Source organism: Lates calcarifer, linkage group LG7_1, assembly GCF_001640805.2.
Source record: "Lates calcarifer isolate ASB-BC8 linkage group LG7_1, TLL_Latcal_v3, whole genome shotgun sequence".
In the NCBI taxonomy this organism is placed as follows: domain Eukaryota; kingdom Metazoa; phylum Chordata; class Actinopteri; family Centropomidae; genus Lates; species Lates calcarifer.
This window is the reverse complement of record NC_066839.1, coordinates 17,669,806-17,813,984: the sequence shown is the minus strand read 5'-3', so window position 1 is coordinate 17,813,984 and position 144,179 is coordinate 17,669,806. Positions and strand designations below refer to the sequence as shown.

The following is a 144,179-nucleotide window of genomic DNA, read 5'->3' as shown; positions in this document are numbered from 1 at the left end:
ACAGGGGCCAGACTATTTTCTGGCTGGGAGCAGTAACTTCACGACGAGACTTCAGGAAAATACAGTTAATTGTTAATTGCTTGTTAATTTGTGAGCTTCAGAGGTGCTGGCTCCACACTAAGCTACCTGGCTGCCAGAGAGGTATTGATCCTCTCATCTAAGTCTCTACAAGAAAACAGTTAATGTTCACATCAAACATCAGAATGGGGGGAAATGTGATCTCCGTGACTTTGACCGTGGCATGATTATTAGTGCCAGACAAGCTGGTTTGAGTATTTCTGAAACTGCTGATCTCCTGGGATTTTCACATGCAACACTCTCTGAAGTTTCCTCAGAATGGTGCAAAACAGTCCCAGTGAGCAGCAGTTCTGAGGATGGAAATGCTTTGTTAATGAGAGAGGTCAGAGGACAATGGCCAGACTGGTTGGAGCTGTGGTAACTCAGATAACCACTCTTAACAACTGTGGTGAGCAGGAGAGCACAATATGTTGAACCTTGAGGTGCATGGGCTACGACAGCGGAAGACCACATTGAATTCCATGCCTGTTGGCCAGGAACAAAAATCTGAGGCTGCAGTAGGCCAAACTGGACAGTTGATGAAAAAATATCTGATGAATCTGGATTTCTGCTAAGATAAGGTGGTAGGGTCAGAATTTTGCTCCAACAGAATGAATACATGGACCCAACCTGCTTTGTGTCAGCAGTCCAGGCCAGCGGTGGTGGTGTAATGGTGTGGGGAATGTTTTCTTGGCACATTTGGGCCCCTTAACACCAATAAATCATGGTTTCAGTGAGTATTATTGGTGACCATGTCCATTCCTTTATGGCCACAATTTACCATTTTCTAATGACTACTTCCATCATGATAATGGACCATGTCACGACATCAAAGTAATCTAAAACTGGTTTCATGAACATGACAATGAGTTCAGAGTATTTCAGTAGCTTCCCCCGCCAGATCTGACTCCAACAGAACACCTCTGGGATGTGGTAGAGAAGAAGATGGACAGCATGAATGTGCAGCTGACAAATCTGCAAAATCTCAAAGGAACGTTTCCAACATCTTGTGGAATCCAAGCCATGAAGAATCAAGGCTGTTTTGAGAGCAAATGGAAACCCTACCTAGTATTAGTATGGTGCTCTTAATAAAGTGCTTGGTGAGTGTATATTACATGCATGAAATAATGATTTCACAGTGGCTTGATCATAAGCTTTTATTTTGTCGTATTGCCATAAGGCATGCCACTGTCAATAAATCATTAAATCACTGTAGCTCAGGGCTTGGTCAAATGACTGTCCAAAAGCCATTACTCCAGATGGTGCATTAGGATGAATACTATTATGATGATATCATCCCCCACAGGTCCTTTCTTTCCTCTGTCATTTTCATCCTATCATATTTTATGGCTAACCACCACACCACCATTTTGCTATGTGGTCTTTAACTCAATGCAGGTATTGTTCTCACATGACAACAAGAGGACAGTGTGTTGTGGAGAGGTGGGTATTTCTTTATCTTTTGCTCTAGATTAAACACTTTGAGCATGTTGTTCTTTTAAAATTCCTTTTCAGCATCTTAAGCAAAGCTCTTTTCAATCCTCAACCAAAAGAAGATGATTCCTCAGGCTGAAACAATTTCCTCCCCTCTCTTTTGACTATATTTCTAAATTTACCCATCCATTAGTGGGAGACACAGAAGAAGACAGAGTTGCTCGAGCTTTTAACAAGGCTACTTCTTCACTTCAGTGTCATGCTCTACTGGGCTTCAAAACACGCAGCCCTCTTTTGTGTCTTTATTATGGCTGGTGCTGAAAGAGAGATGAGTTTGAGGTTGTTGAGCTTTTATGTGTGTGTGTGTGTGTGTGTGTGTGAGTGTGTGTATGTATGCGGTGTGAGGGGGGGCTGACATCAATAAAATTTTAGGGAAGCTGCAGCACCAGCAGTAGGTGGTATTTGGCGTGGGAAGGCAGTGGTAGTAAGTGTGTGTGCGTGTGTGTGTGTGTGTGTGTATAGTTATGTCCCAGTTATCTACCACAGATAATTGCTGCGGACAAGCTCGAGTGAAATCTCTGTGACAGCGATAGGCAGGCCGCACGCTCGCTGTTGATGGATGCCCATGTCAATCTTTCTGACCCACCACCCCACCCCCACCCCATCCCCTTCATTCACACACTCTCTCTCTCTCTCTCACACACACACACACACTCACAAGCTACGAGTCCTTTTCAGCTGGGCACAAAAGGAGCAGTCTCCTGGCACGCCGTCACCAGCTGAGCTGTAACAGAACAGTGCTCAGAGGGCACAGAAGGAGGAGGATGAAGGAGGAGGATGCGGGTGGAGGACAGGGGAATAAGAAAAAGGATAGGGGGAGGAGGTGGAGGATGAAAAATATAGGGAGGGAGGGAAGATTTGAGGTGATATTAATGAGGTAACAGAGGCGGGATATGAGGAGGAGGACAGAGGATTGATGGAGAAATATAAAAGTTGGTGAGATGAGGAGGTGAGGCAGGTGGAGAGAGGAGGTGGTTGGCTCAGAGAGGGATATTAAAGGCGAAGAGGACAAGGAGGAGTATTTTGTTAACTGTGCTGAGTTTCTCTTGTGATGCTAAGAGTTTGGGAAGCTGCTTAGCATTTGCTCTCTCTCACACTCACTCTAACTTTAGAGCTGGCTCAGCAGAGAACACATAGATGTTAAAGTGGCGTGATTAATTTAGGATGCTGTGAGCTTTTTTGGCCAGTACGCGCGCATGCACACACACACTCCCGCGCAAACTCACACATCAGCATCTGAATGGAAGTAGCAGTTGTACAGAAATGGCCTTTCAAACTGGAATATATCCTTATGCTATATCCATCAGCTCTCACAGCTGGATGTCGACATAACATAATGGAAATTTCAGATCAGGCTTATCAAAAGGGCACAGCTCTAACTATAAGATATATAATCCAGATACTATTTATATCCAAATAAAATGAGCAAAAATTTATTTAAAGGTGCTATATGTAAGTTTTTGCTATTGTTACATAGCCAATGTTAGCTTTAGCAACTGTTTATTTACCAGTATTGAAGAAATGTTCAGAGTTTATAAACTTCCAAGAGTTGTTGCCAGTGGTGGAAAGCAAAGGCAAAGTTAACTCTTGTTCTTTCCTTTTACTGAAGTTAGCATGCTAGTTGGCTAGCCCCTCCCCATCTCATAATACCTCTTTACAATAGCGATTCACTGTAGGGTCCAGTCTCCTTTCAGTTCAACATGAGAGGATAAAGAGTTAGTGTTGCCCAGAGGATGTATTCTAACCTCTTGTTTTGGAAATGCAACGTTCTTAATAAGTAAACAGAACATTTTAACCTTATGGTGGCACTAGAGTGAAAGTCATAGTAATTATTGAGATTTACAGGTGCTACAAGTTGGATTTTTTGGTTTCCTTCAGACAGAACCTGTTTCCAGCCTTTATGCTAAGCTGAGCTATTTGACCCCTAACCCTAGCTTCATATTAAACGTGCTATCAATCTGCTCATAAAACTGTGGTCAAGAAAGCTAATTATTTTTCAAAATATCAAACTATTAACTATAAATTAACATCCTGTTACCCTCTGTGATGCATCCAATTTCTCTCTCAGTGTCTCTTAGTTTTTCTTTATTATCTTCTTCCTTATGGTGCTGGTGAAGGCAGATTGGAGCTTAGCTGATTGGCCAAACCCAAAGGGACAGATGAATTAAGCAGCACTCAAGACACATACCTGCTCTCATACATTACTGATTTCCTGTCTGTTGGTGTCCGGCATATTTCCACACTGTGCAGCCTACCTGTCACTGCAGCACCACGCATTATACTGTCAGATCTTTTTCAGAGGAGTTTAACTGACCACTCCACTATGAAAAAAAACAAAAAACAAAAAACACATGCATTAACACCTCAGCCCGGAGGAAGGAGCGCAGGAGGCGAAACAAACGCCCACTGGTATTTCCGGAGAGAAACCCATACCAGTGGAGTGGCGTGTGTGGCCGTGTTGGTGGTGATGGTGGGCACTGCGATGAGAATTGGACAGCTCTCCTGGCGTGGGTAGCATTCATATTTTCGCTGCCATGAGTGCCCGCAGTGCTGTGCGGGGCTGGCTGGCAGGCTTGGGGAAAAGGACCCATCTGTTGTATGAGATTATTTCAAACCAGGAACAGCACAGGATGTCACCTGTTTGGAGAGACTCAGGGGAGGTGGGATTATTGGGAGGAGGGCATATGTGTGTGTGTGTGTGGGAGGGAGGTATGGAGGTGAATTTCTGAAGACAACATGTGTTCTCTTGTCCTATCTAGTCAGTTTTATTGATGCATGTTAAATGTGATTCTAGATGTTTGACTGTACATCTGCCAACATGTAAATGTGTTCACAGTCGGCGTAAAGAGACTCTCTTAGGAGAACAATATGCAGCCTCCCTTCATTCATTGTATCAACTTCCCTATATTTTTATTGCATCTTATCTTCAATAATCTTGATTTGTCCAATTTCTAAACAATATATCCAATTCTTTGCAGCTGCAACAACTCAAATCCCGAGGCAGATCATGAAAGTTTCATTTTATCTAATGTATGCAGGAAATAGACGAAATTCTACAAGATACCATGAGCGACTAACCGCAGCATTTAGCTAGTGTCAGTTTTGATTTCAATTGAAATTTTTTACAGTAGGCTGTGTTTGAATATGGAACTATTTCCTAGACAGACGGGCAGTGTTGCATTACACCCTTAGTCTAATCCACATTATACTCGAAGTAAAGCCCAATTTGAAATAAATAAATAATTGATACTACATTACAGTGCCAAGTGTCAGCTTTCATTTGAGTAGGTTTACATCAATATAGAAAGAACTGTGTGGGAGCCTTCTTAACACATAGTCCAAAGTTTGTGCTCTGCTCAATGATTGCCTGAAGCCTTTGACCTATAGACACCTGCAAGCATTTAGTGTCTTCCCTGGTGATGCTTTCCCAGACCTTCACTGCAGCTCTGTCTTCTTCAGCAGGTGGAATGCAGCTCAGTTGGATTGAGATCAGGTGACTGACTCAGCCAGTCAAAGATATTCCACCTCTTCAACCTGAAAAGCTCTTTGGTTGTTCTGTGCCGTATGTTTCAGATCATTCTTCTGCTGAATGATGAAATGTCTGATGAATTCTGATACATTTGGCTGAATCTGAGTGCAATGCTCCTGTACTGTACTGTACTCCTCTACATTCATTCTGCTGCTTCTGTCAGCAGTGTAATCATGAACAAATGCCAGTGTGTCCCACTACACACCAAAGCCATCACAGAACCATCACCATGTTTGACAGATGAGGATGTATGCTTGATGTCTGCCTAAACTACATGTTTTTGGCCTTTTCCTGTTCGCACATCTTTTTTTTTTTTTTTTTTTTAAATATATCTCTTTAATCCTCATATTGAGGAAGACAACATTGTTTAAATAGTATGTTAAGAGTAAAAGTTTTATATTCAAAACCTTAATAATGGAAAAGTGCACAAGTATCAGCATAAAAACATATTTAAAGTAACAAAACTATTACTACTACTTACTTTCCCCAACAAAAAGTGTAGGACTCCATACACTCTATGCTGTCAAACATATTTGACATATGACAACTATTGATGTAAGTCATGTAACCAAAGTATTGACAGCTGTTCAATATTAAAGGACTCATACTGACATCAGAACTAAACAAATGTGATCAGAACTAGACTTTTCTGTGACTCCCCAACAAGACATGTAGAGTAAATAACAGTCACTTTAAACAGAAGCTCTGGTGTAGTCTTGGGCCCCTGACCCTGTGCTCAGTGTGCCCATGCAGTAATTCACCCATGGGTTTAGATAAGCTGACTAAACTGCTTGTCTCTTTACAAACTGTCTGATCTCATCTGACTGTCAGATTTAACTGTAGCAGTGTCATAATGTTCACAGATCTAATCAATTAGCTTGGTGAGCGTAAATGATAAGACTGGTGACTAAAACTAAATAAACTGGATTTTTCCTTTAAATCTCTCTCTTGTCTAAATAAAAGGGTGAAGTCAGGTGAAAGTGGCAGAAGGAGGTTCACACACTGCCACGTCAGAACCTCAGAGTACCGCTGAAGGAGTCGGACCTTCAGCCAAGGTTAGACTGCCACACCACCTGCATCCTAATGGCTGTAAAGCAGAATCCCTGCCTGCAGGTGATGAATGAGTGTCATGTCAGGAGAGAAGGAGAGCGGGAGGAGGAGGTGAAGAGGAGGAGGAGGAGGAGGAAGATGAAATTTGGCTCTAGAGATGTTGCCCACAGGATGCTTAGGCACAGACCTCAGGAAGCCCTAACCCCTTCACTCCACCATCTGTGGCTCAGAGGGGTGTGTTTATGTGTGTGTAGGAATGTGTATGGTGTACGCATAAAAAGGAGATACTTTTTGTAGTTTTAGTAAGTGTTTGGTAAGTATTCAAATTTGCATGTGTGCGTACATACTGAATTTGTGGCAAGTGTGTGTGCATGCATTCAATCTGTGCAACATATGGGTGTTTAGGTGAAGACCTGTGTGTGTGTGTGTCCGTTTACCTTCATACCTTGCACACTTCTGTATATGTCTGTTTTTTTTACCGCTACCCTTTTACACACACACACACACACACACCACACACAGCACCTCTATCACCTCTTGCACCTCCATTGAGCAGAACAGATGGGAGAACAGGAGAGAGGGTTCCCACGTCCGCTCCTCCACCTCGTCCAAACTCAACCCATCACAGCCCAGTCTGTCTCGACCCTGCCAGAACCACCGTGACTCAGCCAAAACACACACACACACACATGCACACACACCTCTGCTGGAACTCACACACTCCAACAATATCATGCCAAACTCATATACACACAAGCACAGTTAAGTACACATTTACTCTCAAAGCCACAAATTCACATGCAAATACACACATCAAGTACTTTGGCTGTCTGACGGTCCAGAGTGACACCAGTGAGCCAAATAATGATGAGGTAATCAAACTGCAGTTAGTGGTGAACTGTCTCACATCCATCTCCAAGTCATAAGGACTCTGCTAATAAAATGCTGTTGTGATCTAAGTCTGGAGACACTGCAGCTGAGTAAAGAAAAAATAAGGGATGGTGGCATTTGAAGAATAATGGCACTTTTGTTTTTTCTTGCTTAACTAGTCAGATGCTTATACACCAATAGGTTTATACAAGCTGACTAAACTGCTGGCATCTTTACAACCTGTCTGACCATCTGACTGTTAGACTTCACTGTAGCATCCTTTTAATGGGGAAAAAAAACCTAAAAGTTATGTTGTACATGTTACAGCATTTCACCATCGCCATGTCTCTTGTTTGTTGTGCTTCCATCTTCAGTTAGCTTGCTTCTTGATTGGCTATCACTCCGTTCCATGTGACAATCCACAGAGTGAGTGCACAGCTTTCCTCTGTGTTCCCCCCACACAATAGGATTTCTGACTGTAATTATTGAACATGTTAATATTAGCAATTTCAAATCAGGGCGGCCGATCGCAGGGTAAAATCACTCTTAACACACCTTCACACCACAGGAAAATCTGGCAAGATAATCTTAGGAAAAACCTGCCTGATTATCTAGTAGTAGTAGTAGTAGTGTGTACCCTGCTTAAATTAGGTCAGAATCTCATGAAACTGACTCAGTTACAGATCTATCTAGTTTGCTAACATTAGCTACCATTAGCCACTTAAGCTACTAGTCATACAAAGCCCGTGGCCATTGTTTAGCTGCCCATCCCACAACCACTGTTTTCTTGGCTCTCACAGCTCTCACAGCATTGTTTTCAGTGGCTGTTTTCAGTGAAAAATCTCTAAAATCCCACTGTACATTACCTGCTCAGAAACAAATGGCAGACAGACACAGTTTGAAAAAGGCTGGTCATCATTTTGAGGTGTTAACATTAATGATAGCTCTGCTCCATGTTTGCGTTTCTATAAGTCAAACTGACGCAGCTGTATGGAATGCAGCCATCATCAGTGTTATAAATCACATCTATCCTTTTCTTGCTCTGACATAGTCTCTTTTTAACATTCAAATACCACTCTGTAACTCCAAAAACAAACAAACAAACAAAACAAAACAAAACACAACAACAACAAAAAACAACAACAAAAAAAAAAACAAACAAAAAACAAACAGGCAACATAAAAGAGTCAATCACTAAATCCTACCACATTCCACCTGCCTGGCTGTGAATCAACCACCTGTGCTTCACCCTGCTCTCCACAAACACTCACAGTTTTACATAACTGCCAATGCTGCTCTGTAAAGACTAGATAATTCTCTCTCTCTCCTGACAGAGAAAGAGATGGCATCAGCATGTCACAAAATCAATGGCAGTTTCATGAGGAAATCATCGCTCTTGCTTTCTCTTCTCCTCTGCCTAAGCCCCCTCTGGCTGTTTTTCTGCCGCCATGAGGAGAGAGAGTGAGAGTGAGAGGGAGAGGGGCGGCTGGCGGATGGACACAGATAGCGACGGATCGCAGTACAGGGCTAAAGCTGGGTAGTAATCGATACGGAGTTGGCAAAGGGCTGGGACTAGGGATAAACAGTGGAGATTGCTCCAAGGGGCTAGCATTGATGTGTGATTAAAGTCAGAGAATCCCCTGCCGTCCGGAACTTGTGAGTGAGATCTCTGACGCCGGGGTAATTGGTCTTGGGAAAATCAATGGATTTGGCGAGTGAGCTAGTCGCATCTGTCGAGGCTGCTGGACAGCACAGAGTAGGCACTGACATTTTCACCTGAGGCTGAACTTGACATTTATGTTTGAATAGGCTTAGGGGCCTGACTTGACCCTACTTAAATGCAGTTGGCAAGAAGTGGAATTGTTGAAAAGTGCAACCAGGGCCGTAACCACCATAGTGGACACTGAGGTCATGTCCTCATCTCATCTTACTTATTATCTTCTCTGAGAATCATGGAGGTTTTATCAGCTTTACATTGTACAATTAAACACTTACTCTTGGTGGGTTTTTTTATAGACTCAGTTCAGTATTTTTAGACCACTTATTTAAATGTGACCACTTTTAGGCTGATTAAATAATAATAAAAAGGTTTCAGTAATTGACCTGTTTTAGACTTTCATGTTGGCAAATAAAATGCACAGAAAAATAATAAGAACAGTGACTATATATATACATATACACACACACACACACAATAAAGTCATTGATAATTACAAAATTACATGTATATATATGCGTAATTGTGTAATTATTAATTACTTTATTGATTATTTTGGGATGTACTTTGATATGTTAAAAACAAGAACTTGTTGAGGTTGTTATGGGGGCTTGTACTCACTATTTCACATTACTATTTGACTTCTCTAAGCCTTTAACATTTATTCATTGTCATATTCATTTATTGACTTTTTAATGTATATTGTCCTATATTATAATTTACTTACGTTTTAAGTACTTTCATTTATATATCTGTGATATAATTTGCCCTCAGTTCTAAAATCCTAATCTGGCCCTGAGTGTGGCCATTAGAAATTAGCATTATTGCATTTTTAAGAAGAAGAATCACAGGCCCTACTTGAGATTTTACAGTTTGGGGTCACACCAAATAAAAGTCTTCAGTCTATAGTTCAAGGATACAGAGGGTGATGTGACTTCTGTGCTAATTGTGAAAAACCTGAGATCCTTTCATTCACAGCACAAACATCCTGATCAACATGACAAATGTTGAATTAACTGCACCCAGCAACTGCTTCCACATCAACTGCAAATGACCTTGGTGGGACAGATACAACATTCACTACTGGCTGGTTAGGGCAAGATAACACCCACTCCCAAACAGGAATCAGTTAACAGGAACAATGAAAAAATAATAGCAGTTTGGTCTGACAATATTTTTATCTGATTGTTTTCCACTGATAAAAACACAGTGCAAACTGTGAGGAAATCAAATACCACCACCATCTCTGAGCCTTTAATGTGTTTAAGTGTGAACAGATAACGAAATGTACGGTAAAGTGGATGTTTATAATTACTGTACCTGGCTGGAATGGCTGTATTCCTTTGTGGCGTCTTTTAATAAAGGAACCGATTTGTCACTGAAAATAAATTGTGACAAGTGAAATCAGGTTGGCAACTCGATTTCTGTAACCCTACCGTCATCTCTTGCTCTGTTCAACATGACAGCTTTCTGTAGCACGGGTCTTCACTTTCAAAAAGGTCATTGATGATGCAGGGGCACATCAGCATACATCTGATCCAGTGACAGCTGTGCCTGGGAGCCATCGCTCTCACAGCGCAGACCAATTAGAGAGGGTCTTGTATCAATCAGAAATCAAATAACATCTCATCAAAACGTCCGTCTGTTTTTGATTCCCCCTTTTCCCTCAAGAGAACCACCCCTCTCCCCAGATCCCTTCTTCATCACCCCCACACCTCTTCTGGCTTCTGCCTATATGTTTTTTTTCTCAAACACCACCCATATCTTACCAGTACATACACTTAGGTATTCTCATGCATTCACATTCACACACACACAGTTACACACTGTGCCCACGGCAGTGAGGGACAGTGCAGGTAACCAACCCAATTAACACCTTAATGAGGTGGTCCCTAGTCATAGTCTGACTTACTCTACATGCACAGCAGAACACACAGCTCTCATCTTCCTGGATACAGCATGAAGCATATGGATCAGCTGATGGACTACAGCTGGATTCTGTAGCTTAGGTTGTTTCAAAGAAAAGTCACCCAAGGTGAGCGTAATGATTCTTTCAGACAGGTAAGGTTTTATATTTTTAGAAAATATTCTAAGTTGTCAGTTGTGAAATAATGTACTGTAACCCTGCAAGCGGTAGACTTTAACTTTTTGCAGCGGCTGTTCATAGTACACTGAACAGTCAGTACTTTACACAGTGTAATGTTAATGTAAATGAAAAAGTGAGGTGTATTCAAGGTGCATTTAAATGAAAGAATTAATTAAAGCTAGTAAATTGTAAATATTTCATTTTTTGTTTGGTCTAAACAGAAAATTCCAGTTTTCCAGATGTTAGCTGTAGCTAGCTGGCAACATACACACCAACAACGTGAACTGAAAGTTCAGCTGTAAAAAGCAACTTTTCATTTAAGGTGGAATGTTTTCACCTGCCCTGATGTGTGCTAACCTATTCGGACTTGTGACAGTTTGCGTCAAACATTGTGTAGATCCATCCATCTGTTATGCTTATCCAGAAGGGTCATATTGGGGGGGTAGAGTCTATCCTCAGCTGACATTGGACAAGAGGTGAGGTACACCCTGGACCGCTCAGACTACTGTGGGGTAACAGACACAACTTATGACAAACTTAACTTCCTCACCAACAGCTGTATCACTTTACCATAAGACCTCCAAACCTGTGCATGTTTAGCTACCATGTGAAGAAGCCCACTCTCTGACATTACACTTTTATTATAAAAAAATTACTGCATAAAATAAAATACAGATGTAGAGTAAAATACTCAACTTGAATCTGTCATCTGCAGCCACTGCTCTCATTTTTCTTTCCCTCATTTTTCCAATATACTACCAGAATGTATATGATATTGGTGCTCTGTGCTGCTGAAGTGGCATTTGAACTGCGCAAGTCTTTCACAGCTGTGTATTGTTGTGGAAAGCATTAGCTAATCTGTATCCACTTAAACAGTAAAAAGTTTCATTATGATGGAAGAAAAAGAAACCCTCCTTTCTCTTTGTGCATTTATCTTGTAGCAAATGTTGAATCCAGTATTACTTCTTTGCATATCACACAGGAGCCGACAAACAGAATAAACAGCGCTCTGAAGTACATGAATAATTCTCAAGCACATGGCAAATCACAGAAGTGTGTAATGGAGTGAGCTGCAATGAGCCTTGAAAATTTTTCTCAAATATCAAGCAAAGATTAAGTAAAGCATTTTTGAGCAGCGTCACATACTCTGCACGGAGCCTTGATTAAATTTGACTTTAATTTATTTTGTGCCAGTTTAATAAACCTTTCAGAAGCCATGTTGCGATCACATTAGTAAATATAACCACAGCACTGTGATCACAGTGGTATCAGGTGTAGCGGCAGTGGCAGGGGCAGTTGACAGACACAGAATGAAGACGACAGAAGAGTGTTAGACTTAAAGTTTTAGATCTTGAAGAAACTTTGAATCTCTTGCTTGTGATCAAAGAGGCAGAGTGACTCAACCTGAGCTTTAGTTTAGCCACTTGTTCTCTCCGCAGAGTTGGAATTCAAGTTTGCCTGGAATAATAATAGCACCTTGATGAGGCTCTGTGCCGCACACAGCAGCGTTGGGGCAGGCAGTTTGATTCATGGCTCTGACAAAAATCCTCTTGTTTATGATCACACAACATCTGTTGACGGTGAATCACTCCTTGTAATCAGCACTCTGCTGCCATTTGATCATTTTATCAGACACAACTTTGGTTGACTTTGTTTGTAACAACACAATATAGGAACTGCTACCTACAACATATCCCTGCAGTTAATTCTCCTCTGTGTACAGTTGCACTTATAAACAGTACAGGGTTATGTGTCTATGTGTATGTTTGTGTAGATGCTGGGATCATTTCCAGCATAAATTAGATGTCAGACGGATAAAGCTGTAATCAAGGCCCATAATGGTGGTTTTCTCCAGTCAAAGCGGATAAACATCAATGAGCTGTTCAGACATTCTCTGCTGCCATTAATTAGAATGTACAAAATACCAAAGACAACGATGTTGCAGCTTGAACAAATAAAGCTCAAGTCTGACCCTGAAAATCGGAACCTGACTGTTATCCATTTGTTTTTGAAGTGAGAGCTGGTGCTGCTGCCACTCCTAATTCCAAACACTAATTCAAAGAGGATTCGTAGGCATTTTTTCTGGGTCAAACATCACAACTTTGAAAAGCCCCCATCCCCCTCCTTCCCTTGCTGTTATTATTCTTTCTGGCTTCTCTGCTTTAGTAAATTGCACTTCTGTTAAAAAAAAAAAGAGTCAAGAATAAAATAAGAGAAGGAGGCCAAGCTGTAAAGGTTACAAAGTGCAGCTGAACATATGATGCAAGCAGCTCATGGGAGCTGATACTCTTGATCCCCGAAAAATGATTATTACACTGAGAGGCATTGCTTTTCTTATATCTATTTGTTTTTTGTGTTTGCCCAGCTAGATATCTTACTCTGAATCTTCCTCTGCTCCCCATTGAGCCATCATACAAAAACCAGACTGCCAAGTGAGGCTGTGGGATAAAATACAAAGGACCTTGATCCAGAGGGGCTTAGCCATCAGCTGGCTGTAAGGGTGTTGTAGGCCATGTGTTGGAAGTGGTAATCTGTGTTTTTTCTTTATTTTTATTCTGTCAAATGTTGGTGCTAAATGATCATCTCTGTGGTGTTTTTCAGTGCTCTTCCCAGCAATCACTTCAGACCAGTGTCACAGTTACTTTGACATCACTGGACTGACAGCAGCTGCCAAAACCACAAGCCGAGGCTCCTCCACTGAGATGAGTAAAGAGACTATAAATAACAGACTGAGATTGATGTGTAGGGACATTTATGTTTACATTATGCAGATTGATTAAATACATTCTGCATAGCAGTGTAGTAATGATTAATTTGGCTGCAAACAAATGCCTGTGAGCACTGGCTACAGAAATGTCTCGTGTCAAATTGAAATTACAATTCATTTTGGCTAAGAAATCTGTACACAAAATAGACCTAAATATCCTTTCTTTACTTAGTTGTTCCACACTGGAATTGAATTTTTGACCAAGACAGTGATGTACTGATAAAATGGATCAATATCTGTAGAGCAGAGTGTAAAAACAGTTTGTAATATCACTTCACTTCCAATAAGGGCAGCTATCCAGCTGGAGCTTCATGTTTTTAGCCCCTGTCAGTCCATATCTTTGATTTTTTAGCACACCCTACATTATGTAATTATTCAGTTATGTAATTCAAATTGCATTGTAAAGTTCTGAGTGCCCAGGTTTCATCAACCATCACCACAACTGAAGTGATGAAAAAAAAACAAAAAATAACAAGCAGAAACATCCAATAACGTTAGCAAGCTAAGCTAATTAGTTTTCACTTTGGAGTGGAATAAAGGTGTTCAATACGTGTACATACAAATCTTATGTACATACTTCCTAATTAAAAGCTTTCTACCAGAGAAAATAATCAGGATGTGATGACTTTGCCTCAAATATCTGGCTGCTATTAACTACATGTACAGTGTTTGTATAAGATTTTATACTGAGCTTGAACCAGCAACAGACTGAGCTTACTATTTAACTGTGCACAGTCAGAATCACTGCTGTGTCGCAGTAGTATGAGCGCACTTATGCATGCAATAAAAGTGAGTTGGACAATGATGCAATCTCTTAGTTGAGAAAAAAGTTAACTAACTGCATAGTCAGTGACTAATAATAGTCTATGGTTGAGGTTATTTAACTACTACAACTAAACAGGAAAGATTGTTATTAGTGTTCCAGATTTGTGACAGACTCAAACTACGGTCTCCTTCATGGAAGTTTCTGCACCCCCATCCACCAGCCCAACCTCCACATTTCAATTCTGCCTTTCTACATAAAGGACACATTTTAGTTCCTCCTACATTGGCACTGAATGATGCCTCTGGATATAAATTGTGAGGCGCTGAAAAAAAAAATAGACATAAACACACAACAAACCTGCCAAAGTTTAACCCAGCATTTCCTTTCTTTCCTTTTCCAAATGTTAAATATATGGGTCTGACACTATTTTCTGCACAAATAGCACATTGACTATTGACAGCAACTTCTATCCTACAAGTTAGACATAAAATCTATTGTACCAGTGCAAAAGAAACACTTCCCCACTACTCTTCAGTCCAGTCTCATCCTTGAGCCCTTTTCATCCTCAAAAAGCAGCACTGGGATAGGTACTGATTGTCTCTTTGTGTGTTTTAACCTGGGCGCTCTCTGATGCTATGTGCCCAGTTCTGCTATCTATTCTAAACAAACCACTTTGCTGCTTCCAGAGAAACATCAAATTCATTACTGCCTGTGCACCCAAGGGTTTCTCCCTGCAAACACTGAAGGAACGGAAACCCACTTATCAGTGTTTACAACAGCAAATATAAAACACAAAGTGAAAACGACTATTATTTATATTAAAATGTCACATATTATGGCTTCAATCCTTGCTTTTAAGCGTGGCCAGGCTCACAGATCTAAATTTACAGTAACACATAACTGGAACTAAAGCACTACCCTGGGAACTCTGCAGTCGATCAGAATGATCCTCTGAGGTCTATGTTTAGACATGAGAAACCCCTGAGGCTGAGGAGGTTTGTTTTGTTCAACAGGGAACACAGTTAAACTACACCATGATGAAAGTGTGTCACACACACAGCATGGCACCCGCAGTGATAAAAGATCATAACTGACTATTCAGCTTCTGAAGAAAAGCAGCATGCTGACTAAATTGGCAGTATAATACTATTAGAAAACATAGAAATAGGAGTGTTGACATTTCCTTTTAATGCCTTTGCCAGGTGTTACAGTACACGCTGCAGCAAATGTCTGAACTGAGTCTTCGGCAAACAAGTTCTTTGATCGGCCCAAGTTCATTCCTGTGTAACCACCATAAAGTTTGCAATGGTTCAAATGTTCCAGTGAAAAACACTGAGGGTACATTTTGGACATGTCATATAAACAGACAGAAAACAAAACAGACTTCACCACGTAAAAACTACTCATTGTACAAATCTTTGTGTTTCTGCTTTGTGTCACTGTTGTTTACTGGTTTGCTGAAGTCGCTCCAAAATAAGCTGTAACCACTACTTACTGTGAAGTAGGGTATTTAACTGAAAGGAACAGCAAACTTTCACTGCCACAAATGGTGCATTTTCACTTTTAATGTTCATTAAAGGGTTGGTAAACTATCATTTTTACAATGATTTTTTTGCACCAAAAACAAAAATCAAACCTCCATTGTATCAGGATGGAGGCAAAAAAAAGCTAAAGTTGGGTCTGCAAACTCAAGTGGGATGAAAAAGTGAGGAGACCTGAAATTAAGCCCCTGTTTCATCATGCATCTACAAGGAAAAAACACGTTGTTCAGGGATGTTTTGGTAATTAAAGCTGCTGTGTGGTCTACACATGTTAACCAGCAATGACGCACATTAGCACACCATTGGGTGTGTTGGCTTACATAGAAAACAACAGAATGTGGGTGTTTTGTCATACCTTCCCAGGTAAACTAACATAGCTGTCAGTGCTCCTTGTCCCTGCTTCAGTCCCTGTGGTGCTTGTGTCATTACTTTTTATGACTCACTTAAATGTTGACTTGATTTGGTAATGGTAGTGGTACTGTGTCTATTGTCAAAGAGCAACATTTCAAGTGACAGCAACCAAAGGCAAGCATCAGCCAACTTATGTGGAATGGATTATCATTTGATTGTAGAATATAGGCTCTACGTTGTCACTCCCAACATGAGGGCACCAAGCTCAGCACATCTGGGAGTGGGGAGTGACAATAATAACCTACCTTCTTGGGAAACAAGCCCACAGGCTATAGGTGGATACTGGGTTGGAGGTGGAGCTTTTAGAGTGTTTGACAGATTGACAGCAGTGATTTCAGGTGAGCAGTGTGGCAACAGGCATGACAGCACAAGAGTGAGCAGAACACTGGTGGAGTACATCACTATATTGAAAAGGGTGTGTTGGACATACACCAGCGGGCTGAATATCCTTTTGTATAAATCTTGCTATCTTATCAGTGATGGCCTTTTTACGAGTTGGCAGTCAGACAAGGTTTTACAGATGGTATTGCCCCACTTGTTCTTGTTGCCTCCGGAGCCTCACTTGGGTTGCATCTAGCAGTCGAACCCTCAGATTTTGTTGTCAGTATGTGAGGCACTGGCAGCTGCTTTCTATCCACCAGCTATCCTTGTTGGTAATTTTGCCGTCTATGGTGTAGATCCCAAAATACGTCCACACACCTGCCTCCCAGTTGCTTAGATGATTATCTTATCAGCACGACTTTGCTTGCTAGTCCTCCTCTAATTTTATTTTTTAGCTTAGTTGACTGATAGGTCAGTAGGGAAGGCTGTAGGTCAAACTGATAAGAAATTTTAAGAGGGACCACAAGGCAAACTACTTCAAATAGTCTGCTGCACTTACTGAATTAATTCTTTCCCATGTTCAAAAGAAAAGACAATTTTCTAAATAAAAGTGACAGCCCTAGTCGCTGTGTAGGGTTCCTGCATTAAGTATATGTTTATTAACACTTACATGCAAGAGGTGACCCCACAGAGAGCTTAAAAAATGGTCAAATAAGCAGGTATACCTTTATTAGCTGCACTTGTTATGCCCATTCTTCACCATTTTCTGCTTATATTGTTGTCGTATGAACCCGAGCATCGCTTAGCTTGACAGATCGCAACAAACTGAGGGTGGTGGAGTTACAACAGCTGCAAAAAGCAGAAAACAATGAATGAACAGTTTGCTTTTGGTAGACACTGTCTTCAGAATCTGTTGTAAGCTTTACCAATGCTGGGTCTTTCAGCCTGAGGCTAGTTATTGCTTCAAAGCTGACAGCCCGTCAACATGAGTGACAGGTGTTCGGGTGTGAACTTGGCCAATTGAGTGGGAGGAGGAGGGCGGAGCTGACAATACACTTTCTGCCTCAAGGAATAAAGTTACATCTTGTAGCTGAGTGTTACCATGATCACTGAAGAGGTTTTTCCTCTGAGGGCTCAGAAGTTAAGTTTGTACTGCAGCAACCATCTCATCAACAATAGGTAGGATGGTCAAATCACCATAACTCGTCATTTTGTAGTGTTTCTTATTAAGTGAGCCAGAGGACTTCATCCCAAGGGCAGCACAGAACGGAAACAGTTCCAGCTTTGTAATGAGGCAAAAATTACAAAGCTTCTCTGACCCTATTCAGAGTTTTATGGCTTTATGTGCCTATTTATGACCACTTCCTGGGTGCAGCTGAGAGGGAGGGTGGCGAGCGCAGGGTGCCACTGTGGCTCTATCACTCTATTAACAAAGGGAGGACACACAGCAGAACAGCACATTCATCATCTAGCCAGCAGCCTGCCCTGTGGAAAAGACAATGTACATTGCTGTGAGCTCGCATTTGCTTGTGGTATGGCAGATGTGTGTGTGTGTGTGTGTGCAGTTGATGGTGTTAGATCCCTATGTAGTTGAGGTAAGTGATGGCGACATCCCACAGATCCTCTCCAGACAGCTGGGAAAACTCTAATGAGCCTGTGAACCTGCTGAGAAATGTGTGTGTATGTGTCTGTGGATGTGTGTGTGTGTGTATTTACCTGGATGTGTACACAGTCCTGTGTTTTCAAATCTGTAATTCTTATCCCAAGACCCAATAAAAATAGAACACTTTTAGAGTGATACATCTCTTATGGTTTGAAAATGCAGCTCTTCCTATTCCCTAAATATAAATACAAAATGAAATCAACTTTGTCTGAACCACAACATCAGCTGTCTCCCCTGGTAACACAAAATCATGCCTGCTTCCTGCCAAACCATTAAAAAAACAGTTGTGATAAACACCATCCTGTGTAGCAATCTATTGTTAATACAGGTTGAATTTCTCTGTGTGTGTGTGTGTGTGTGTGTGTGTGTGTGTGCCTTTACTTGTGTGTCATTCAGCTGCCCAGCAGGAGGGGAACACACACTCCATCTTGTGACCTTCGCGGGTGCTAACGTCGTTGCCATGGCAGCACGGCTTGATGCTTTCTGACAGGTCTGATTTGCCCTTGACAGAAATACGGCTGCAGGCATCTCCCCTTGTCCTTGTCTTATATACAGTATAGTGTCATATTCACACACACACACACACACACACACACACACACACGCTCAGTTATCCATATGCTCACACACATGCTCTCATGCAGTTAAATTACATTTTAACTGTATGAGCTCATGGCGGGCTTCCCGGCTGTGAGGCCCCCTGCTGGTCTGTTACAGCTCAAGAGTAAAGTGAGACGAAGCCGTTTGAAGAACAGAGACTTTACACAGTCACAGAGTGCGCAACACGCTCTATCTATCCTCCCTCCTTTTCTCTCTTCACTTGACTTCCCCTTGTGACTCTTTATCATGGGCTGGTTCACAGGCTAAAGGTTCAATAAGGGTTGGATGGAATCACAGGATGTGTGTGTGTGTGTGTGTGTGTGTGTGTGTGACTTCACATCCCAGCCGCTGGTGTAGTGAGTCATTAGAAGATATTTCACTATATAATAGATGGTGGTGTAGTGAGATAACCTGATATATCTGATGATGGTGCAAACACACACACACACACCACTTCCACTATTTTCCCTGCTCTTAATCTCTGTCTGGGCTGCATGGGGACCCTGAGTGCACCTCCCTGACGTTGACAAAGCGCTATGGGTGTTTTTGGCAGTCGTCCTCCACTCACCTCCCCCCTCAGCTACCTGCTCACCACTTCATCAAAACCACGGGTACCAAAATGGCGAGGGATCCATCAACTTCCCACGCTGAGAGATGATGTCATCAGCGAGGGATGTCTCTTGGGGGATTGTTGCTGATGGCTGACATGGATCAGAACCACAGAGATGGTAAGTAGCCTGCAGTACTGCAGAGGAAAACAAGAATAATGCTGCATCTACCGCAAGTGTAGATGTAAAAATATTTGTGTTTATTTCTCATATCCCAATACAACACAAACATTGCTCTGAGTGGCTGTGGAAGTTACTATTTATGACTGTTTATCCTTGACTCGATCTTGTTAACTGGTGTTGTAATTGAGTAGCACAAACATGCACACACTTTATACTGTGAAACTGTGGAAGAAAATGAGAGTTTCGAGCTATCACTTGTTTTTATCATGTACAGTGGATGTGTGTGTGTAAGTAAAGTTTCCATGTCCCGAGGAGCAAAATTATAAGAACTTTTAAAATAAACATTTGTCTTTTCATTTCTAAAAAACAAAAAATATGTAAAAATAAATAAAATATTAAAAATATATTCCAAGAGTGTAGCTTACTGTGGCCCCTGAGGACAAAACAAATACAAATGGGAAAGCACAAAAAACACAAAACAAGTTAAAAAAAAAAAGAAAAAAAAACACATTAAAGGAAATATACTTCAAGTTCAGAAATGCTAGATGCACCAAAACATAGAGAAGATTTCATAAGACAAACAGTCAAGATGTGCAGCAACAGATAATGCATAAGGCTGCTGCATACACCCTCAGAAGTGTTAGAAACCTGATACAACTTAGTGACAATTCACTTAAAAAATAAATACCAAAGAGGCCCACAATTTGAAATTTATTTGAAAATTGCAATTAGATTTAAAAAAAACAAAAACAAAAAAACATCCACTGTTACCTGAAAAATTTAATCAATTATTCATCACTAATTACTCAACAACAGAAGTAATTAGCCACATCACTTTCTGTTACTCAGCTCAACTGCGTCAAAGGTGCCTTCAAGCAATTTCAAAGTGGTTTAAAGGCCCTGCACAATCATGGTACACCTACACAGATGATTTCACCTATTTTGGATGATTAGAGCAGCATGTGGGAGTGTGAAGACTGTGTTTGATTGACGTCTTCAGTTAGCTTTATTTCATCTGCCAGGGTAGGACAAATTACAGAAATTACCAGTGACCTCCTGTAATGCTGCATTCAAATGCAACTCATGAACTTGTGAAGTTGTGTACACGATATGCTTGGTGTTCAAGTAGTTAAGTCATGAGAGCACCACTGCTTAGAACAGCAACATGAACAATTACTGTTTTAGCAATTTAGCAAGCTAGCAGGCAGATATTGTAATGCAGGAAATTCAAAGGCATAAAAGATGAGGCCATTGGGAATATCAACATTTTCCTCTGACTTATTATAAAATTACAAATAATATACTGTATTAACCATCCAATGAAAAATGAACTTCCATGGCCTCTGCCATTTCTCAAAAATTCAGAAATCGTATGGACTCCTCTTATGAACACAATAAACACGACCCCATTTGAAGGCATCATAGTTCACAGCAGCATTGCTCTGCCCACTGTCAACCTGACCAGAGGTCTAATCAGCCAAGGTAAGTGAAAACACCTGTGTAAGCGCACAGGGTTGTTAACGAGCAGCCAGCATATGGTTTAAAAGTATTTAATGTCCATCAACAGCTAGCTTTGGTGACTGTGTGCAGCACTACAGGAGTCCTGTCCTCAAAGGTTCAGTTCACCCTCTAACTCAAAACAGAGTTATTCTTGAATGTAGGCTTACTAGTTACTAGCTAACTGGCTAGACAGGAAATGTTATCAACCCTTGCTCAACTCCTGGTAAGACTACAAAACAAGGAAATCTGTTTAAATGTTTAAGGAATTGAGTTTTATTGTGATTAACAACTGAAATTTGTATGTAATTACTGAATTTCAGTCTTACAGTTCTCGTTACTGAAAAAGTTACTAGCACTGAAAAGTAAAAAACTTAATACCAGTTGAAACTTTACATAAGTTTACAGATAGAATGATAGTGTTTGGACTAATTGTTGCTAATTGCTGCACAGGGTGGTGCTAATTTGCTTGGTGATGTTGCTGAGTTTTCTTTAGCAACATTACTGAACCACTGTCTATCCACCATTAGGTACAATGTTAGCATCACCTTTTGTCAGGACAGATACTTTGATTTGTTGTAGCATAAAACACACATGTGCCATTTGCAGCATTAACGATGGCCCAGTTCCATTAAGTGTCAGAGAAAACCATGTCAGTGAATCAGTCAGCACAATTCCAGACCCCTTGTAAATTGTTCACCTAAATGGCATGCACTGTCATCAGTGGTATTAATTACACCTGTGCTTTTCCTACTCTCTGAAAACGTTCTAGCCTAGGGGTTTACATAAATAATGTTACTTGGATTTGTTTACCTCTGGCTTCCTCAGCACATCCTTTTGGTCTTCTGTGAAGTCTCAGGCAATTTTTCCCTCTTTGTTTTCAGGTTGTATTAAGCAATGTTTTCACAGGTCACTTAGAAGTAAGCCCTAAGAGCAGTAGTTCATTGCCTGACACTGATAGAGTCAAGCTATCCTCTGTCCCCAAATGGCAGTTGCCATAGCAACCAAGGTCGTACAGACCCCCATACGCTTGCAAAAGATATGATAAACCAGGCCTCTGGTTGGGAGAGTGAACAGTCATAGTAACAGGTACCCTTCAGGGTCATGGGGTACACAGTCAGCGTGTGTATGTCAGCTCAACATGTCTTTTTTTGGCTTAGGATAATGTAGCTCAATGTTTAGGATTTTGTGTCCAATAGAATCTTCACACATGTATGCATAGGGTGCTGTGATCCCAAGAAGCTTGGACATATATGTTTTGTATGAGTTCTGTATGTGTTAAAATGTTGTAACTTGTATTGCTCATCTCATCTCTCCTCAGCTGACCTTCAATAAATGCTTCTGCTCAAGACATCTGGGTCTTCTGAAACACCTTCCATCATGAGTTAACCACCACAGATTTCCATTACAGTAAGTGTTTATGTGCATTTTTTTGTGTGTTGCATCAGCTTGCCTATGTACTCTAGGGCTTTTCTAGTATGTTTTCTGCTGTACACATATTTTGAGGATTTTATGTTTTAAATGTTTCTATATTTTCAATGTATTTCTCTTAATATTTGGGTGATTCAGACTTTGTGTCTCTCATTGACCAACACTCAACAGCTCCCCAGCTGCTACAGCATGTTAGAGTATTTTACCCTTTTTGTGTCACAGTCATCAAGGCAGACTGCCTGTAAAACAAGTAACAAACAGCGGTCCACCACAGGACTTTGACATGTACATGATTAGTACATGACTGTGTACTCTGTGTTAGTGCGTAATCTCTCTCTATAGCTTCTGTAAATCCTATTTGAGGTAATGTACAACACTTTAAGGCCGCCTAAGTCCTCTTGCATGACACTCATCCTAAATTTACATTATGCTCTCCTCTTCATTCTTTCAGCTGTATGTGGTTTTCTTTTGTTAGCTCTCAGTAATGCAGTCAACAGTGGACCATGTTTAGCCAATTTAAAAAATCTTACCTCATTAGGACACAGTAAGCGAGAACATATCCTCCATTTTAGCATTGTCTGAGGTAATGGGTGTATTGTGGTGTATTTGTATCCCCATGTACCTGTATGGCATACACCCGGGTATGTCATTTTACTTCCCCTCTTTACAAGAATTTAGATTCCCCCCTCCATTCTTCAGCCCCTTAATTGACATAATTACAGGATTACAGTGTAAAGCTGCTCCTCTGTCACTCCTGGGCTGCAACCAGCGAGGTGACAGTGCCGAGGCGGGATCCACACACCGCCTCTCTGTTTGACACCAACATCCAGGAGGACAACAAAGATAAGGGCGGCTAGAGGGAAAGCCCTCGTTCTGACAAGAGCAAATTAACCTGCTGTGCCCGACAGAGAGCTGCCGCTATCTCCTCCCTTTGCCCCAGTCATACTCCTTACTCCCTTGTTTCCTCCTCTCCCTTGCGCCTCCTTTTGAAATCTTGGTGGTTGGTGTTTTCTGTTCTGTTTTGAATCATTATAGCTTAAAAGCATGTTGTCATTGACTGTGGTAGTGCTGGCTCAAAATGACCGTATAGTTTCTACTGTAATTTTCGTTCAATATGAATCGAGTTTATGCAGGTACTGCCTCCGGGAAATAGCCATATGCCTGCACTCTAAGTCTGAGACTGCCAAAAGCCTTTACCTTCTCTCACCTTCCAGTTACCTTTTATAAGTTACCAAACTAACTGTCAGCCACACAAATGAAAGCATTCCATTAGCTTTAAGCTTTAGCTGTAAAGAGTGCTGGTAGTGTGACTGATGTTTTTTTTACATGTTTTCCCATGTAGTCTTGTTTTAGCCATATGCACTCCCTGCCCCATTCAGGGCTACAAACCTTTACACACCTGTGCAGACTCAACTCACTGATGCTCATACAAGCTCTCGCACAGACTCATGCCCTCAACAATTCCCATAACTGCTAAACTTGAGCCTGTATGCCAAAGATTGACAAAGAGACCACTTGTGAGATTGTGGGCTCATCTTGGTTTATTTCATGTACCAGAGTCAACAGTAGACTCAAGGCTCGAAATACTCAATACATTTAGAAGCTCACAACTTGTATACACTGAGAAAAAACAACAAGAACAAAAAAAAATCAAACACTTGAACATCCAGCATGAAACTGTGGGCGTGCATCTTTTGTCCCTGTTCATAATTTTTCTCATTACTATACTTCTCAGTAATCATCTGAAATCTCTTACACTTCTAATTTGTCCCTCCCACTCTTACTTATTTCCATTTACCAAATTATCCCTCTCATTCTTGTCTGCTTTAAAGATGCATTTAATTTCCCCACAAAATGACCACTCACTCTTTCAAAGCCTCTTTCCTTCTCCCTCCATCCATATCTTTTTTCCTCTCTCCATCCTCTCTCATTATTGGCGTAGCAGCACAGTAGCTTCAGGCGTCTCACCTGGTGTGGGTCGTTACTAATCATATCCTGGAGCTAAATTGACTAAAATGGCATCTTTATCAGGCCTTTGTTATCCATAATACCTCTGCAGCACCTCAGGCATGGATTAAATCCTTACATATCTGAAGTCATCTGCTGCTGCCAAAGAGTGTGTGCATGGTGTGTGTATGTGTGTGTTGGGTCCACTTCACCTCAGAGGAGCCCTGCCAAGAGGTTACACAGAGCAGCAGGTTGGCAAAAGGAACCTATGGTTGCTCATACATACATGTATGTGATGTGTATAGGGGTTCCCTGTGTGTGTGTGTGTGTTTGCTGGCCCATGTGCACAGGGAGGACCCACAGTCTCATATCTAATTAAGAACAGCAGCTTGGTAAATAGTAGCTCTTGTTGCTTTGTATGTTAACATGTTACAGACCCCCCCTTAACAAACTGTGTTAGCCACTAAAGACCTTTACTTTGGCCTCTGTGCTGAAGTTATAGGTAGATTCAATCTCTCACCATGACCTCTAATGTCAGTACAGAGTTAGCCTGAGTGACGTGTTGTTCATTTGTCTCTCCCTCCCTCTGCTTCTGCAATGTCCGCCCTCCCTTTGTTGTCACTCTCAATAACTAAAGCTCTCACTCAGCTCCTGCTAATCACAAAGTTACACATCAGTTGCATGTGTGATGGCGTACAGCACACTATGCAGTTTACACAGCTACAGGTAGCATTGTGCATGCACACCTGTATACTCAGCGCACATGTTAATTAGAGATTGATGAAATTCTACATGTGAAGTCTGGAATGTGTAGCTAAACAAGGCCTGTGTGTATTGGTTCCTGTTGGTGCTAGACAAAAACACAGTGGGCCTGTCTTGCACTGCTGCCACCTCTCACAATTGGCCGCTTGTGGGTAGATCAATGGTGCTGTCAGTCCAAACGCAGTTTACCACCTGCTTCCATTGTTTTTGCAGTTTAGTTTCACAAATGATAGAGATCAGTGCAGGAATAATAATAAACTGCACTTTACACTTGTGATCTTCACTCTCTTTGTTGCCATCCATCTCAAACCTCCAATAATCCTATCATGCCCTCGCAAGAGCTTCATTTAGGTCATTCTAAAGTGTAAATCAATGTGATACTACTTACGACCAGACAGCTAATCTGATCTGCAGGATGAAGTTACCGTTGAAGATTGAAATGATAATGCACTCATCTGCATAGTAAAGTGTTTAACTGTAGCACTCAGTTGATAAAACTTTAATACACTCACACTGAATGGAAATGATGAAGATGTGCAGTGATAAATGTCAGTCATATATGAAACTTTCACAGTACTGTGGTGTGACTTTTGACTGTACACACCACAGACAGACAACCGACAACACCTTGGATTATAGGTCTGTCACATACAACTCTGTTTGACATTTCAGCTTAACACTGAGTTAATTCTAGCCTCAATGTTCTTTGGCTGGCTGTACTTTACTGTACGGTTAGCTAAGAGCTATCATTTAAGAAGAGAACTTTGCAAACATAAAATGAACAAGTCATCTTGATCATTACAACACTGACAGTGTTGTAATGATCCAAGATGCATCCAAGATTTTGGTAGCCTGAATGTTGTCCCTTAAAATCATTAAACAATCTGCTATGTCCAATAAAAAACATAACTACTCTCTGAGTATGTTGTAAGAGAAGTAAAGTTTATGTAACATTGCTACTTGCCTACAAAAACACAATGTTTAGGAGCTCATTTTTATTTGGGAGTTATTAATAAAGAAAAAGTATGTTATAAAATCAGGACACAGTGACAGAGAAAGCTCAACTCTTACCGTGGATTGGTCTTTCTGACCAAATTATCAATAAAAAAAACAAAAAATCAGGTTCCCTTGCCATGTTAGACTGAGGAGAAAATGAACAGGGATATAAAGTGCTTTCTTCAAAATATGTCAGAGCCACTGACTGTTTCCCCAAGATTTTTGGATTGAATATGGATTTCTCACTAAAGATCTTTGGATTAATATGGATTTCTGTGTATTTAATATTTACATATTGCAGTGTCTCATCTTCAGTGTGCTGTTGAATATTCCACTGTCTGTCTGCACTGACAAAACAACTGCATCAATCAGGTTTATTTTTTACTTGAACACTGGAACACATATTGTACAATTTCCAGAATTATGGAAATAAATTGATGAGGAGCACATGAAGACATAATTACTCATAAATAAAACCTCCAAAATGCTCTGATTGTTTGAGAGAACTGTTGGCTCCATCATGTAACAAAAAAATGTTGGTTCCAGGCCACTGGTGACTTGGCAAAAACAGGTTGTGCATTTATCCATTTCTGTCTTTTTTCTGTTATTGCATGCACATGCGCACACACGCACACACACACACACACACACACACACACACACACACACACAAGACATATACAGTTAACCATGCTCAACAAGGGGGTCACAGTCATCTTGACACAGCCACGTTGGACTCCTGCAACATTTCCACAGTTTGTCAGCAAGAAATCTGCTTCTCTTAGAAACCTCATTCTGCCTCCTGACTCTCACTTTTAACACTTACTTTATCATTCAGATTGCTCTCTCACTTCCTCCTTTACTTTTTCTTCTTTCTTTGATTCTTCATTTACCCACTTCCTTCATCCCATTTTCTCTCCATCTGTCTGCTCTTTTCCTATTGACTCTGCATAACAGTCCCAGATACCACAGCATTCTATCACTGATCTGAGTCAACCATTGCAGTCAGACTGTATGCTTATTTGACCTACATCTATAATTGACCGACAGCTGTGAACCCAAGCCGGAGTTTCATAGACATGTATGCATGGATGTGTGTGTTTTGTGTTTGTGTGTTTGTCACGTGTTAACATACATTTATCCTTACACTGGCAGCCAGGAATAGCCTACATGACCTCACAACACTCGTGTGGAAGCTGCCATGAGAAGTTAACATGATACTACATCATGTCAGTATACACTACATGGGCACCTTAGCTGAGAGGTGTTACAGATGGTTACTATTTTGGGGTGGAAGCATAACCATCTTTGTCTGTTCTTGTCTTTGCTTTTGTCTCATTTGGTCTTGTTTCAAGCAGACTTTGAACCCCGTGCTAAATACTCATCATTATTCTTCCATCCTCTCTCTGTCTCTGTGTCCTCTGTCTGTGCTAGTCATCCCAACAGAAGGACGACGAAGGTTCAAAGTGACAGGGCGCACTGGAGGTCAGAGCATATTGTGTCAACAGTGACAAATTGTCATGTTTGATGATGAAAATAAAGTCAAACAAAAGCATGAGGGAGGCAGAGAGAGAGAGGACAAAAAAGGCAGAAGGAATGAAAGAATAAAGAGAGACACAAAGAGAGAGTGAGAATTAGAGAGAGAGATAGTGAGTGACAGTCAAAGAAAGTGAAGCCAGAGAGAAACAGTCAGATAGGCATTATCAGGATGCATGCAGGGACTTGTTTTCTGCCTGGACAGAGGCTGGCAGTATTAGTGAGACCATCCTGCTAGGAGAATGAAAGCATCTGTATCAGCCCACAGGCATCTGGTTGACATTGCAAAAAGCTGCATGACCACTCGGGACCTGCCTTTACAGTGTTGGCCTCTTTTCCTTGTTGTTGTCAATGGTACTAACATGTTTTGCGCATTCCCAACAGTATGGGAGAGAACATTTTTTTAGTGTTCAGTATGCCAGGTGCTGAAAGTTGAAAACATTTCAGCATTCCCAAAACCACACCGCTTTAAACCATGTTTACAGTGGTCTAAACCAGCACAGTCATCTGCTGAATGAAACTCGCCAAAAAGGCATACTAGACCAGCAATATGTTAAACCTAGAAGCCCTAGGAGTTTGGACCTGTAATTGAGCTCTAATTTCTTTTCCTCACTGTATTGAATTCATGAGTAGATGACCATATGATTGTTTGATTTATATACTCAAACTACAACCACTTGGAACAGTTTCTTGTTTCCTCATTTTTTTCTTCAATTGGCCAACTCAGCAAAAGAAAAAAAATGATGCATGACAAGTTGATGGATGGTGATAATAACAGGTTTGTATAGGGCACTGCGGCATTCAAATGATCTCCACTAGCCTACATACTGTAGCGTGCCACATAAATATATGTCTCAGCTTTGCTTTGTCTGCATAGTTCCACAGCCATATGGAAACACATAGTGTGATTCTGGTTGCACGTTTGGTGCTGAACAATATTGAGCTTTGACTATAATGTGTGGTATTTACTCAAATAGACAATTCTTTGGTTTTTATTTGTCTAATTGTTGAGATATTTGGCTTTTGGCATGTTTTTGAGTTACATCATTTTACATGTGTCCAGGCTTTGTTTTGATCCCATTCTAAGTCTTGTTATGTAGCTTTCACTGACTTTGTTTAGAGATTAAAGCCGAGCCTCTATGAACAGATCAGACTAAATTTGGACAGTGTCACGAATGAACGCCACAGGACCTGAGAACTGGATCTTACTTAGCATTTCACCTGATGAAAAACAGATTCTGCAGAGTGGTTCCACATGATCACATTGACATTACTCATTCTCTTCTCTTCATCAGTTGCATTTCTTGACATTGACCATGCACATTATTTCTGCTAACATATACAGTATTTCTGGACATATTTCTATAGATAGGCTTTGCAACTCTACATCTAGTAACTGGATACATTTTCTAATTCTGCATGCTATATGTTCCTGCTTTGAACTCTAAATTAACTGCAACATCTGTCGGAAACAAGAATCTGTAGTGTCCATTAGCATGACCAGGATATTTCCTTGATCAGTTGTATTGCTATATATAACAATGACCCAGTTCCCTTTAGCAGTGTTATTGCTTGTTACTGGAAATTGGGTTCATCTCAGCCATTCCCTTGCATTCCTTGAGGTGCTTGTTATCTGATCACTGTGATTTACATGTTTCTTTTTTTAAGACACTGTAATTCATTACAGTTAGCGAGCTATTAGCAATCCAATCACTATATTAATTTCACTTATGAAGCATTTCTTTCCAAGCCTGGATCTTGGCTGTACAAGTAAGGAAATCTGTGCATGCAGGGAGTGCTAAAACCTGAGTGTGGTGATGAAGGCCATTGGAAAAGGGATAAGTGATTCAGCAGGCAGATCAATAGAGAAAGATCCATGCCTCCCAGCCGGCTCAATCAGACCCCCTGGGGGGGTGAGAGAAACATTAGGAGACGGAAAGATGGACAGAGAGAGAGTGTGTGTGTGTGTGAGAGAGAGAGAGAGAGAGAGAGAGAGTATGCTTTCATTTAAGACCTGATTAGGCCAGCAGAGAGAGAAAATGTGGATCTTTTGTCTTGGTGCTTTGGCATTTCACTCTCAACTGCCATGCCAATAAACCACATTGTGCTGAAATGAATTATAATAAATTGAACTGAAGTGAAAAGAACTGAGAAATAGAGACAAAGTACATTGGGATGGGGGCTGTTTTTCATGATTTGATCGTGAATTTCATTTCTATTTTGAGAGGTACAACACAAATAAGATGCTTGACTCATTAGTTTAGTCAGAGAAATGACACCATGCCCTTGACACACTGCTGAACTTAAATGCCAACTTCCACTCAGGTTCATTAAAGCCTGTTCTCAGTACCTAAATAATTCCATTTCTTCCATAAGATGATTCACTTTCCATAGCAGGTCATTCTCTAACCATTTGATGTGTGACTGATTAAAGTAGAAGCTGATGCACCGCTGATTAGGAAGCCTCATCATTACACTGCTGCACTGATGTTAACATCTCTGGCTGCTGGTGTAGATTTCAGCATTGACCTCTGCTGAGATGTGTAAGTCAACCCCACAGCACCCCATTGTCCTTGTATGACCGTCACACTAATGCCCCCAAGACAGTTCAGTAAAGCCCTGACAAGCAAGCACACACCACAGCTCACCTCCCATCCGCCAGCACTCACTCTGAGATGTTTTCCTTACTTGAATAATGTATCAGTTTCTACAGAAATGGCAATGTTTGCATTTCTCTCTCCCTCGCTCTCTTCCTCTCTTTCTGGATGGTTCTCCCTTTCCAGTCTGAAAATAGAGTGCAGAAGAAGGCTGTTGCTATGGTGATACATCCACTGGCGTTGCCCGGGACATTTTTAGCCACGCGATGCGCGGGGGGATTTAGCTCGCCTGTAACTTTCTGTAATTTCCATTCTAATTATATCACTCCTGCCAGCGCTGTGTGCCACCACATGGGGTAAAACAGCAGAGCACGGCTGGGTGAGGATCCTAGTCACTGCTTTCTCCACTGCCCTCACTCCACATTATGCCATGTATTGTATAATATCACCATTCAAAGACAGTGAAAAGACAGGGACAAGGAAAGGGAAAGTGAATTTGTGCATGCATGCTCATTGCACCAGTATGTGAATGAAACACTAAGACAGAGAGAGAACTGCCAGAGCAAAAAAAGTAATGCTGCTGCATTACTGTACATGACATAAATGGTGGTTTTACAACATGATATAAGATTCTGTTACCACTCAGTGAGCAAATCAAATGAGAGACAAGCCGAGATTAGTTGGGAGCTCTGTTGATGCTCACTGGACTTAGCATTGAGGACCAGCAGGGGGTCTCAGCTATCACTAATCGCCAGGCCTATCAACTGTGCACATAATATTATGCCTCTCTAACAGATGATGCTAAACACACCAAAGAGGCTAAATTATAAATGCAGTTTTTCACATTTTCTCCATATTGGTATTCCATATACATTAAACCTGTATTTTTTTAACCTTTTTTAAAAAAGTGGGTATGGGAAAATAGAAAATCAAATTCAGCTTTAATGTCATTATATTTGCATATGAAATATAAGAAAAAGCAAACAAGTTATAGTTTAAAAGGGCAAATAATAAGTAACTAATAGTTTTAATGTAGTAGTAATAATGTAGTAGTACATTGTAAACATACAGTACATACAGACAAACAAGACAACACAACAATAAAGATAAGAACAATAAAACTAAACTGTTTGACAATGCTGATAGACAGCTGTTGTGAAAACCTTTGATAAACACAGCTGTACTTCTGTTTGCAAATGATATCACAGAGAGAAACTTTGACCAATAATTACAATTCCCATGCAGAAATCATCAGTGTGGGTTTCAGGCAAAACAACTTCAAATAGTCTACTCTTGAATAATCTAGAATATATTTATATTCATAGTTGTGACGTGGACTGACATCAGATAAAGATATCTCAGTAATAAAACATCTGCACTGAAACTCAGTACTTTGAATAATCATTGAGTCAGAGGGGACAGAGGTAAGCTTTTAAGTGTCAGTGTGCTTCCAACAAAATGCTTGTCAGATTATTAAACCAGCTTTGGAGACTCCTCCCCCATACTTTTCTGACATCCAAACGGCTGCATCCAATTTTTCAGTTTCTAACTGATTCTTTTCAAGCATGCCTCTGCCCTAACCCTGCTAAGGCCCAGCAGAGCTGTCCACATCCTCTCATATTTGTAACAGGCTCATCCATCCATCTTCATTTCCCACTGCCTTTAAACTAACACACTCATGGGAGACAGCATCTCCAAATTTAGCTTATATAGTTTACTGAATGTTGTATTTGTCTTTTCCTGTTGTTCCTCTGTCCTCAAGATAGAAATGAAGTGAAGTTCTATGTGGCTGACAGACTGCAAGTAAGGGCTTCATGGACCACTACTTTAAAATAATAACAAACAATACTTGTATTTCCAAGCCACTCGCTGTAGATGCTTGGATAGCAGCATCAACCAACTGTGTTAAAAAGAGTTTTGTTCCGAGATGAGATACTTTTCCCACCATTTGGAAATAAAAAGAGACACCTACTCTTATGAAAACGTTTAAGGAACAGAACAGGAGTTTAGACAACACTTTTACTAGTTGAGAAAATGTGCAGGCTCATAGAGAGATGAGTGGGGAAACACAGAAGCACAGCCTCAGGCTTTTTCAGCTGTAGACACCATAGGCTTTATTGACTTGTGTCCCCTGTCACTTTTGTCTCTCATATCTGTCCATGTGTCATCATCCCTCTAACCATCACAATGATAAAGACTCGGTGGAGCAGTGCTGGGAAGTATTTACCAAAAAGGATTATTTTAAAAAGTGTTGCCTTTAAATAATTCATGGACATCAAAGGCCTTCCTCATTGAACCTCATGAATAAACCAAAGCCTCGGTCAAGCTCAGTGTTCCACAGCGCAAGTTCACAACAGAAGAACCTGGGGAAAATATTTAAGGTTATTAAAATAAAAGACAGACGGGAAGGGAGTAAAAGGAGCACAGTAAATAGGACATCTCAGATCTCAGCAGTTCTTACTGAAGAAGACAGATCAAGTTGTTGAAACCCTTTAAGAGTCAAAAAAAGTTAAATGAAGCATGTTTAGATGTTTAAATGTAGAAAATATATTCTGCTGTGTAAATAGAAATGTAATGTTGTTGTCTAATAGAGAAAGCTAAAGATAGGGACCCTCTGCATTATTGAGTCATCTTTCTAAAGTGAAGCATATGAAGGGCCTGACTGATGTAGCCGTTCCCTTGTTGACCACGACATCTTGTATTTCCTAGTGTCATTTTACGCTCCATTAGGGCCGCTGATGTTCATTAAAGATGACTGCCCTTCAGCAGATGTGGCACCGCAAACTAATTACAACTTTTAGCAGCCAACGCCCCCAACCCTCATTCACTGTCATGTTGCTGTAAAAGAAAAAACAAAAAGTGGCCCAGGATATCATCTGGGATTATGACGCATGGGTACACACATTGTTTGGAAGTCTGGAAAGAGTCGAAACACTTGCTCTTGAGTAAAAATTGAGTTCAACAAGTGTCAAATGCAGGAAAACACTTCACTTAAGCAACCATCCTCAGTTGTTCTGCATCTTTTATTCCAGCATATCATCCTGCAGGTAAAAGGTCCTCTTTTTAATTATTCATTATTAATTGCATCAAAGTTATAGGTTTGCAAGGAAGCTTTCCTGCCATAGCTGCTCCATTATCTAATTTCCTACATTACCTCAATACCTCTCATGGACACTGATTTACCCACTTGAGATTTAAAAAAAAAAAAAAAACAAACAAAAAAAACAATTACCGGCAGCTAAACTACTTGTGTTATTCTTCCTGTAAATTGCTAATTGTTTTTATCATTTGGGGGGGAGGGTTATGCTTATATTTGATAGTTTCAAGTGGTAATATGACAGGAAATGAGGGAAATAGAGATGGGGAATGATATGCAACAAAGGTTCCCAGCTGGACATGACCGGAAACATGGTTGGTGCAATTTGGTTTTCATTTGTCATTTTGTGTCCTCAGATTCCTTTTATTCTCAAGGGGAATGCATGTCTAATGCCTGATGCCTTGCCACTTAAGAGATAATGATGATAATGTGATTAATTACCTTTTTTTTTTTTTTTAAGAAGCACAGTGTATTGAATTAGTTCACATACAAATAATAGAGATAGAGTCCACAGCCATGCCAGCAGCCCTGTAAAGGTGTACTAATGTCATATTGATAGCGGTTTCCAGTATAACACTGGTATATCAGGGTTACTGCTAATATAACTTTTCTAACTAATCTAGGTCACTCTACATGGACAGCAACCTACAGTTACAACCTAATACCACATTACAAATTAAATGTTAGCAAAAATTTACATCTACTATATTACTTTAATTACATCCATTACATCCATTTCTGCATATATGACATTAACAACTTGGCAAATCGTGTACTGTCACCAACTTTCCAAATTATTGCTCCAACTTGAGGAGGCATTCACAATAATTCACTAATTCAGTATTAAAGACAGCTGTGCTTTGAGCTAAATGCTAAAATGCTTACAATGATAATGCTAACATGCTAATATTAAGCAGGTATAAAGATGACCATATTTATCATCTTAGTTGAGTTTGTTACTGTGCTAACACTTGCTAGTTATCACTAAATAAAAAGTTCAGCAGAGGCTAATGGGAATGTCACTAGTTTTGTAGTTATCTCAGTCTGGATCAACAGACTGACAAAGAAACAAACAAAACTGATCAATCTCTGGGAAACTGATAGGTCAGCTGAGCTTTATCATTATGTTTTTGTAAACCAAATTCTGGCTGTGTCCAAACATCCTTCTTTGGAAACTTGTTCTATTCAGACGCACACATGCTGTATCACTTCTGGCACTAATGATATGCTGTAACCACAGTCTACATGCCATTTCTTACAAAGAGGGAACAACTTTCCTCTGCGGGTCAGCATTGCATGAATCCTCCTCCCTCTGTCTCTCCGGCTCTCTGTTGTTAGCCTTGTACACATTTGCTGTCGTGCGTCTGACCCACTTTTTCCAGCCAGTACAAAAGATGGTTAACATGTGTCAGCTTGTGCAAACAAGTTCCCTGTACCTTTAAATACGCCTCTATTCATTTCTAAAGTGAATAACCTTTTTGCTTGCTGGTTTTTGCTTTTGGTGAACTCTGATTTTGAATTGGTCTGTGACCAGTATACAATAGTTATTGAATAAGTTAACCTACTTCTACTTAGTTATTAGTTAATGTGGATATTAGTGTGTTATTGCACCACTCTGTGCATCAGCATAAGGCTAATGCAGATTTTATTCTTGGATTTTGCCTATTTGTGGGTTTGGCAAAGGGTCTCGTGCCTTTCTGTGTGAGTTAACATTAACAGTGCTAAACAGGACTAGCCAAGTCTTATTATTAGAGCTGCTAAAATTACTTCTAGTGCAGCAGTTCAGTGATGTGTTTTGCTTGTTTTATCAGAAGAGAAAATGTCTTAAAGTTTGAACCGTTGATCTAAATAGTCACCACCATATATAGCAAGGTGGATATAATTATCAACAGGTTTGACCATAATCTGGTGATGACTGGCGTCACTTGGCTTCTGGCAGTGTTAAACTGGATATTATATATACAAATTTCTTTTGTAAGAGGCTGCACACACTAGCAAATATAGAACACTGCAGTATTTGGATTGAGCACAAGAGTGAAATCAATAGGATTCTGGACCCCCTACCCCCCCTCTCCCAGTTTTTTTGTGTGTGTCTTTCCCTCACACACACACACACACACACACTTCTCTTTCTCTCTCTCCATCTTCCTCAATGCCCCCCCCTCACCCTCCTGATTGGAAGCAAAGCAGGCAGGCTGAGTTCCATGGGAGGGCCTCTCCACAGCAGATAATGGTCCATTCCACTCATTTTGGCTTCCTTTTATTTGTTCACATCAACATCAAAGCCTGTCTGTTTCCTCCGTTGGGGAGCAGGGCTTTAAGTCTTTGACTGATCTGCCTCGTTCACTCGTACCGCTGCCCTGGTGATGTCCATCCCTCATCGCATGTGCAGCAAACACACACATACAAAGGCATTCACACATACATAGATGAACTCAAACACAGGGGACGTGGAGCTACATATATACGCATAGTACATATATACTAGGCCACACATGTAAAACCCTTATATGTGTTATAACATATGAGAATGAATTAGGTTCTTACCAGCACTAATTATGGTTGAGATGTGGATACTGAGCAGTGCTGAATTTACAGCAGCCTTTCCCAAACTTTTTTAAAACCACAGCACTCCTTCAAGGTAATAAGTTGACAGTATTAATTGAAGTAACATAGAAGTGGTCTCAGTCATTTAAGCCAGAGTGTTTTGTCATGTTTCTTTATTCTGACCTCATTTGGCATAATTATTTGGCATCCTTTTTTGTCAATTTTTCTGCAGATGAAACACTTTAGACAGCCAGCTTTTCCTTTCTACTTTCCTTCCTTCTAACTACTGTTAGACAAGCTGTCACAGTATGGTCTGATTTTAGCTCTTTTGTCCTAATGTATTAGCATTTGTTGAGCTCTCTTTAAACAAATCTTTCTATTGTTTGCTCTGATGGTCGCTACATCTGACTGTTTACATGGAAAACTTGCAGACCAGAAAGCGTGTTTCATGACAGTTTTGCTCTGGAAGCAAATGTCCTCTTCATTTTATCCCACACACAATGTTACAAGACTCACAGTTGCTTAAAAATCAAAACAAACCTGTGTGCCACAAGTTTTCTCTTCTGCCAAATGTAGTTTATTTCCAGGGGCAGGTGGTGGTGATGGGTGCTTCATAAGAGTCACAGTCGCGGTTAGAGTACGCCCTCTGAGCGGTACTACTTCGACAGAGCTGACTGGACACTACAGTAACTCGGAAAGCGTTGAGACTGGTTAGCATGCTAAATGCAGTTGAAGTAGAGACTTTTGACCACTGGAGATAACGCTTGGCGAGTAAAGGAATGATGTTTGATGCTTAACTTGCAATGTGTCCTCTAGACTGCCAAGTAAACATCTGTTAATGCTAACGTTGCCTACGTAGTGATAGCAAAAACTTTGTTCCTTTAACTATGACTACAAGAAACATTGTAAAATGTTGCACGCAACAGAATTTTAATTCACCATTTATGTTGTCATGTTTTGTTTGTAACTACGACTACGCAATACGATTAAGCATTTTGACTTTGTTGTCGTTTGTCAGCAATGGCAGCCAAGGCTCACTGGTAACTAATGGAAAAAACATGATTTCTCAGAAACTAAACTGAAATAATTACACTGGTTCCCATATTATAAAGCTTGTAAGGTCTTTACATTGCACTCCGGTCATATGGACTCTCATATCCATCAAGTATACTTGCAGTAGAGCACTGTTGATCTATTAGAGTAATAAATAACAACCTAAGTATTCCAAATCCCCTCTTGTGCTTCAAGTAAATGTTCTGAGTATGGGGATTTTATCATGAAACAAGTGAATTTCCTGGAGACTGTCAGCATAGCAAAATAATTTGACTTAAATTTCAAAGTAAGCTTGATAAGCTTGAATAGCAGATAAAAACATGTGCTCCGCTTATCATCGTTGTCCATGTGGTTGTTAAGTTCCCCTCCAGAAAGTGCTGTCCAAGGGCTTAATGGTATGAGAGGTCCATTCTTACACTGCAGTACAGTGCAACCCCCCTCACACAGACGAGCACACACCCACTCACACACACACACACACACACACACACACACCAGCTCATATGGATACAGAAGACGCAATGGCACACGATCAATTACTGATCAGACGATGGGAGCTCCTTCTCTTGGCTTTCTTTAGAAGTCAGCCTCTCCAGTTCTCTCTTAATTGGCCCCTAATCTCTTCTTTTCTGAATTCTCTTTCTTCCTCTCTCTTACACTGGCTTTATTCTGTCTGTCTGGATATCTGTCCTCTCTCCGTCTTCCTTTCTCTTTCAGCCTGTTTCTTTTTGCCCGTTGTCTGACCACCCCCATTTCCTCCCCTGCGTCTCTTGACACTGCTCCTAATTACAAAACACACAGGGGCCATTAGCACAGACCTCCAGCCGACGCCTGTCCCTTTATCCATTCATCCCCTCCCCTCTGTCACAATCTCTCCATCTCTGCCCTCCTTCTTTCTCTGTTCTTGGTCAAAAGTCGCTTTGTGTGGGACCCGTTAGGCGAACAAAGGCAGTGGGCTGCAGCGGTGCTCAGAAAGGTCACAGTGATGTACGGCCCTCGGCGCTGCCGCCAGGGTCAGGCCTGTCTCAATGGGGACGCACTTAACGCTCACACAGCCAAAAGCATTACGGCTTTTTGAAGGAAATGCATGTTGTCATGGCTCTGCTTTAAATGGAATACCACTCAGTGTAAAATTAAGATGTTTTCCATTTGTCAGGTAAACTTCACTGGTTATGGATAAAATCCTTTTTTTTTTTCCTTTAAATTGTCACTGTAAATGTTTCATAAAGGTAAAAGAATTGGAAATATGGAATATAAACAGAAAAAGCACTCAGGGAGCTGTGAGTGATATTTTTGCAGAACTACATCTATAAAGATGCTACATAAAACACTTGTTACCTGTTTCTCAATCTTGTCTTTAATAACTTGCTTTCATACATAGGAAACATAATTGCTGCCTGGAATATGTTCACCAATAATGTTGTTTTCCAGTTCAGGAAGTGTCATAATGAGGAAACCTCAAGTAAGAGTTTACTCTTTCAATATTTAGTCAGACCGAGATCTTTCCCTAACTAATTGCTTTCAGTTGTCTTAACGAAGAATGTATCATGACTTAGTAATGAGATGCAGATATGGTAGACAAAAAGAAATAATATGTTTGCAGATATATTCGTTGTTCAGTTTGCATTGATAGTGAGCCTGAGACGATGGTTCTGTTTTCTTTTGAAAAAAAAAACAACAGTTTTTTGACTGACATTTATTAATGACAGTGCAGTCATCTGGATGGTATAAAAAAGAGCATGACTGTCACACCTCAGACCAGAGTTTGCATCCACAGTCCCATCTGTGGTTAGGTTTAGGCAACAAACAGAAAGATTGTGGTTTTGACTTAATGTCAGTAATCATGTTGCATCTGATGCCACAACAAGGTTTTTCTGTATTAATCCAGACCACAATATTTTTCTAACCTCAACTAGGTGCTATGAGTGACAGAATATAACCATCAAGAAGTTTAATAATGCTGTAGTCACTACTTGTATAGATATTGTGCTGCAAGATTGGATAATCTGGTGGAAAATTGTTTGCAACTTGCCAGATATGTTAATAAACTATGTATCCTCATTATGTTAATAGAAAATGTAATTTGGTTGCAGTTACATATCCTTCAAAAATATATTCGCTGTTGCAGATTAGTTGTGTATAAGCTGAATGTCTATGAGACAGGATTGCCAAAACGGACACTTACAGTGGCTGGTATATAAGGCTGGATTAATCTGCTGTGGGTGCCAGGGCAAAAAGTGAGCCATGGTCTTCTGCTAAGCCCCTCGTGTTCCCCAACTTAGTTTGGCTATAAGTTGATTAAATGCAGATTTATTTAAGATTATGCACCGTGAAAGCATAATTTCACTAGGATAATATAGGTATTAAAACTATAATTTAACACAGGGCCCCTCTACAAGTCAGGGCTTTAAGCTTGGATAAGAACGCAGGAGTTGCCTCAAGGCCCTTTACATTTTAGTTGATATTAATCAGTTAATCAAATTACTATGGGCTCAAATTAGGGTCAAAAAGATTTTGAGCTTGTTCACAAATAATTCCAAAGTTTAAATCAACCTTTGTAAGCCTGTAAAATAAATTTGTATGAGAAGTGTTTGTGTGTGTATAGAAAGATTTGTATTTGTAAAAAAAAAAAAAAAAGAAAACAAAGAGACAGTGTCAATACAATCTGTGAATAAATGATATCAGTGGTGAGATTAAACAAAGTAAGAAAACTCAGTGCTTAAAGTTCTGTTACCTGAGAGGTGTAGTAGATTGTCAAGATGGATGATGGCGCAGGCTCTTCCACAACCCAGGTTGATTTGATTACATTTGATGATGCTCTAGTAACCATTAACCATTTAATGTGCTGTGTATGTATACTAATTAAAAATGCACTTAGACATGCAAGTTCCAAATTCCTGACTTAGTGTGAACTGTCACAAGCTGTCTCAGTGACACTGCTGGTGTCTTGTGTTTCTATGAAATTGTACAGCGTGTAGGAAGCCGAGCTGTTTAAAGTGCTGCATTCACTGTCCCTTCTCTTGTGAATGGCTCTCTGTGTTGTGTGCTCTGTGAGTGATATTTGTGTTAGACTGTACAGCTTGTGTCAGGGCTCTGGGGGACCAAGAAAATTGAATCCCATTAGTGTTCTATTCAGCCTGTGTCTCTGGATATGTATACAGCGCTATCTGAGCTGCGAGATTCTCTGTGGCATGTCTTGTGCTCTGCAAGCCTGCGCATGAGTAGCATGTTAAACTGGCCAGGTATGGCGAAAAGAGCTCAGCTGCATTACTGTACATTGTTGTCTAGCTGTGTGGCATTGATACTGTAGCCTTGACCCTGCGCGTGCTGGGTGAGCCGTGCATCCATCGGGCTCCAGCTGCCGTCCATTCGTCAGTCAGGATGCTCCGGCTCTTGGTCATTAGAGCAATCACATGTCAGATTTATGCCACTGCCTGATGTTTCATGGCTTTATAAAAGGAGATGAAAGTGGATCTCAATGGCTGGAAAGGGGGGGGGGGGGGGGGGGAGTGGGAGAGATACGAGAAAGAACAAGAAAATAAGAGAAAATAAAAGAGAGGGAGAGGGAATCCAGAGGCATCCCTAGCATGATGCCTTGTCATTAAATGGGAGCTTTTCATCTATCACTAACAAAAATAGACAGTTACTTTCTGCAGCTAAGTAACTGTTGTAAAAAAAAAAAAAAAAAAAAAAAAAAAAGAAGATGGAAAAATGAGCAAATAATTTTTTAAAAATTGGCATGGGTGACATTGGGAGCAGTTAGAGAGGCTAAACCAGGATTGACCCCACCACCACCACCACACACCAAGCCCCCCAATACAAACACATACACAACCCCCACCCCAGCCCAACTCTGGTTTACCCGGCAGATGGAAGGCTTCATTATTGCTGCAGCTCTGAGGATGACATACACACACAAATACACAAACACAAACACACAGATGTTACTAAAAATAAAAAAAAATATAATAAAATAAAACCTCTGGTCATGCTCTGCACTGTGTTCCCACTATTTGTCATTGCACATACCTGTACAGTAGATGGAGATAGAAAAGCTGTGACTCATAAATGTACATCAGCACATACACAATCCTACTCTGCACACACATACACAAGCACACACGTGTAACTCTTGTGAGACAGCCATCATGCCATGTCTCTGCAATACCATAAGCTTGTTGGTTTTGTTTATTGTTTGTCTCCGGGCACTGGGAGGCCTTTTTACACACACACACACACACACACACACACGCGCGCGCGCGCACACACACACACACACACGTATGCAGGCGCTCCAAATTGTTCGATTAAGTGGGTCATCCTCTCCTACAGTCTCTTGAAAGAGAAAAGAGCTTTTTTGTGCGTTTCTAGCCGAGAGGCAATCGCACCCTTCCATGGGTTTGGCTGCACCTTTTAAGAGTATTTATGGAAATGACAGTACAGCACTCTGGAGGGCTGCATACTGCTTGGTTGCTTAATGTGTGTTGTATGTGTATCCATGTGTGTATATGCACAGGAAGAATTCAAAAGCTCACTTGTGTGAATATCAGCTGGTGTCTCCAGTCGTGCACGAGCACAACCAAGGACAAATACTGTATGTCTAACTGTATGGTTTGTCATGACAGGACACTTATTATTTATTTCTTTGTTTAATATTGGGTTATGAGCTGCGTCTGTGTCACTCGCATTGGACTGAGCTCTGACTCTGCTGCACATTTGGCAAGACCGCACAGAGGCCGACCTGTCCCTGCAAAATGAAAGCCAAATATCTTAGAGCCGATCCACTTTGGCTGTCTGAGAGAGAGACACTGACAGGGGAGGAAAGAAAGAAAGAAAGAGAGAGAGCCGGAGCATCTCTCTCTCTCTCCGTCTGTCTCTTTGGACAGCTCTGTGGCAGGCCAGTCGGATCAGACTCCCTATCATTGAGTATTTGGACTGATTTGCCTCCAAAAGCCACAGCTGCAGAGGAAACATCAACGCTGCGTGAAATAAACAGGCTTCAAGTTAAATGAGGGTGCATAAGTCATCAGACAGCATTCAAGGTTCTTGGATGATGATGTGTGTTATATTTCTCATGTTCAGTCAGTGGCTGAGGCACCTGAGGCAGTCTAGGCGTTCAGTATGTAGCCAATAGATCACCATAGCAACACAGAAGGCACTGTTAATGTGGGTTTCAGTATTGTCTCATGAATATAATACATATTAGTCTTGAATGTGTAACAGTAACAAGTTTTATTGACTTTTTTGATCTGTTTAAAGGGTCACTTTATCTATTGTAGTTATGTAATTGTGTTTACTATTATCTGAACTACCAATCTTCATAGTATTCTCACATGCTATATCATGATTAAATACTATACTATTGACTGTACCTCTGTCTTCATGCTCAGCCAGAAATTTATCCAAGCTTCTCTATGACTGTAAGAGACAAGTGGATACATTGAACATTTTTCTACAATCTTTTTTTAAATCTTATTTTTACAATGACAGCTATGCTGTCTGCTAATGGGACGATGTTCTAATCTTGCCCTTTTTGTGCACTTTGTAGTCTTTAAACACGTCACATCTTGTAGCATAACCAATCAGGATTTTATATGCAAATTAGCTGTGTCCAATTGGCTGCTTCAAATGTGTTTTTCTTTAAGTATTTGTTCTCCATTCAAAATGTAATTAACTGATTAGGTTCTCATGTAACATATCTGCATCCACACTGCACACTGTTAACTATACACTTACTGAATATACTCTCCTGTCTTGTACTTTTTACACAAGGTGTGCCCTGAATCACACCATTTCAAATATGATAATGTCCCAAAAGGATTAACTCTATTTTTTGCAAGATATTTGAGATATATGAGATATTTTATGTAGAGCGATTACATTTGTGTTTCTCAATTTTTTCATCTCTTCATTTTCATTAGGAGTTGTATTGTGATAGTGTCCCTTGATACTTACTTAGTGTCACAAAATACTTGATGATATTTACATCTTATTGTCTTATTGGCAAGAACAAATTATTTTGTAATTTTTCTTCTTTGAAGGTACTACATACTCACACACATGCACACAGCTAACCAAGATATCATTCCCATGAAACATTTTGTCATTACATTATCACCTCTTTGTGGACCTCTGTCTTTTTGAAAGTATCAGCTCTAATCCATCACTTGCCACAGTGACAGGACAGATAAATTTCATCTTGGCCAGTTTGTCAAAAGTGGACAACAATACAGGTGGTAAAGTGACAGAGATGTATTGCTCCTCCTAAAAACACTGATGCATATTTTAGGTGTTTATTCCCCCGTCTGCCCTATAGGCACAAAATAATTTCCTGTTATAATCTTTTTGTGTCATACAAAAGAGAAACGGCTTCTAGGGTCTTAATTTCAAATTTTATGCAACAGCAAATAGAAAATGTGTTTAAATTTTTTCTTCCTAATAAAACCAGTTTGTGTAGAATGTGAAAATTGTGGTGTTCTTAGACATTGTAGCTATCAGTTATGCATGCTACTTAAAGCTATCCTGCAGAGTTTTTAACCACTAGTGCTAAGGAGCAGTGTTTCATTTGTTCACCATGCATGCACATATGGATGCACATGTATATAAACAACCATGGCGACAGATTCCTGCCAAGAATTTATGCTGTTCCATTAATCGACAGCTGGCAGCAGAAATGTTCCACGAAACATACCAAAGGTATGGAGGAGGAATACTGCAACATAGCAAACATGGATGTAAATGATGCAGGGTTTGAGATATTTTTTGAAATATCTTTAGTCATGATCACTGAATGTAACTATAACTACTGTATCTATAACTATCAACTATTAACTTATAATTGTTTATGCACAAAAAAACTTAAAAGGGTGCCTTTAAATTCTACATTACGGGCTTTAAAATAAGTGACAAATTACCTTCAAACAAAGTAGATGATGTGAAATGATCTCACAGTATTGAAGATTTTTTTAATGTGAAATGAGTGGGAAAAAGTTGTTAGAAAAGGTATTTGTGCTGTATTGTGTCTGTTTGGTAGGGATAGCAACTGTAAAAACCCTTGTAGGAGACTTCATTGTTTACTAAGAAAAAAAGTAGGTGGTCACAATGTAGGTGGTTTCATCCTATCATATGAGAAATATTTACACAACAGTACCATTTAACGCTATGAAATAGCATGTATTTTTGAACAAAAGACCATTTTCACCAACACAAAATGACTTTGAGGGAGATATACGAGAGATATATGGAGATATCAGTGTAAAGTTGTGTGTATGTTTGTGTGTGTGTGCTATGCATACCTTTGGAGCCTGGACTCCAACAGGAAGACCTTGAGGTTGACATGAAGCTGAGAAGGAGTGTGAAGGGCACAGCACCTCAGGAGGAATGACACAACACATGGACACACAAACGCACACACACAGTACACACAAATACACCTCCTCTCCTTTCTTTTCTTCTCTCTCTTCGATGACTCATCCCACCCAGGGACAGTGAGTGAGGGAGAGGGAGAGTGAGGGAGGAGAAAAGAGAGAGGAGAAGGATGGGAGAGTGTGAGAGGCGACACAACAGTGAAGAGGAAAAAGCCAGTTTATAGATTCTCAGAGCAGACATATGGCATAAAGCGTTTTCTTATTGACCTTTTATTTCAATGCTATGCTAATCCGATTGTGTGTATCATTGGAAAAGTTATTCACAGCTGTTTATTCCCAGCAAACATACATTATGATCCTCTCTATTCCCACATGGAGTCTCACAGATGATTCCCTCACCGTTTTCTTTTCGTTCTAAAACGTTCTTTCTTTTCTAAATCGCGGCGGCTCAGCTACAAACAACGGAAACCCTTCTAACCAGCTCAGCAACATGCTGAGCTTTGCTCCAGTCTGCCCTGCCGCTCTGCTGTGCTCATTTGATGATATCTGTTGAGAGATCCCAAACTTCCTAGGCATTCCAAGTCTGTATCACTGTGCATCACAGACTGTAGACCCAACGCTTAGCTCTCTCCAAATCCCATAGTCTCTAATGTCTTTATCTTATGGTGTGAGGGTATTTGAGGAGGTAGATAGACTCCTGAGGAGCCTGGGATGTTGTCACAGGGGGTGATTATACTGCATTGAAGGAAGTACACTATTGAGCTGGCTGTATTGCTGAGGATAAGGGTGTATTGCTGAGGATATGTCTGTATTGCTGACTGCTGCAAAGCCAGAGATAGTTGAATGGTCAGGTCCCATGTGCCTATAGAGCAACATACAGCATATGCCCCCATTGCACCATTATTCCATCCTACGTGAACTTTTTAAGGGCACTAGGGTTGCTCTGCTGGTGAGATATATCATCTGATAATAGAAATATCTGACTTGGTTGGAATGACTGAGAATAAAATTTGCCTTTTAAAATTGGATATGCCTAGACAGTGTTGTGTTGTGACCAATATCCAAAATGGACCTAAATTTAAAACCTGAACCACTTATTCAGTGTAAAAGCATTAACTATGGATTCATGTTAGCAAAGATCAATTTCCTCATCAGTGTTTACTGCAGCGTGTCATTCCATACTGAGCAATTTTATGTTGAAAATGACAGTTTTTCAACTTTATGCTCATTCCCCAGCTTTTGGTCATTTTTACTGCTCCCACTTTGCCCCTGCAGAAATGGCAGTGGGATTCATGGTGCTGCTAGATTGCCTCAGATAATGCAATGCTCTCAGGCGAAGCACAGGTGCATGTGTGTGTGTGTGTGTGTGTGTGTGTGAGGGGTGTGTGGGCCTGCCTGGCTGCTTCTGAGGGGATCATCTGTGCCCAGAGATCCAAACTGATCCCCAAAAAAGTCCAACAGCAAGCCCAGACAAGCCCTCACAGCATTGTGCCAAATAAACCCTCCAGAGATTCTGGTGTGATTATTGGACCCCTGATACAAATCATTTGCAGCTTCCTGTCTGAAAATTTAAAAGCCTATTAGCAAAGATTTCTTAGATTATATGCAGAAAATTGGTGTTAATTGGTAAAAGTGCCAATGGAGCAACATGGTTAAAAAAAAAAGTTATGATGTTCTCAATAACTTGGCACTGCAGTCACACCAGAGACTGGCACATTGATTGAGGTGTTTTATTCAGTAAAGTGGAATAGAAGAGAGATGGGGATAAGTGAGGACAAGTACCTACAAATTTACACAAACATGTTAGCTTGGATGCTAACAGGACAATAAGTTAACAATCTAATAACCATCTGAAACCATCCTTGGAGTAGTATATACTTGAACAGACTAGGGTTAAATAGAGATGGATTATGCAATACAGCTAAACAACAATAGTGTCCTCCATTTTAAACTCTGGATTCTGACTCTCAGCATTGTTGAGACAATTTATCACAGTGTTGTGAAGTGTGAAGAGTGTGAACTTTTGTTTTTGGCACCACTGGTACTAGAAGTAAAAATCCTATTCATTTTTCAATTCAATTTTAGTTTCAGTCCAAAAGATGACTCCCAAGGTCCATTTCAGCAGTTGACATCCAATCACAGAGCTTCAAGTTCTGTCGGCTGTTCATACTGAACAGAGGCGATACTGAAAACAACAGCAGCTGTGGCTCGTGGGTTTCACAGTAATAGAGCAGTCAGACAAACATGATAAGTGAATTTTTAGAAAACAATGGATATACAAAATTAGGGGAAAATGCATATGAAAAAATGCATACTTCACAACTCACTTGGTCAGCAGTGCAAATTCACATGTCAAAATTCACCAAAGCTGAGCTTTGACAGGGATTCCTAAGTAAATCCACTGATGAATCCACTGAACTGATTTTGCTGGAATTTTGCAGTTTAATTTTATTTTTAAAAATCACACACCGACTGACTGTGTCTGAATTATGAAAAATATAATCCTGTCTTACGTCGGTGAGGGAAAAAAGTTCTTCTGTGATTGTAGAATTATAAATTCCTGGCAGGACAAGACAGCCAGCGGCTTGGAGTCAGCATACAGAGAGCTCCAGCCTAGCCAGCTGCTGAGAGCTGCCATCCCCAGAAACAGAGACCTTGGCAGGGGACGGTGTTGAGACACACTGGGTCCCCTCCTCCAGCCTGGAGCCCTGTGAGTTCTGCTCAGTGAAGGAGAGAAGAGAGCCCAGCCCAACAGGAGGCTTTGCTTGTCAGGCCCTGAGCATGTTGAGTGTGTACGTAGATGTTGGTGTGTGTAAGTTTTGTCTGCATCAGTGCATTCAGGGTTGTGCTTATGTGTGCAAGTGCAGCACTGACTCCAGCTGCAGCGAGATTTATAATGTTGCACGCATGTGTGAGTGTGAATGTGGATTCTGTCACCCACTGGGCCTCACACACATTCCAAAATAAACGGCTCCCACCGAGGATTACTATCGATCCATGTGGAGCACTCAGCTGCATTTGGAAAGGGAGAGTGTACAACTTCCTCTCTTGCTCTCTCTCTCTCTCTCTCTCTCTCTCTCTCTCTTAGCTTGGCCTGTCTTCTGAGGAATGTTATGTGTCTGCCTGTCTGCAGAAAAAGTGTAAGGGATGATTTGGAAACACAGTCCACTAAAGTGTTACAATGACAAACCACTGCTAGCTGTCTTTCAGACATGTGAGACAAGAAGTGTGTGCGTGCGCGCGTGTGTGTGTGTGTGAGAGAGAGAAGGGGCGGAGGGCTGGTAAAAGGAGACAGGGAGACACTTCCCTCTCACTTATTTTGCCTCTCTGAAGTAAGTGAAAATCTTTTGCTTGTCAGACTTGAGGGAGAGACGGGGTGAGAAAAAAGAGACAGTGAAAAGCAGAAAAACACACATGGAGAGACAGAACAGAGAAAGGAAATAAAGAGGCTGTGTGATTGACAGCCAATACGCCTGTCTGTTTCCTGTCACACACATGATTGCTGACCCACCCCTCTGCCCGGCTGACGCCCCTGGGCAGACAGGCCAAGATGGCAGCCCCATTTAAAAAATGAAGGATCGTGAATGGATGGACGCCTCCCAGGCCGCTCACTGTCTTTAAGCTGTGTGTATCTGTGTGCGTGTATTTACAGTTAGTGCATATTCTGTAAGTGCACAAGTGAATGGCTGATTCAGAATTTTAGCCCATTTCACCCTGTTACAGTTTATTTGTTTAAGCATGTAAAGTCCAGCTGGGTCCTTCTGGCGTAACTGAAACACAAGATGTTTGTTATTTTAATCAAGTAATACGTTATTGCCAGAACATCAGCATCAGGACATCAGCACACATGTATTTTCTTCTAACCGTTACTATGAGACTGTTGGTAATAGGCAAATACCAGGTTGTTGCTTCTCACCTGACCTGGGTCAGCTCCTGAAGACATCACTGTAAAACCATAAAATCATGTTCAGTGCGACCTTATAACAAGTTACTCATTCCAGTTGATTACAACTTATTTCACATAGTTTTGGCTTCATTATTTTTTTTATCAATTATGACTACATAATATTGTACACACCAAAATAATTGCTGGGATTTGGGAACACATAGTTACAATGAAGTCTGACAGGACAAGAAACACAAGCGGTCAGATGATGAGACAAGTTGTACACAAGTTGACAGTGGAGCCAGGTTGTCTAAATCTCTTTATTCTGAGGTAGAACTGATGGTGAGGGAAGCAGTATGTAATAATCCCTAATTGTGTAGGAAAACTGTGGGCACAACAACAGAGGGTACAGCAGGTTAAACTCTGAAGCAGGAATTTGGCTTGTGAACTTTATTTTCTGTGCGCAAAAATATCACTGCCAATTAAAAAAACATCCAAAACAAAAATAAGAAAATTATTAAAGAATTATCCTATAAAGCAATGACTTACCAGATACTTGGCCCAACAGTGGCTTTCATTTTGCAGGCCTGACGTCCAGATTCATGCAAAACTTGATGAGTAACATGCCAGAAGTGTCTCAAGTATAACTTCTGATTACATTAGTCAGCCCTTCCCCCAAAGTTAGCCCAAGTGCAGCTAACAAAAGCTGATTTTTAGTCCAAATTGGCCCATGTCCATGCTCCAGAAACCATCCAGATGTTGCAATGTAGTCACTCACGTGGTTACCATAGTTACCTGCTACAAATAAAGTTCAAGCATCTTTGTGATCATTTAGGGTAAAATGTATGACTGATCTGGTTGGAATCATCAGTAATATCTCCAAATGGATTACTATAGTACACCTATGGTAACTGTTGTTGCTATAGGAACCTGTGTTCAGGCTTTCAAGCTAAAGCTCAATAGGAGTTCATTGCAAACTGAATGACTTGACACCATTTTCACACTCTAAATGTAATAGATTACCTAAGGAGTCTCACTTTCTTTAGAAATCTGAGCTTGATTTTCTTGCATAGATTACCAGCTAAACCAACTTCATTTTGTGTCCTCACTTGTTGACCATAAAAATCATCACATATCACTGACCTTAAACATGCTAGGTGAACTCTGTCTTGCTCTTTCACTGCAACTGTGTCTTGTCCTCACTTGTCGTGCTGTATTTTTTCTCTCCTCTCCTCATCTCGGTTGTTTCTGGGGTTCAGAGATAGGATCTCCCTCAATAGCAAACTTTGGAAGACATCTTTAAGATCCCCACTGTCACTTCAGCTTAATGCAGCCCTCTGGGTGCACAGTATAAACACACACACACACACACACACACACACACACATACACCATACACGTACACACATGTACCCCCCCCCCCCAGCAATAACAGGGGCAGAGAGAAGCAGCCTGGATTCGAGGACTTGTAAACACACTTCATTCTCCCAACAATTCTCTTTGATCTTTATCAAACAAAACAGTTTCCTTGGTGTGTTTTGTGCTTCCATCTCTCACTTGAGCCTGCTGCAATGCACTTTCCCCGCTTCAATTTCCCCACCCATAAATAAAATGAGAGCACATTTGGATTTCCTGACTGTGGGCTTTCAGTAGGCCGATCACTGCCACGTCTGTCAGATCCATTAATTCAGAAGTGTGCTAGCAAGTTCTGGTTAACTGTTTCTTGAGGCAACATGTTTACATCTCAAAGCAGCCCATTTTGCATATCCTATCAAATTTGCTTTATTTTTAGCAACATGCTGGGATAGTAGACATGCATTACTTATGTTTTTGAAGGACTTAAATGGATCAGTGCAGCTTGCTTTTACCCCTAACAGCACTAAGCAAAACTTCCTTCTGCAAAGCCACTGCAGCGCTACACTGGCTGTTTAACTAAGAACAAGTTCAAGCTTTCCTGTAAAGGGCTCCCGCTTCCTGTGTTCACAGAAAAAAAAAAAAAAATCATGTCCTTCAGTTTCTGGATCCCATGGTCCATAATGAACTGATCTCTGTCTCCCATAGGCGGGCCGTTGCTATGGCAACCTGATGACGCTCTGAGGAAGGAGGGGAGGGAGAAGAGGGAGGGAGGGGTGGGGAGATGAGGAAGAAGGTAGCTGCACCAAAGATTGATTGTGTTGAGAAGATGACTTACTTGGTCAGAAAAAAAGTGTATACCATCCCACATTTTTCAATCTTTGCCTGTGTCTCACACAGTGATGCAGTTTGGAAATTTGATTTTGGTAGTGTATGTGGAGAGGCAGTATTGGTGTGTATGTGGTGGGGAATAGTCCTGTGATGGATTTTCACACACAACAGAAAGGAATCAGATTTAAAAGCTCCACGGTCAAAGTCTGACTTCACAGCAGAGAACATGAAATTATGATTTATGATCTGAGCAAACAGGTCAGACAGAGCTCAGACCTGATCATGTACAGAGGACACGTCCCCTCTATCCTCCATCTATAATGGCTCCTACACCCTTGCATGGCTCTCGTGCCTCTGCTTCTGCCCTGCTGTTGCCATAGCGACCACTGGGGTACAGACTCAAAACAACTTACTGACAAAAAAAAAGAAAAGAAAAAAAGAAAAAAAAAGAAAACCCTACTACCTTTGGATGTTAACTGCTCTAAATGAGCGTTAGATGGCTTAAACAGCAGGTATCTGAGGTACTGCACAATTATCTCTGTCTGTTTCTAGACATTATAGTAGATTTATTTGCTCTGAAAATTTCTTCCTAGATGGAATTTGCAGTTATGGTTGAGCTATTGGAAATTTGTATGCTTCTAGTTTATAATTTTAGTTTATAAACAGCATTGAAAGCACACTAATTACATAGAAGACTAAAATATTTTTTCATTGATTTTCTACTCTTGCTTAATTGTGTGATGGTGTTGGTAAACTGTGTTTTTGTGTGTACATGGCTTATCCCAAAATAGACTTTGTCAATGACTTTTTAAAATGTATTATTTATTATAATATAGTATTATTTGTAATACATGATCAAGGAAAAATTAAAGATGCAATTAATGCCAGAAGGTTGGCCCTATTTTTTTGCCGAGCTACTGAGTGAATCGTCTTGTTATATTCATAGACGATCTTTGGCTATACCTTCCGTACACAATAGCATTCTTTCAGTGAACCTAAGGAGCGCTAGGACCCAGGGCGGGCGCCAGGGGAAGTCCTCCGCTGCTGGCGGGGCAAGGCAGAGCACAGAAACACACGCATCCCCGCACACACACACACACACACACACACGCACACACAAACTTACATACACAAACACACACACACACTTACCGAGCTCTTCTCTGACTGAGGAGAGAGAGAGAGAGAGAGAAAGAGAGAGCGGGCTCAGAGAGGGATAAACAGGGAGAGAGAGAGAGAGACTATAGGAACGCAGCGGCTTGTGTGCGTGTGCGTGTGTGTGTGTGTGTGTGTAGGTACGCTCGCTCGCTCGCTCGGTGGTAGAAGCGACTGGCGGGGCGGATATGGAGGGGCTCGGGAAAAACGCTGGGAACTGACCGAGCACCGAGGCGAAGAGAGGGAGAGAGTGTGTGTGAGAGAGAAGGACGGGCGGACGGACAGCACGGAAGGAAGGAAGGACGGAAGGAAGGAAGGAAAGGAGGAGAGGAGGAGAGAGAGAAGTCTGACAGAGGAGAGGAAGAGTGTGAAGAAGGGGCTCGCCTGGAACACAGAAGGATCCTAAGGTGACTTTATGGGGCTTTCATGGCTGTATGCAGGTCTGGCAGAGGTGTGTGTGTGTGTGTGTGTGAGAGAGAGAATGTGTATGTGCGGGGTGTTGACATATGCTGCATGGCTCTGCACTTAAAGGGAAGAGTGGAGGTGTGTGTGTGTCTGTGAGGGGGGGGGGCAATGTGTGTGTGACTGTGGAAGTGTGTGTGTAGCCTATATATACATTAGGTGTGTGTGTGAGTGTGAGTTTTAAAGGTTGTTTTCCCACAAGCTAAAAAGGGGGGCAAAGTGTGTGTAAGTGAGCTGAGCTGACCGCTGTAAACTGGAGTGAAGGGATCAAAAGGAGTGGATACTTTTTAGGGAACAGCGTGATCCCATTTCAACACACACACACTCACACACACTTCTCCAGTGGGCTACTTTAAGTTGAGCTACAGCAAAATGGGGGGACAACCCTCTCTTTTAAGAAGGCAGAGTCCCCTTCTACCCCCCTTTCTCTCACTCTGTGTGTGTGTGTGTGTGCATTTGCGTGTGTGTTCAGGAGTTTTTTTAGTGCAGCAGGTAACACACACAGTCTTTGCTTGGAGGTTGCAGAAGCAGCACTGAATGAATTTTCTGTTTTCCCAAAGCTTGGCTGATACTGAATGAGGCTTGAGAAGTAGTAGCAGCTTCTATATGTGTGTGAGAGTGCGTGTGCACGTGTGCATGTGTGTGTGTGTGTGTGTGTGTGCCATAGACGGCAAACAGGTTGAGGGAGGCAGATCTGATCAGACGCACAGCAACAGAGGAGAGAGCGTGGCACAGGCTGAGCAGCAGCACATTGGATTACACACAGACGAATACACACACACACACACACACACACACACACATACACACACAGGCAGGCTCTGTGGCCAGGAGAACAGCTGGGAGAAATGTGTATGTGTCAGTGCCTGTGAGCGTTTCACTTAATGCATGCGTCTGTCTTTGCACGTGCAGGACTGTTTGCTCTTGTATTATCTTTTGCTACTGTGTGTGCATGCGTCTGTGTGTGTGTGAGGCTGTGTAAATATGTATGTGCAGGGAAAAGAATGTTCTGTCGTCTCTTCAGACAGACGGCGTGTGTATGTGTGTGTGTGTGTGTGTGTGTCTACACCCCCGGTCTGGAGACAGGGGGTGGAGGATGGTGGGGGTGTTGGGGTGCGTGTGAAGGGAGGTTAAGCGATCAGATGACCGAGAATAAGGCAGATGAGAAGATTAATCCAGTAGGGAGAGATGAAACGGAGACGGAGAGGAAGGAAAGGGATGATGGAGATTTTAGGACAGGAGGAGGAGGAGGAGGAGAAATGGAAAGAAAACAGAGGAGATGGAGTGAAGGAGACAGAGGCTGGCATGCTCGCTCCAGGAGTGCTCAGAGTGCTGCTCATTCATAATTCACCTCCATGGCAAACGTTCATTCACATATTGACCCCCCATGGCTGCGCTCAATGGAGTTCTCGCCCCTCCACCTCTCCCTGTCTCTCAATGGACACCCCTGTGGCGCGACGTTCAGTTTGCCCGCTTCTTTTTCACTTTGGAGACAGTTGAGGCTCTCGCAGAAAGCCTATACTGTTTTTGTCCGTTACAGCTCTTTTGACACCAGTAGTTTTTCAGTTGGAAGCTCTGATGTTAGATTGAATTGTGTAAATTGAATATTGAATTCAGACTCCACCCCAGACACAGATAATTGGTATGGATGGCTCAGTGGGTTAGTGCTCTCACTACAACTGTTGTTAGTCTGATTCCCTCAGCACAGCTCAAACAGTCCATAATGGATCTATAATTCATGTGTGAATGAATTGAACAGTCTGTGTTTTGAATAAAAGCATCAGACAGTTTTCTTCATGATTTATTCAGCATAAATACTCAAAAATGGCCTTTTTAATATTTCTGATTGTATTAGCCGCGCCTCGAGCTATACACTCTAACCTACTGCTGTGCTCTGGTCAGCTGTGGCCCATGAGCCATATGGCAGCAGGTCTAAAATGCACAGTCAGAAAAAAACGCGTACTGCAGAGGTACCACGGAACATTTAGTTCTAAAAGGTAAACACTACAGAAGTGCGCCTTATCAGCAAAAGTGATAAAAATATCCCAACTTCTTCAGTTTTATAGGCATGATGGACTCAGTGTGTTTACTCAGCGAAACGAGGACAGAGGAGGTAGAGTGTCGACATTGTATCTTGTATCATCCCTGTTAAAATGTCCATGACCTTTGTTATGCGCTCCTATAGTACAGTGAGTTGTCTTTTACAAAGATGCAGTAATGTAAAGAGTCTGCCTCACGGCAAGAGTGAGACACTCAAGTACAGTAAATCATGGTGCTACAACCTCAATTGTCAAGGGTTTGATTCCCACTGGATCCAAGAGGACTAAAAATAGTTAAACTAATTAAAGGCATCGTTCACACCCGCCCAAAAAAGAAAAAAAAAAAGAGAAGATTAAAGCAATCTTGGTCATTAACCATTCATCCCTGGCTCAGTGAAAACTTGACTAAAGATTGCACAAAAAATAACACAGGAAATAACATCACTGCCTTTTTCTAAACTATCACTAACATGCAAACCTTTGTTTAAAAGCACACAAAATCTTTAAGGACTGCAAAGACCGGATGGCATTATTAGGCTACTTTTCATTAGTTTTTCCTTTTCAATAGCCCTGTTAACTTGTTTATTAGTGCTGTAAGAAGGTGATCAGTGAAGATTCATGCAAAACTTTTTACTGTCCCCTGTGTTATAAATCTATTAACAGAAAATTTTCTCTCTGGTTCCTTAGTGTGTACACCTGTTGCCCAGCAAAAACTTCTTCCAACTCTGTTTAGAATGACAGGCTGGAGAAATATCAGATTATTAAGAGGGCACAACTTGTGATGGAAATCTCATGAGCTGGAAGAGGCGTCAGAACACCATGATGTCTTAAGCAGAGGAATTGATTGCTGCTTGATTGAGGAGAATAGAGGTAACACCAACACAGTCTGTCCCTGAGCTGAAGGGCTCCTGTGTTATGACTGGTTCAGAGGCTTGGTCCATGATATCTTTAGGGGTCTGTGCTACGACCTTGGTTGCTATGAGAACTGCTGTTGGGAACTGAACCAGCTGGACTCCATCAGTGTCTTCACAGATATCCAAAAGACAGACAATAAATTGTGGAAACATTGACTAATACTACCCAAAACCTATTCATTTTTCCTATAACCTAAGGAAAATTTTCATCACACAGCTCAGTTAGTGAAAGTACTGACAAAAAGCATAATTTTCTATAATCAGTTCCTAATGAAATGAATCCATTTCAACCTTTAAAAAAAAAAAAAAAACATTGTCAAACCCACAGCCAGTATGATCAGTCAGACAACAGGTTGACACAAAAGTCAGCTCACTACCAGCTACCACAGATATCAGATTTACAAAGCTAGTAGTGAGAAACTTTTAATGATAGTCAAAGAAATATACTGATTTACAAGTCATTACTTCTTAAGTTCACTTACATCAACCTGTGCAGCAGCGTTGGTCTCATCACTGTTTTTCATGGATATAGCAGTATAGCTGGTTAGGTGACTAGGTGACTGAGATTAGCTTGCCGGTGGTAGTACTAGCTTGGCTACTTTGTGTGACCATTGTCTTATAGGGTCATAGCAGTCCCTCATGAGTGTTATGCATCTTATGAGTTGCCTAAAAATGTTTTTAATCATTGAAATTTCTCCAACAGCCTATACAGCATAACCCAAGTGTTTTGTAGCTTAACAGTTCCACTATGTGTTAAAAAGTCTTGCTGGAAGGAAATTGTAGGATTGTTATTATTATATGTTACTGCTTTCCTGTTAATTGCACCAACTGTGATGGAAATGGACATTTGGTTCACTCCACAATAAAGCATCCTCAGTGAGGCAAAATGTGCACCACAGTAAATGAGATATTAATATATTTGTATTAAATATATATTACTTTTGGATCCACAGTGCAGTTGTTTCGCTATTAAACACATGAATTATGTTGCATGGGAGAAACTTCACTGATGTTTTTCCAAATTGTTGTTGCCATGCTCTGTTAGAGTTTAGAAGAAGACAGTGATGTGTTTGGTTTTCATTCATTTTTTTCACTGACATAAGAATGATTAATCAGTGACTTAGTTTGCAGTCAATAATTTAATTTCGTCATTGTTCAGTAGGTGAATGTTGCCTTTCATCTACTGCTTAATGCGTTAAAACAACTGGAGAGTTAAAAGCGGGGTTTGAAATTGCAGTGGAAACACAGCCGGCCTAAGTGGCCAAGATGGCTTAGAAGAATAATGCTCCTCTGTATCCCCCAGGTTATAATTGTCTTCAATAGGCCTCCTGCTGATTTGAAATGGACTCATTGTCCACAGTGCTGGGCACCTCAGCTCAATTAGCCTCTCTCTACTTAGTCGTGCTGAGCTATTGCTGGTCGCATCCTCACACAGTGGCACACAAGTGCATGCACATAAATACACACTGACACATACAGAGCATTCACACACACACACACATGCACGCGGACTATCACGCATGGAAAGACGTCAGTGGGTGTAAAAATAGAGCTTATAAATGGGGGAAAAAGTGTTTTATGTTTACAAGGGGTGATGTCATGTTTGGTTTAGATCCATAGCTGACGAATTGGAGGGCAGCTGTGGCGAGTATCAGCCTGCTCAGCTTTGGCTCGGCTATCTGGTGTTTTTAAAGGAGCAGAGTTCAAGGAGTTTGTAGGTGTGTGTCTCTGTCTTCATGTTTGTGCATATGTGCTGTTTGCAGCGGTGGAGGCATGCACACAGTGACGCTGCTCTGGTTGCCAAGCAACACAGGAACGTGGGTGGAAGGATTTCCTGTCCTTAGGAAGCTTTGTTTATAAGTGGGGGTAGAGTGAGTGTGTATATATATGCATGCGTGCGTGTGTGTGTAGATTTCAGTGTGCGTTTCAGCACTATGCACTTGAGTGCTTGTGTGTGTTTTTAATGTATTCTTTGCCTCAAGTAAAAGTTCTACAGAGAAGTCACTTAAGACAAACACACATACACACATTGTGTATGCACTGTACACACACAGAGGAAAGACAAAAAAGGCACTTTCTAGTCTGTTGAGTTGGATTTGCGTTGCATAACTCCTCTAGCCGGGTCTGTTCGCAGCACTCTGTCTCCTCCTCTTCTACCCAAACACTCTCACCGTGTCACACTCACGCCAGGCCTCCTCCCACTAATGATGTCATAAGCATGCCTCATTTTATGTCTCCTCTCACACATGAGATTGCAATTATGTGTTCTTGCCCTGCATGCGATTGCAAAAAAAAAAAAAAAAAAAAAAAAAATCACACACAGCATGTCTGTCCTGCAGGCGTTGGACACCATGATTACGTAATTGACATTGACTGAATTGGATGACGTCAGCTTGGCTCTCTCTGACTCTTCTGTCTTTCTGGCTAGCTACAGTGATGTCATAAGTGGATGCAGCCATACACAGTGTGTGTGTGTGTTGGCATGCATAATCGCATAGGGAGACAAAAATGACCTCAGGAACCATCTGATTTATATAATGTGTTTCCTCCTCCTGTCTTTTCCCCAATTCCTTTCTCTTAAAGTGGAAAGACTTTACAGTTAATAGATACTTTATTGTTCTGGATATGTTGTTTTTAGCAACATGAGGCACTTAAAGATGCTGCTGCAACACACACACACACACACACACACACACTCACAGTTGCAGCCTGTTGCAGGCCCCTGAGAGTGGCTTCTACTTGAAATGGATACCCCAGTGTCTCGCAACTGGTAACTCCATCTCCTTGTTGCCCTCCGTCTGCAACTGTCTGACCTTTGCTGATTCTCATCCCGCAAAGCTGCAACAATCACAGGCAGGCAGTGAATGAAAGGAGAAAGAGATGATGCTGGGTCGTCTCCACAGATACTGTACGTGCCAGTTCTTATTTTAGCAAAAGAAAACACAGCGTCATGGAGAAAAGAGGAGTGATTTTGGTGGTTGGCCTTCTTCAGCTCTCGACAGAAATATCTGTTTTTAGCTCGCTGTTTGAGCTACGGGGTTTTAAGCACAGAGGAAGAGTGCTCTATTTGTGTCTTGGGTTGAATAGGCCGCCTGTTGTGTTCTCCAAGCGTTGTGGTTGAAGCTCTGAACATCAGCCATCAGCCAGCTTTGGATGGGAGAACTGGGAGCTTTTAACAGACGTGCATGCACACACAAAGACGCACAAACACACTTTGTCTCTCTGCCGTCCTCTCCCACTTTTTCTCTCTGTAACCTCAAACCCCAAACCGAAGGGAAATCACACCACACAGTGACTTAACAGTTTATGAACCCAGTACCAACACACACACACACACACACACACACATAAATGGTTTAAATACACACATGCACAAACACAAAATATGCAGATTTGCCTAATAAACTGATTAGCATTAGCCTGGCCCCGCTAAGACCACAAACAGTCTCCTGTACATTCCACTAACCACACAAGAGCTTAACACTGAACAGGAAGATTTGATACCGCTGCACAAACATACACACACACACACACACCCATAAATACACATGCACATTAAACCCACACACACATTTTATATTATAGCAGCACAGATAAGTCATATCTGCAGTCCAGATGATGTTGGAACTTGATTTCAGCAAGTTTGTGCAGATACACAATTACAGTAACTATATACATATGCACACACACTTGTACACATGCACATGGTCACCCCGCCACCACCCCCACCACCCCAGCAGTCTTAGGGCCTTAGTCAGCGTCTGTGTGTCCATGCGTGGGCCTGTTCCCTGGCAGTGTGAGGGGAAAAAATACCTTCCCATATGATGTAAACACCAAAGTCCCAGTGTGTGTATGTGTGTGTGTGAATGCTTGTAAGCTTGTGTGTGTGTGTGTGTGTGTGTGCATGTGACTGGCATTCTCTGAGATAGGATTCGCTCTCTCTGTGACAGTTTTCCAAATTATTCCACAACACTGTGCAGTTTCTTTTTAAAGATAAGTTTCTCTGCCATCTCTGCTTTGTTCCACTGCACACAGTGGAAAGAGACGGTGGAGACGGAGCAGACAGAGGGTCTGACATGTGACATCACTAACTGAAGCAAAGCAGTAAGGTAAAAAGACAGAGGCCACTGCTCTTAACTCAATTTTTAAAAATGTCTTTTACTGATTTTATGATGGTTTCAGTACATGCAGCTCTTTATTTCCAGTAATGCCAAACAAATGAACTTCATTATTTGGACTTTTTTATAGAAAGTATAATTATTGAGTCTTCAGGAGGCCCCTTATTTTTTTGGTTTAATATGGTACATGAGTCACGTATTAAATGTGTGTGTATGATTGCGTGTGTGCACATATGAGAAAATGTCAAACTGACTGTTCTTTTAATGTCACAGATAACTCATGTAAGGACTCTAGGCTAAAATACAGTGCATCCCTTGCATAAAAAGTATTAAACCTTTTAATATAGACCAGGGAAACTATGTGCTTGAATATAAAATCACATTATTACAGCTACACTGTGTGATTTGAGCATATTGGTGACTGCAAAAGTTAACCTAAAGGGGCCGCGACTTAGTACTGCACTTCCATAAAGTCTGAGAGAGACAGATTAAAAAAAAGAACACAAAAAGGCTACACTTCCCATAATGCAGCTCAGTCCATGTCCATGCCCCCAATTTGTAACTTAGTTGCCTCCACCTGAAAGTCACAGCTTGCTAGCTGCTACACAAGCGCAATTTTTCATTTCAGTGTTAATTTTTGATTCATCACATCCTGTGTCTTGAGTCCCAACGCTGCCGCTCCCTTTTGGCAAATGATACAAATCTGTCGCAGGCTGAATTTACCATTATAGCTGGTAAAACATCAAAAAATTGTCCATAATTCAGCTCCTACTGAAGCCCAAATTTCCTCCCCAGCTCACTGTTTATGTTTTGAAACACCATTGTGCACAAAGGGATAGAGGCAGAGAGGACAGCAGCCTTGTTCCTGTGATAACCTATAAAGAATTCAGTACACAGATGGGCTTAGCTACCTGCAGTCCTGATGAAACACAGTTTTCTAAGTTGTAGTCAATGTCACTTTCCCGTTTTTGTACTGTGAGTTTGGTGATGCAGTCTGCAGGGGCTTAATGTACAGCAGTATGACAAGCCTCAAGGGACAATATTGGCAAATACAGAGTGATAAGGTATAATAAGTTTAGTAAGGACCAAACGTGAGTCTTTAGAAGAGGGACTTTGCAAGTGTATATCATGTGCACTTGATTTAGCTTGTAAGATGTTTACACAGGAACACAGAGGATAAAACTTGTACAGCCCTGAAACATGAGTATATGTGTTTGTCTTTAACCTAACAATAGCTGCAAACTAACAAGCTAGTATGCCGCTAACTGTACCCTTTGGTTTCACTGTGGAGTGCTAACAATGGTGTAAGATTTATTGAGGTCTATAATGAAGCACCAGCACATTCAGCACATTTCTTCACAAACAGGTGCAAAACAATCATCTCCTGTCAACATATTCATCATACATACATTCAGATCTGGTCAGGGGCACACAGGAGATCACCCTGGAAATTATATGTGCCGTGTGTTTGTTGCTAGGCAACTTTGTCACAATACCCCTGTGACCTTCCGACCCTGCCAAGTCTGGTGTTACTGTCCCCGTCTCACACTCGTGTGTGTGTGCGCGTATGCGTGTGTTATCTGAGACGATGGTGCGACTGCCGCATAGCAACTGAGAACAGCTGTGATTTCACTGTGCTTTGGACGAGTGTGCGCGCAGTTTTGTGTGTGTGCGTTTTTGTTTGCGTGAAGCCGCCGTCACTGTTCATCTGTGCACACACCCACAACAACATAATATGGCACACTGTCACTTCCACAGCATGATAGCAGCAGAGACTCAATCAGCCAAAATGCCCCACACCCCCACCCCCTCTCTCTCCCCACACACACACACTCAAGTCTGTTGTCAAATCGCAGCCGAAAATACAGAGCAGAGGGAATGACGGAGCAGTCATTTCCCTGAAGATCCATTCATGTAAAATACTGTTATTCAAACCTCTCTCCCCCTTATTCAATAGTCTTATTCATCTCTCTCTTGACTGCAAAACCAAACACGCCTTGTCTTCTGCTTCCCAGCAAGAGCCTTTGTGCCCATGTTCACGCGAGCGGGCTCTTGTGTGTGTGGGTTTTCTCCTCTCCTCTCCATAAGAGGAATGTCCTTGGCCTGTCCGACCTGCATGCTCCCACTGAGCCCTCCGTCAAACACCTGGGGCGGGCTCTCCCGTGCTGCTCCGACCAATCGGGAGCCCCGGCAGTTAATGACATCAGTTAGCGGAGGATCTTTAGGGCCGGCCCCTTGAGGTGATTCGTCGGAAAGAGAGTGCTCTTATTGTTATGATGATTAAGTGTTATATGAAGGGCTATCAGAGGAGAGCCCCTTAATGAAAGTGGAGCACAGAGAGCAGAGGCAGCAGCAGCAGCAGCAGCAGCGGTGGCGGCGGCGACGGCGGAGCTGTAGAGATTGAGCTAGAAGCAAAGTCAGACTGGAGTGAGAGAGGGAGAAATAAGGAGAGTTTAAGGTGGGAGAAGACAGAGGTGGTAGGAGAAAGAGGGAGCGCAGGGCTGAATATTCAGCAGCTGTGTCCAGACTTGCTGACTCCGGATGTTCATGCTCTGAATGTACCATGAGAGGTAGACAGTGCGCACAGGAAACTGCTGTAAAAGAGCAAGAGGGGAAGATGTGTGTGTAAATGCATACAAATACTTTCGTCCTTCTTGTATTCAGCTTTCATGTGTGTATCTGTGCTGGAATGCTAGTGTGTGTTTGTGTGCAAGTGTGAACACTGGAGTTTCCCTTGCTGTTTGGTAAAAAAGTGGAACGCCCTGCCTCAGAGGAAAATTCCATCCTCAGCTGCTCCTATGCTGTTGTAAATCATCAGGCTGGGATGTCCAATGCATTCTGTTATTTTGTGAATAAGCAGTTGTCATTCGCCTTTTTTGTTGTATCCACTTTTCCTCAGGTTCTCTCTCAATCTTTACGCAGTGTTTTCCTACATTTCCCAGAATGCCTTTTGACACTCCAGCTCCCCACTCTTTCCCTACCTGAGACTGTGATTTTCAGCTGCTGGTGTAACATATCTGTGGAGAAAGTTATGGCAGTAATAAAATGGAATTTCTTTCCCAGTCAAGAAAAAGTTGCACCCCTTGAAATGCATCAGATCTCGTGACTACCTTGCATTATGGTTGACCATGGATGCTGTCACTAGAGAAATTTGTAACAACAAACCTCATTGCTGTTCATTTGACTTTTCCCTTTTCTCCTTTGTAACTGCTGATTAGGACTTATGTTGTGCTCATCGTCCAAAATCCATCTCTAAACAACTAAATTGGACCAGACTTTTTTCAGCTGTTCAAGTGTTAAAGGGTGTATTTTTCATCTGAGTAGCTTCCAGCAAACCTAAAAATATTTCATTAGTATGGGTTCCACTGGAGAGCTGTAGTGTTTGATACTGTTTCACAGGTTTTTCTGCCTTTACAAGAATACGATTATAGGGAAACACTAGAGAATGAAGTTTTTATTTGCCTGTCTACTTGATGGTTTTTCTCCATGCTGTAGTATTTCTCAGGAGCAGTGACTGAAATTAACTTTGTGGCTCACCTGCCAACAGCTGTTAAACTAATAGTATGAACCCACCAGGAATAATGTTTACCGAATGGACCACTAGGACTGCTAGTCGTACATAAGTAATGTGTATTTTTTTTTTAAGTGAAATATGTTAACCTGCTTGTTTTCACTGCCCTTTTGTGTATAGAATGAAGTAGGAAACTTTCTCTCTGAGACGGTGGAAGAGGGCAGGCTAAAAGGGGGATGATGTATACTGTGCAACTGAGGCATTTCAATGTTATCAGCCAGTGACCCTTAATGAACAGATCTTATCTGCCTCTTGCAGATTAGGAGAATATGACTGGTTAGAGACACGTGCCCTTTAGAGACAGCTATGAATAGGGTAAACTTCAGGCTTTCCACACATTATTCGTGGTCTGAGCTGCACTCAACAGACTCACTGTTCAATCTCAGCTCAGCTCAACGCTAATTCATCATAAATGCTATGTATAAAAAAACGGTTAAATTCAAAAGGCATTCTGCTGTTGAATCATTGTAACAGATGTTGCCATGATAACTTTCCACAATTGTAAACTTTTCATCAGAGCACTACAGACCTCTGTTCAGTGTTTAGGTGTCTGATGAGCCTTTACACTCATGGATCTGTCACTCAGAAACTCAACTTCCTGGATCATAATTCATTGTGTCACTAGTACCTGCATCAACACTGCCTTGGTACAAAAAGACTTATTTATGCTTAAGCTTACAGTCAGACTGCTGCTATCAGATTGTACATCATTTGACAGGTCAGCAATGATCCAAGGTTAAATTTCAGATAACAGCCTTAGGTAGTACTGTGGAGTGTCTCCACAGGTCACTTACAAGTAGGCCCTAAAAGCAGTTGTTCATTGTCAATGTCTTGGATAACTGTGAAGACACTGAGAGGGTCCAGCTGGCACAGTCCCCTTTAGCAGTTAACATAGTAACCAAGGTCGTAGCACCGACCCTACACTAGCAAAAGATATGATAAACCAAGCCTCCAGTTGAAAGAGTAAACAGTCAAGCACAGGTGCATTTCAGGGACGCGAGACACCAAGTCTTCCCCTGGGAATGGACACCAAATATGACATAGAAAACACAACATGATCATGACTGACAAACAAAGTACAGTTGGACCAGTTACAACTTTTGCCTCAACACAAGTATGACATCACCTGGCAGTCGCTCTCCATTGGCCTATGAAATACATGCCAGTTCACTTAGTTTGCAACATAAGCAGCATAGCTCTACTGCCCCTCATGATTGTCACAACAGATGATAAAATCGCACAAAATCATGAGTTACCACTGTGAAGTTTTTGCATCTTAGCTTAGCTTCATGGGCCTACTACTCCTGGATTATATTTCTTCATCACCTGTGGCAGCAACCACAGTCCCTTGTGTTGTTTTAAAGGCCTACCTAAGGGTTAGCCCTGTCTTTGAAAGGCCATGTTGGTTTTGTTTAGGGTTGATGTTGGAGTGAGTGTGTCTTTAAATGAGTCTGCAACAGATGGACCCTTCTCAGTTTATCCAACAAACACTACTATCATTGGCATTCATTTGGCACTGGGCAGATGGAAACTTCAGTGTTGATGTCAGGGAGGAATGAGAAAAGAAGCTGAAAGATGAACTGAAAGTATACAACAGGAGGTTCGAAGTAACCTCCTGAAGTAATGCAGAGAAAGGTGCAAGAATAGACAAGTGTTGCATGGGAGCTCAAGCAAAGCCACATCATGCTATGCTGTAGTAAAAGACTGAAGAAGTAGAGGCAGATAAAGCATCATTTGCCCCCAACTTTCCTCTAGAAATCTCAGACTAACAAGGAAGTTACACCACATATTTTGTGCTGGCAGAGAGGATGCCAGCCCTCCTCCCTCTTCTCCCACACATCACCCCTGGCTAAAGGAATGTAGCGGAAAACGAGGGACTCGAGATAGAAGATCAGAGGCCTTAATATGAACCACATTGTGTGTTGTTCTCCTGTTTCCCATCTCCTGTGTTCTCCGCATCAGGAGTGAAACAGCCTTTGATGAATATCTACAAAGAGATTTGAGATTTATAAAGCGTGGCAATTTAGCCAGGTATGTTATCTTAAGCCTGGTAATTTGGGAATTCAATTCACTCATAGGGGGAGCCAGGGGAGCTTATGGTGTTTATCAGGCTGACTCGCATCAGGTCTGTACATTGAAATAGAGGGTCTGGGGGCTAATCAATGTTTGACCACATCTTAAGACTGGGGTTATCATATCTCTCATCCTGCTCCCTTCATGTTTTTTTTTTCCTTTTTACACCATGCATACAGTATATGTGAGTATGTGTGTGTGTGTGTGTGTACTGTAACTATGGATCAGGCCCTGTCTTTCCCCTGAGTTACACATCTAATCACGGCACCATCATCTCTCATCCCTAATTCTGTTGGCAGGGCCTGTCAAACAGCATACGCTGAAAGACCGGGTGACTTTGAAATGCTGCTAATGACCCTAGGATATAACTACCCTCTTGCTTTTACTCCCCCTCACTCTGTCTTTCTTGTCCACTCTTGTCAGTTGCACTAGCGGTCACCCTCCTTCTTGTTCACTGCTATTCTCTGGATTCGCTGATTAGAAAATGCAAGGGTGAGGGTGTGAGAGAAAACAAGGAATCATTTCATTTATTTTTTATTTTGTAACATGAAGCCACCTCGATATCTGCAGGCTTGGAAGCAGAGTTGTTAGGGTTAAGGTGAAGACGAGCTTCTGTCCAAATATTATTTAACCTTTATTTAAACTGGGCAGCGCCACAGATTAAAAATCTCCTCTGTCAAGGGAGGCCAGCCAAAGCGCAGCTTACAGACAAACAGAAAGGTCTCAAACAGAACAACACTAAAAAGCTAAATACAATCAAAGCCACATAGCCAAGAGACTACTTTATAAGCCCTCCAATAGGCAACACTTCAGTGTCAAAACCAGCAGGCTCATTGCCAAACCTATTTAAATCTTGACTAAACAAAGCAAAGACAGCTCCTTATTGAGTCTGCCACAAGAACCTTCATTAACCGTGTAAACTCACCGAGAGAGCTTTCAGCTTTAAATAATTTTGCAGCCAGTTCCATGAAGAGCAAGCAGAGTACATAAAGGCACTTTTGCCTAATTCATCTCTGACCTCAGGGACAGATAACAAAAACAAATCCTAGGACTGCAAACAGTAATTTTCAGCCTACTGTTTTTTCTTAGAGATGTTAGAAAGCTGTGAATTACTAGACCCAGAATGGCCTTATATTGTATATTTATATAAAATTGTTGCTGGGAATAAGTCGAGCAGTGGAGGAGGCAGCTGTCACTTTGAGCATGGAAGGTGACACTGATGAGAGACAGAGGTACAGTCAGTAGTACCGCTCACTGCTACAGTGGCAAGGACAAGAAGGGGTGACGCATGTGAAACAAAAACAACATATTCAAGTGCTGTGGCATTAGGTGCAACCATTCTGTCTCAGCAAAAGGAAAAATCATGACTTGTGTCTTAAATAAAAAATGATTTCAGCTTTAAAGGACCAAACCTTTTATGCACTATAGCTGCCTTTCTCCTTTGCACAAATTTTTCCTACTTTCCAGGCAGCCATATTTTCCATTCAGCTTAGGCTGCAAAGAAATCAAATTGCAGAGATGTGAAACTTGTTTGAGAAAAGCAATCCATCACAGTGAGCATCCTGCCTCGGTTTATTTTTGTCAAACTTGATTTATCCTTCAATAGTCATTTTAGAGGACTCCACACGTCTCCTTGTAGACTTTAAGACATCTGCGTTACTTTGTCAGAAAATCAAATCTAGAGTCATCTTGGTTCTTCAGTGTGTTAAAATTTTTACCATGCAACTGCAGTTGCACTTTTCTGTGTTTCCTCTCTTTCTGAACTGTTATACTATCAAATAAAATGCCATAGAAAATCTAATATAGAATCTAAACTACATATAAAGCCTTATCTTTTGATACTTTATAGTGTTGATATGATACATGAGGTCTGGCACTGATACCAAAAAGTTACTTTTTGATACCTCACTTTTTTGTGTTCAGTTTTTTAAAATGTACTTCTTGCTTACTGTGGGGCAGAGCATAAGTATCCAGGGTACTTAAGACAATACTTCAATTTTAACTTAACATGTCCTTATCATTGTACATGAATTATTGTATATGTTGCTGATAGTTAATAAATATCATTAGAAGTATGTGAGAGAGTACAAGTGCCACCTCCCTCCGTCCTAGGTTTCCAACTAGTGAGCAGGTTTAGATGCAATGCGATTATACAACTTATTTTTTTCTGGCACTGCATGAGGCATGAACCACAAAATAAAATACCTTACTTTTTGACATCTTAAGATTTATTAATCTTAAAGCCAAACGTCTCAAATGTAAATTTTATCCAAACATAATCAGCCCCACAAAAAACTTTATTCTGATCAGACATTTGATGCCAGGCTCTTGATATGTGACATTGTTTTACACTGTGTGACACATTTTGATTGTGTACCAAAAAGTATTGAGCAGTGCGCAAACATTCATGTTGTGAAACAAATTTAGATTTGACCTTCTCATCTTTGAAAAAACTCAGGAAATGTAATACACCTACACAGAGTACACATTTATTTACATATATAGTTGATTAATAGTTAATCTGTTGGGATTGTGAAGATGTTCATATATGTGCGAAAACAGTCATATGGTTGGTAATAAATAAAGTCTTCATGTAATGTATTATTTAATTGGATAAAACATGCAATTTAACTTCTCAGCAGTGTGCTGGAAAAAAAGTCCCACACTAGTGTGATTTCTCATATCACATTTCCTTTTTTGGCCTGTTTTTGAGTTTATAAACAGCCTGAATTTTGTTTTGTCAGCACTCAGAACACGTTTGAGTTGACATAAGGTATCTTGTGCAGTGTTAAAAACAGCTTGTAGGAGTGGGAGGGAGGAGTGAAGGATGTAAGCAGAGTTGTATCATCAGCAGAAGCGGTGTAAGTATCGTCAGCAGAGGCAGGCCGGAGAGGACAGTATAGGCTACTGACAAACTGCTGCCTCACTCCCTTGTCCTTTTCTTCTCACTTTTTTCCCTTCAAATTCCACTTTCTCTTCTCAACCAGAACACATTTTTTGTGCTCCAACTGCCCATCTCAGCCAAAGGTGATCTAATAAACTCTTTAATCTTGATCAGCTTTTTTCTCAACCAAACATGGGGTCGTGCAGTTCCTTGATCACAACCTTCTGTCACCAAGTTTTAGGTCATTGGCTTATTGATTGCAATCTTCCATTTCAGCCAAATTTGCAAAAGGCTCAAAGAGCAGGGGGGAGTTGGAGAAGCCAGAGAGGGCGGACCTTTGGAACCGGACAGGCTCTTCCAGTGGTTGTTGCCATGGTTTTTTGTTGTCGGGACAAACTGTCGGCCAGTGGCTGAGAGCCTGAGCTGCTGTTTGTTAAAGATAAGTGGAAAAGCCAGAGGGGGAGAGAGAAAGAGGGAGACAGACAGACACAGAGAAGGAGCCCTGCTTAAATTTTTTTTTTTTTTTTGACTGCAGGACATCCAGCTGAAAAACACTCACTACCTCAAAGCCTCATCCGCCCCAGTCTCCCCTCAATGCAAGGATCCCGACAGATCATGCTCCCCTCTTTAAACAGTTCACCGAGCCTCTCTCCTCGCGTTTATGTGACCCACACCCCTCCCTGCCTGCTATCAAAGCTCTGTTGGCTGTGCACTGGCTGCTTTGATATTGTATAGTGTTTCTGGCAGTCTCCCTCTCTCTTTCTTTTTCTCACTCTCTCTCTCTGTCTCTTTCTCCTTTCCCACAATATTGTAAAAGAGCACGGAGTGCCAACAGGGACCTGCTCACTGTCAAAGAGAAAAGACAGGGAGGCCTTAGAGGGAGTGAGGGAGGGACTAGGTGAGGGAGGGAGGGGTTGAAGGAGGAAGAAAAGGTGGCAAGAGTGAGATAGTGACTGTTATCCTTTTATCATTATTGCTGTAATAGTTGTCAAGTTTTTATAGCAATTTATCAATATGATTCCTGTATAAGACCTGCCTATTGTATTAGAATGCTTTCAAAACCCTCACTGGCTTTTTTTTAGATTCACATTTGTAAAAGTAAAAAAAAACACAACAACAACAAAAAACAAAACAATCAAATAACAGGTGTGATCTTATTAATTTTGCACACTATATCTTACATTATACATTCATATACTGTGCTGGTGGTCCCAATTCAGAACTAAGCTGATGAGCCAATTTAAGTCTTACAACAGTTTTTATGATATGCATGAATGTTTTAACAGGAAGAGTCCTGTGACTAAAATTAACAGAACACAATGACCTGATCATTTCACAAGATAAGACTCACCACAGAGTACATTAAATGAGTTTTGCATTTGGGAAATGTGCTTAATTGCCTTCTCTCCAAGAGTTGGTACCGCTCTCATGGGTCTGGGTGTTAAGTGTATAGCTAGCGCTGGGAAGTGATTGCCTTAGCATTAAGACTGGTAGAGGGGAAAAGTGATCAACCACCACTTTAAAGGAGCTATTTGTTGGTTTTGCTATCGCTACTTCGGCAACATTAGCTTTGACAGCTGTTTACTTACCAGTCTAGAGGAAATGTTGTGAGTTCAGCATCAAACTCCATTCCTTTACTCACCAAGAGATGTCTCCGTGGATGGAAAGCATGTTTTGCTCTGTTTCTATCACATAATTTCTTTAACTGAAGTCAGCAGGCTAACTAGTTAGGTCCCAGCCTGGTGCGTCCCTCTTGTCACTTTCTGATAGCGACTCACAGCAGCATCCAGACTACCCTGAAGAAGTAGTGCTGCTCAGACAGCATATTGTAACCCCTAATTGTAAATGCAACAATGGCTGGAGCTCGAGATTCAATGTGCTAATGCTAAGCAAATGTAATTGCTTCTTGGCTCTACCTCTATAGGTGTGGATAAGCTTGTTTCCCAAAATGTTGAACTATTTCTTTAAGTTCATAATCTACAAGCATTTTCATGATGTGCAAGCTGTAGAAAAATGTAACTTGCAGGCTCTGACAACTGAAACTGATATGACACAGTCAGCTGATCATTTCACAAGAGGAGAATCACTGCTGTGTTGGTCTTGTTCAACTGTACAAACACACAGTCCAATTGCTATAATAAAAAGGTCTTAGAGTGTGCTTTCTCTTTATCTAACAAATCACTGTTAGCCAAGTACACAGCCAAGAGTTTTACTTGAGTCTTTTGACTACATTAGAGAGTTTAACTGGCAATGAGAATCCTGCAACTAGCATGTTTTGTACATTAATTGCTCTTTAATTGCTCTTTGCTTTGAGACAAAAGGCAGAAAAATAGATTCATTTGCCTCTTAGCTTATCAAATATGGGTAGTTGAAGCATTTTATCCGAAACAGACCCCGACACTACTGGTGTCAAGTAGCAGTGGTGGTAATGCATATAACGCATGCCAAGTTCTACACCAGACAAGTCCACTGACTTGACTTGAACTAAATGAGAACAGAATGGAGGGACCGAATGAGCGTCCAAAGAAGAGAGTAAACGAGTTTGTGTGTACGATTGTGTGTCTGCATGCTGGCCCATGGTGTGTCATGGCCATTACCATGGAAGTCTGGAGCCCAGGGCCTGGGCTTTTTTTAAGCTTGACCTGACTGTCGCAGTCAGTCCACACACACACACACACACACACATACACACACACACATACCCACATACACACTCCACCCCTGCACTCCACCAAAGGACCTCGAGGCTGCACACACACACAAGTCACCTTCAAGCGTCCACATTCGCAACCTCACTTTGCTTTTGTGTGTCTGCGTGTCATGTGTGTGTTTGTGTGTGTCTGAGTCTGATTGTTCACCATCCTCAGAGAGCGAGGGTGAGCGTGACTTCATGATCGCTGGCTGCTGATGAATCATACCAAACTTACTCTGTGTTTGCCTGATGCAAATGTCTGTTTGCTTTGTTGGTTAGCCTACTTTGGAGGACGGAGGCTGTGTGTGTGTCTGGATGTATGTCGTCTTGAATTATTCACTCACAATATTTGATTTTCTTGCGCCATACATCACAAGTGTCCTTTCTTAGCTTTTACCTCCTAGTTACTGTTTTTCAGTAAAACAGTGTAGTGGTCTTACAGCATTAAGCAGTGGCCCCATTGATGTGCTTTGTGCTATCATTTTTCAATTTGAAAGTTCTGGGGCTCAGTTCCTCTAAATATACTATATATTATGTGCTTATTATCTGCTTAGTTGGTTTGCCAATAGACAGAAGGGATAATGTTTACTTCTCTGGCAGAACAGGCTCCAAACTCAAAGTTACAATATTAAGTGTGCAAAGCAAAGATCTCGATGTCTTTTACTATAAAACTATAAATTACATTTTTTTATACCATACATTGCAGTTATGCCTGATTTTGTACCTTGTCCAATATATATTATAACAGCACTGCCACTAACGACTGTTTTCATTATCAGTTATCATTTATGTTCATAGGAAATGTGATCTGATCACAATTATGTCTCCTACAAAAGGTATTTGCTATTGCAAAATAGTTGTACTTGAATGTAATTTCTAGGAGGCAGGGTTGGTGTATTCTTGTATGTCTGAGTGCAGGCGTGTTTTTATGTGTGTGTCCATGTGTGTGCGACTGTGTGAGTTGCCAGGCAGCCGAGAGCAGCAGCCGGGACCGAGGGGTCAGGAGCAGTCCTCTGGGACGCCCTGACCCCTGACCTCTATTCCATAACTCTTTGCTGCTCTGGATGACATAAAAGGAAGACACAGTCAGACCTTATAGGATGTGATTGGTCCTGCTCCGCTCTCTTAAAGCCCTGTGGAACCCTGATATTTGTCGTCAAGGGGAAAGCAGGAAATACAGATGGTGGGGGAGAACGATTTCATGGCCTGAAAATGGAGAACATCACAAGGCTTCCCACAACCGGTGTTGACATATATGTAGCAGAAGTTATTATTTTCCAGCCTCTGAGAGAGTTCTCATTTTCTCCTTCTCTCTGTTGGTCTTCCTCTCCTCTTCCATCCATCCCAGCGTATGTGTAGGAGGGATAAAGGTCGTCCTTTTGTCATCAAAACTCCAGATTAGTTTTGCCTCGGTGCATCTGACTCTCTGCTTTATCACTGTGGCCAGAGGAGCCACAAGGTTCAGCTCACCCCTCTGCAAAGTAATAACTCCTACCAGCTACTATTCCATTCTTCGCTGCTATCTCCTACACTACTATTACTACTACATTCTGGGGTGGAGGGGGTGGGGGGGGGATTATTTTCATGGCACTGGCTTTATTGGGCTGTATAGTGAAGACTGACAGGAAAGCGAGGAGCAGGAGGATGTGACATGCAACATATGTCATGAGCTGCGATCAAACTGACAAAGTTCTAATAGTTGCTTCAGTCCGCTGAGGCCCAGAGCAGAGCATAAATGCGCTGCTGACAGCATGTCATAAGCCTATCTTGGTTTTATTTTAATATTTCTGCACTGATGTGGTTTTGGGGGTTCTGTAACTTGATGACTTGGGGATTTCGTTGAAAGTCAGTTTGGCTAATATTGCAGCAGACTCTAGTACAAGACAGTGAAATGAAGTACATTATTGAAATGTTTCTTCTGGCGTCGGAACACAAAACGCCTGCGAGTCAGACAGAAGAAGCTGCCAACAGGGAATGGAGATCTTCTGAGGATTACGTAAATGTGGCATGTGATTTAGACAAGTATCTGCGAGAGCATGAATACAGTGTAAGATGATTACGCTGTCAATTAGAGCATATGAATTAGCCTACACCCTCTCCACTCTCAGAGGAGTTTGTTAACCTTTCTCCCATCCATGTAAACACTGGTGGCCTCTGCCTCCAGATACAAAGGCTTGAGAGGGTCGAAGCTAGACAAAGGTTAGTGAGCAGGGTTACATCAAGGTCAATGATATTCTTCAAAAGGAGCACATTTTCAATTTTTTTTCTTCATCATATTTAAAAGCTAAGAACATCAAAGTCCTCATCTCAGTTCAGAGAAATTTAATGATTAATTGCCAAAGAAGTATTTTTGAAAACCTGTAATCTGTTATTGGCTCATGTTAATTGGTGCACTAGCCATTTAATCTAAAATAGCACTGTGTCCTATAACTTCATTTTTGTAGACTTGACAACAACAACAACAGAGCATATTGACTTTAGAAATGTTTTTGCTTGTAATGGCACACCATTGTTGGCTGAGGTTCGATATGGCTGGAACCAAGCAGAAGTCTGAGGGCGAGGACCTTTAGGTTTGTCAATATCCTGTCAGAGAATGGCAATAACCAAGTCCAGGCAAAAGCTAACTAGATTTAGCTTTAGAGTTATCTTTCTGGGTTACTGTGAATGAAAGATTAGTTGTTTCAATTAATTGTGTATTCTGTACGCATTCAATCTCTACCAAGATAGTTTTTAAAAAATTAAACATGAGAGGAACAGTAGCTTGACAAATCTACTTACTAGCTTTTTTCAGAGCTTTCACCTTTATCTTTATCAGTAGATAGAATTGCCTAAAATGTTAAGTTGTTACATGAAGCTTGTGGTTTATGGCGAAACAGTAGGACTTAAAGGAAAAGTTCCAGATTTTCGAAATATGCTACTTTGCTGTCTTGTCAAGAGGTAGATTAGATTAATAACTCACTCATGTCTGTGTGTTAAATATGAAGCACCACCAACAGTTGGTCAACTTGGCACAGAGACTAGAAACAGATAGAAACAGCAGGCCTGGCTTTGTCCAGAGTTATCACAGTACCCCTACCAGTACCTCTAAAGCTCACCAATGGAAATGTTAAATCTTGTTTGTTTAATCTGTACAAACACTGAAGTGTAAAAATGACAAGTTACAATTTTATATGGGGTTATGCACCAGACTGTTTCTTAGCCAGGCACAGTCACTCCCCGGAGTTACTGTGAGGTTGCCAGGCAACCAGTGGAGACTGCGCTAAGCTAACTGACTGCTGACGGTTACCTGATACAGTATATACCATACAGACATGAGAGTGTGCATTTCCAAAAATGTCAAACTATTCCTTTCATCATCTCCGTGACCACTGAGCAAACTCCTATCTGCTGATAAAGACCATGTGATATGGTTGAAAGCTTTAATAAAATGTAGTAAGTGGACAATAAGTTCCCAAAGTTAGTTGTTGTTTCGTACAACCAAAATACAATAACACCATCATTTAAAAGTCTTCAGTGATTAATTGGTTTTTAAAACTGTGGAAAATTATTTTCTGTTGATCAGTTTCCATCAGTAAGTCCACTGATAACTTAAGATCTGCTCTCATTTACATATAACGTCACTGAATAGGCGGCTGTATCACTTGTGGAGTCTGAAGAAGTTTGAATGTTCACCACAGTTGCCACAGTAATTTTCAGCCTTTGTTTCCTGTCAGAGTCTCATGGAAGCTACATTCATGGCAACATAATAATAGGAACAGTCTACGCTTAAGCATACCACCAATCACCCAGTGTTCAAGAATGGTGTTGCAAATGGAGAAAGCCATTTACCCTAATTGAATGGTGTCTTTGAAAATCCATGTTATCAGGAGTGCAGAGTGCAAACAGAAACAGTGTGGTGCCGGGGTTACAGTGAGAACAGAGACACACCGTACAGATTACAGCTGGTATGCACAGATACTTAGATGGAGAGTGTGCTAATAGACAGATAGTCAGTGTACTTAGTGTAGCCTGATGCAAACACACACACACACACACAAATAAAAGAAAAAAAAAAAACACATGCACACACTCAGCCAAATGTGGACATGCCAAACAGAGACGAACACAAATGAAAACAAAGCATGCAAACACAAAAGAGATCCAGAGAATGAAGAAGACAGAGAGAATAGCACAGTCCCATCTGTCAAACAAATGTGAGGATGCTTCTCACACACACACTCAAACACCCCCCCCCAAACACACACAAACACACACACACACACCAGGCATCATTTAGTCTGAACTTGAGCGATATCTGCCTTTGTCCTTTAGCAGTTGGTCCTGAGGGGCCGCTGTAGAAGTTGCATGAAAGTTTGTTTAGAGCTGAGCAAGTGTGTTAAGCTTTATGAGAGCCCATGGGAGACATGGTGGCACACACACACACACACATTCATCTACTCACACACACACACACACACACACACTCAGGCACGAGGCTTGGGCGGCAGCTCGCGCTGGCCCCAACCAACAGTGAGGAGTTTGTTGTCATAGCAACAGTAAAATGAGATGACTTTACTGTCAGCCGTAATGTTTCATGGCCCCCTTGCCGCTATGGCAACATAACAAGGAGGAGGAAGAGGAGATGGAGAGAAAGAGAGCAACAGAGCCATCTCTGCATTCCAGTGGACTCCTACTAGGAACAATGTCACTACGATGCCCTTACTTCTTACCCAAGACAAACACACACACCGTGACAAGCCTGTCAAACACATGCAAAAACACACACACAAACACACACACACGCACCTTGAAAAGCCTGTCAAACACCCTTTCCACCTCGCCCATCCCTTTGATTGTGCGCGCACTATTTTCAGCTACAGCGTTATCGTCACAGGGGCAATTTGAATTCATTACGCTCAATGTCAATATTGGCGCAACAACGCTGTACCTCAGACAGGTACAGCTTGTTGAATGAGCGCGTGTGCTGTCAGAGAGTGTGAGGAGTGAAAAGAGGGAAGAGAAGAAGTGGAGAGGAGATCAAAGACATTCAGCTCCGCTGAGCGTTTCCCTGCGCTGTGGAGAGAGTCGGATGGAGCAGCGGGGTGACTATAGGCTGGCCGACTATACGTGGAGCAACAGCGCAGCAGCTATACATCACAATGCTATATTTAGCTCAGTCCTTCCACTACAGCCTATCAACACTGTTAAGCAGAGTTATCTGCGCTGGTAAAAAAAAAGTGAAAAAAAGAGGAGACGGGGAGATAGGTGGAAGAGCGACAGACACAGAGGAGGGGAGAAAAAAGGAAAAAACACCAGAATGAGAGAGGAGCCGAGTTGTTTTTCCCTGTTGCCATGGTGACACGGCGGCCAGAGCTGTAGCGAACTGACAGTTGTCACGGCACAGCGGGTTGCCATGGGTGACAGCTGTCAGTCAATCACGCAGAGTGAGGGGACAGATCGGCCGATGATCACCTTGGATTAGAGAGCGATCGCACCACACAGGGGCCAGACAGAATATATCTGGACTTAATACATGTCCTAATGGCACTGCTCTGGTGTGTGTGTGCGCGCGCGTGCACGCTCTCATATGTGTGTGTCTGTACATCCATGTGTGCATGCTTTTAGTTTTGTAACCTTTTCGTGCCCCTGTCTGTTTATGTTTGTGCATCTGCGCTTTTTTGCCAGAATTTGTGTGCATGCAAATTTAGGTTGGCGCCTTCACTTGCATGTGTCTCTGTGCGCGCGCGCGCGTGTGTGTGTGTGTGAGGGAGAGAGAGCACGTGTGCATCCCAGCGACGGTGTGTGTGTATGTGTGTCCAGACTCTGAAACATGTTCACAGGGTGAGTGGAGCAGATTACATTTTGCTGTAGCTGCTGCCTGGGTCCTTCCCACAGCTGTCTGCGCTAGAGGACAATCAAAGGCCTGGATGTGAGACTCCTGATTGTGGTGTGATACTCAGGGCCGTTCCCCTTCAATTACCACACTGCATCTAACGAGCACAGCACTGTTCTTATGTTAGGAGAATAATAGTTTGATTAGGCTGCAGATGGATTTGAATTCACACTCTTAATTTGTTTCGTTCCTTTCTTTGCAAATGTCCTGATCATCTCTGGTCACAGATACCCTGCTGTGGAACTGAGTCCAGCAGTTTATTTTTTACTCCTTCATAACTTCCAACTTAGACAATTTAAATTTCTCCTGCTGTCGAGATGTTAAAGCACCATAATCACTTCTGTGTCCCTGTTACTATTAGACCTCTAACAGCATTCATATGTTATGACAGCAACCCCATGTAATGTCAATACTTTGCTGGTATGCTAGTAATTAGAGGGTAGTTGTACAAGGCAAGATTTCCTCAACCAATGAAGCACTAAATTTGCCATCCCAGTCAGACATAGACAGAAAGCCCCAGAGAAAAATGATGATGTATACTTTTCCCCTTAGATCTAACGCAGCCTAATTCAGAATGTGGTCAAAATCTTGCTGCGTGCCTCCCTTTGGCCTTTAACAAAAATGAAGGCTTTATGTGAGAAGCCAACTGAATTTCACAAGCTGACCTTGTTTCTTCTCTCTCTTCCCCTTTTCTCTTTCTCTGCTCCTCTCTTTCAATGCTCTCCTCCCCCTCTCTCTGTCTCCTCTCCTCTCTCCTCTCTCTGCTGTCTCCCTCTCCAGGAGTGAGCCCTGGGCTGGATGGGACCCACCATGCCCCCCAGTAAGAAGGCCCAGAGCCCCAGTAGTGGAGCCAGTGCCTCGCAGGGCATGAGCCCGCCATACCGGCAGGGGGACGCCGCCACAGCAGCATCTGAGGCCGAGGCGGCTGACCTCTCCCTGTCTCTGTCTGCCTCCTTCTCCAAGGCTGAGGACGAGGAGCTCACCAGCCTCTCCTGGCTCCACGAGAGCACGGACCTCCTCAACAGCTTCAGCCACTCGGGGCTGCGTAGCGTCTCCCCTCTGCAGGACCCTGATGGCCAGCACCCCCGCTCGCCCTCCTCCTCGTCTCCCTCCCCAGACGACCCCCTGCTCGGCGATGCACACTCGGCGTATGACTTGGCGGCGGGGGCTAACCGAAAACCGCCGTATTCCTTCAGCTGCCTGATCTTCATGGCCATTGAGGATGCGCCAAACAAACGGCTGCCTGTTAAGGATATCTACGGCTGGATCCTGGAGCACTTCCCATACTTTGCAAATGCCCCCACAGGATGGAAGAACTCAGTACGCCACAATCTGTCGCTCAACAAGTGCTTCAAGAAGGTGGATAAAGACAGGAGCCAGGTAAAGACATCAGCAGTTGTAAACTACTTGCATGACTGCGCTTGCTAAAGGAGCATTAAACACTGATGCATTTAGAACTATGGCTTGTTTTGTTGAATGAAAAACAAGGGTTGTAGAGGGTTGCTTATCTTCTATAAACTAAGACTGCAACCTTCCTTTGCCTAATTGTCCTCAGAGAATCAAGGGCAGAATGCTGTTAGCACCCTTTATATTTCTGGATTTTGCCAGCTACAATCAATTAATGCTGATTTTGTGATTTTGTATTGTTTTTAGCGATAGAGATAGTAAGCAAATAGTCTTTTTTGCCATCAGACAGAGTGGGGAGTATGTCTTCAGCAAAACCATCTAGCATTAGCTAACTATTCTTGATGTGCTAGCCACATTAGCAGCTATGCACTGACCAATAATCAAAGTTAGCAGACTGGAAACTATAGTTCAAATGTCTCAGTTATACGTATACTAAACTTTAAATCTCAGAACGTATCCAGGAAGTCTTGAAAATTCGGGGACAAACAGTATCTTGTTTTGTTAATATGTGAAACCAGTTAACATTAGCCAGCGTTAGCTCAGCAGCAAAAAGGAGACTAAAGCAGTCATCATTAAATTGAAATGATTTTTGTGAATGTAGTATACATATCACCTTATGTATGAGTTTACTGATACAAGAAGAAACTGATTTGGCTTTATGGTAGAGATGAATGACATGCACAAAAGATTATATTGTGATGGTGAGTCAAAATTTTAGTGGGAATTTTTGAATTTCATTTTCACTGAATATAAAAAATGATGATGGTGTGATAAATGCTGGGGTACTAAAAAGCATGTTCCCTTACATCTGGAGAGTATGGTGTGTAGGCTGGGGGCATCTCTTTAACATCACAATGCTTCATTTCTAATCATATGTTGCTTGTACATTTTCTCTTTATGAAAGAATTGCAGCTCCTGTGATTTGGATATTGCACTTCGCCATTTTTTGATTTAAAATAATAGTTTGATTAATTTTTCAGCCCTAGTTTATGGGTGCACAGTTTTTACAATATCGTTCATGTCCTCCTTTGATGGAACAGTGAGCCTCAAGAAAAGCAACTAACTGGACCATTGACCCCCTCCCAGACAATCCTGGCTCACAAAGCGACTCAGCCATTGGAAATTCCCAGCCCTACTTCAAACCAATGCAGGGTTTTTTTTAAAATCAGTCCTCATCAGTCATATGCTGAATTCCTACAGGTAAAATAATACTGCAGCCACATGCTAAATACAGGCCCATTATTCACTCTATCATGTGTGGTTATAACTTATTTCACAGCCAGACAGTTATCAGCAGTTTGCAGGCATATCCAACTTGAAGTCAAACATATTCTGTATTTTGTCTACAGCTGTACCAGATTCGGCCTTATCAATAGTTGATGATCTCTGCTTTCATAGTTCTCTTTCACTCTGACATTCTGCGCTTCTCCAGTGGGAACAGCATTTCGCTTTTGATTTAAGTCTTGATACAGTCTTTTATACCGGCTTTCCCATCCAGATTTTACTCTATTAAAGACTCTGGGTAAACGGGGAATGAATCCCTCACTCAATTAGTGCTAAATTAATACTGGAGGATTTAATAACACAGATGCCAGCAGACTTTAGATTTCATCTTGCCCGAGGGTGTTGGGGGTGGGGGACAAACAGCGAGGATCAATGCTAGCTTTGCGTGTTTAGCTGATTGAGATTGTGCTAGAGGATATGGGAGCTCTTTATGCTTTCCTTGACCAGCGTGTGAACCTGAACTCTTCCTTTTGAGTGAGGTCTGTGCGTGTGTGTAAAAACAAAATGGATGAAGGATGAGGAGGACATGGTGTGTGTGTGTGTGTGTGTGCACTCATGTGTGTGTGTGTGCACACGCCCTCACGCTATGCTGTCATCTGGCCCTTGACTACAACGGCACAGAGTTTCTCTTGTATACATATCTCCATAGTAACTAGGTTGCAGTTGACATAAAAGTATGCTGTTGCTGTAGCAACGGGAAAACTGATTTGGCTTTACCGACTTAGGTGTGTGTGTTAGTGCATGTGTGTGTGTGTCTCTCTCTCTCTCTCTGTGAGTGTGTGTGTGTGTTATGCACATGTGTGTATGAGCTTCAGATGGGCACTGAGGTGCTGAGTGGGGGAGAATGAGTGTATGTCCTCATCTTGTGTTATATGCACATATGCACTTGTGGCATACACACACACGTGTGTGTGTGTGTGTGTATGCCACACGTGTGTGTATGTATGTGTGTGTGTGTGTGGAGCAGCATGTGTAGAGGTGATTTTGGCAAGGACAGGCTGTCTTGTCTTCCTGTCACTGCACACCGTTTAAGACAGCACGCTAATTAACCCTTCAAACCTATTCCCCTCTCCCGCACGCACTCACACACACTTCCAAACACACACAGGGCATGTCTGACACACAAACAAACAAGCACACACACATACGCACACTTACAAGCACGCATGAATGCTTTAAAGGACTCACACATACACACACGAGCGCTGTGTCAGTGCAGAAATGAGGGCACATCTCTGCAGACTCCTACTCTACCTGCCAAGTGCTGTGCTTTATCTGAAGCTGCAATTACAGAATCTCTGTAATTTTAGTCAGACTCCACCATTCAAAGCTTTTCACTGAGAATATCTGCATGTGAATACTCCTTTTTTCTCCCTGCTTTGCTTTTTCTTTACCTGTTTATGTCTTTTTGAATTGAGCATGCAATTAAAGGGTCTCAGATATTTTTCTTTATGTTGCATTATGTTTTACTCATTGTTCGCTGAGAGAAAGAAGAAAGACGGGGGATTTGGTTAAGGGGAGGTCAAGTTATCGTCGTGAGGGATAGACAGAGAGATATAGGAACACAGAGGGAGGGGAAAAAGGGAGAAGCGGGGAGACATGGCTTACTGTGAACGCACCAAATCATATTTCCATCAATTTACAGAGGTGGAGATTAATATGACAGTGGCCTATTTGTTCCAGTGACTGTATTTCTGGGTCATATCCAGGCAGATGACAAGATGGGGATTAGTTTAGAATAAGCTTGCTGCTCCATGTGTATGTGTATGTGTGTGTGTGTGTGTGTGTATGCGTATGTGTGTGTGTGCGTGTGTGCCCGCGTGTCAGTCTTGCATGTGGGAGTGCAAACTTGTGAGAGAGAGCGTGAGAGAGTGTGAGTCCCACGGTTGCCATGGCTTTGTTTACAAACAGGATTCTTGACTGTGCTGAATGACATGCCTTAATGACAAGTGTTGTTGCCCTCAGACTTCTGGATCAGTGCTGAAGATCAGTGTTGTAACAGCAACAACACACACACACACATGAACACACACACTCATAGCGATATATCTCTCAAAGCCTCTTATGAAATCACAGCAGAGAGAACAGGCAGTTTTGTAATCTAAGACTCCCTATGAAGTCTCTCGGTGTTGCACTTAAGTGTGTCACCTCTAACTTAACCTTGCCCTGTTCAGATGAGAGGCGTCCTTGATTCCTTTGCGTTTTAACTTGGCCCACTATGAGCTGTGGCGCCTGGGGCGAGCTAAGATTGTCTGCTTGCGGTGGTTCGTTGACGTTAGTTCATGGGCAGGTTGTTTCAGGCACAAACATTTACCCTGCTGTATGCAAAAAAAGAAAAGATTTTATGTATTTTTTCTAAAATTACAAAAAGATTAATGAGAAGTATTGACATGGAAGAACACTCTCATGTTATCAACAAAAAGACCAATCTTAAACTGCAGGTTTCTCCAGTAGCTTTTTTTTTTTTTTTTTTTTTTTTTAACAAAACTCGCAGTGCATTAGCTGTGTCTTACCAAAGGCATGCATCATTTATGAGTGAAAAAAAAACTATTAAAACATTAGTAATAGTCAGCCACAATGAGCATCTCTGCATTGGTAAGTTTTTTTTAAACTAATTTTTTAATGGTCAATGACTCGGTGTGTAAATTTACTCAAAGTGACAAACCTACAGAGTGTGTTACCACCGCATTCTGCATTTCCCCTCAGCTCTAGCGAGCATTTTAGCATCTTTAAGCTTGATGTTTCGGTTCTGTCTCACTGCTCTCATCAACTCTATTTTCAGGGACTTTTTTTTTAGAGAAGGGACTAGGATAACCACCTGTCTGCTATCCACTCACAGATCAGCAGATAAAAAGTTAGCAACTGGTCAGTGAACACAGTACTGAATTGAAAGTGACCAAAATAGACCTAACTGGAGGGAAACACAACTCCAAATAAATGCTAATGTTGCTTTGTATTTGCTAGATAGTTGTTTGTTAACATGTTAGCCATATCAACTTTGTAAGATGATAAAATGTTAATGTGTTTGCAGCTTCTTCTGCTGCTTTAATAAGCTGTTAAGATACAGTACATGGCTAGTGCTGTTTTTTAATCTTTTCTTATCTTGTTTAAAACTTGTGTGTTTGTGTGGAATATATTTGTTCCTGTCACTGTGAGTCATGAATATAAAGACAAGCCGTGACATACCGTATGCAGCCTAAGGGGAGCGTTTTAAAGATCTGTAAAACTGGTACCTGGTGGTGCTCTTTCAAGGTTGTAAATATGATAAGCCAAGAACCAAAACCCAAATGACCTCACTGAAATTAATTGCTAAGTGGCAGCATATCATGATGCTTTGGGGGTTGCTCACATTGGACTAGGCCCAGTTCATGCTTCTTGTGTAATCTGTGTTTTTACATTTAAGACTTTTGCTTTTGAATCACAGATAGAAGCCATTGTTTGGTTAAAAAGGAATAGACTTGCACCTTTTGTAATCAGTAAAAAAAAATACTGTACACCAGATGGGACATGTTTCAGCAGTAAGTGTTGGAAAAAAAATCTGCCAAGTGTTTTTCTTTTTTTAATTTGCCATGTATTATTCTTTGAGGAAAACAGAACCTTATCTGTGACTTGAAGCATGCAAAAAAAACTGGGGCAAGCTTTGGGCTAAATTAAAACCACATGGAAAACAGGTTTTTGGAAGAAAAGTCAATTCATAACACCTGTAGGAGAAATTTACACATATTAGCCTGCTGAGTTTTTCTATGCGTAGCCTGTTGCCCGAGCAACATGCAACTTTTTTACCCAACAAGCCCTCTTTGTCCTTGAGCCTCTTTGTTGTTTAATGGCCTTCAATGAGAACAGAACTAACATGTGTCAAGCAACTTTATCAGGAGAAATGTCCCTCCTCTTCTTCTTCTCCCCTCCCTCTGCCTCTCCTCTCTTCCAAAGCTCTGTGTTCCTCTCACTGTTAGAGCATCCTCTGCTATAATTCTTGCATCTCTGTGTGCGTATTAAGGGTTCTACTTTATTTCTCAACAACAGACCTCATGTTATTTTTCTTCATCTGTATTAAATATATTGAATATTGTTCAGACATGTATCTAGTCCACACTGCACTAGTCGTACAGTATACTATATTATTAATCCTGTTTATGTGTATATATTCAGTAAGTAATGATGGATACTTGTATCACAGTGGGTTAATCAGGCTTAAACACAGCTAGGGTTAATGCTTTTACACTGAATGTGGATGTCTATCATGAAATTATATGCAGTCACACTGCTTTAGATTGGTAGTATAGGTTAAGTCATATTGCACATAAAAATGTAATGGACAGGAAAGCCTCTTACGCTAATGCCTCGCATGTTTCTCTGTGTGGAGAGAGGCAGCTCTGTGCTCTCTGTGCATCTACATCTTTTTTAATCTCATCCGATTACTGAGTGGAAAACAAAATTTACTTTCTCCTCTCATAATAGCCAATATGAACTGCTGAAGTATGTCTCTACAGTATCTGCCATTATGAAAGATAATTAATCAGTTTAAAACTGTAGATTCACTGATGGACATAGACAATATGTAGCTGCATTATAACAGCTGTTATAATGAAGCAGTGGATTGAGGAGTTAAAGAATTTTTTTTTTTATTGTAACAGGCAGTAGGGATAGCAGTGTTGGTCAGTTGGTGGGTCCACCACTTTCATCCAGACTGAAATATGTAAAATAACTATTTGATGAATTGCTGTGACATTTGGTACAGACATTCATGACTCCCAGAGGATGAATCCTACTGACTCTGTGATCTGCTTACTTTTCCTCTATTGCCACCACCTTTTTTGTGAAAAGTCTCAACAACTAATTGATGGATGTGGTGCAGAAATTCCTATTCTCCGTAGGATGAATTGCAATAACTTTGGCACTTTTCATCTGGCTCCATCAGGTAACAATGAAAAAAATGTGGAATATTTCCAGACATATTCTTTAAATATAAATAAAATGTATTAAATTTACAAAGTAGATAGGTAAAGTTTAGTATTACCAATATAAACTCTTAGTTTTGCCTTCTGTGTATAGTCCAGATTTTTAGTCATGATATACTGCAGCTGTGGTGTTCTGTATGATAAGCAGGGATCCTTTTCAGCATTAATGGTTAATGTATATGTGAGAAGATAATATTTCAGTCAGGAATCCAGTAGCAGTAATGTAGTGCTACTAGCGGGGTCAGTGGCAGCAGGACTTAATATCTCCTATTTCCAAGGGAGACCAGCCCCCACGGCTTATATAACACAGGAAACAGATGTTGGCAACACACAATCATTTCTCCCTCCCTGTCTCTTTCTCTCTCTCCTTGCATTTGTGTCCTCTTTCTTCTCCTTTTGTCCTTTACTCACACTATGACATGTCCCAAGCAAGTCGCAGTATGTATGCTTTCTCCATCATGAAAATACCTGCCCAGAATTCCACAGTCGGCAGATAAAAACTGCTGCTTTTTGAATCAAAACTACTACAAACCAGTGTAGTGACACAGATACATATAATTAAATCCATTTCTTTTAAGGGTAATATTGCTTCAATTTGCAATTTCCAGTCTAATGCAATGCCCCGTCACTGTTGGTTTCACACTCAGAGATATCTCTCAAAGAGGTTAATGTTTCGAGTTGTGGATTATTTGTTGTGTAATCCCTCTCTTCAGCTACAAACACCGCGGTGATGTGAATATTTTCCAGCATATAGATGCAACAGAAATAAACACATCATCCAGAAAGTAGTGCTTATCTCAAGGTAGTGAGGGGAAGATCACAAACACTCACTTCACTTGCATTGCTGCTTTAAAATCCACCCTTATGGAAGTTCTCTATTTTTAAAATCTGTGTCATACTCTATCAAACTTGAACCCCCTTTAAGAAAACCTAAAAACTCATCTCTGACCTCAAGTACTTTGTGATAATCGATTTTGAGACATGCTGCCTTTTTCTCAACTTTGCGAATTTGTCAGAAAATGAAAAGTCCATTTCACCTCCTCTTGCTTCCAAGCCCAGATGATGCCTGTTGCCAAGGCGACTGCTATAACCCAGGTGACAGACCCTTCCTGTGAGCTGCGCCCTGTGATTGGCCTGTCGACGGGAGTGGGGGGGTGGGGGTGGGGGTGGGGGTCGGAGTGCGGGGGAGGGAGGGTGGTGTCTACAGATTGAGGGTTTTGATTGGCTGGCTGGTTGGCAGAGGCAGGGGCCCCGGCAGACAGAGATTCTGTAGAGAGCATTGATTTAATCGGCTGGCAAGCGGGCAGACAGTAGGCGCACGCACACACACACACACACACACAGTCACACATATACAAACGGACTGGCGGGCTGGAGGTGCAAGGGGAAATTTGGCCCAGTGGGGGTCACCTCTGTGGGAAGCGATTGTATGTGTGTGTAATATCATGCTCTCCAGGAGAGGCGTTGCTGGCAGTAATAGAAGCACTCCCAGGAGCAGACCACGCTGGGTAATATCACACTCCCTAGGGAACTCGCCATACACACACTCACTCATTCACACACACTCACACACACACACACAGGGAGCAAAACACTGCACATATGGCCTGTGTTCAACATGAATGACATACTAATGCAAAGATCCAAACAGGGGGGACACAAATCAACAGTGCACACACATGCTATTAGCTTCTTGCATTCTTACAAGGTCAGATGATATAGTGAGTAGTAGCACAGTTTTTGACTGATTCCCTGGATATCACAGGATCAGGAGACACACTTAGAGAGTACACACACACAGGCTGTGGATGATAATCTTTCATCAGAAATTACACAAGTTGAATTGTCATTTATTATTCCAAGGACTCTATAAAACAGAAAAAAATCAGGTATCAGACATGAATGTGGGGGTTAATTTAATCCAATTTTCTGAAGCCTGCAGCAGGATATGTAATGCAGCATCAGATGTCAATGCATTTTAATATTCTGTCTTCACTGTTTCACTGACAGTAATGTCCCTGGTTTATTAAATAACATTTCAGGTGATTTAATTCAAAAATTTGGTTGGACAGAGCTCTTGCTGTCAGTACAACACATTAAATAACATCTCTTTACTTTGAGCTTATTGTAACATAGTTCAGTGTAATGTATTAGTTCTTAACTGCTTCAAGTTTAGTTTAGTTTGGACTCACTCTAGTAATAAATAGTTTTACTTACTTACTTAGCTATTTAGCAATTTCTTCTGACTTAAAAATACTCTCAAATTAGCTTGGTTAAGCTTTCCGAGGTTAAATGGCAGCAGTACAGAGACAGCTGCGGTGCACTACTTTTTATTAGCCACTGCTTGCAGCTGCTGCTTTCTTCTCAGGTGTTATCACCAAGTGTAGATTTGATGGGGTGTTACTAGGATGCTTTAATTCTTCAGGGGTGCAATGTCCTATTATTTCATATCTATTTTTATGCCAGAAATATATAGATTGTCGTCTGTTGTGTCAGTTGCTGCTGGAAAAGTCGGATTTCATGCTAACAACATTAACTAACTAATAATAGACTTTTGAAGAACAATGGATCAGATGAAGGACAAATCCCTGTCTCTGATTGGCTGTGTCTTGTCATCATGAGATCACTTAAGAGCTTGTCACTCTTACTGTGCTATAAGTGGGATTAAGTTGTTAAATGTTTTACTCCTAAACTGGCTCTTTTCCACATTCTTCTTCTTCATTCAAGTGTATTTCTCAGATGTTTGATGCCTGCCTTCTAAGAGGTGGCAAAATAAATCTGAGTGATCACAGGATGATTATCATGATAGGAAAGCACCTTCCAAGTAGGAAATAGTTCCGGAGAACAGTGGACTCAGGGAGGCCTGTGGATGATCTGTTATTTTTGTAGTATAATTTTTTATCACAAAGAAAATGCCATTCACCTCTGTTTAATCTTAAAGAACGGTTAACTAAAACTTAATTTTGCATGACTAGCAGAAGAAGATATGTTTGTTTATATAATTTGGTGAACTGACCCTTCAAAGAGGTCACAAGCCAAAAATGCTATGAACCACTGATGTAACGGAAACGTTCAAGTGTGCTTTTCTCATCCACTTTAACACAAAATGCTTCGTCAGGTTTGAGAATTTGTCTCTCACATGCACGTCTCTGGCACATCTGACATTTCCCTCTTAATAGATTCCTTGCAGTGTGTGCAGAAATCAGAAGCCTGCAGTCATGACATCTCCCCACCCTGTAGCCTGTACCTGTAACATATCACAGAGCACTACAAAGTGAGCTGAACACCAGGCAGGACGGCTTTAATTTTATATTTACTTCTCTTCCTCTCTCCCTTTACCCTCTTCCTGCCATTCTCGGTCTTCGCCGTACACAAACTCCAGATTTTGCCTCGTTCAGATGACAAGGCAGATGAAAGCACGGAGGAGGCTGTGAGAGATAGAGATAGGGAGTGTATTTTCATGGCAACTCGTCTGAGATCCCTCCCCTCTCTATAATCTATAGACTGGTTTTACTCAGATTGGGGGCCGACAGCTTCATTAGGTGAAGGGGAGCTGCTTTGATCTAAAAATACACACCATCATTGCCTCTGGAGTGGAAAAAGTTAAAGAGTTTCCCTGTGTCTTAATCAGAAAGAAGATGATTTTTTTGTAGAGAGAGGCAGAGGATTGGAAAATATTGAGCGAGGTGGCATTGAAGATGCATTAATTCTCATTCCTCCAAGTGTTATCTTCCTTGGGAATACAGGAATGTTTGTGCGGCTGATGTGAGTTTTTTTGTTGTTGTTTTTGAGGGGGGAGGGAGGCAGTAATCTATCAGTGTTTGAACCAGTAGATGCACAGAATGTCATTTTCCTTTTTTATCTCAGTGGGAATGCAGCATTGCTGTGTGTGTACAGGTGGTTTGGTAAATAAGAGTCCAGCACAAGGTCTGGACTTTGAGCCTGTGTTTGGGCTTCTGGACTTGTTGGCTCAGGTCAGTGTGCTGTGCTGTGTTTGTGATGTGCTTTGAGGTGGGCCGATAGCACTTTCAATAACATCTCTCTCATCTCTCTCTCCCTGTGTCCACCCCTCCCTCACTTTCTACCTCTTTCTTTCTGTCTTTCTTTCTTTCAGAGCATAGGTAAAGGCTCTCTGTGGTCCATAGATCCGGAGTATAGGCACAACCTGATCCAGGCACTGAAGAAGACGCCGTACCATCCCTACTCGCCCGGCCTGGCCACCCCCCCCACCTCTCCACCCACCCTGCCTCAGACATTTCACCACAGGTAAGAAGGATTAGCTGTTGGCTGATTGATTGATGAGTTTATGTGACATATGTGATTTACGTAATTTATTGCTTAATCACTTTGCTTAATTTAATTGGATAATTCTTCTTGGTTAATTAATAAACCCATTCCCTGGTAGAGCAGGGTGATAGATATACACACATACATATACACACGCATTGTATATATACTTAGTATAGCAGTACATTGCCGGCTCCTTGCTGTCCTCCCACTCTTGGTGACCCATATTAACAGATTCATTCTGAGGTTATACTTGTGAGTAATTTAAAAGAATTTATTTCAGTCTTGAGTTTTCTTGTACTGGGTTGAAATTCACCTGTCGCACCAACAATCTGCAAATTTTTAAAATGTTATGATTTTATTGACATATTTTGTCACAGCAACTTATACATTACAGCAGTTGTTAGGAAACTTTTCTCACTGTGACAGCTGCCTCGGGGTGTTGTTACCGGTCTCTGTCCACCATCATCCTCTGTTGCACCCAACAATGTAACACGACCTACCTGGGCCATAATATTCTGCTGTCAATCTCTGTGACTGTCACATCCCACTGACCGCCTCCCATCTAAGTCACTGACAGCTTTGCTTTGGAAAGAGTTTTTTTAGCTTCTAACTTCATGTCAAACTATTCCCGCTTTATTTCTGTCATAGCAGCTGTACCATTCATGTTTTCCAGTACTACACACACTGCTGAATTTGCTATATTCTCCTGAGCTGACTTCTGAAAGCAGGACTTGAAGTTTCCTTTACTCTTTGTTATTTTATCTAAACTTTCCCACTCGCGGAGCAGAACACATAGCTAATGATTATGCTAATGATCAAATCTCACCAACCCTCGCTCCCCAGATGAACAGGTGGCAGGTGGAAATGAGCAACTTCAACAGGTTTGTGCAGTTGAGAGAGTTTGACGAGTGCGACTTAGAACACTTGTACAAACAAGCTTCACAATAAAAAGTAGAAAAAAGAATGTTACGTCATGAAGGCCTTAAATTTGATCAATCAGTTAGTCAGTTAAAATAAGATGAATGGGCAACAATTTAGATGATTAATTGTGAAGTCTGTTACCAAGCAGAAACATAGTTCCAGCTTTTCAAATGTTATATTTTTCCATTTTTTTTCTATTTAACAAAAAATCTGATTATCACCACTTTCATTGTAATATTTGATACTGATTCTTAAAATGTCTGTGAAGACTCTTAGTTGTTGAATCGAAGGCAACTGGACTTGGCTGTAGATACTTGAAGACGTTAAGAAACAGGAGAGAACTGACTCCGGTTTCCCTCGATTCAAACTTTTTATAGATGAGTCTTAAGATGAAGATCAGTCTGTTAATCTTTGCCTTTCATACACTTTGTTGCCTATTTTAGTCTGCAATTTTCTAACAGGGAAATGGGTTTAAAATTGTTGCTTACTTGTGGAATAAAAAGAAATTCAAGTTCCCAGGATAAATTCTGAGAAGCACTCTTGTGTTTATATGTTTTTATGCAGTGCTGGTGTTTGTTTGATGTTAGTGTATCTGAAAGGATCAAATCAAAACAAATCAGATCAGGAGTTTCCTAATTAAAATTTAATGAAGTAGGAAAATTTGTACAACTATTCAGCCTTTTATATTTTGTAAATTGTACATTTGTGGGTTTTAGGTTGTCATTGTTAACTCTATTACTATTTTCTGATGTTTTTTACACTAAACAATTAATCAGAAACATATAAATAATAAACATAAATCAATAATAATAAAAAAAACATTTGTTAGTTGCAGCCATGAGGAACATAGAACATAAAACATATCACTCCTCCTCCACTATCTCTCTTACTCTCTCCACCCACCTGCCCCAGGCGTTATACAGCTGACCCGCCCCATCCTTCCTTTAAATCTTTTTTTTTTCTCATGCAACAACACTCCCACCCTCCTCCTATCTCCCTCCCCCTCAGGCACATCACAGGTAAAAGCGTTGGTTGGTTGCCTTTTTTTTCCTCCACATGTTCACTCCCTCACCTTCTCCTCGTCCATGCCCCTGTTTTGCCTTTCCTCCAGCTCCCTAATGCTCCTCCGTTCCACTCCTCTCACTCTCTTGTCCCCTCTTTTAATACCTCACACACCCTCGCACTCATCCTCAGGCATACATTACAACTAGTGGGGCACCCAGTACTCCGTCTTCTTTATTTATCCCTGCTGTGATTTATTCCCACTCTCTCTCCATCACTTTATCATTCAATTAAATCCTCTTTTGTCTACATTCACTTCATTCTCCACCCCTTCACAGCCTCACACGTGCACACACACACACACACACACACCTCTCCTCTCCACACCACAGCAGCATTCACCTGCGTTGTTTCCTCCACATACTTCTCCTCCCCTGACCTCTCCTCCACCCTCCATCCTCCTCCTTTGCTAGCATCTTGGTTTCCGGCTCTTTTGCCCTTCCCTGTGGATATGTCAGTGAGAGGTACTATTAGTCGTCTTTTTTTCCCCTCTCTTCTGCTTGTTCTATTTCTCTCTCTCTGTCTCTCTCATTCTCTCTCTTTCTCTCTATGAATACCGCACCACCACCACCACCATCACTGCCGCCGCCTCCTCCCCTCCACCCCGCTCCCCAGTTGATCCGGGCAGGTTGGCTTGCAGAGCCAGCGGACTGTGTAAGACAGAATAATTGGTTCACCATAAAATGTAAAAGTGTCATTTTGAACAATGAGGTATGGGGAAGTGGAACAAATTGGAGGCCGGATTCGGAACATGGGGGGGTGGGAAGGAAGGGTGCAGTGAGGAGAGTATGGGGGGAGTGAGGGGAGGAGGAGTGGGAGAGAAGGGAGGTTGTTCATTTGCATTGTGACACACAGCGGGAAATGAGACAGTAAGTAAGGAGAGTCCATTTGTTGTAATGTTGGAGTGGAGCTGAGGTCCCTTGTGATACAGCACCTGAGGAGCATACATTGTGTGTGTTTGTGTACAGCATGTACTTGTGTGTGTGTGTTTTATATTACCTTCCTGACTGCAACTAACATTTTTTTCATTGTCTTTCAATCCAGTTCCTCTCTTGATTTATTGATTAATTATTCAGTCAAAAACATGGCATGAAATAATGAAGAATGTCCTTCAAAGTTTCCCAAAGTTTCCCAAGAGTGGCATCTTCAAATATCTTGTCTCCTCACAGAGAATGGTGGCCATTTTTGCTCGAAAAAAAATACATGAAATTAATAATTGTTCAGATCAGAATAGTTGATTCTGACATTTTAAGACTGAAAACCTGCTTGAAATAGAAAAATCCATCATAACAGATCTTTTGTTGCCTTTCTTGTCAAAAAGATATTTTTGCTGCTATGAGTGGGGATCAGGTGCAGTACACTTCAGCATCAAACACTTGAGAGTGAGCTGGTGAACAACAAACTTTAATGCAAGAAATGACTAAATTATTAGCATTAGCCTTTTCACAACTTTCATTTGTCCATGCCAAAGCAATGCTTCTTCACTCTCAGATGTCAGAGCATCCTCAAATCCTTGAAAAGAAGAGCTTTAAAAATATCACTGCTTTCAGCTACAACTTTTACAAAACATATAAAGGCTTCTAAATGTCACCAATGATTGAATAGCAAACATCTTTCAAATCTCTCTGGGTTGACTTTTTATATCATCCTTAAATTAAATGGAAAACAGCAGCTGCATGGAAGGTAGAAAATCAATCCAAGAATTTATGGTGTGCTTTAGAAGCTGGCCAGCAGCAATGTAAAGTACATGCACAGCATGTACAGTATGCACAATTTGTTGCTAATGGGCTGCAACACGAATACCACTTGTATGGTCCTTTAGCAACAATGTGCTGCAGGCCTATTATACAGTAATGCTCCTGGACCCACATCCTGAAGTTTCCAAAGGTATCAAATATGTCAGTCTTAATAAGCAAAACATGTTGAAGACTATCCACAAGAATCCTGTGATTTTTTCCATTTGATCCAACAGTGCAGCAATAAAAATACATTGGTGTTGGAACAAGCAGATACAGAACAGATACATGATAATGTCCTACAGTGTGGAAGGAATTTAAAGGCACTTTATATTACAGTTTAAAGCACTATGTGATAACTAAGATCAGACTTTGTAGTTACAGTTAATTACAGTTTTTATGATATTCAACAGTAAACAAGCCTGGAGGTTTCAGATCATCCATTGGTCAGAAAATGTTGGAAGAATGGCTCAAATGTTCATTTCTGTCTGTGGAAATAGTTGTTTGAAAAAAAGAAATCCCCTCTCAGTTATTACACGTCATATTTCTTAATCATAGTTCATAGTTGTCATGGAAACGGATATGTTTACATGTAAATATTTGTACTTTTTGGATGAACAAAGAAAACTCCATTCACTAATGAAGACTATGTGATCCAGTTAGGGGGGTCTGTTCATTAAAAACACATCACTTTCAATTATGCCACAGTACTGTTTTTTACTCTGTGAGTCAGAACAGCCAGTTCAGTTAAGCTAAATTCTTTGTGCGGAACCTTTACATATAAATGAAATGTCTGTCACATTCAAGCCCATGCCAAATGAGTTCACACAATACCTATCAGTGCCAGGTAAATCTCTCTGTATTCCGCAGTATACCGCTGTTTTAAATCTGGTGTCTGTGGCAACATTCTCGGGCCATTCTTGGGCCAGCAATGACTGGTTTGTCAGAGCTGAAGAGGGGAGCAACCTTAGTGACAGAGATGGGGTAAACTACAAGAACTAGCAGCATGGCAGAGCGGAAAAACTTAGGATTTGTCCAAAAAAAGTTTCTGATGCTCCGGGATATGCAAGGACAAACATTGTAATTATTGTCATTGCCAGAAGGGGGAGACAAAAGTTCTGCAGTGCAGGTTTACGCTTAAAAACTTTTACATTTTCAAACGTAACACCAAGTCATCACATAGAACCTTAATGTTATTATCAAGATTATTTTTTGATACTGTAAAGTTAGACGTGCGGTAGTGAGCCTGACTGTGTAGATTAGAAGGTTAGGGAATAAATCTCGTTAGAAGACATTAAAACAAATGAACTAATGTTAATGTACAGTCTATGTTAGAATATGCAGTAAGCTATTAACAGTTTCCCTTACATGTATCTTGGCTCTCAGTAAGTCCAATCAATATAACACAATATCTCTCTCAAGAGCACTCAATCTCAAGAATATCACGTTATGAAGGATATGAATGGTTGCACAGCGTGTGCATTACGTTAAGGTCAACGACTGTCTCAAGCAGCTCTACACAACTCAGAAGTGGAAGATGAATCCAGAAAATGAGAAGATAGAGAAAGGAAGTGGCAGAATGAAGAGATGAAAAAAGAGGGGCGAAAGAGGCGGAGAAGGGAGGAGGGGTAAAGAGGGAGAGCAATGACGCTTCTTTGTCCTCTACTCTTTGTCGCTTACACCTCTTGGTTTTTCATGGACCATAATAACTCACGCCGCACCAGTCAACCCCCACCTGCAGTTTGCTCCAGTGTGTGTGTCCGTATGTGTGTCTTTATCTGCATGTGTGTGTGAGTCAGTGCAGTTACTGCATGTGTGTCAGTCCAGCTCTAAGTGCATGGATGTATGAATTCTGTGTATGACATGTATTTCTGAAAGAGGGTATTTGGATGGGTCTGACATATGCAAGAGTGTGTGTGTGTGTGTGTGTGTGGAAGGGAGAGAGATGGAGAGAAAGAGAGCATGCTGGGTAGGAGGTCAGCTCCATGGTGCATTCCTTCACACCCCATCAGCATCTGGATGGGAGGAGGAGGGGAGGGAAGAATGGATGGAAGGAGGGAAGGGTGTCTCAGTGGGGTTGGGGAGGAGCTCTCTCCTCTCTCCCTCTCGCTCTCAATTTCTCTCTTTCTTTCTTTCCCCTCACCCCCCCACCCCCCACCCCAGAGAAAAAAGATGAGGGGAGATGTTGGAAGGAGGTGGGGAAGGGGGCACGAGCGTCTGCCACGAGTTTAGCCCCTCGCCCACTACATTAAATGTACGGGGTTACCTTGGCAACGGGAACGCCGCCATGGCAACACATGTAGTATAAGGCAGGTGCTGTCGCACTGTGAAGCCATTTGTTGAGAGAGAGAGAAAGAGAGAGAGAGAGAGGGGGAGACAGCGCAGGGATGGGAAGAGAGACAGAAAGAAAGAGTGAGACAAGGGAGAGCGAGCGGGGTAGAGGGAGAGGGGGGAGAATGAGATGGGCGGGGGGTGGGGTGGTAGGGAAAACAGACAGGCTGTTAGCGCAGGAAAAATATGTTATCGCCGTGGCAACGCAATGTGGCAACTCTCCATGGCAACAGCAGGTGGCTCAGGGCTGAAATTTGCGTTCTGCTCTTGCTTTTTCGTGATGCTGTGTGTGTGTGTGTGTGTGTGTGTGTGTGTGTGAGTCCATCTTTTCCCTGCATCTGGTGAGGTGAGAGCTACATCACAAGTGCAGACGTCCAAATCCTCTCATTCAGCAGCTTAGCAGAACATAAAACAGGACTCATATTACAAAGGAAACTCTCCTGATGAGTGGAAACGAGTGGGTTGCTTTTTCAGAGTTCACAGCATCCCTGGGTGTTTTCTGTCCTGTTTGTGTGTGCGTGCCTCTGTGTGTGTGTGTGTGTGTGTGTGTATGACCAAGATGTATGTTGTCAGCCACACACCGACTGTGTTTGAGAACAGCCTGTCTAACCACTGAGAGGAAAAGAAAGGAGCAGTCAGACGTGTCGTCTAATGGGGAACTAAAGACCACTCAACCTGGGAAAGCTCTTACATCCTCTTGCTCTCCATCCACATCCCTCCATCTTTCTCCTTCTGTCTTAAAATTATGGATTCACCAGCAGAACTGTATCTCTTGTCTGCTTGTGTGTGTGTGTGTGAGTGAAGATGTCTCTGTCTATGTGAGAAATGGCGTCATTACTTCCCTCATTAGTGGTGCAATGATCACCTAAACTGAGTCCCCGGCTTTGTGTGTTCTTCCTCTGTGTGTGTGTGTGTGTGTGTGTGTTCTTACAGCATTAGTGTAAGTGTGTGTTGTATTGTGTCACACTGTATGCAGGTCTGTCTTAAACATGCCTGCGACATGGGCATGTTAAATGTGTGTGCGCTGATGAGGTTTTTTTTTTTTTTTTTAAACGTGTGTGAATGGACCAGTGGCGGGCGGTGGGGGGTTGTCATGAGAAATTACCCCCATGGACTACAGCGGCGAGGCTGTAATTCTCTGAGGTAATCACAGGGAATAATGGCAACAGTGGGACACCCGGGAATCTAATCACTATAATCAGAAGCACTGGCTTATGGGCTCAAATTCCTGCCTTGCTATCTGCCTCGTGATGAAGCCCGCTGGGCTGGTTGGCTGCTGCAACATGATCAAATGATTGACCAGTTTTCTCTTTCTCTTGCTCTCTCTCACCCCATCCCTCCTTCCTTTTCCCTTTTTAGTCCTCCATTGTGGTCGGGGAGTCCCCTCTTCAGAAAGAACGGAGGAGTTCTCCTACAAGGTACCGTTTCACCCCTGCAAGTCTTGTACTATGTGTGTTGTTTGTTATCTGTTTCTTTCTTTCTCTCTCTTTTCTCTCTGTCTCACCCTCTTCCTCAGCGGCCCTCCTGCCCCAACTCCCCACCCCCCCACCCTCTACGGATGTGCCAACTCCAATCATCTCAATTCCAAATCCCTCTTTTTAGAAGCGCACCTTGAGAATACCGAGTGCTGAGTTCTGACACTTGGCTCTTCGCCAGAGGAGGAATGCTTTTTCTACGGAGGCGTATTTGAAAGTTACAAAAAAAAGGAGTGATAGAGACACAGCAAGTGAGAGAGAGAGAAAGAGAGAAAGAAAGGGGAGAGAAAATCTCAGCTTCATATCAGAGACTAGGGAGCAATCCCCCTGCCTCCTTTCCTCACTTCCTCACTCAACACAGTCTCACTCTTTTATTCTTATACACCTTTTCCCAGTATTTCCCAGTACTCCTCTCCTTCTCTCTTCCTCTCCCCCTCTTCCTCTCCCTCTACCCCTCCCCGACCTCCTCCCTGGTGACTGGACAGCAGTTTAAATGGACATTCAATCCCAATCAGGGAGCACTCCGGGAGCTCGCTGGGCTGCCGAGTCCTAAATGGAGGGGGAAATGGATACATTAGGCGTCTGCGGCGCGCCCTCCATTGCCGCTGATAATGGAGTAGTAATGGTCAAGGAGCCGAGGTTGGAGTGAGTGTCTGAAAACCTGGTCTCCCTCTAGACACACACAATCTGAGAGTGATGTGTCTGCTGCTGGACAGAGAGATAGATAGATAGACAGGGAGGGAGACAGTCAGGAAGGCCGACTCCAAGTGCACATGTGACAGGGTGAGACAGGAAAAGAGAAACTTTTTAAATGTGTAATGTGTTTTTGAAGGCAGAGAGGGTGCAGAATGGCCAGGCATGATATTCGGAGGCAGCGGGGAGAAAGAAAGTTGTGGCAGACAGCCAGAGGCAAAGACAAGGAAAAAGAGAGGTGGGGGGTGGTGGTGGCGGGGGGCTGCCAGGGAGAGTGAGTTTGGGGCTGTTAGTGCCCTCTGTTATTACTTCCATCTCCCATTCCCAGAGCTTTCAGAGCTGCTCCGCTCTGAGCTGATGTGGGCTGAAATCTGCCTCTCCCTGTGGCCCAGCACTGGCTCAGGATGAACACAAGGACAATGGCTGGCAGCCGTGTCCTTAACCCAACCCATCACCCCACCTCCACAACCCCCAAAGTTCATCATTCAGTGGCTCCAAATTATAGAGGTTCTCTTCAGCCAAAGTGTTTTTTATTTTATTTAAATAGTTAGGTTACCTGCAATCATTTAAAAAGGAATCTATTTTCAGTTGTATTCATTTGGAGCCAGTTCCGAGGCTTTATTAAGCTGTCAGCTGCAAAGGAAGTGTGTATCCAAGCCAACCGAAAAATTGACCAGCTCTTAAATGTTTAATTGCAATGTATTTGTTTTTGGGGTTGTTTTTATTTTATTTTTTATTTTTTATTGCAGCTACAGACAGCTAGAAAGCAGCAGTATAACTTTGAGTATTTCATTTTACTCTCCTTCGTATTTGTCCTCATTACCTTTCATTGGGATGTGTTGTACTTTTTGCTCCACTGCATATATTTGACAGCTACAATTGCTACTTTGCAGATTCAGATTTAAAAAACGTATAATCAGCCTATAGAACATAATGCATGATACAATAACTTAACCTACCTGACAGTATATAAAACTGTTAATATTAGCTCTATGTCAACCAACAGCAGAATGCTGCTTGCATGTTAATGCATCAATATTAACAATCTACTTTTACAAAATACAGTGATGTAACACTAACAGGATCCATTCTGCCCATATGATTACTCCCATTATTTTTGATACTTATATATATATATATATATATATATATATATATATATATATATAGATATATATGTATATTTTACTGATCAGACATTTTGCTGATCAAAAATCTTTACATGAGTTGTGGTGGTAGAAGTATCCTGATCCTTTATTAAAATAGAAGTAGTAATGTTGCAACACAAACACACTCCATTTCCAGTAAAGGTCCTGCATTCAAAAATTTATTTGAAGAATAGCCCCTTTCAGTGTGTTATCATGTTATGACAGTGCTGTGTTTTTTTTTGATATACTACTAGGATGTTTAATAATACATATGTAAGATTTTATTGTATCTTCCAATCATATCTTCCATAATTTCATTTATACTGATGGTACATTATATTTGAAACTTATGTAAAATCTTAATCTGCAGAAGAAGAAGTTAATTTAGTGGGGTAAAAAGTACAATATTTCTGTATATAATGCAGTTGAGTATAAGTATAAAGTAGCATAAAATGGAAGTAATCAAGTTGCTTGCCACCACTGTACTTTTGAAATGTTAAATGTAAGATTTTTACTCGTCATGCAGTGATTTTACATTGTGATGCTGCTATTTGTACTTATGTAAAGGATCTGAATATTTTTTTATTACTGTACAAGGGGAAGACAAAACAATGAAAACGTACTGTCACTATGTGTCACTAATGCAAATACTCCTCTGAGAGTCTGCCAGCGTTCACACTCTACTTTAAACTGCATGCTTTACCTTTTAATTAAAATTTGAATTTTAAAAGTGTGTGACCCTGATGACATCATCAGGGTTATTTTTTGAGGCTTTACGATGCTCCATCCAGCCAGAGAAGATATTATACAGCTGTTTTCACAGGCTGAGTGAGAACTCCTCATGCTGACAGGGGCTCAGTGGAATGCCTCTTTAAGCTTTCAAAGTAATATTAGACTCTGTCCCAAATCATCTTTGCCCAGATAGCAGAGAAAGAGGGATAAACTTGAAAATTCAGGTGAATGGCATCAAATAACAGTAATCCAAAAGTTACACCTCAGCAGCAATGTATAGGAGTATAGGTGTCTAGCTTATTCTGCTGTTGAGTATTGATATGCTTGATATGATCCATGTTTGCAGCAGTGTTTAAAAGGCTTATTAAGTTACAGTAATGAAGTGTTGCATTAATTCTGTCTCCCCCCCTGTAAGTCATAGCACATGTCAGCCAGCCACTTAAACACTCAGCTGGAGTGTCAGATAGACAAGCCAGTTAGCCATCCAGTTAAACTGCCAGCAACTTCAGCCCACCAGCAATCCAGCCAGTCAGTCAGACAACATTAGTATGCATCCTGCCCTCAGACTCTGTACACAGTTTAACACACGGCAGCCAAGCAGGCCAGTAGACAGGAGGGATTGGGGGGGGGGGTGTTTTGACTGAGCGAGAGGCCACTTTCAAATGGTTACGTTCTCAAGGTCTGCTGGAAATGACCTTTGAACCTTTGGACTGCGTGTGTGTGCGAGAGTTCAGCGAGCATGTGCGTGTTTGTGCGTGCTCGGGTGCCTGTCTGCTCCCGCTCCTCTGCCGGCCGTGCGGAGACTGCAGCCTGCAGGGCCATGTGGAACTCATTTAACAGGAGAGCAGAGGAGGCTGAGTGCGTATTCGGCACATGAGAGCAGGAGAGGGGAGGGAGGCTGAGGGCTTTCTCTTGCCCTGGAAAACAGGCAGGCAGGGAGGCAGGCGAAGACGTAGGAAGCAGACAGAAAAGACAGAGCAGCTGACCAGACATAGGAAAAAAGACAGACTAGAGGATATTTTCTCTCCAGGAAAAAAAGGCAGAGATGCAGACAGATACCTCTTCTGTATTTACATTTTTTTTCCTCAGCGTGTCCTGCTTTCTGCTACCAAGCCGAGTGTTTTTTTTTGTTTTTTTTTGTTATTGCTTTGAGCTTGTAAAATGTATTGCTCAACTCAATCTCAATCCCAGTGAGTAGAGGACGGGCTTTGGGAGAGCTGCTTGCTCTTTCCCAGCTTAGTTTGTCACCTCATCTCCTCAGCATATGTCCCAGGCTTTTTACCTGCAGAGACAGCATGCATGCTCAGTCGGAGATGTGAGTCACCACTATACATAGAATGACAGCAAGACTGGAAGAGAGAGAAAGAAATCAACAAGAGAGGACGGAATTAGAAAGACAAAGAGAAGCGTTTGCTGAGAAATTCAAACAGCAAAGGAGATAAAGATACAGAACACACACATGAGTCATATATGCTCATGCTAGGGAGGTGTGTGTGTGTGTGTATCTAGGGTAAACATTGGTGGTCAGGAGTGTGCGGTTAAGCTATGAGAGGCCATGTCAAACAGAGCTTGGTATTTCCTTTCCCCTTTTTCTCTTTCTCTCTCTCTCTCTCTCCCTCTCCTTCTATCACTTTCTCTGCTGATGCATGATCTACCACTCTGTGGCATGTGGAAGGGGAGCCGTTGCTATGGCAACCCAAAGCCTGACTGGAGCGAGAGGTGGGGAGGGAGGGGTGGGTGCATGTCAACCCGGGGAGACCTAATGCACTGCCCACACACACACACACACACGCACGACCATGCAGCGAGTGATCAAGATTACAAAAGAGACTCTGTGCAGGGACTTACTTATAAGGTTATGGAGAGCAGAGCTGGAGATATCAGGGGCAGAGCCACACTAACTGGAGTCAATAAGATTACTGTGGACACAGCTGGCCAGGGAAAGGCTACAGAAACACACCAACAATGACAAACGACAAACACATCTATCATAATTCATCTCTGTGTGTTATAGCATGAACCAGATATACGTTGTGGGATTGTTTTCTGGGAGGGGGGGTTTCTCATGACAACTTGTATGTTTTAATGAGCCTGTGGTTTCTGGAGCAAATTAGATTTCTCCTCATAGCATCGATCATAAATTTACTGTACTGGCTAAGATTTAAAACCACCCCAAAAAACACCAAAAGCCTCAGCTACAGTATATTGATGCTGCGGCAAAACGCTTGTAGCGTTTGCACCTTAACAAATGCTTCTGCAGCAGACAAAGCAAACAGCAGGTCATCATTTGTGAAATGCAAACTGACCCTAGAGATGAAAATGACAGCTGTTTTAGTGAACTGGGATGGCTGTGGTGAGCAGCCAGCCCTGAGTAATGAGAGCTGTTGGCTGACATGTACACACACACTCTACTCTTCTCTTCTCTTCTCTTCTCTTCTCTTCTCTTCTCTTCTCTTCTCTTCTCTTCTCTTCCGCAACTCAGATAATACAAATATAGATATGAATTTAGTGCTCTTGCAGTGTTGAAAGCATATACATAGCCTTCTGTTCTGGCCTGTCACGGTCTACTCAGTATTTGTGAAAATAGTCAGGTCTTTCCCCAAGTAGGAAAACAGAGACAGTTTGACCTTGATGGAAAGTCTGAAGCTCCATGAGAAACAAATTTTTATTTGGAGGCTCTGGATGTTTGTTTTAATTCTAAAGTGGTTTTTATCCTGAGCCACTGTTGGTTCTGAACCAGGAAATGTTCCAGTGTCTCCCTTGACACACTGGAAACTGAACCATCTTTAATAAAATCTCTGTCAAGTAGGTTAATTTTATGTCTTGATGGCGTCGCAGATTTATTTCTTTTTTCTGTTAGTCTACAACCACATTCATAATGGTAAAAGGAAAACTTATTCAGAAAAAAAAGATATTGTGGGAAATGTGCCTATTCACTTTATAGCTGAGAAGTAGATGAGAAGATTGATACCTCACCTGTCACGTCCATGAGAGAGTAGCCAGTTAGCTAAGTATAAAAAGTGGAGATAGGGAAACAGCTGGCTAGGCTTTGTCTGAAGGTAACAAAATCCACCAATTAGCACCTCTAAAGCTCACTAATTAACTTGTTACATCTGGTTTGTGTAAAAGTTGTACAAACAACTTGTTGTGCCCCTGTTTCCAGTCTTTATGTTAAGCTAAGCTAACCAGGTGCTAGCTTTAGCTGCATATCTAGCATACAGAGAGTGGGATCAATTTTCTCATCTAGCATAATTCTCATTAGCATATTCCCCCAAAATGTATAATATTACTTAACTGCAGATGTATTAAAAATCAAAAACTGAATATGACTACACCTGCACTGACAGTGATGGCAGCTTTAAGCCTTGCGTCTACCAGCTGTCAGGTTGGATCAGGAGCATTGGTAACCTGTGATCTGCAGCTCTCCCTGTAGATTTTCAAATGGTTTCAAGTGCAGGCTTTGGGTGGGCCACTCAAGGACGTTCAGGGATTTGTTCCAAAGCCAGTCTATTATCCTGGAAGTGTGGTTCAGGGTGTTGTGTTGCTGAAGGGTGAATGGTTGCCTCAGTCTGTAGTGTTTTCTTCGAGGACTTGTCTGTATTTGGCTCCATTTTTATGATGGTGCCAACATCGTGTTTCAGTGTACACACCAGGTGATAGCCAGGTGATAAGCAGCACCTGGTTATTGCCAGTTGAAATGCCTGGCTTTCAGGCCTGAGAATTAAATTTTTGTCTCATTAGATCAGTGAATGCACTATTTGGTAAACTCCAGGTGGGCTTGCCATATGCCTGTTTATTCAGAGGAGTAAAATGGCACTTAAATGGAGTGCTGTGGAGACAGTTGGCAGGTTCTCTAGTTTCTTTGAAACATGGTTAACCATGGACTCCTCCCTGACCAAGGCCCCTCCTGTCTGGTTACTGTTGACTGGAGCCATGGTAGGTCCAAACTTCTTCCATCTAATGATGGACTCTGTGTGCTCTTGGAAACTTTGAATTGTAACATTTTTTTCTGCACCCTTGTCGACATCTGCATCCTCCCGTCTCAGAGGTCGACTAAGGATTCCTTGAAGTTTTTTATCACAATGAATACAGATCTGAGAATTCCTAAACAACCCCCAGTTCACCTTGAAGTCAAAGTGATGTAAGTGGAGGTTAAAGGAAATGATGCATCTCTAGATGAATAGTGGATGAATATTTTCATCAATGATTAATTGTTTGAGTAATTTTTTTTAGCAAAATGCCAAAATGACTCCAGTTCCAGCATCTCTCATAAATATTGTTGTTTTTTTTAGTCCTCTAAGTTATTTAACTGAATATTTTGGGGTTTCAGACACTTGGTAAGAAAAAAACAACCTATTTGTAAATGCCAACATGGGCTTTTGGAAATTGTGATGTGCATATTTAGCTGTTTTCTGACATTTTCTGGATGATTAATAGGCAAAATAACTCCTACATCTAGCCCTACATCTAAGAGTAGCAAACCTGCTGAAAGCGTCCTATGGTTATATATATAAATATATAAAACAAACCAAAGCCTTGTTTGCTTTGTTAATTTGTAGTATTGTATGAACATTGTCTTAAAAAATACATTTAAAGAGTTTTTAACTAAGTTTTAAAACACGACAAATGTGTCAACACTCTCAAATGTGAAAGTCTGTGGTATCACACTTTAAGTTCCTGCCGCCTGCTGTTCAGCCCACAGCATCAGACAGGCTGGATTTAGCCGAGCCCAGCGGTCGTTGGTAATTGAATGACTTGCAGCTGCCTTAACTCATTTATGACGCTTTCCCGCTCAATTTAACCTTGCCTTGCTCATCAATATTGCCCTGTTGGCCTCCTCAGACAGCCCATGAATGCTCATTGAGCTGCTCCCAGGTCTTATTGAGGTCCAGACAGGTTTTGGAGAAGCTTCCTGTGTGTTTCCATTCAGTCCTCAGAATTAACTTTGAAATAACATGGCGTGGATCTGCGTTTACATCTTATATAAGTCCCTACCTTCTGCTTTCTCTTCTAGTTCCGCGTGGTGTGATCCAAAATGGCGCCCGTGTCAGGAGCCAGGCCCTCTTCCCTGTGATCAGACCCCTACCTGTAAGCCCTGTGGGGAGCAGAACCTCGGCCATAAGGTGGGTAAACTTTGCTGCCGTTGCCCTCAACCATATAATTAATGTCAGGGCTTTCCCAGCTCAAATGCGTTCCCTCACAGACATACACAGACACGCCCTCAACCACATGCACACATACAGTAGCCTCAGAGTAAACACACACACAAAAAAACACACACACCTACACAAACCAGACCTCGCACTGAAATTTTCCACTGATAGTTTACATAATTACATCTTTATTGTGTTCAAAAGTCAGAGGCATTCACACGCTCCCCACTGTGCAGAACATTTTATCCAGGTGTGTTTATATAACGGTCTCTCTCACACACACACACACACACACACACACACATACACACACACAAACAGGTTTATTAGTGGGAGAGGCCTCATGATTCAAAAAACATTTGGAGCATGCATGGACATGCACATCCATCATAAGAGCAAGAGTATGAGTGTGATGGTCTGCACCACATAATGAATTAAACATACCCAAAGGCTCACTAAAGGTATGCAGTGAATATTTGATCACTGTAAGGGGTGCATGTTTTTCTTATAAGATATTAATATGCTAACCCTCAATCCCATTCTGAAGGGAGAAAATGTCCGGGGGACAGGGCACGCTGTTGAAGCTCTTTTTGATTTATTGGTTGTCTGAACACACCCCTGTCCTTTAATGCCATACGGAGAAAAGTGTCTCCTGACTAACAGAGCAAAATTTGTGTTCCAATGTATAAGCTGACGTATGGTGGACAGTGGTTAAATGGCTTCGCTGCAGAATTGTCACTCTGTGGTGTTCTGACTTTAGAGCTTGCAAGGTCCTTTATGTGCTGAGCACAACCTTAGGGAGCATGAGAGCTGCTCAAAATGTTCTGTATCATTTGAAAAATGCATAGGTGGCAATCTGAAAATGAGTCTGCTCATTTCTAAAGGAGAAGCTGACTCTCTTTTGGAGATACAGGGTTTTATCCTGACCTGAGAAATATGCACATTAGGCCCAAGGGGGCTATTTGAGGGTGATAGATTATCAACTGAACTTTTTTTTGCGTTCCAGCCAAATGCAGAACAAACTGGAGCAGCTTGAGTAGAGTGAGGAGTATACAGGCAGGCAGGCCACCTGGCTGGCAGCGTGACAGCAGGAGTAACAATATTCTCTCCCGCTCTGTGTCCTTGCTTCATACAGATCATCCCTGGGAGATTATCTAAGCCGGGGACAGGACAGCCCATCCCGCTACTCTCCACCGCCCTGCAGTGAGGACCTCCAGGATGACCACACTTACAGCACAGCCAAATCTCCCAGCAGGCTGTGCTCCTCCCAGGTCGCAGCCCCTTCCTCCCCCCTGGACGACGACGACATCATCGCCGTGGAGATCCAATCAGACGTCAAACCTGAGCCCCGGGAGATCCCTCTGGATTCTCACGTCACCACTGCCGCCGCTACCTACATTTCCCAGCAGGCCCTGCGCGGACAGAGACGTAGCTCGGGGGCGGGAGCTGGGACTCTGGCAGGAAGCAGTTTGCCCTGGACCAAAAACCGAGCGAGGGGCATTAGCGACACACTGCCGCTGAAGAAGCGGCGTGCGGCGGCGGTGGAGAAGCCGCCGGAGAGCGACGACGAGGAGATGAAGGAGGCGGCAGGGTCGCTGCTCCACCTGGCGGGGGTCAGAGCCTGCCTCAACAACATCACAAACCGCACCGCCAAGGGCCAGAAGGAGCAGAAAGACGCCCTGAGAAACTAAGATACACACATAGAACAAGTACATAGTCATACACACACACAGACAGTATACGGTTCAAAGCACGCACACACACAAAAACACACACACATACAATACACAAATAGGTCAACAGGTAATGTTACTACAGCATTAGTCTCAACGGACACTTCTCATCTCCCTCTATCTATCTGCAGGGCATTAGGTGAATCCTACTTATTTGTGGCAATATCAAAAATCTATGTTTTCCTACATGTTCAGCAACACTAACATCAATGGGTATTTCTCATGTGTCTTTGTTGTTTTTGTTGTTTAAAAGGGGATGAAAGCCATAAAAAAGCATGTTTTGTCACTAATTTGGACAAGTCGAACACGACTAAACTGAATCACATTGAGGAGCGTACAGTAAATGAGCAGAAGATGGCTGTTTGTCTTACCTGTTTGTTTCTATGTGAATCTGTAGCAATCTTGCAGTGGTGCCAGCACAGACGGCAGAGCCGACGAGACAGGCCTATTTAACAAGACTTAGAGCTCTCTCTCGGCCGCTCACTGGCATCACTCTCCTATATCCACGAGCACAAATGTGAGACTGTGCCAAAGATAAGCGACCAGGTTGCTTCATGTAGCCGATACGACAGCTGACAAAAAAAAGAAGAAGGCATAGTAGTAAAGAGCTAGAGAGAATGACCTTAAGTGTCAAAATAATTGTAAAACCCAATGTGATATATATTCATGCACTTAAGATTATTTTACGCCACTTATAATAAAAGCATCATGGGTAAAGACATGGTTTATTTCAAGAGCACTCATAGTATTTAAGAATAGATATATTAAAATAAAAAAAATGGTCATGTTTATCACCATAGAGATGGATAGTGTGCCGGGTCTGAGGCAATATCTCCTTCATTTTGTTGTTGTTGTTGCATAATGTAAACGTCCCTAAAACTTCCCCAGTACTTCTGTCCATAGGCGTAGACACCTGGTATAGATATCGTAGCTACCAGTAGCTACCACACCTTCCTATTCATTTGACAATGTCAAAGAACTATATACATAAACTGTGGGTTTAGATTTCTGTTTGTGTCTGTTTACCCTCACTCTACCCTCATAAAGATATAAGCAATTTGTCCCGTGTGGACAACTCTGTAAAAAGGTTAGAAAATATTTTATTTTTTTCCTTTCTTAATTGAAGCAATTTGACCTGCAGGACTTTCTCAGTTATATTGCATGGGTGCTTGTAAATAAGATAAAAAGCAAATCTTTTTTATTCAAAGATCATGTAAGATAAACAATGTATTTAGCATGAAGCATGACTTATTTTCATATAAACCTTGATCCTAGAGGAAAGAAAAAAAGTTTTGCCGCCAATTCTTATACCCGTGATTATATTGGACTTTTTTTTTTTCTTTGAATCTTTTGGGTTCTTTTTTTTTTTTTTTTGAGCGGGCTTTCAAAGACACGTCTTCAGGGAGGAACGTGGGGGATCACTCTGCAATTAAGAGGCCCGAGGGTGCCACCTCTGGGCTTCGGGTTCAGGCTATGTAGGCCAGCAGAATCACCTCTTAGGGGTGGGCTTCCGACTTCTTCTGCCTGTACAGTGATTTTTAGGTGTTCAGTGTTAACCCCAGTGTTATTTCAGAACACGTCTGTAGAGTGTGTGAGTTTGTGTGCCCAGGAACACACACCCTTTAACATTGTGCCTGCCTGCCTGCCTGCCCTCAGTACCTCTGTTGTCATGTCTCTGACATGTTTTGACAGAACGTTACCTGTCTTTATTTATAACAGTATTGTTTTTATTTCCTTTCTCTCCTGTGTGTAAATGTACATGTGTCTTTATTTTCCATCAGCATTGTTCAGTGTAAATGTATGGATCCGACGGGCATGGGAAATTTTGTAGGTGTCCTGAAAGAACCTCAAATCTCCAAAAAGGCTACTTGGGAGTTGAATTGAAAAGAAAGAGGAATGTTGAAAATGGCATAATTGAAACAAAAATGTTTTCTAATTTACATATACCCCTTTGATTAAAGGTATTACTTGCCTTTGTGGATGTTAAGCTAGCATACACTCTATCACATATTTAACTCAAGAGCCCAGTCTGGAGATCAGAGGTTGATTTTTCTTTATATTTTGCCACTCTACAACGTATATGTGTATCTCACTTAAAACTGACATTGACTTGATTGAAATTCGCCAAGGGCAGTCGTGAGCTTTGACATCAGAAGTGATATAGATACAGCACTGCCATTATTCAGCATGCTTTTGCTATAACAGTGAATTAAAGTATTCATTTTCCCTCACTTGCAGAGATGCAGTGCGTATATAAAATAAGCAGCTACGTAGGAGAAAACATAGGCTGGGTTTGGTTGTTGTAGCAGAGTCACAAAGGTTTTGTTTAAGCTGAATAGACACTGAGTGACTGTCAGCGAGCCAAGCAGGCAAACAAATGCATGTCCCATCCACTGGTACGGTCTTTTGCCACCTGTAGCATGCATCACTGGCTTTGCATTTTGTATGGTATCCATGCCGGCATATAAAAAAGGCTAGAATGAGACACTGTCAGTGTTCCTGTTGTGTGCCATCCGTCTCTTGTCTGATATCTGTCTGAGTGCTCCCACAGCCCAGGTCAAGCACTCTGCTGTATTTGCAGCAACAATCCACTGTTGTGGTGACTAATAACGTGTTCAGTTGGCAAGAGGCATGTCGAGGGGAGAATGTGTTACTTTAGCAACCACCTTTTTTCCTCTGACTCACTCGGTGATGAACTCCTGACCCTACGAGTCCTGGAAAAACAGAGCAACACATAAGATATATATCTGGGACATTTTAAAGCAAAGGAAAAACAGTATACTTCACTGCCTGAAAAGCCCCTAAAACAAGTGTTTCTTTCACACCTGCCAAACATACAGTGAAACGCTCTAAAAGTTATAGTTGCCATTTTTTATTTGTTGATGTTTTTATGCGCATTTTCATTTTCTGTTTTGTTTTCTCTCTGACAAAAATTATCTACAATACTGCCATTATTTCCGGTGACTGTCTGAGCTGAGTATTGGAAAGCCATAGGTTAGAGATGTCAAAATGCAAAACTGTTATTGATCTGTGAGATGTGATGCAGAGTACGCCCAGGTGTTGGTTTTTTCAGTAAATGTTCAATTCCTCTCCTTATTGTGCAATCATATTGCCAAAGAATGATTTCAAGACCTATTTCATCACTACATGTAAATATCAACGTTGTCCAATACCGTGGCAAAAAATATATAAATGTTGTTTTATTTTGTTTTCCATTTTCTGAAAAACTACAATGATGTTTATGTGATGTATTGTCTTCCAGTTGGTTGCAATAATAAAAAATACAAGTTGCAGAAGATTAGTTTGGTTGTTCTGTTCTGACGGGCTTGGATCAAACAAGAAAATAAATAGTGACGAATGGTGCCAAAGTCAGTGGTAGATACAGAGTCTGTATTAATGACAGTGCTACTGGTTGGCAGTTCATATTGCCCAACGAAAGCACTATAGGATTTGATCAAATTTAACCATTTTCCTGTAAGTTAAATATAGCAAAGCCTTACAAGAAAGCATATCACCCTCCCTCACCCCCTCCTTTAATCACCATTTCAACATGCAATACACACTAACTACCATTTACTGGTAAAGTGCTAGCTTTGGGAGGCTGGAGACTTTTTGATTTGCTCTCAAGACTGACCCCAATAATTAACCTCACATATTCCCATCAACAAGGGTCTTATCATAACCATGCCTCTTCCGCCAGTTAATTATTCATTTACTTCCTCTAATCATTTAAGTTCAATACTTCTGATTAAAGTCAAACTCAGCTCCCCCCTTCAGGGAAAGAAGTAAAAGAGTTAAGTGCACCAAAGAGTTCCTCAATGTCTTATCAATCTGAGTGGTGCCATTTTAGAGCCGTGTGGCAGTGGAAGCCCATTCATAATTGAAGCCGAGACAGGCTTAATCTCGAGCCAGTGCCTCCCTGTGCAGCACGCTCCCACCACCAACACAACTGGAGCTAGCAGCTCCTCTGTTGCTATGCAACTACAGCAAAGAAAGAAAGGGGGGGGGGGGGGGGGAGAAAAAAGTGTGCCTTCTGTAGATCTTTAGAGGGCATCATGCTACTCAGTAACAGACAGAGACTCAAAGGTAAAGACAACAAGCTTTATGTTTGATCACATCTCATAGTCTGAGGAGCACCAACTAGACAGAAGTCTCCAGTCATCTTTTACACATCACTTTTTTCCCAGAGAAATAGATTACAAGTTGACATAAAAGCATATCTTCATCAGTGTCAGGTGGGCCTTTCATTTCATCAAAAAAAAATAAATGTAATGACATCAACTGTTGTGACATTCCATCGGAAAGGAAGCACACTGATGTGTTAAGTGGATTGATGTACATAGAGCTGTGTGTTCCCTGGTCTATATCATCCATATCCTCAGAATGACCAGCGAGGCAAGTTTCCATGGAGACAGAAGTGGAGGTAACATTCTCTTGTCAGTTCTCATTTATTGCAAAGCTTTATTGTTTTTGGAAAATTTCCCCCTGGTAGTCAGGGCAGATGTGTTTTGGATTAAGCAGACAAGACCTATAGACATGGCTCATCTAAAAAAAAAATCACTTAAATCCCCCTTTATTGAATTTCATGTAAAATAGTTGCATGCTGCACAAAGTGAATGGATTTTGTGTGTGTGTGTGTATGTGTATATGTGTGTGTGTGTGTGTGTCATGAAATTGGAAAAGGAGAGCTCCTTTTCTAAAGTTCTGGTATGTAATGTGATCACACTCTAGTGGCAGAATGGTGGTACTACACAAACAAAGAACTGTACATGTAAAAACATGAATATCAAATCATAGCAGACAACTGTTAATGTAAACACTTGCTCAAACATTATACATCATGATCAAAGAAATCACAGTGGAGTATCAGTTCTAAGAATCAGCATTCAATCTTGAGTCAAGTAGAATGCTATCCTATGACAGCTGTCGTATTATATGATACAACTATTCACTCATATTATATACTTATCGTAAGAGTTGGGGGGGAGGTCAGGACATTGGGTGAGAGGCAGGTTACACCTTGGACAGATCACCAGTCCATTGCAGGGCGAACATATATGGACAAACAACCATGCACATTCACATTTACACCACACGGGCAGTCACCACCAGAATACCTGGAGAGAACCCACACGAGGCACAGGGAGAAGGCTCAAAACCAGGGCTCGAACCCAGAACCTTCTTGCTGTAAGGCAACAGTGCCAACCACTACACCACTGTGCCGCCTATATATTGTTATTATATATAATCATATTATTAGTATTGATGCCTGAATATCTGAATATAAAGCCACCGCATGGTTTATTAGGAGCACCATACTAATACTGGGTAGAGCCTCCATTACTCTCAGAACAGACTCAGTTCTTTGGATTCCACAAGATGTTGGAAACATTCCTTTAAGATTCTGGTCCATGATCTCATCACATCATTTCTGCAGCTTTGTCAGCTTCACATTCATGCTGTCAGGTCATAAAGGGATGTACATGGTGACCAACAATACTCAGATAGGCTGTGGCATTCAAACCATGATTTAATGGTGTTAATGGTGTTAACTGTGCCAAGGAAACATCCCCCCTACTATTACACCATCACTACCAGCCTGGACTGCTGACACAAAGCAGGTTGGGTCCATGGATTCATTTTGTTCAAGCCAAATTCTGACCGTACCACCCTATCTTAGCAGAAATCCAGATCATCAGCCTAGGCTAAATTACATACACTACAGCCTCATATTTCTGTTCTTGGCTGACCGGAAATGAAACCAAGATGGACTTCTGTTGCTGTAGCCCTGAAATGTAATGGAGAAGTAGTAACAGAAAATGGACATACTTCAGTAGAGTAGAAGTAACTTAAAACTGTAGTTACAGTGCCTGGAGAACTGTACTCAGTCAAGTAACAACAGCTTTTCTAAGTTTTTAGGTTGCTTTTAGGTCACTGATATTAGGTATATTAAAATATTTGAAAAAAGAAAGAAAGACTCATTTAAAATGTTTCCAGTACACAAAAGAAAGTTACTGCAGTGCTTAAGGAGGCAATTTTGAAAAGAGCAGGAACTTTGAACCTTCTTTTCGCTGTTTCAAGTATTAGACATTAAGCTACGCTAAATGTTTGTTTAATTGTAAAAGAAATGTTTGGCTAATATCAGGAGGATGGCTCCTGCTCCAGTTGTGATTAATTCCTTCTGTTTTCTAATATTTGCAATAAGCTTAATTCGGTAATGAAATCACTGAGCACTATAAAGCTACTGCCGCAGCAATCTGTGCACATTTATTTACCATTTGGCATATTTAAACTACATTTCCCAGCATCAACTGTACTGATTGGTCATCATATTACGCACGAAATCTCGCGGTATGTGCGGTTTGACCCTGCCCTATGTCTCGCGCACTCGCAGCTCCATCGCTCAGTATATAAAGCAGGACGACGACGGAAGGAGGACGGCTGGGGAGTCGCAGCCCGGGATTGTAAATAAGACCGCTGAAACTGTGTTTTATTTACAAAAGTGATGCCGGCTGTTTTAAAATACCGTTCCCAGTTGTTTTAATTCGTTTTTCGTAATTTTTGGCTGTATTTCTCGCCTATTTCCGTGTGGTTTTTACACTACGCGTATAATGGCGAGCTCGGCTAACTCGAACCCAGTGGTAAGGATCAATCTCTAAGGATTGTCAGCGGGGAAAAAGGGGGGTAAAGTTAATAGAAAGCTGTCGACGAGCTGGTTTTATTTACTGCAGGAAATGAATCTGTTTTAACAGACACTTCACGGTTATGCCAAATAAAATGAATACTTAAGTTCAATCAATCGGCCATTTTAATCAGTTTTTCGAAACTAGTTTCTTTCAGATAAAACCATCTGGTTGGAGCAGTGGCTAACGTAAGAGGAGCAGTAACGCGTTATTTCGTCAAAAAAATCGAACACTTGTGAAATTGTGTAGTAGTCGAGATTTAGTGATTAAAATGCAATTTTTAAGCAATGGGCGGTTTGTCAGGTTGAAGCTTCCATGAGTTGGCCGGTAGTTGGTTCATGGTAGTGTCTCAGAGGCTTGTGAAATTGATTGTAACGTTAAAGCTAAATATGGATTATTGTTTTTTAATGTTTGTGCTTTTACTTAAGTTATTGGTTGAAGTACTGCTTGAGTGAATAGGTGGTAAAAGGACAAATGGTAATTGTAAGATAAATAGTTAATTTTGCATAATTTATCAAATACATATGTACGCAAAGCACCTTGCCATCATCCACTGCGAATGAATTACGCTTATGTTTTGACAAATTAAAGTATCCTTAGTCGAAACTCGTCAACGCTCAGTCAAATGCCTCATCATTGTCCACCATTCCACGCCCAGAAGGCAGGTTAGCCGTCCCAAACCACCACTTTTACCCATCTCATGTCAAAATTTGTCCTGCTCCCTACCAATAAGGCCATTCTGCTTCGCCAAAGCTGAGAACTCATAAGATAATACACCGAAAATATCCTTCACATTCCGCCACATAATGTTTTAAGTACGGGGCTCTCGAGCGCGCAGTTTGCCGCTCCGTAAAATGGCTTCCACGTCTCCCCTCTCTCCGGTTCTGGCCCTCCTCCTTTCCGCTGCCTGGTTTTATACAGCCATATTGGCTCTCTAATATAGACTGCCCGGGATGGGAAGGTGCTACTCGACGCTACGTCACCGGCTCTACATATAAACACCAGACTGTGCTTTAAATAGTGGAGTGCAGACAGGGGGAGGGAAGGAGAGACCGAGGGCCGTGCTGCGGACACGGGGGACAATGCAGTGCAGTGAGCGCAGTGCGGTGGCCTTCGTGTGTGTCGCTTCTAGGTTAACATTGTACCGCTTTCGTCTGGTGCTGACGTGCGAGCGTTGTGCTGTTGTAAACCTTTAAACGGTATGCGCTGGTTGTTGTCGTATGCGCCATATATGTCACCGTATCCCGAGGGATTGTATACCCTATTGGTCGTGACACATATAGACCTGGCTCTTATGGATTAGTATAAGAAGCCACGCAATGCTGTGCATACATTGTAGTTGAATCCCAGGGATTATATTGCAGTGGACCAGTTTTACAGAGAAGCTATACACCAGGATAAAACCATATACACATTTGTGCTTATTTAGCAAGGGAAAATGTAATGTGTTATAACACTAGTCATAGGCTGTTGCTGGTGTGATGGTGAAGCTGAAGTGTTCCTATTAAAATGAATATCACACACCACAATATCTATGTAAAAGTAGGTCCCGTTGATGATACTAAATGTTTTTTAAATGCAAAGTTCAAGGACCCTCTGTAGCAAAACAATGATGACAATAATGAAAATGTGATTTTTTTTCCTCATAGCCTAAACTATACAAGTCTGTGATTGAGGATGTGATAAACGAGGTGCGAGAACTGTTCCTGGACGAGGGAGTGGATGAGCAAGTGCTTCTGGAGCTGAAAACGGTAACTGTCCTCAGCATTACTGTTCCTATGTACAGCAATCACAGATAAAACATATCACCAGTGCACAAGTGTGGTGAGATGTGCTTGATCTTCTTTAGAATGATGTAAGAAGTTGCAAGTTTCAAGCTTCTCCTGGACAGTGACAAAGTATATATCTGATTTAAAAGTACTGTGGATGGATTTACTTTCACTATTATAAAATTTAAATTAAATTTTAAGTGGGTAAGGCTGTGTTTAAACAGAAATATTAAACCAATTCCAAAAAATCATTTCCGAAAAATTCATAATCTTGTGTTTGCAGTCAGAGACGATCCCCTGACAAATGACACCCTTCTGTCGCTTTTTCCTCTCTCCGATGTTTCAGCTATGGGAGAATAAACTGTTGCAGTCCAAGGCGGTGGAGGGCTTCCATACTGAGGAGCAAGCAGCTCTGCAGGCCGCTCAGCAGCAGCAGCAGCAGCAACAACAACAGCAGCAGCAGCAGGTTCAACAGGTCCAGCAGGTCCAGCAGGTCACTCAGCCAACACAGGCCCAGCAAGTCATCCTGCCTCCCCAACAGCAGCAGCAAGGTCGGTCTGCACCGCCACCACCACTCTGGCTGAAACAACTAGAAACAAACTCACTGCAAAATGTTAATATGGTAGTCATATACTCCTTTAAGCTATTTATCCACCTTGATAAATAAATAAATCCCTTAATTTACGTGATTTCTGAACAGAATTTTATATTCAACAAATTAATTTATGACATAAAACTTGGATTTAGTACATTAAATGACTCAAACAAATTCAAACTTCTTCTTTTTTTAAAGGATATTGTTGGTGATTGTTTTGGGGTATGTTATGCTATGACTTCAACATGTTTCTCTCCACAGCTCCCCAGCAGCAAGTCATTGTTCAGGATTCCAAGATTCTACAGCACATGAGTGCAACGGGGATGGTAAGTAGATTTGTGCATATAAATTAAATATACAGTTATAATTTGGGATTTGTGTGCCTAAGAAAGACAATAAGTACAGAGTGGTGTAGAACTGCTATTACAGTGGAAGTTATATAACCTTGCTGACAAGATGCAGATGACAATTTCTGATGGGCACTGAACAGAACAGCAGGAGTATCAATAAGTTCAGCTGATCTATCCTTACATGCTGTGGTGATCAAAGCTAAGACCAGTGTTTGTTTACTGTTAACAAACTTGCCATTTTGCAAGAGAAATAATCCCAGACTTACTTTGTTGCAGTGGAACTGCAGTCTCCTCAGTCTCTCAAAACTTAAACACTCTGTTAGTTTCAGATATTTGTATTGAGTGAAATGCAAGGGTTCAAAGTTCTTAAATGTTTTTCCACTCATACACTGAGGAGCCTGCCAAACAGAGGATGACAGGAAAGGATCTCAGTGCAACGCAGCAGGCCTTTTCCTCAGAGCAGGATGACTCAGTAATAGAGATAAAGGACTTTCAGAGGGAGTTGTTTAGCAGCCTGGATTAGAGTGGAGATAAAGCCAGGAATAATACATACTCTTACACGCTCCTGTTGTATCTCATACACGCATTTTCCTTCATCAGTTTTAATTTCACACAATGGTGTGTCAACACTTTCCTTCCTTTTTGTACTAGCTCCTCTCACACTGCTGTTCAGCTAACCATCTGTTAATGTCAGGGCTTGCACCTGGGCTGCTGTAGTAAACCACATTTTTTTCTCCCTTAATTCTAAAACCATTCTAAGCTTCACTTGCAAATGTTTAACCTTTCACCATCAAAACCTAGAAGATAAAATGAATTAATGCAAACCTGTTATTGTTGCTTTTATCACATCAGCCAGGGGAATATGAATATTAGCAATTTAATTGTTCAGAGGTTTTGCTGTATTTCATAAATATCAAAATTTCTCTAGAGGAAAGTACATCACAGGAAGTCTTGATTTTCACATTATTGAATAAAATCCTTCAGGCCATAGTATGTATTATTTTGCCTCAGGAGTGCTGCATGTGTATGTGCGAATGAGTTTTCCTCACTGCCTCAATTCAGTCATTCCTGTGTGTGTGTTCTCCCTTTCTCCTCTAGAGTGCAGCAGCTACTGCAGCAACGCTTGCTTTACCCACAGGGGTCACCCCATACCAACAGCTCATCACCAGCCAAGGTAAAACACTCACAGAAGCATTTCTGCACATCATGTTGATGTCAGGTTTTATTTCCCCATGATAACAATAAATCATAGATATCATTTATTTAAAATGATTCCTAATGTAACACACTGGCTGCTCCAAATGTCCCTGCCAGTCTGCTGCCAGAGATCCATGCACTCATCTCTCCTCTGTTTTGTGGTCTCTCAGGTCAGATCCTGCAGGTGGTCCGTGCTCCCAATGGAGCTCAGTACATTATCCAGCAGCCCCAGCAGCAGATCCTCCTGCAGCAGCAGATGCAGCCTGGTGGCGTGCAGGCACCGGTCATCCAACAGGTACGCCCGATCACACAGGTAGGAACATTCAGCTTAGGAGCGAAAGCCTTTGAAAACTCAAAAATAAAGTGGGCAGGAAGTGCCACACAGCTGCATGTACTGTCTTCAACTATCATCATGTGTCTAATCAGTCCATAAATCTGCCCATGACACACGTAGCTATTTAGCTGCATAGCTGTGGGTCCTCTGGCGCTGAAGCAGTGGAAGAACCAACTTTTGGAAATATGGGAAAATGAAATGCCATGAAAAACATGAAGGGATTCTGGGAAATCAGGCTCACCTCTTTTCCCTAAAGGAATATTATCCATGACCCTACTATCCAGTACTTCTCCACACATGCACCAGCAATAGTTAAATGAAGCTTAATATATCTATTACTACTCTGCTTTTCAACACAATAGCACTAGTGGTTGTAAATTACAATATGTCAGTTGAGATTTAGCACAATTTATGACATTTTCAGATGTAATTCCCCTAGAAAAGTCCCAAACTAAACTATTTATGAATGTTAATCTGAGAGCTTCTGTAAAATGTGACGTCTTCCTGTTTACTGTGTGTCCAGGTCCTGGCTCCTTTGCAGGGAGGCCTGCCCCAACAAACAGGAGTCATCATCCAGCCACAGCAGATTGTCTTAGCTTCAAGCAAAGTCCAAGGCAATACACAGGTCAGCACTTCCTTCATGACAGATTATGTTGTTCTTATCTGGAAGTTTTCCATGCAGTTATGTTTATCTCTAATATACTGTGCTACAGCCTTTTAATCTTGTCATAGATGGACATGTAAATGTATTCTTGTCTGGGAGTACTGCTTGTGTGTTAGACTTATTCTTCTGTAGTCAGCATGGATGAAGCCTGGTGATAAACTTACAGGAAATTGGCCATAAACTTGTGTTATTTTTCCAGATATATAATTTTGTATATATGCTGTTCTTTTAATTATGGGTAGTTAATTAAAATAATATAATATCATATCAAAGCTAGTCCAGCATCATGTTGACCCTGTTTTCTATTTTCTATTATTCTCGTTTGGCGTTGCAGGCAGCATCAATGGCTCCACAGCCTGGTCAGGCAACAACAGCAGCTTTGGTCCGACAGCTTCAGCAGCAGGCCCAGGGTGCAGCTGCACCACAGGCCCAACCGCAGCCTCAAGCCCAGCCCCAGGCCCAGCAACAGGCCCAGCCTCAGGCTGAACCCCAGCCTCAGACACAGCAGCCTCCCATGATGCTGCAAGTGGACGGAACTGGAGACACCTCTTCAGAGGAGGACGAGGATGAGGAGGAGGAGTATGATGAAGATGACGAGGAGGAGAAGGACAAGGATGGGGGAGAGGATGGGCAGGTGGAGGAGGTACAAGAAGAAATAATTCAAATGTCTTTGAACAATTAAACAGAAGACCCAAAGACAATGTTACTGTTTTGTAGCAGCTGATTTTCAGTGGTGTTGTCAGATTTTGCTGAAATAGTTAGAAATGATGTTTCATACATGACTTGGAATGAGGACCACAGAATGCAGCTGTTACAAATGTCAGAGATGTCAGGTATTTGTCACATGCTTTTCTCTTAGTGTATCAGGTTTATAAAAGTAAGATAAACTGGTCAAACCACAATAGTTGTACTAATAGTAAATATAGTAAATAATAAGTAATAGTAAATATGTGTTATCCACTAGCATGTTTCTCCTCAACAGAATCATCATGGTGGATTAAATCACCATTTTAAAGTTTTATACCTTATCAAGGACATTAAACATAGTCCAGCTTGTTGGCTTTGTTTGTTTCTCAGGAGCCACTGAACAGTGGGGATGATGTCAGTGATGAGGAGGACCAGGAGCTGTTTGATACAGAGAATGTAGTGGTGTGCCAGTATGACAAGGTAAGAAATGATCTATACACTGAGAGGCTACAGTGCAATAAAACCCATCAACCTGTAGGTGTAAATACACAGATGCCTTATTTCTAATTTCCTTCTATTTTTTGATCAACTTTTTTTATTAGAACACATTGGCTTTTCACATCTCTAATTCATGTATTGTTTCCTATTATATATTAATATTTGTGGTGATAACCGCGGGGAAATCTGAATGAAAGCCGTAGCATAATAGTTTTTCTACACTCGAAGACGTAATTAAAACATTAATGTTATTACAGCTTCTTAAAATATTTTGTCAGGTGTCGTTATAACACAGAAGTTATGACATTTTGCCCATATTATCCAGCTCCAGTGTAAAGGCTGTTGCACGTAGAAGGATAAGCAAGTACTACATGCCCCTTAAACTGTTCAACTGTTTATATCGTGGCAGTTTCTGTCTCTGGCAATCAACCAATCAAGTGTATATTGTTGCTTGTTCAGTGTTAATAAACAACTACAAGTCAATGCTGGTTAATACCAGTGTATGTTTCTCTGAGCGTTCTGTGTGCATGGGCTAAAGACATTAGAGCCTGTGTCCACTGTAAGCTGAAACAGTGTCCATCTGTCCTTGACGCCCACAACATTCATTTCCTTCACTCTACTCCCCAGATTCACAGAAGTAAGAACAAATGGAAATTCCACCTGAAGGACGGGATCATGAATCTGAACGGGAGAGACTATGTCTTCTCCAAAGCCATTGGGGATGCCGAATGGTGAAGTAGAAAAAAAAAAAACAGGAGCAGGAACTCTGTAACTCCTTCTATCCAGTTAACAGACACTTCAATATCCTTCCATATCCTGTGACTGGATTCATTTCAGGAAACTTCTTCTGAGTCTTTGAGAACTCTGACAAACCCAAAGGACTGTGAGGGTACTGTAAAACCTGGGTGTCGTCAAAAATACTCAACTTGCCTTGCCGGGATGAGAAACCTACAGGGGAAGGGAAAGCCTGTGAACAGAGCACTGTTTCTCTTTTTTTTTTTCTTCTTCTTCCAGGCTTCTCTACCTTTTTTGTTCTGAGATAATTCACATAGGAAAGTAAGCATTTCACATCGTATAGGTGTAGTGGACCAGGGTGACGTGAACTGCCCTGTCACAGGAGGTCAGAGGTCATTCATTATAACCCCGTAGATGAGAAACATCCTCACAATGCACTGTAGTCCGTTGACTGGATTGACTTGTGTCTACATTTAAGTCTAAACTTAGTGCCACCAGTCGAGATCGCTGCCTTTAGAATGGCCAGAATCAACCTTCTGGCTTCTAATTTTTGTCCTTGGATCGTAATTCTGTCTCAATTCATGTATGAAAATGGTGCTCCAGAGTGTTTTATGTGGTTAACCATCTGTTATTGTTTTAATTTTTTTTTTTAAATGTTTGATGAAGGGTTAAGGCAAAGAAGGTAAAATCACATTAATCTCAAACTAACTAATAGTTTTTAATCTTGTAGGGAGTGCTGAATCCAAGAAAAAGCTGTTAATGTCCTCCTCTGCTTCTCTGGAGCGTTATTCCATCTTTATCTCAAAACATTAAAAAAAAAGAAAGAACAGATCCAACACTGAAGAATTGTACAAAATGTCTAAAAGTTTGTCCTCTTGCATCTTCTTTGCTCTTATTTTAGTTATCTGCAGCCGTCTGAAAATTTGCACTGTCAGTTTATCAATGTGTCGTGAAATCAGTCAGTCAAATTAATCAATAACCACAGCGTGCTCTGTTCTGTCCAGTTACGTGTGTGTGAGTGAGTGAGTGAGAGATGGTGACTGACTACACAGGCATGTGGTGAGTGTTCACGTGTGTATGATGACTTGTGTGTGTTGTCACTGCTTTTCTCTGGAAATTTGTTAGTTTATTCCTCTTGCACACCCCGTAATCGCAAACTGTCACAAATTTAAAACAGTAAAATAGAGATTTAATTTTTTTTTCTTTCCTTTTTTTGGTGGGGCAGCGTGGTGTCTTCTTTTTTTTTTCAATATTTATTCCTGAAAGTTGATGAAATGTTCTATTTTTTGAAAAGGTTGGAAAGCCGCACCAAACTGTGCTCTTATAATCTAATAAGTGTTCCTTTTTTTTTCTGTTGGCTGGACAAAGCTACATGATGCTGTGTTCCAAATCATTTCGTCCACCATATGTTCTCCTGTGCTTTCATTTTATTCATGATTTTTAAAATGAGAATATTTTCTATCAAAGTGAGTTTAACTCGGGGGGCCCGTGTGTTTCTCTGCAGTTTGTTTTTAGTGCCCCTGTTGCAGCAATTTGAAATAAAGTACGTGTTTTTTTGACTGTTGTGTCGATTTGGTTGTCAGACGCCTCTGTAGAGTAGAACGTTTTTAAGAAAAACCACATTAACACCAAGGAAATACTGATAAGGTAATTAATGTAGAACCAATCAATGGAAAAATAAAAGTTTTTCTCACTTGTTTCACATACATGATTGGATTAAAATACATTTCTTATTAATTTTTCCCCCCACTGACAAAGCATCTATTTTGTTTTATGGACATTAAAAATGAGATCGCATCCAAAATCACATAAAAAATAGACACTGTTAATGGCCCAGTACCATCTGCAAATGACAAATATAAATGTGCTAAGAAGATTTCTAATACATTTCTAGTAAGACACAAACAAGAAAAATATCACTCCCAGAAATCCTGCACAGCATCCAGTAGCTCTCCATGGTTATTTTTTATATCAATCAAACAGCTCAATTACTTATTTTATGTTAATCTCCATATTGTTGGATGTTGTCTGCCCACTGAATTTTATTTCACTTCTGGTATTCACAAAAGATAGATGAGTTTATGATAATGATGTCTATTAAAAATGTATTCTAATTGTTTTGTTGTGTATCTTCTAACTGATGATTAAGGACATGTATTGCTCATATTATTCATTTAATTTTTTAAAATTAAATCAAGTTTGCATTAAGTCGCAAAATAAAGAGGTGTCTCTTTTTCTTTTCTCAACCTACTTTTAATCAGGTGAATGAATCAAGTCAATAATCTTTAAGCACTTCATACATTGCCTTACTACAGTGGTTTTCATCCGTTTCTGATTGATGTATCCCACAGCTCTGTAAGATAAATTCCAGTACCCCTTCATATACACCACCACTCATTTTTGACTTGATGTTATTTAATGTTGTTGATACTGACAGTCACTGGATACTGTTACTACATTGTTTTCAGTTTCAGTCAGTTTGGTCCGACTTTAATTTGTACTACTATGACTTAAATGGCAGAGGCTGAACATTTTCACTTATTCGTTGCATTTACCTAATGTTAATAATTTTCTCCATTACTTTTAGCTAATGTTAATCTTCTCTATTACGTTTCCCTGAATATTTCCACTATTTATCCATCACTTGAAGCTATTTCAAATTGTTAATCTTTCTGTTACATTAACAATTTCAACTACTAGCTTTTTCAACTGTTTATCCATTACTTTTTGCTAAATATTTTAAACCATTTATCTATCACCTTTAACTAAGTATTTAGATTTCCCCACTCACTCGCTAACTAGCTTTAATACACTGTGTTCAGCTGTTACAGCTGACTCAATGTGAATATCATCTTTTAATAAAACCTTAATTTTTATTTTTACAAATTAGCCGAGCTACTCTAATCTTTCCACCTATCCCATGGAAACTACATAGGTACCCCTTGAAGTACAAGTACCCCTGGTTGGGATCACTTACTTACAGCAACTGATCTGACATGCATGTGAGACCCAGAATCTGCCAAAGCCTGTCTTCAGTTCCACTTTTTTAGCTGTATAATCCAGCGTCTGGGCAGCTGTCAGGGTTTGCACAGCATGGGCGTTCTCCCTGCCTTTCTTCTAATTCCTAACCAAACTGATACAATCCCTGTGTATTTCCTTGTGGGTAATTATGAGATAAAGGTGTGGTGCTGTCTGGGATTATAGCCGAATCAGAAACTACAGGGAGATTTTGCCCTTGATTGTAAATGGATTTGAGGCAGGCTGTCACTTCTACAGTATATCATTCTTCACAAAGACTTATTCAGGCCTGAATAGACCTAGTAGAGGAAGAATGTATCCCTGGCTGCTTCTCATGAAGTGGGCCCTCTTGCTACTCCTGGGCACTCAGGCATAAGAGTCTGAGCTGCTGGCGAATGAGACTTATAATGAGGCCCTGGAGATGTCTAGCTTAGACTCTATAGCTTTCTCTGCTTACCAGCTAACCCACGCTGACTGCCAATCAGCTGCATGGCAAAATAGAGTTTGTTGGCCTCTGTGCAATGTAGTAGCCAGGCCTGCTGGCTGTGGCACGTTGAGTTCACCATAGTCTCAGAAAATGTGAAGCTTTTTGGGACAAAGAGCCTCTGTCCATTTCTAATGGAGATTCCTCCTTTGCTGGTCCTTCTCCATTGTCTAATGCCTAGTATAGTATCCTGTAATGAATCTAATGTGTCCAATAGGCAAAGGAGGGGTGGGACAACGTCCTTTACAAGTCACGAGTAAAACTAATGTCTTGGCTATGAATTCTGGACTTAAGTCCCAAGTCAAGACAAAAGTGTCTGACTGGTTGGAGGTTACTGACTGAATTTTATCTCTTGTCAGACTTGAAAGACTGTGTGCCCTTATTGCTATATTTAAACTATTATCATGTTTAACTGCTTTTCACACTGCTTTCAAGCATGGTTGTTTGTAATGGCTATGAACACTTTTGACTTTAAATGTGATCTGAAGAAACATCAGACTAAATAATGCATTTTGAGCATGCCACAGCCATTAAATCATCACTCAAGACTTGAGCCTAACTCAAGTCCAAACAGTCTGAGTTCACATCTCCCCCAAAAGGTCACAGGTTCTTTAGGATCTTTGGCAAAAGGGAAAAATTTGAATTTTGGAGTCTTAGTTTAGTACATGGGTGTAGATTATGCATGCATTGTGATCACCTATATGTTACTGTGAAATAAACACATATATATGTGTGTGTGGTGAGTGAAACTGCTTGCAAAACAACACAAGGACAGATGTTTGCACTCACCACAACTCCATGGCTCACTCTAGTAGTCATTCAAGAGTTTTCTGTGAGAGACGGGAACTTGACTCTTCAAGACGACCGTCCATGTCCACTGGCCCATGGAATAACGTGAGGAATGACGTCATAAATACAGGGATTTCATGTTCCCAGGAACAAGAGTTGGAGGAATACTCAAAGACTTTGACCTCCTCCGAGTGACTGAGGCCGCTCTAAATCTCCAGACAGAAACCTCCGTTTCTCTGTTCACTTCTTCTCATGACTCTGTTCCCACTGTATTTGAGTTTAGCAACCTAATCTGGTGTTAGTGAGGTGCATCGTAGGGTCCTGCCCCGCTTATTTGCGGAACGGCTCATACAGGGGTTTATTTGAAATACCGGGAGAATTATCAGGCAGGCCTGAGAACCAGCTAACAGAAGAATGTTAAAATAAATCTAGTCCGAGTCTTGATAGGTTCGGTTGTCCTTTTCTGTTGGTTGGGCTGTGAACCCACCCACAAATCTCTATGAAATTCTGTATGATCCTGGCTTTGAGAAAACACTTAATGACTGGCTGAAAGTGGGGGTGTAGATTCAGAGGGTTCTACAGGTATATGTCACCTCTCCAAGTCTTTCCGTGCTCACCCAGACACCCACGCAATATGTGCCATGATTTTGATTTTTATCAACCTTGACATGCACACACTCGTGAAACAAGTATGAACTGTGAGTTAACATTAACTGGCAGTGGAAGGGAGGAGGCCCTCACAAACGCAGCCAGGCAGATCATGCTCCAGCTCTGTGTGCTTAGCGTTTGAAGGGTCCACACTGGATTGTTGTTAATGGGTGACTGGAAGAGATGGACACAAAGCTGTGGAAAACATTCAGCTAAAATTGATGTCCTGTTAGTCTGTTAGGAATTTACAGCGAGAGTTGAGTCTGGAGCACAGTGAGCAGATGCCACTCTTAATTTTTTTCTAATTTAAAAGTAGAAATCCTTCCAGTTTTGCGGTTTCAACCAATTCAAACTCACTGATACATTGAAAATACAGTAGAGTTATGTAGATCTTGGGAATGTTGTACTATATTTTCCATACTGAAACAAAGCAGTCTGGTCAGATATCTTTAAGACAACTTTGCAAGCAAGATTTTTTTTTTGTCTGAAAATCTGAAGTCTGAAATGATCCGTTTTTCCTGGAATGTTCCTCCCCTGTTCATCTGTATATTTCCTTTAAAAAAATGTCACCCAGCAGAATGAAATGCTAACCAGATGTTAAGCTGCCATTGGCAGAGGGTGTCCTTTAACTCATAATAGCTCAATATCACACAAGTTACAGTGCTGCAGCTCACACGTGTCTCAGCTATATTTACTTTAAGCTCCCCCAATGAAGCCAAAGCTATCTCCACTGATTGTATAAGTCACTTGTTTCCGTAAGAGGATGGAAAAATATCACGATCGTGCTAGAAAAACAATCATGGAATTCCAAAAGAGAGCCTCAGCTTTAACAGTATATATTTGTGATTATCATACCTGCCTGTAATTTGTGGAAAATGGCTAATAATCAAAATATGTCTTGTGTTTACTTTTGTAATTGGATCACATGCTTTTGGAAGATGAGGAGGTACCTGTACAAACTGCTTTTCTAGATCAATGTGCAGTGAGTGAAAGAAACAATATTTGGTAATATTAAAAAAGCACATAACATAAAGAACAAAAGAAGGCACATATTTCAGAAGAAAAAAGTGATATATCAATTTGGTACAAGTATAAGCGTCATTAAAGTACAAGTTCAGAATCCACTTTCACTGTAAAAACACTCATGTCTGACCCATACTTTTCAGTTTCAGGTAAACACACTTCAAAATGCATATTAATCGCAGACAATGTGTCCTGTTTTTATCAATAAATCACCAAACACTAACATGTATTTACATCACACACAGATACTAATAAAATGATGAGAAATGCAGCTTTTTTATGGTTTCATAAAATGGGTGACTATTTCCACTGTGAACGGCACTGAGCCAGCAGGCTGTCCTTGAACACAACAACCAAGTATAAATAGTGTACCTCAGAAATGTTCTCTTATCGCTGGAAAATTAAGTGCTTGAGACAGTTTGATATTTTTCTTGTATCTCAATAGCAGACTGTGCACAGATCATTCAAATTAAACTCAACATATAATTAAAGATAATGAAAAATAGATTTTATTCATAGTTATATATGCTTGTTTGAGTTTTATCTTTACTTTTTTCCTTATAATAATCTCTGTTCTACTCTAGCCAGTCCATCAGAATAGAAGAGACTATAAGTGAGATGAAGTCGAGCTCATATTTCAGTGACACTTGATATTCTCCAACAACTGGAACCATAAAATCATCACAGCTGAAATTGTGAAAACAGCTGAACTTGGCCTGAAAACTGAAGCCGATACAGAATACCGGAGCTCTCTGTTAAGTATCCAAACAGATCTATCCACAAACACTTCAAGGCCTCTTCTCTCCCACCTGAACCTGTCTTAGTTTTTTTACTACTTCAAGCTGGTGTTCGGCTCATGTGTTCAGGCTCTGGCTCTCTTCAGGGCTTGTCTGCTGGCTGACTGCTTGATGGTAGGTATGTCCGGAGCATTTCTTAAGGTGGATGGGCACCTCTTCCTGGCCTCCGTTTCCTCCCTTTCTAACCTTATCCTTATCCCTACGAACCTGAGATGTCCCACTGCTTCCTTTCGACGAGACTGTCTGGCCTCTGAACAGCTGTGCTCGCTGCTGACATAGCCCCACCTTACTGAGGAGGATGAATACATCCCCCCTGAATGCTTTAGTGAAGATGGCATAGAGAAATGGGTTGGCACAGGAATTGAGTGGGTAGAAGAGCACCAATAAAATCTTGGAGTTGGAGACAGTAATGAGTGGCCGGTCCAGCACAGCTGACATGGCGTAGAAAGAAATGGGCGCCATGCACAAGAAGTCAGTAAAAATGAGGACAGCCATGCGCTTGGCGATGTTGGTATCCTTTGATCCAGAGCGGTAATGAGGGTTGTGTACTGCACAGTAAATCTTGAAGTAGCAAGCACAGATGACAAGAAAGGCCAGAATGTTGAGAACAAGCACTGACAAGATGTAGACCTGAGCCACTGTGGACTGGGTGTCCATTGGGAGACAGATGCTGACCTTCTGATAACTGCTCACCCCAACCAATGGAAGTAGCGCCAAGACAAGGCAGAAAATCCAGCCACCTAGCATCACGGCTGCTGCATGGTGTAGACGCAGCTTGCGGTCCAGCCTCATGGCAAAGGTGATAGCGTACCACCTCTCCAAATGTAATCACTGTCAAGGTGTAGACAGAGAGTTCACTTGCAAAGACTGTAAAAAAACCTGCAAGTCCACAACCAGGACCTGTCTGCCAGTCTATGGCATGGTTGAAGTACTCAGCGCGCGTGTGGAGGTCTACAGAGGCAATAAGCAGTAGATAAATCCCCATGCACAGATCTGCAAGGGCCAGGTGACACATGAGGAAGCGGGAGACTGAGAGCTTGTAGTGGCTGGTGAGCAGCACCAGGAGCACCACCACATTTCCCAGAATAGCCAACAGACTCACAAACCACACAGACACTCGCAGGAAGCCAAAACCCATTATGTCCTCACAAGGATTGAACTCATCGGGCACTGGTGCACATGCCACCTCCTCTCCCTCCTCGCACACCACATAATCATAACGACTGTCAAAATCTTGGCTGGTGTCCTCCTGGGGGTTCTTGAGGGTCTCTCCAAAACCCACATCCTCATCTGGCTGGCCCCCAAAATAGGCGTGATAGTGGAGGCTGCTGTGGAAGTCACCTCTCTTCCAGTCTTGTTGGGACTCTTTGTGACCTCCGTCATTTGGCTCCATGTCTGGGGCTGTTTCCACAACACTCTCCCCTTGAAGGGAAGGCACACGGAGGGGCCCCACAGAACGCTTGTGATGCTGGTCGTAGAAAGCAGTCAGGTTACAGATGATGTACTCCAAAAAGCTGAAGAACACATGCAGATAAATACACATGAGAAAATAAAAGAACGACAAAAAACACAGACCTGGTTACATTCCTCATTAGCACTAAGAGCAATATCAAATCATTTATATATCCAGTTGAAGAGAAGGGATTCCTGTTTTGAGAGTCATTATTAGTCTGGCTCAACCCTCTTCCTACAATAACAGCAATGAGTGACACTAATTATGGCAGCACAGTAAGAAGTAATAGGTAAACACGTCAGCAAATTGATTCAATCCCTGCCAAGATCTACACCGATACAAGTGCAGCTGCCCCACTCACTGTGGTAGACCATCCAAATACATGAAATACACACACTAAAAGAGCATTCATACACTCTGGACATACTTCCTCTGATGCCTCTGCTTCACTTCTCTGACTGTCATGAGTATGTTAGACGAATACAAAATGAAGCGAGCTCACCCTCGTTTCTTTTTGAGGTTTTTGAAGCCACAGCAGTGGCTGGGGTAGGTGAGGTTGGCGATGGTGAGGTGCTTGAAGGTTTTAATAGGTGGCAGTTTCTTGAGGGCCCAGGCATTGCGCGCCTTCAGCTCCCGGAGAGAATCCATACCTGTGGTCGGCAGCGAGCTGATCCCTGTCAGGGACACGTCTCTTTATGACAGAAAGAGAATGAAGAAGAAGAGGATACATCACACCCAACATTTTAGACAACGCTCCCCCCTCTCTACTCCGTTGTCTGTGAAAATGCTCGGTCATCCAGGTCATTGTTAGCCAAGAAGGGTTGAGGGCTACTGGACTTGGTTGTAGATACCTGAAGGTGCTGTGGTAGATATCAAAACCATTGACATCCCTTGGTTTGTTTGTTACAACAGACAGGAGCACTAACAAACCAAGTGGCATCAGTGGCTTTGATAACCACCCCATAGATGCTAAATACCTGGGTCCCCCCACCAGTGGGTCAGAACTGAAAAATCCTTTTGGATGAGAGGTGCAATGTCTTCAGGTATCTACAGCCAAATACAGACACCCTCAATTTAACCCTTGTTGTTGTTGCTGTCTTTGTTGCAATGTACATTATGTCCATAGTCTGAGGAACTATTTGATTTAAACATTTGTTTAATCACATGAAAGTACTTTACAGGTAGATGGGCAGACGGAGGACAAGAAGGATCACGAGAACACCTTTGGAGATACAACCTGCCCCTGTATAACAGGTTGTTTAGGCCAAGATTTAAAGTGAGGTTCTGAATTTTTTGCAAAGAGAGTTGTCACTTAATCATGGACTAATGTATGAAGTGCTGAGGTCACTGAGGCTAAGCAATGTTCCCGATGCGGTTGATAACATGCAATTTTCTGCATACCCCTGTCCTATTATACTGCACTTACTGCATGCCAGTTTATAATACTGATACTTTCATCTGACCCAGAGAAATAACGGCACGCAGTCACCACCCAGTACCTTTCAGCTGTAGTATCAATGGATCTACAGAAGGGCTAGACATGATGAGACCAGAGAGCTCACAGATGGATTAAACAACACCCTCCATCTGTTTCTTAGAGCGAGCTCCTCACTCCTTCTTCATCTTTAAGCAATTACATGTGGTATTTCTTGCGCTCGGCTGTCATGCCAAAGCCAGCTCAACCTCATCAGGACAAAGACATGCAGGGGATTGACAATCTCACCAACATCCTGTGTGATCCCATTATCAGGACATTCCGCTGTACAGCACTGGACACTCCCCCCTTCTAGGGGCCAAGTAGAGGCCAAGCTCTCTATTGCTTTCTTTAGTTTCCTAACCCATTATACCTCTAGGTTAAAGATTAATTTGATTAAATAAAATAAACACAAGTGAAACAATTCCATATTTGCTAAGAGGTCACTTGTTCTTTTTTAGTCCCATTTGCTCTCCACACTTCTCTGTCCTCTCCTCTCTTTTCCTCCCATGGGGCACATTGTGTAAGGCTGTACAAAAAAAAGTTGCACAGACCCTGTGAGTGTCGGTCTGATTTTGTCATTCCCAGATGTTTAGCTCATGACCTCATGGAGGTGACCTCACTCAGGACATGTTCCTCAATGGAACACAAGAAGAAGACCTGCGCACGAACCCCATTTACCTAACCAGACGCTCAACGGCTAGATCAGAACCACAGTAGCAACCAGATAGCCGTGGTAAAAGGGTCTGGCATTGAGTGCCTTTAAAATTGACAACACAGCTTAAAAAATCTTACGGAACGTCAAAAAGACAACAGTATCAGACAAACGTCGGAAGTTTCTCCCTCACACTCACTTGCACATGATGTGTGTCAGATTTCCTGGTCAAAGACACAGCTGTGGAGCAATGATTTTTACACTTTGATGATATGCTATCCAATTTCTCAGACATGCCTCATCCAGTCTGCACATGATGAATGAGGAAATCTAGCTTGACATGGTGTAAATGATGTAATTACCAAACTCGGCCTATTATTTATTGATATATAGACTTCCAATATGTTTTGCTGCATGTAAATTTTAAATATATCACTGAAATAATAATCTGCAGAGCCAACCCTAACCCTAACCCTAACCCTAACTGATGGCCCACCTTTTTGGATTGTGCTTAATTAAAAACAGTCCATAAGAGAGGATCCAAGTACTCAGGTAGATTGGGTACTTACAGAAGCATGGGGCCGCTGATGGTGCCCGCAAAAGCCCTTTCATCCATCTTGGTCAAATACTTATTCCTGTGAAGGTCGCTGGGACAGGAAAGCACAAATTTACGTTTATTAAGAGAAAAGTTATCCTTCACATTTCAATCAGACTGACAGAGGCGAGGCATGGCATAATATTTTCCCAAACCTCATCACTGCACATGTCTGCATTTATTTTCTCTTACTTCAGGGGTGAAACATGACAGAAAAAGTCTCACTTACATTGTTGATTCTAGTTAGATAGTATAAGATGTGGCATACTCTTTAAAACACACTGCACCCTCACTACACATCTCCCTGAATCCCGTAAATCTAATAAGGATAATAGACTTGTGAGGGACGTGTTTGTCTTGGTCAGGCTGTGCTGGGATCAGTTCTCCCCTCAGAGCAGATCAAGCGCCAACACAAACACCCATGTGGTAAGACTCACTAGTCACAGACCAATGGCTTAATTAGGCTCTTAGAAGGATCTGGGCTGTGTGTAGGTGTTATAGAAGAGGAGAGGGGCTTTAAATTAATATCATTAATACCTCATATCCTGAATATGCAGGATTCTGGACCAGGGGGTGACAAGAAGACAAGACATAAGAGAAAAAGGAAGCAACTCTTACCTGTTCTCTTCTCACTGACTCATAATTTTTCCATGTGAGGCTATTGAATGTGGAAGTGTGAAATTGTTTTCTACAAGTCTGACATAACTCTCCAGTGTCACCAAGAGTATGGGAGAGGGGGGATTCTTAATGCAGACTTCCTGATACCTACTTTTGGAAACATATTTTCCCATGAGAACTCCAGCTTGCTAATCAAGAGCTGGGCTTAAGCCCCTTTTGAGTACATATGAGAAGGCCCATAGAGACCCAGCTGTGATCTTGCTGCGTTTGTAGTGTAATTTTGGGTAACATGCCAGATGTCAGAGATGGTTTATTCCATGCAAAACACTGAGCAACCTGATTTTTGAGAGATGTAAAGCTTCTAAAAGAACAGATTCCACACCAGATAAAATGAAACTGCATCTCTTGAATTAGATTTTTGTAAACATTATGTTTGAACTGGGAGAGCTCATGAGAGGAATAATATAAAACTCTCATACTTAATGCAAAAGTAACAACACCATCACACAGCCACAAAGTTGTTAGAAGAATAGTTTGACATTGTGGGAAACGCTCTTATTTGCTAGCCTGCTGAATTACAAGACTGACACACTCTTATGTGATGACAGAAGCCAGTTAGCCTAGCTTAGCAAGACTGCAGACAGGTAGGAACAGTAAAGAAATAGTCTCTCAAAAACCCTTTATAAAACCACCAGCAGCTGTTTATTACACCACACTTTTTCTGTAGATTAAACACACATGCTATTGCATGTTAGCGAGCTTTAAAGGTGCTGGTTGATGGATTTAGTTACATTTGGACAGAGCCAGGCTAGCTGTTTCTAATGTTTTGACTCTGTAAACTAGACTTCCTAACTGACTGCCGGCTGTAGCTTCATATTTATCATACAGACATGAGAGTGGTATCAATGTTATCATCTAAATCTCTGCAAGAAAGCAGCATTTCCCAATACGTCAAACTACGAAAATAAAGTTTCACACAACAGAAATACCATTAACCTACACTTGATCTAGCTTGGTTCCATTGAAGGCATGATGTTGGATTTCTCTGAAGCCGTTTCCATACAGCATCCTGGAACAAATGAATGAGTTAAGAAAATAGCACAGGTTAGAATTTTCCTCTTACATTTAAAAACCAATCCACTGAATGAACATATTTCCCATGTGTTGATGTTTCACCCATTTCTATGCAGCAGTGACAGATAAGTGGAACCTTCTTATTTTACATTTTATTGTGAGGTTTTATCTCTCTGTGCAATTTTGCGGTTTTTAGCCCGACATTTTCTGTGACATGCTGTTCTCTGTATTAAAACTGCAATCCCTCTTCCTTCACTCCCAAACCTAACCACATATATGTGATTGCCTGTTCTGTCTGAGTATCTGTGTACTTGTTTTTGCTATCTTAGTGAGATTCAAGTTAGTTCAGTGTGAGGGCATGTTTTCACAGTGAGGTCATTTTGGCCTTCTTCTTGTGGCTATTTTAGGGTTTGAGTTGGATTTAAGGATAGAGGACAATGCCACTGTTATAGCACTCACTTTACTGCAAATACAGTCTATGGTTTGCATTTACTTTATGTATTTTGTATACATCAGGTGTGAGCAGTTTCTTATTTTGTACATTTATGTAGGCTACAGTTAGTGTGTTACATGTGATATCTTACACTGTCAGCACATCGCTGGTGATGCCACGGAAGGAGTTGGCTGGGATCTCAGTGATGTAGGGATGATCAACAATTTCCCTGCAAAACGAAGGCATCGAATAGAGAGGAAATGAAGTGGTGTTGTAAATAAATACCTTTCACTGGAAAATGGCATATGGAGAAATGTAGTGTTGATGAATATATTCTCAAGTATTATGGCAGGGTAGGAAAATTAAATTAGATAGAGCAGCTGTCTGAGAGGGTGACAACAGAGATGTGACTATGGATGTAGCTCATTTCACAGGGACACGGAAAAGCAGACAAGTTATACACACATACAAACACAGAGCACAAACTGCTAATGTAGCATTCTCTACACAAAATAACACAAAATCAAATTTATAGAGGAAGTGGTCTTTTTAGTGGTTTCACTTCTCAAAACTGAGACCACATTTCCCATAATCCCTGCTGTGATGTGTTCCAAACAAAAATGTTCCTACTTGTCAATCCTTCTTACATGTAATACAAAGAAACATAAACATGTAAGAGGTCATTTTTTTCATTTCCCATTTATTCCTTCTACTTTATTACATTGTCAGAATCATGAAAATTTAAACACTCCCTTTGCAGTGGAACAGTTCATCCATCCTCCTATTCCTTAAAAAGTGTAAGGTATAGTTGCAGGAAAGGTCTGTTAAGGGTGCTCTATTAAAGTCTTTGCTAGCCAATGTTAGCATAACAGCTTAACTGTTATGTTTACAAGAGGGCATATTGAATGCTACAGTGACTCACTAACGCAAAGAGTTATTATGAGATGTGACAGGCTGGGGCTAGATTATTAGCATGCTAACTTCAGTGGAAGAACAGAGGCAAAATAGAGTTAACATTGGCGTTGACTTCCACCACTGGAGACACAGAGCTTTTTATGCTAATATTGGCTATGTGCAATAGCAAAAACTTACGCATAGCACCTTAAAGGCTGATTATTTTCCTAAAACAGTCTTGTTTGGTTGTATTATACAAATGACAGCTATTGTCAAAATACTTAAAGTAGCAGTTTTAGCTATCAAAAATATTGATTAGTGTGCTTGATCTTACAAACTGTAAGATTGCTGTAACTTACAATATGAAGTTCATATCGTTAGAGTGGATGTTGCTCAAGTCAGGGAAGAAAGTAAGGCCAGTATTGAAAATCCCCCTGAATAGCACAGAGACAGAAACAATAAAGATACACAGGGGAAACAACAGAGATTACACGGGGTCTTACAAAGGTGCTAAACACATTATTGCAACAATGTTAAACCTCTGTATCAGACAACGGTGTAATGCAAAAATAATCCCAAGATCTGATGTGAGCTTCCATCCTTAAACATTACTGTTAACAGTAGAATGCATCATTTAAGAATAACATCCTCAATTCATTTAATGGGTAACTTTAAGTGTAACTGTCAGATTCTGTTATAGGATAGGGCTTTTGAAAAAGAGATGAAGTGATGGTGACATCATTCTAAACTACTGAACATTGGCCTTCTGGAAGGAAACAGCAGCTTATATTGTCTACTAGAGTCAAGAATTCACATGAGACTGGCATCTTTCATTCCTCTGCCAAATATGTTTGATTTCATCTACGTTTAGACTGTGCAGTGACTTCTTCTGAAGAAAGCTTGAACCACTACATTAAATCCAAATGGGGCATGACTCAGTCTTGCCCACACTGACACACACAACTCTATGAATAGATCGCAATGTCTAAATTATTGCCAGACTTAAGCATTTCATATATACAACCCTCAACTTTTTGGGTTGCCATAATGTAGTCAATATGTTACATAAAAAATGGTATGGCTTAGAAAAAAAGGCAATGCAATGAAAAATACTCACAGGTATTTGAGGTTTGGGAGATTCTTAAAGGCCTCTGGGTCGATGTAGGACAGACTTTTTGCATTACGTATCTCTCTAGAAGAGCAGGCAAGACAGAAATGTAGTCAATTGTTTTTGCACATAAATACAAACTAATTCAGAGCATTAGCAAAGGACATAATATATGTAACATGTTGTAGCCACTACAAAATTATTTGCACACACATTTGGAGACACACACTGTGCAGTCTTAAACTTGCTGACAGAACATAGCAAGGTGCATGCCAGTGTGCAAGAGAAGGGAAACTCAGTGCAGACAGCCAGGGCCGGAAGTGGAGTCCAATTAGTGTTTCATTAGAGTGTTTACTCTGGTCCGCCCTGTGTTGGACTGAACACCTCTCTCTGCTGTCTGGGGCCATCTGGTGCTCTCCAACGTGTGTTCTGGCCCTTCTTCACACACCTGGCAAACCACACTGAACCCAGCAGACAGACGTGGTCAGGTCAATGGAAGTTCCTGAGCAAGAGAGGCTCATCTTCCTGGTGCTGCTGTGTAAAAACCAGGGCTTAAATCCAAAGGCCAATCAAACGGTATCATTGGGAATTTGATTTCCTTTCACTTGGATTTTCTGTGGATAAAATTAGTGTTTCTGTGTGCGGTCTTCTTTTCTTTGTTAAGCCGTGGTAACTTTGGCTGCTCCTATTAACTAAACAGCACGAAAAGGTTTGCACTCATGATTCCAGCCTTACTGAAAAGAGGATTCAAGTTTGTGTAGCCAGGGTAAACAGTATCATCATCATATAGTAAAAAGGCCTATGTGATGATGACAGAATGTAGAGGAAGCTGTTTGTACATAAGGCTGATGATCGTGCTTCTGGCTACCAATGTAAGCTACTCCCCTTTAAGCTCTGGCTTGGTCTCCACCAGCCCCTGAGAAAAACACCTTCTACGTTCACCAGCTAGTCAGTAACTTTGTCTGTCTGCTGTTTGGTGCTGGGCATATGGTATACAGTATGTCCATGAGGGCTGATTTAAGTAGCTGGAAATTAGTTTGATAAGAGACTGAACCACAAAAGTAAAGTTAAAAAAAACAAAACAGTGAGCGAGCTAAAAGATGCTAAGAAGCACCATAGCACTTTGTTTGTAGGGTTTGTCACAATGTTATGAACATATTTCATAAGTGCAATTAATACCCAATTTATTTCATGAACACAATTTTAACAAGCTGCCACTGCTGCTGCTCCTGTAAAGATAAAACATACACTTTCCTTTTTTGCCAGTAGAATATGCAATGCATCACTTGCCAATAGAGCACACAGCAAGATTTGTTTACACTACAGTACATTAAAATATGTGCATTTTTACTTGTGTATAAACCTAAGAATCCTTCAAATTGGTGGTTTCATCGATGGTGGCATGATAGCAAACTTCATTCAGCCCCTGCTGAATTTTCAGCTCTGACTGCTCTCCTTGATCCACAGCTGCTGTCGGCCTCAAGCAGCCAACAGGAAGCAGAGCATTAATTTGTGTCTGACCCTGAAGGAAACCTGAGAGAGATGCCATTATCTGATGTATGGCACTGCACCACACCAATCAGTGGGAAATAGGCCCCAGAGATCCAAAATACACCCCGAGAACACCAATACAACCCTCAGCTAGCGGTTTGAATTATCGTTTCTGTCTGTATTTTGATATCTGGTATTAAGAGGCCAATAAGAAATGACTAAAAGTCTAAAAGGAAGGATAATTAAGATAAAAATGACTTCCAAATGATATGCACATATTCATCAAGTCGTGTCAAATGAATGTCTGAAGCTGTTAATCATAGTTACTGTCTCAAACGGTGATACATGCTCACATTTTATACAGTAATTGAAGAGTGGAAACAAATTGCGTACACACAAACTGCTGTGTTACAAGATGCTGTAACTTGGAACAAATCATTCACATAGGCAGGAAGTCGTGCAGTAATATATGAAGTGCTAGGAGGCGTTCTGCTGGAAAGTGTGTGGTCCACCCAGAGACTCAGCCATAAATCTCTATCCCATAATTGAGAATAGAGTGCACCTTGCTAGACTTTTTCCCCAGAGCTGCTTCAACAAGAGCTGGAGCATGAAACGGATGAGGAGAGAAGCCAAACACTGGCTGCTGTTTAGCCTCTCTCTCTTTCTAACATGCTTTTTAGATTGGACTCAGTAATAATGCACCAAATGCATCCAGATAACGAGTTACTTAGTTGAATTGAATAGTTTCTTATCTAATCTGCATTTAGTAATCCCACAACAGGGTTATTTTTTCAGCCTCATTAACTGGCAAAACTGCTCTGTACTACTCTGATGAGGAGCAGTAAGTTATGTGCAGGGGAGAAATAAGCTCCTAATGTGTTTCTTCCGCACTTCCATTTGCTGCCGGCGAGGTTCAAAATTAAGCATTTTTCTCTCCAGAGAGCAAATGGAACAGCTTAATCAATAGAGATCAATAAAGAGTGTGCCCTTTTCCTTTAGTTACTCACATGTGGGTGATTTTCCTCAGGCTGTAGAACGAGTGCCTCTCCAGCCGCTGTAGCTTCATGTCCACTGATATATATCTAAAAGAAATGAACAAAGCTTACACCAAATCTAAAGTACAAATCGTCTTGGTAATATAAAAATAATGAGTTTTCTTAACCATCTGTCTGATTTTTTGGAATGAAGGTAGTGTGCAAGCGTGAAAAGAGAAATATAAGACCTATTTTTGTAAATGACTTTAAGTGTGTGGCTCCAAAAATGATCCTAAAAACTGCAACTCTTTCCTGAATTTATCATCCCACCTTGTCTCCAAAGCCCCTAAAGTCACGGGCAATTTTAAAGGTATGCACCTCACATATACATTACCTAGTCATCAGTCACTCTGCTCTGATTTGTTATTACTTGGTAGCAAGTATGCTCTTAAAATAAACCATGAACTTAGCACTGGATCAACCTTAAAAACGACTTACTTACTAGAAAGAAAACACATTCTGTCTTCTTCTAGTTATTACTAGGCACTTAATAAAACACATCTTAATATTCACAAACTAAAAAAGAGCTTGTATTCGAGAATCAGCTGACATATTATTGGTTTTCTATCATGTAGTCTGTCATTTTATCTGGATAGAGAACAAAGAGTCAGAGGAAACACTGGCTGCGAGCACTTGTGGCTTTTTGAGGCTTACACAAATCGTCTCATCCACCTCCGTCTTCCTTCATGCATGACTTGGACGCAGACGTTGGACTCAGCGGCCGAGGATCAAGGCTCAAGTGTATATTTTACCTCTACACAGAGACTCCACCTCTACAGGGAGGCTAAAATCACCACACATCCCGAAAAGCTCTGCTGGAATACCTAGTCAATGTCCAAGCCCTGCTGCGGTTGAAGGACCAACATTTCTGATGAAGGAACGCATTAGTGCTTCCAGCTGTGATTAGGAGCCAGCGGTGATACTAAACAGAGAGCATATCATCTGCTTGGGTGGGAGACAAAAAGGAAAGGGGTGGGCAGCTTGGAACTGGGATAGATTCCCACTTTTTAGGGAAGGGAGTTGAAAGACAACAGGTGGATGAGAGCAGCTTTGAAGGGTTTGTGTTTATAAGTGTACAAGCGTTGAATAGAATAATTCTCCTAGATAAATCGGCACTCACATCCTCGAGATATTGACCATGTTGGCAAAGACGTCTGCTGGCACGGATGACAGATGAGTCTCGAAAAGCCATCTGGTTGAAAAATAAATATGGTCGTTTTATTAGTCGTCACAAACACATTTTACTCTTCATACCTTCTGTTTGTTGGACTAGACTTTATATCATTAGCAAGGTGTTCTTGACATTTTTGAAGGAGCAGTTTGACATTTTGGGAAAAGTACTTGTTGCTGAGAGTTGAGACAAATGTTGGATGAGAATATCAGTACCATCACATCTGTATAGCTGTTAGAAACAGCAGACAATTAGCTTAGCTTAGAATAAAGACTGGAGACAGGGGAAGACTTAGCCAGTTGAATTGTTCACCTCTTTTTTCAAACTAAACAACTGAGATATTATGGGTTAGATATTGTTGTAATGGATTTGTTACAAAGAAAAAAAAACATACTTCCCAAAATGCCAAACAAGAGTACAGTGACCTTCAAAACAGCATTGTGAGAATACTAAGGATTTCCTTTGTAACTCAATCTTTGTGATTCAATTATCAATTAAATTTCAGTTAAGTAAATTTCAGACAGACCGACAGATTTTTTGCCTGTATGTTTTGTCCAGTAATTCCAGAGAAAATGAGATCTAAAGGGGAAGAGAGAAGGAGACAAAGTGTACAGGGAAGAGAAAAGAAGAATCACAGATAAACGCCCAACACTGATGAATTTCAGTATTAGATGAAAGGGTTCTTTGAAGTAAATGGTAAAACAGACCCCCCTATTCTAGGAACATGGGGGGAAAAAAAAACAAAAGACTTGGAACTGAATGGACCTGATCTGGCAGCCAAATCAAACAATGTCTGGGTCTGTTTAGGACAGTGTTTCAGAAAGTAAGGTTAAGACCTAAGTATGCGATACACACCTCCACATTGTTCTGGATAAATTAGTACCCAATGTTTCAGTTTCATTGCGAAGCCAAGGATTAAGTTATGAGACAGAAGATATTTAGAATCTGATCTATATTTCACCCACATGTCAAACCTTTTAGCTCGTTGAAAATTTTTGCATAAAAGGAAGAGGTGCTTAAAAATGAAAAATTAAAAGAATTTAATTTCCATAAATAAATAAACTGGGAAAATAAGTACAGATTTTCCAAACAAGATATAACATTAATTTGTGAGCTATAGGCGTGCTGTTAGGTGGAATTTCATACCATTGGACAGTGCAAGCTAGCTGTTTCATAGTTTATAGTTTCATATTTATCATACTGTATAGACATGAGAGTAGTATTGATCTCATCTAATGTTTGATAAGAAAAGTAAATAAGAGTATCCCCAAAAATATCAAACTTCTTCTTTTAGAGTACAATGTGGACACTTTTACCTCTACCTCACTAGTGAGGATGTGATGACTCTTTCCTGTGATGTTGCTGCAGCTTTTGTTGTGGTTGTTTTAGGAATCACAACATAGTAATAGAAGAAAGAGATTAAGATGGTATCCACATGTGTTGATGTCATGTTGTGTTCCAGGCTTACTCTGTAGTAGGATGCACATTCAGAACTTGCTCCACCGCATCCTGTCTCAACTAACAACAGTCTATGTGTCCATTTGGAAACAGGTATAAAAAGTGACTCAGCCAAAGCCACCATCTTCATGCACCTTTGCTTCATCAGGGGAACAATAGACTAATTCAGAGGTTGCAGATCTGGCCCAGGAGTCTAAATCACACTCACGTGTGTGTGTGTGTGTGGAGGGGGGTGAGTCACTCAGTAGACACTGGAGCACGGCACCCTGCACACACTTTGACAAACTCAAACAAACAGCAGGGACACAGAGCAGACCCTGACACCAAACACCCCCGTCACAACCACAATGTTTCGCCGCCGTGCTCAAACCCAAATAACCAGCATGCATTTTCCCTCAGGAGTGCAAAAAGAAGACCAATGAGCCCATCTCACAGGCTTAAGGAGAAAATTACTCCCTCAATTTGTCATTTTGGATTGAAACCTGAGAAAACAAACAGGTTGGGAATTGAGTTTGAAGTGGGAAGAAGCCACATAATTTATAATAGTGTCAACATTGGATTGACAACATAGCTGTGTTTACTATGGGCTCTGTCTCAGTTTGATGTGTAATGGTCTGTGGTGACTGGTAGAGAGGGTAAGTTACATATTCAACCTGTACTTTCTCCAGTGTGATTTCAGCATAAGGCCCTCTCATGTAGAAATGCTGTCGCTATAAAAATCCTCAACATCTTCTCACTCAGAATACTTGAACGCACACTGTGAGGCAAGAGAAACAAGAAAAATAGGTAGGACAGGTAGTGCACAATGACTGATTCTTTCAATCATTTCTATCTAAAGTTTTTATAAAAGATTACATGTTTGTTTTCTCATAAACACAGGAGGCAATTATTGTAGAATGTGAAAGTAATAGTAACAATTTCCATTACACTATCCATCGGTACAAATTAATGGCTGGGAGACTGTCAGTATTTCCAGTAATCTCAGCTACAGCTCATCATGTTCAATGTCCCACTTCTTATTTTACAATTAATCCCAGTGCTCATCTGTTACTATTCAGGAAACAGCACTAGAATTTCACTCCTCGGTCAGTTTTATTAGATGAGAGGTCGAGGAACAACGAACATCACGAGTTATCACGTTTAAACTCCTATCCAAAAACTCAGAGTTTTTGAAAGAGTGGAACCGCTGTGTTTTTTCCCTCCTTTCCCTTGAAGTCTTTTTTCCCTCTTAATTATTCTCAAATGGAACTCTCTGGGTGTTTGAGAAATGTGCTGTAAAAAGTAAATATTGTATTTGAATGCATCGTCCAGACGCAGCCGGGAGTCACGCTACGCAGGCTTTTAAGCATGTCTGTGCTTTCCTTTCCACCTCTCTGACTCCCAGTGGCACATGCAGTAACCTCCACAAGTACACACACACAAAGGACTCCAGACACTAAGTATCCACATATGCACACTCATACACAGACACGCACAGACGTCTGCTTTGCATTCACATTTTGTTTTGTGAAGAGAATGTTTACACTTTTTCCTCCACAAAAGAATTTTTGACCAAAATCCTTTTGTTAATAACAGAATTAGTGCAGAAAGTTTAAACATTTTTGGGTCATTTTTAAAATCACTGTATTGATAAAGAAGGGTTCTGAAGGCAATTTGAGAGTGTTAGAGGTAAAAACTGATACCACTTTTATATCTGTACACTAAGTATAATTCATGCCAAAGCCAGTAGCCAGTTCCACTAAGTTTAGCTTAGCATGACCGTAAACAGTAAACAACTAGCCTGATAACAAATTTTGCCTATCAGCACCTCTAAAGGTCACTAATTGACACATAATATCTCATTTGTTTTCTCCATACAAAAGCAGATAACAAGTATAGCAAAAAGAATTCAACATTTTTCAACTTATCATGTAACTCAGAAAGGAGATACTATTTCTCAAAACGTTGAAGTTGCTCTTTGACTCAAAGAAAGCTCCTAAGTTTTAGTTGCATTTAGACCCTGCCAAAAGTATCTATCTATCTCTTCAGTAAGTAGGCTATCTAAAATACCAAGTCTTGACCACTATAAAAACATAATGTAATTTCTCACTGGTGCAGTTCATTCATGGAACTTGCTGACAGACAAACTGACAGACCAAAATAAAGCTCCTTGGCAGATATACCAAGCCTCAAGACAAAAGGCCAGTAAAACTGGCAGCCAGACTTGGCCAGAATCAGTGGTACTGGACCCCGTACTGGCCTGACCAGGGCAACGGGGTCATTCATTCTTCAGTGTGTGTACAACAAAATCAAACTTCCTCACGCCTCATCTGCTAGAACATCCCCCTCAACCCACAGTCTATTTTGGGCTTATTTGGCAGATATTTTTATCAGGCTGGTGACAGGGCAGCGCTTGGTGGCATGCTTTCATGTCTTTCTGTTTTCCTGGAGGGCACTGGGTAAACTTTGGGCAGGAATGTGAGGAAATTGTAGGGGACATCAAGGCACGGGGCATGTGAATTGGAGCAGTGATCGGGAGATAATTTCATGTGATGGGTGCTGTTGGAGGCGATGCAAAGTGGTGTTTGGGATTGAAGGATGATGGAGGGATGTTCCAATAAACTGTAAGAGAGGAATGAAGATTATCACAACACAGTGCAGGACCTTCTCCTTAGCTTGATTAATGAGCCCTACATCAGTGCTTTAGATGAATTTTGTTTAAGAGTAACAAGTGCTAAAACATACAAAGAAAATATTATTGTGCTGATATGTTGCAGGTATGTAGGTAGGTGTACGTGTGCAACAATCTGCCTGGGCCTGTGAGAGCTAGGTCTGAAATCTCCTTTAATAATACACATATAATGTGATATGTTAGGCTTTTCATCCGTGATAAAACTACCAAACTTCTATTTATTGTATAAACAGCATTCAGAATATTCGGAAATGTACCAACTTGGTTACTTCAACACAAGTGCACTTTGTACAATGTAACAGTCCTGTCTGATTTATCCCTCAAGAATGCTGATTTAAATGGAAATACCCTTTCTCACTGTTCCAGCTCTATGTTTCCACATCTGCCATGGAGTCCCTCTGAAGGGCATGTGTTTCCATCACTCAAGGCCGTGGCAAACTGGTCGCTTTCTATTGCATAATTTTCACCCTGTACTTAAGCAATTTAGGAAGTGTAAAAAAGCCCTGCACACATTTTTCAGAGGTGACCCTGACATATTACATCATGTCGGCTCCCAGGATTCTCGATAGATTCCTTGGGGTCTCAGATAACAAGACAATAGATGGAACACGGATCAGCTGTTGGTTGGGTCAGTTTTTTTTTTCTTCACAGGAATCAAATGCGGTTTTAATTGTCCACTGCTATACAAAATAGCCTCTGCTCCACTCCTGTGGTATTGACAAAGTTTTTGACTCCTTTTAGTGGATGCATTGTGTATTTAGTACATGAGTGAAAGAAGCTTTAAAGCCTCAGGTACAATGTTGCTTCTCTGCTTCTATCTCCTTTATGTACTACCTTAAACTTAACATTTTGCGATTTTGGGCTGTTCATCGGACAAAGCAAAGCAATCTGAAGATGTCTTCTTAGGCTCTTTGATGTTTTTGTGATGGACATATTTCACCATTTTCTTACATTTCATAGACCAAACAATTATTTGAAAAAGTAATTAACAGAAAATTGATAATGAAAATAATCATTATTTGCAGCCCCAGTTGGCAGTAATATGATTATATTGTTTTATTGCTGCTTACTGTTTGTGGAAAAGGAGGAGAAGCGAGTGTATTGTGATTCTTCACTATATCCAGTATAGCTGGTGATTAAGATGAGACCATCATCTGAACAGTGTGAATCAATAGCAGTTTCGCTGTTAATTGTTCAGTTACAAGCAGAGAAACAGGATGGTATGTCTGTTTACACAGATCAAAATAGAATAGGATTGTTGCTTTTTACATATTTTCTTTATTAAACAAAGGTGTAGTAAGGTATGGTGAGCACTACTTGTAGTATTGAAGAGCATCCCTGTTTTCCAAACTGCCTCCTGTCTGCGGTACATGTCTGCAGTGTGGGCACTTTGCACACAGGACCCTGAAATGATTCAATACCCTGCAGCACAAACCTAGTGAACTGGACATCTCATTTCTGGCTTTCTTCTCTCTCTCTCTTTTCTCTGTCTCCTCAGTAAATTCATAACAACAAAAGGACTCAGGGGACGAATCATGCTGATAGTAGATGCTTGAAGCGCTGGGGGATGCTGCTGTAGTGTAAATTATAGATGATTAAACAATAATCAGGATACAGCTGTGGACAATTTAAGGCAAACAACAACAAATATGAAGGGACTCAACTATATATTCAAGATATTTAAGTTATGTTGTAGGCTGTAGGTGAAATGATTTCAGGTTATAAAAGTTAAATTATTAAAATGATTCAACTTTTTAATAACATGCTTGAATGAATTATTTATTGCAGTCACATTATTCCAATATTAAACTACTTGTAAGTGAATCTTCATTAAAATAAATGTAATAACTTCGGTATTTATTTTAACACCAAAGAGATTTCACACCAAATAAAAAACAAAAGTCACACTGACAACTTTGGAACATAGCTTGTTAGCAGTCTTATAATAGACAAAAATAATACCTTAAAATGGAATAACTGCTTAACATCACAGACAGCCTCAAAGTCCCTGTGGGAACACCTTGAAGGAGTATTCATGATATTTTAATGATTTTTCCTCGGGGTTAAGAGCACTTTACATTCTAAAATGCATTAAAAAAAACAGTGGAATCACTTTAACAGATGCGTATTTTTATGCCTACTTACAGTGTTTCCGTGCTTGCTGGAAACCTGGGGAGAATATCAATGTCAAAGCAGGAGATTGTGTGAGTCCTCCACTCAGAGCACTCGCAGACAGCAGGGCAGGAGTCTGCCTCCGACACGGTGCTGATGGGAAGAGTGACGAGCGTAAACAAGGCGCATGCGATCACCTGCATGCTGGAGAGCCGTTCGCTGTCACTGTCGGCTCAAAAAATATCCCCAGACTGACTCCCGTGTCTCCACCTGATAGTCCTCTTGATGTCCACAATAACAAATATGTGTATCAGTCTAAGCAAAAGTTGCCTGGAATAGACTGTGGTGTTTGGTTTTGGTGTATAGGCTATAATCCTTTGGTAGAGACTGTGGAGCTGCACTGGAGTGTGATGTTCAGTTTTCTTTACAGGGCCCCAGGAGTTTCTGTGAGGTTGTGAAGG

At 41.3% G+C, this 144,179-nt stretch overlaps 3 protein-coding genes across 4 annotated transcripts; 2 read left to right on the top strand and 1 right to left on the bottom strand.

Moving 5' to 3' along the window:
- The first annotated feature begins 51,564 nt into the window (after positions 1–51,564).
- Positions 51,565–108,504, top strand: ches1 (checkpoint suppressor 1). Its single transcript, XM_018694753.2, has 6 exons — positions 51,565–52,065; positions 77,064–77,663; positions 88,047–88,198; positions 95,632–95,690; positions 103,335–103,443; positions 104,609–108,504. The coding sequence occupies exons 2-6, from the start codon at positions 77,082–77,084 to the stop codon at positions 105,162–105,164; spliced, it is 1,458 nt and encodes a 485-aa protein (XP_018550269.1). The 5' UTR covers positions 51,565–52,065; positions 77,064–77,081; the 3' UTR covers positions 105,165–108,504.
- Positions 108,505–111,617: 3,113 nt separating this feature from the next.
- On the top strand, positions 111,618–120,277 carry gtf2a1 (general transcription factor IIA, 1). 2 transcript variants are annotated; one of them, XM_018694785.2, is made up of 10 exons: positions 111,618–111,847; positions 113,539–113,640; positions 114,005–114,209; positions 114,515–114,579; positions 115,702–115,777; positions 115,971–116,095; positions 116,658–116,759; positions 117,133–117,441; positions 117,876–117,965; positions 118,611–120,277. In XM_018694785.2, exons 1-10 carry the CDS (start codon positions 111,818–111,820, stop codon positions 118,716–118,718), a joined length of 1,212 nt encoding a protein of 403 aa, XP_018550301.1. In that variant the 5' UTR covers positions 111,618–111,817; the 3' UTR covers positions 118,719–120,277. The 2 variants fall into 2 exon arrangements, with proteins under 2 accessions (XP_018550301.1, XP_018550300.1); XM_018694784.2 differs by having other exon boundaries at positions 115,971–116,113.
- A 4,409-nt stretch (positions 120,278–124,686) lies between these two features.
- Positions 124,687–143,939, bottom strand: tshr (thyroid stimulating hormone receptor). The gene is given in 11 exon segments (XM_018694710.2): positions 124,687–126,299; positions 126,301–126,991; positions 127,433–127,621; positions 129,629–129,706; positions 131,273–131,341; positions 131,931–132,008; positions 133,033–133,107; positions 133,791–133,865; positions 136,280–136,354; positions 137,427–137,498; positions 143,752–143,939. Coding segments are annotated over 11 exon segments (2,337 nt in total). The 5' UTR covers positions 143,922–143,939; the 3' UTR covers positions 124,687–125,534.
- Positions 143,940–144,179: the final 240 nt, after the last annotated feature.

Bases quoted from the DNA above. Each gene is read 5' to 3' on its own strand.
- gtf2a1 (XM_018694784.2), top strand. From the start codon at position 111,818: ATGGCGAGCTCGGCTAACTCGAACCCAGTG. The intron at 115,778-115,970 runs GTAAAACACTCA...GTGGTCTCTCAG, and splicing joins ACAGCTCATCACCAGCCAAG to GTCAGATCCTGCAGGTGGTC. The intron at 117,966-118,610 runs GTAAGAAATGAT...TCTACTCCCCAG, and splicing joins TGGTGTGCCAGTATGACAAG to ATTCACAGAAGTAAGAACAA.
- ches1 (XM_018694753.2), top strand. From the start codon at position 77,082: ATGGGACCCACCATGCCCCCCAGTAAGAAGGCCCAGAGCCCCAGTAGT. The intron at 88,199-95,631 runs GTAAGAAGGATT...TTCCCTTTTTAG, and splicing joins CCTCAGACATTTCACCACAG to TCCTCCATTGTGGTCGGGGA. The intron at 95,691-103,334 runs GTACCGTTTCAC...TTTCTCTTCTAG, and splicing joins CGGAGGAGTTCTCCTACAAG to TTCCGCGTGGTGTGATCCAA.